The 127,630-nt window shown below is 42.6% G+C and overlaps 2 protein-coding genes across 5 annotated transcripts; both read left to right on the top strand.

Annotated features, from left to right (window-relative positions):
* Window positions 1-51,510: 51,510 nt before the first annotated feature.
* LOC118769986 (sodium/potassium/calcium exchanger 2-like) lies at window positions 51,511-108,685 on the top strand. Of its 4 annotated transcripts, XM_036517423.1 has the most exons (12): window positions 51,511-51,696; window positions 54,178-55,257; window positions 79,323-79,361; window positions 80,437-80,545; window positions 87,262-87,276; window positions 92,171-92,221; window positions 96,025-96,120; window positions 98,550-98,632; window positions 104,901-105,035; window positions 106,493-106,582; window positions 107,879-108,045; window positions 108,391-108,685. In XM_036517423.1, the coding sequence occupies exons 2-12, from the start codon at window positions 54,358-54,360 to the stop codon at window positions 108,638-108,640; spliced, it is 1,935 nt and encodes a 644-aa protein (XP_036373316.1). In that variant the 5' UTR covers window positions 51,511-51,696; window positions 54,178-54,357; the 3' UTR covers window positions 108,641-108,685. The 4 variants fall into 4 exon arrangements, with proteins under 4 accessions (XP_036373316.1, XP_036373318.1, XP_036373317.1 ...); XM_036517425.1 differs by lacking the exon at window positions 79,323-79,361; XM_036517424.1 differs by lacking the exon at window positions 87,262-87,276.
* A 12,284-nt stretch (window positions 108,686-120,969) lies between these two features.
* Window positions 120,970-124,249, top strand: LOC118769754 (60S ribosomal protein L34-like). The gene is made up of 4 exons (XM_036517053.1): window positions 120,970-121,064; window positions 121,602-121,701; window positions 123,197-123,300; window positions 124,124-124,249. The coding sequence occupies exons 1-4, from the start codon at window positions 121,000-121,002 to the stop codon at window positions 124,203-124,205; spliced, it is 351 nt and encodes a 116-aa protein (XP_036372946.1). The 5' UTR covers window positions 120,970-120,999; the 3' UTR covers window positions 124,206-124,249.
* The last annotated feature ends 3,381 nt before the right edge of the window (window positions 124,250-127,630 follow it).

Raw genomic sequence — 127,630 nt, 5'->3', positions numbered from 1 at the left:
AAAAGAATTGCACTTTTCCGTATGGCTGATTTTGGCAGCTTTGATTGAATCCTGACATAATGCTTTGCTTTTCTTGCGATATGACAGGGGAGGCTGGGTCCCTGCAGGACTTTTTACACTGGCTGATTGCGTCACCGACGGTCATACCCCTAAGGACTGTCGATAAATGCGTTACCCTTCCCAAAGTGACTGCTCCCAGTGCTCACCCTGTAGTGGCGCAGAAAGGGGGTCACCTTATTAGAGGTAATAAATGGCTTATCTGGCAAACTGCTGATACCAATTGTGACTAGCGGGTGATAATGGCCCAAACATGATTTAATTTCACAGCAGGAAATGACAGGAGCATGAGTAAGGAATTGGAGGCAGGATTCATTATGAGGGAGGGAATGTTTACGGGGGGGGGGGGGGGTGTGCATCATAGCTGTTTCGTACTGGGGAAGAGGGAACTTCCATTAGCCTCTAAACAAGTCCCCAATGGCCTTTACTCAGACTCTGGCTTCTGTTGCTAGATCAAATCAATGACATTTTGAAGAGGTTGCAGGTTTTCCCACAAGGTAAGCTGCACCACATCCCCCAGCCCGAGGCGGCAAGCAGGGCAAGGCCCACTGCAGCAAAGGTACTATGTGCAGCATAGCTCCGCCCACTCTCCCCATCAAGACACGCCCCTTTGACCTCCAGCTCTCATGCTCTGACACCTGCACATAAATCCCCCTGGGAGCTGTTTAGATGCTCAAACCACATTTAAAATGACCAAAAAAGGAAAAACACAGGTTGTGTGAGTCACTGGTACTATCTGACTATGGCTAACAAGCTGGCTGTATGGCACATTAATCTCTGAGGTACTTGCTGGCCATAATTATAACATCTCTTCCTCCAAGGTACACCTACAGTTTATCTATATGCCACAACAAAAGGCTTAAAATGGACAAAAAGCTCATGTTAAACAAGTTGTATTAGATTCTTATGCTATTCTAACTGTTTTCTGGCAATAGTTAACTAAGCAGTGTCAGGCTAAATTTATATAGCTACTGCATTCACAAGTACATTAAATAAAAATAAAAGAAAAGAAGATTTGCCCGCCTGCCTTCTGACAAATGTCCCATTAAAGCATAATAGCAGACACAGGGGACTGGTCTGTTGAGAAACTATGCTGTTGAAATGGGGGTCAGAGTTCCGGGACGACAAACAGGACGGTAGCAACAGAGGCCCCGGCAGATGTGATTGGCTCTCGGGTGAGCCGTCCCCAAAGAGACACCAACTCGCTTACCTGCCAAATGTACTCGTTTTGTGCCAAGGAGTTGCAAGCGGGGGAAGGGAACGATGGAGACACCAGGACGGTCGTCGCCCAAATCCCCTCCACAATCTAGCAGCCGCGATGTAGTTATTTGTCAATGTCATGCAACATGAGCGTGTGACTATCTCAAATTTAGACCCAGAAATGAGGCGGGGGGGGGGTTTCTCCAACGAGATCAGCGGCGTGTCAGAATGATGAAGTGCGAAGGTGCATTTTTGTTTCTCTCAGTGGCAGCGGAGCAGACTGGTTTAATTTGCCAGATAATGTCAGTGTGAAGCAGGCAGTTAACAGCATAATTGACACGAGCACTGTTTCCATGGCATCTACTGCAAAAATTGTGCCAAGTCTCATGGGGGAAAATATTTAGCTATCGATCAACTTAGATGATGGTTTCCCAAAATTCCCAAAATTCATTTTGTGTGTGTGTGTCTTTATGTGTGTGTTATGAATTGTTTTGTGTAACTGGATAATAGAGTGAAGCTTTAGCATGTTCCTTGAGGGTAAGAGTAATTTTAGTGGATATGTTATCCCCTTGAATACTGTCGCTTATGGAATTTGCCTGCTTGAGGCTAAACCACCAACCAATCTGCTACTGCCTTCATACCAAGAACCGGCTGTGTGAAAAAACTGCTTGTCCCTCTCTGCAACCAGATTCAGTCACGATATGGGCATGCCAGATGCACCATGGAATATCCTATACTGACAAGCTCTCAACCATATACAGGCAGGGAACAAAATAATTTTTTTGTGTTTATATGAAACATGTCAATTAAGCCTCTGGGCTGAAATGTTTTCCAGAAATGATGCTTTCATGTTTCCCAATGTCCCAAAGTACACTTATTGATGTTAGGATTGCCTCAAGATACTTCACTGTTGTATCTTTCTGTACATCATGCAACTGTATCTGTGTTGATCCTGTATCTGTAAAGTGCTCTGTAACAAATGTATTTGTGAAGTGCGCCATATCAAATCATCAAATCAGACAGATTGATTGCCCAAGACACACGGACAGCCACACAGTTAGATAGATCAGTATGACCAGGTCTAGGCAAAATTTCTCCATTTTCAGTTCCAGAGGCAGAGATGATGCCCCCAGAATCTCCTGGAATTTCTTGGATTATCTTTCATTTTGCATCAGTCTCCCTCTTCTTTTTTTCAGATGGGTGGATCTATAAAGAAGTCAAACCAAATCTTTGGCTGGATGCACCTAATGCATTTATAATTTGCGCTTTCAAGAACCTTGTGTGCATGCTTGGTTAAGTCTGAATAAATACCTACTCTTGACTTTTTTTCCAGAAAGCTTATAATGTTTAAAATTTCAGACTAAACTGACTAATTCAGATTCAATACACATACTACTTTATTAGTATAACAAAGAGTACTGATAATTTTGGTTGCACTGACTAGCAACATGCCGTCATTGCTTCCAAATGGAAGTGTTCAAGTCATTACCATCATGGGGTCATTTTCTGCTACTCACCATTAAATACTACAAGACAAACTGCATGTGCTCATACATAGCAGCGCTCACTCGTACCTCATACTTATTGAATCTGTTGACATTTTGATGCAACATTACTTAATTAGGTTGCATGAATATTACATTAGGCTGCATTAAGTAGTGTTATATTGCCACAGTAATAAAATTTGATATGGCAGTAAAAAAGGATGCTTCACCATCACTGCCACACAACCGAAAAGGTGCATTGGCATTCCTGTTAGAGGACATGGAGAAGGAGGTCAGAACTGTGCCAGAGGACGAGAAGGACTTGCCACTGTTTTTGCTCTTGGTTTACAAGATTGAGTAATTGTAGGTGACATTAAAAATCACTTCTAGCAGTGGAATCCGTGTGATCCTTGTCCAAGTCTAGGTGATTCACAGGGCCTGAGTTTGTCCTGACGTCTGTTTTGTTTCAAGTCTCTCCTTTGAATCAGAAAGCAGTCTGCCATCCGGTCATTATTCACAATCCATCTCCTTTAATGACTGTTAAGCTCAAAGGCAGTGGGTACCGTTTCTAAATTCTATGGTACTCTGCCACTGTTTCAGCTATAAATTCTATGGTACTGTACACCTGTATCAGCTGTCCATTTTACGATAGTCTTCACCTGTATAGTAAATTCTATGGTATTGTGTGACTATATCAGGTATAAATTATATGTTACTGTCTGGCTATATAAAGTGTAAATTCTGTGGTGTGGTGTGACTATCAACTGTAAATTCCAGGGACTGTGTTGCTTTGACTTGAACTCATCACCTTTCTTGGTAAGGACAGACATTCTAAGCATAAGGCCACTGAACCAGTCCTGACAATCAACCTGGAAAGTCTTGGCAAATAATCCTGATGTCTCTTTCAATATGTCAATCATTTAACTTTTGACGGAAATTTCTCACATGCTGAAATGTTACACAGGAAAGGCTTTATATTCCTTATGCATACGTTTTTCTTCCTTACGTCACAGACCAAAGGTTTTCTCTGGTTTTTCTTCCTTCATTTTTAATCATCTTTACTGGACGAATCCTCACCACACTGACAGCCAAAATGCGCTAGGGTAGCATTTCTTGGAAACTGTATTTTTTGCATGCTGATAATCTTCTCTGACACCCCTGCCACACAGTGGCTGTCAGGCTGAATTCACACACTCTTGAACGGTTCATACGGTCTCTGTCATATCAAATATTACTGTTTTCCCCTCAGGGCCGAGAGATCATATTCACCAGGCCTGTGTTTACCGAAGACCCAAGCAATGCAGCAGATAGGTACTCTGATGGGCAGAATGTCACCTACTGCAAACAATTTCAGCCTTGTTACCTACAATGGGGAGAATTTTAGATTTGCTGTCCAATCTGTGGTTACAACTGTCATATAGATCCCCCCCCACGGTTGTTAACTCTAGCAAGCGTACCTGAGACATCAGAGCGGAGGCTGCTCTTATGGAAGGTTGTGTCTTTTACAGAAACTTGAAGCGCTGTACACTATGCCTGCACATTATAGCTTTGTTTTTCTGCTTCTACACTAACACTGTTTTCCAGCTTGGTTCTTTACCAGCTATCTGTGACATTACTTTCTGTTCTGCACCCATGTCCTTGATATTACTGCTGTTATGACTTGCACCAGACTGTATGGACCTTGCCACGGTGGCCTTGTAATGCTCTCTCGTTAAGACCGTCTGCCACATAAATAATAATCATAATCATAACCATAATGTGGGAATGCCAGACATTAGCGGAGAATGAATGTTTGAAGCAGAGCACACAGCAGGGCCCACATCATACTGGCAGCTGCTTGCATATTACAGCGCCCTGCTGTTGTGGTTCCTCCTCGCTGGGTCATCATCATGAGCTTCATTATGGCTGCATGCACATTCTGTATGTTACTGATCTGGGATAGGCCAACCTGGTGCTGGATTGTATATGGCTTGTGAAGCATCATGAGTATGATACTGATCTGGGGTAGAACAAGCCGATGCTGGGTTGTGTACGGCTCTTTCCTGATCCAAACTCCCTCCCATCAATGAGTTAAATGGATTCTTTATTAAGTTAAAGCTGAGCAGGTGCCCATGTAGTGACTGTAACCTGGAAAATCTACAGAATTGCAGTGATCTGGAAGTAAGCTTGCTCACCCCTGCTATAGATGGCCTCTGAACAAGCGCAAAAACGCTGTGGAGAGACGCATTTCAGATTGCTTGGGAAGATGATGTAGAGCAAGTAGCCAAAAAATGGATCCATGATTCACCAGCAGCAAGGCAATGTTCTTTGCTGCCAATTCTGTTTGGTGACCTAACTACAGGCATTACATCATCACTATAGGTACTGAAACATTCCCTCAAAGACAGCATACACAAGCCAAGGTCAGGATCAAGGTTTCTTCATTTATCCAAGTGTGAAAATCAATAATTAAACAGACCGAATTTCCTGCAGCACCTGCTTAACCTTCAGACTGCTTAGCATGCATCTGGCTGCTGGCTGTTTTATGTGCCCATTAATTTATTTTTACAAGTACAGTTTTGAATCGGTCTCCAGTGACCTCTATCTCTCTTAATGTGGAAAAGGCAAAAGGCTGCGCACTCACAGCACGCATTGCTTGCATACATTACTAACAGCATGCATTATTGAATGTAATAAAGCATCATAATGACATGTACGATGGGGCCGTTAGCAACACACTCGCGCCGAGCGCCGATTCCTCCTGCACCTGTGTTGTGAAATTGCATTAAACTACCAATCAAATTACATTACACCGCATAGCATTCAGCATTTGCACAAGCTGCACGGCGTACAGACAAAAGTTCCTTTGACACTTTGACCTTTCAGTTACAACACACATGATTTATGCACTGCACCATCAGTCCAAAATCGCGCCGCATGAATGATTCTGGCCACAGGTGCACAGGTTGGTCTATGTGCGCTGATCAATTTTGACCCTAGAGCAAAAGAAAATGCCAAACAATGTGACTGATTACTGCTCTGAATACCATACATACATGAATATTAGTGGCAGTTGTATTTCATGGTGCCTGTAAACAGCTTGTTTGGAACATGACCATAACCAGGGCAAGAACCATTATTCAGAATACTACATGCATGTGAACATGATCATTGTTATAGCAAACATAATTACTTGAGTTGTTAGCTGCTTGGTTGTGAGGAGGAGTTCAGTTTATTTATATCATAAGAATCTGGGCTAGGCTTATGGATTAGGACCATGGCAAAAGTTTCAGATAATCTGCATAATCACAATCATGTGGTTCATATGAACAACTTAGTAATGCAATTTGGACACACAACAGTACTATGTTATTAACAAAGTAGTAACATAATAATTATGTAAGCAAATTGCATTCATATAGTATTACCTTGAATTGTATATACTGTAACTGTTGTCAGTATGTCATCCTTGTTACTCAAAGGTCCACAAAAGTTGACTTCGGAGCCTCTGAGTTCCCTGTTGTATTCCCATATAAAACAGTTGCAGGACTGAGATGTACCTGGTATCAGTACAGATTAGTGTTTGTTAGGCCTGATCGTTCAGACACAATGAGTCTGCTTTTGTTTGCAATAGTTTTGCAAATATTTACATTTGGATGAGCTATGAGTTCAGTTTTGAGCTTTAATTTACATTTAATCTGCTATGAACTACTTTGGAAAAGACTGTGCTGTCAGAGGTGGGTTTATGTAGAAAAAATATTTGCATAAATCTGCTTATTTAACATTTTTTTATGCTAATATCGACAAACTTAGTGCAGCTGAATTCATTGAGAAAATGTAGGGCAGCTGAATTCATTGAGAAAATGTAGGGCAGTGGAATTCATTGCGCAAGACTCCGTCTTACCACTAATTACTTAATCACCAGTAGTACCTGTCTGTGTTAGTAGTTAACTCAAGTAAATAGAACTATTCTCACATCTTAACACATCACATCTGTAACAAAGAACCAACAGCTGATAATTTATGTGAATTCAAATCAAGATGTATATTCATTCAACAACATTATCAATTCCAATTGGCTTGAGCAAGAAATAGCATGTGTATTGGATGACCAGGACCAGTGTGGGGGAACACTTGCGTAGGTTATAAGGCATTGTGGGATATGTTTTAATCTACGTATCCTTGTGTATGTGTAGTAGGTGTTTTAAGAGAGGAGTAGGGCTGGGTGAGGGTTTGCCAGTGAGGACACACACTCAGATTCCCTCTCTGCCCCCGGGCCACGTGGACCAATCGCCATGCAGAAGCTGCTGTTGCCCAGCGACCTGGCGTGATGCATGAAACAGGGGGCGATGCCAATTATGTATTAAAGGAGCTTATGTTGGCCATGCTGCCCTTACCCTCCTTGGTGAACAATCAGACTTGTCATTTATTGTCCCTGGTGGTTCATTTCCCAATCTCGCAATGCCACGCCAGTGTTGAGTAATGCCCACAGTGCCCTCTAGTGGGCAGAACAGACAAAATTGGAGTGATCTCAACATCTTACTATCTGGTGAGCCAACCAACGTTTAGGAAATCACGTAAAAAGGACTGACCAATCACAAGCATATCTTTTGTTAGCTTGAAAATAAGTGCACCAATCAAAGTGATTTAAATGATCTAGAGCTGGGCTGCTTAGACATGTTCAGTGCATGTTTTATGTTCATCCCACATACAAGCTATTAAATCGTCCATTTCTTTTGATGTAGACAAAGAGTTAACTCTTAGTCAGTTGCTTCTGCATAACTTACATTGTTACACATTGTTAGTTCTCTGGCTTGTTCAGCATTACCACTGCTCTGATCTGATCTGCTCCCAGTAAGACTCTGCTCCACAGCTGAAATGCTGCTGCCAGATCACATCTCCAGAGGCTAATCTGCCAGCAAGCGTGACCAATCTTATGTTGAGATATAAGCTGAAGCTGGACTTTTATCAGTGCTTCTGATTACTGATCTTGGAACAAGCTGGATAAGTGAGCCGACAATGATAACATGAAAACAGAAAATGCTTATTTCAAAGAGCAGGGGGGATCAGGGCACTGACTGAATCAAGTGCAGAAGTTTTATTACATTCATACCACTCACTTCTTCCTCCCTGTCCACCGCCTGATTTCCCGAGAGCAAATTAAGATTTTGGGAGCACCTTCTCCCCTCCCTGCCCTCCGCCCTCACTGACAATAGCTCACGGAGTGGTTCTCGCTGCTCATCTCAGAGCAACGCGTGCTTTTGCACACATCCCGGCTTGGCTGACCAGCGGCCTGCGATCCACCCACACAAAGACATGCCTGTCTCCCAGCTACCGCTGCTGTGTTGTGTTGTACTGGCCCATGCAGTTTAACCTGTACCGGAGCTGAGAGCAGCTGAGAGCAAATATACTTGATGGATCTATCAAGTTACGGCCTGACAGCGACTGCTCCATTTTTTTCCTCTCCTCTTACAATTAAGCCTTTATATTCATTCAGTGGGGCCGTTGGCATTCTACCTCCCACATTAAATTACATTATTTATTTGCTTAGTCGACGCCCTTAACCAGGGCAACGCACACAGCTTCAGTCCATTCCTACAGCTGGATGATCAGTCAAGGGATGTGGGTTAAGAACCTCCCTCAGAGACTGTAATTCACACAGGAGTCAGACTTGCAACCCTCTGGTTACACTCTTGGGTCCACTTGATGGTGATGCCAACAAGAATGGCAGAACATTGCAGACAACCTGTGAAGGGGGTCTGACTTCTAAAGTTAAGAGATGGGAATGTTAAGAAGTTTCTGCACATACAATGAAGAAAGTTAGTTGCAAGGGTTACAGCAGCTTCACAGTTGTGGTAATTATGCACACAGTCTCTACTGCCCCCCCCCCCCCGCAACCTCCCAATCTCTCTACCCAGGACATGTGGTTAAGGAGGTTGTGCTAGGGGGGATACCTGAAGCAGCCATGCTCCAAAGTGCTGCTGCCAAGTTTTGGGATTCGCAAGGTCTGTCCTGCTTAGGAATCCCACCATGCATCTCTTTCCATCCCTCCTCTGAACTTGGGGGCTATTCGGCATCCGTTCCAAATAAGTGGGCCTCAGCTATGCTCCCCCATTGGCCGCTTAGTGGAAACTGTTTGCTGGTGGAAGCTCCATTGTTTATAGCTGTTAGCAAGGAGACCGAACAAACTGTACATGCATCAGAAGCGTGTGAGCGTGGCTGCCAGCACCGTATTTACTGTAGTCTTTACCTTTTTCAAAGTTCCCACTCCCCACCTTCCAGTCGCACCTGTTGTGATCTGAGCAGGGTCGGCTGCATGTTGACATTCGTAGGCGTTTGCGGTGTAAATCAAAATGCCACTCAACCTTGCTCCCGCGGGCAGGCCATGTTTATGCTTCCTTTTGTTCAAGGCTGTTTTTAATTAATTTTGATTGAGCCGTTAAATTAAAACTGATCCGCAGTTTGGCTCCCCATCAACAGCTCGCCCCGCTACACGTCCCGTGTAAAATAAAAGAATTAAAATGTGTCGGAGGAGCGTTTGTGCCATGAAAAACATACAGCAGCTGTAATTAGAGCCATCATTCCACCGCTGAGAAACGCTGGCACAAATAATGTTCCTTCTACAGGAACTCAGAGTCACATATGCAGCAAGACCTGGCCTGCTGTTCCTGATGTACGGAAGAATCCCCTTTCACACAGAGATCATGTTTCCTCTCATATTATCTGTGACATCTTTGGTCAGGGAGGGATGCACTCATCTCTTTCATTTCCATGGTTCCGCTGGCTATCAGCTGGACACGCGGCACGCCGTTCTCCCAAACCGATGCAACATGTAATGTTCAGCCGACGTTTCTGCAATTCTGGCGTCATGGTCAAGCTGAAATTGGCCTCCACGGCCACTTGTCTTCTTTCTGTCTCAGCCTGTGTGGTCTCCCAACTGGAGCTTTCAAAGAAAGTGTGATCATTTAGATAGCGTCTGAAAGTGCGACTGAATAACTAACGTGCTTTATGCACTCTTTCAGCAAGCCTGCATGGAAGGCACACCACAAAACCGAGAGCTCAGATAGAACGGCAGCTAGCACACAAGGTGGTACCCTCTGACCGCGTCAAGAGACATCGGATCGAAGGCCAAGCGGGGGGACAGATCTTGGCCGGGGGGGGGGAGCGGGGAGACGTTTGCCGCCCCGGTCACCAACAGCAATAAACATTCCCAGAGGAGGCGTTCCTCTCAGCTTTCATTTCAGAAGTATGTCTGCCTGACTGCTATGTTTGCCTAACATCTGTTTTCTTTGCAAATTGGAAAAGCCTTTTCTGAACTTTTGACTTCATGAGGAACTTGATGATTAGCAATGGTTTTAGGACAGGAGGACTCGGCAGAATTTAAAGTCTGGTCAGCCGCTAGTTTAACCATTTGTCATTCTGACATACGCCTTGCACTTTAGTAATGGTGTGTGAGGACTGTATTCAGAATGGAGCAGCATTTCTATAAATATGTTAATGGACAATAGTTATTTTTAAAACATGTCTGGCAGTGTGATTATTGGACAATTATATTTCTTGAATTAAATTGTCCGGGAAGCGTGCCAGGCTTGGAAAAGTGGTCCAGCGAGTTTCCTGGACTGTGTATGAGGAAAGTGAAGGCTTTCCTGAGGATTTACCGGTCCCACCACTGGCTGTTTGCCTCAGCGGGACTAAACCGGGGGCAAAATATTGGCAGCCGTTTCAGGCCCTCCAAGAGTCAATGCTCTCACACTGACCGAGCCACACCCTCCACCCTGGCTACAATCCTGGTTCAAGAATAAGCTCCACAAGTATGGTCTGGTAGTCTGGGGCTACGGCTAAAGACAACAAGTATCGTTAATAAATACAGTCTATAGATACTGTTCTGACTACCTGTGTGATTTAAGAGTAGATCTACAGTTGTGATTTTTTAATATGCTTTCTGTGCATGATTCAAAACTACTTGAGTATGATTCACAACCATGGTTTGTGAATAAGACCTGACATATGTGGTCCCAGGATGGTTGTCCACTTACAGACACTGGAAGATGTTTGAGACATAATTCTGTGAACCTCCCCACCTCCACCATTCTCTTATTGGCACAGTAATTACATCCACACGTGACCATAATGGCTGTTACCATGTCTGCAGCTGTAGTTCGCGAAACAGAGAAAAGTAACCCATGGTCCCTAGGTGAGTAGACTGGTTAGGTCATGATCCTAGTGTGGCACTCTTTGTGCAGGCATTAACCAAGAAACCCGTCTCTGTTGCTATAGTTACCACACACGTCAAAACAAAGACATTCACCGGGCTGGCAGGGGGGTTCCAAGGCTTCTCAAATTCAGGGTGGTAAACCATTTCCTTAAAAAACAGAGAGAGAGAGAGAGAGAGAGAGGGAGTGGTGGCTTTGCTTCAGGTGCTGGGGTGCTCCACGGTGAGGTGAGCTCTGGAGCTGTACCCCTCTTTTGTGCTGACATGGCAGGTCCTGTGCGGGGCCCAGAATGAGAGCCGCACACTAACCTCTGAAAGAGCCTCCCTCAGTTCAAGCAGTGATGGTGTGGTGGTTATGCTAGTCGAAATGCAGCTGGGCTCGAGCAAGCAGATTTAAGACTGATTCATGATCATGTTTCTTGTCTGTTTTTACTTTGCACAACTTCCCAGTGTCTCCCTACCTATGACAGGTCGATGATGTGCCAGAAATAAGAACCGCCTGTGCACTTGTGAGCTTCTAGACAGCGTTGAAGTTTGATGCTGTACAGAGATAGAGGCAGCTTTAGTGTTGAGATAGAAGTGTTTGGGACAGAACATGGCACTGCTATCGCTGGAACGCAGACCGGATAGTAGAGAAAGCCAATCCTGGCAATGCAGCTAAACTTTGTAATAGCTGACTGATTTTAGCGCATCATTACATTACATGGCTTTGCCGACATCCGCACCAAGGGTAACATGTGGTGTCTTGCAATTTTATAACTTGATCATTTTGCAACTCATTCATACAACTGGGTGTTCGTGGGAGCGATTACAGCACTCAGTGGTACAAAGGCAAGATGTGCACCTGGGGCTTGAACCTACAACCTCCTGGTTCATTGTCCAGTGCTCTGACCAGTGCACTGCATATTCATGAGCTGACCCACAACCGAGTCTCCCTCTCTGAAGAGGTAAATGAGGAAGAGCTGTCTATGAGCACTCAGCAAGGAAGGAGCTAGTTGCGGATTAACATCCTTTAGCAAACTGTTGGCCCATTTAAAATGGCAGCGTTAGTTGTATGTAGCAGTTCTTAAATGTTCCAGGAGTGCTGAGAGCTGAATGCACTTCTTGTTGTGGAGTGTCATTGGTGAGATTGGAGGTTCAACATCGTAACAAAACCCCTGTACTTGTACTTGCACCAGTATAATAGTGCTCTGGCTGGAATACAGCAAACTGCTGCCTACAGCATTAGAAGGCAAAGGCTGCTGTGGCAGTTTATTGGGGAATAGTACTTAGCAGGTTAGTTTGTGCAGAGGTTGATATCATCCCTAGAAGATGAGATCGTCCCCGGAGGTTGATATCAAGTCAAGACAAACATGTGATTGGCTTCCTTAGCCCGGCACCTCGTCTGGTCTTCAGCTCTGCCAACGTCATGGTGTGCCAGAGGACCGCAGACTATTCTGCACCATGAAATAATGTTATGCACAGTCCCACATGGAAGACTTTGCAGGTTTAGGTTCTATAAGCGCTGTGATCATTCCAACATTGTCAGTCAGTCTAGACCCCACCCCTCCCCTCCCCGCACCCACTTTCTACACGTTGACAGTTTGGAGAATATCGTCTGGTTCAGCATCCTCCACAGGTAATTCAGTAGCCTTAGGTAATCCCGTGCGGCAGTTTAATGGTTAATGCTGCACAGGGACGAGCAGTGAGCGGTGTGATGAAATTAGAATACGATTGCACCGCTCAATTTCAGGGGACCGAAAGGAAAAAGGAATGACAATATCCCTCCCGGGATTTGCGGCTCCGAGCACTTCAGAAAGGCACCTGCTACTTGACTCTCTTTATGCCGTGAACGAACACTGAAACGCAGCTGACACGAATACGGCAGAAATGATCTCCGGCACCTAGAAACTGCTCTCGGGTTTTCTCTTTGGTCTGTTGATCTAGCCATTCTGGAGTCTGGAAAAAAAAAATGAAGTATTGGGTAATTTAATCTGGCGTATAATTTTACTGAATAGTGAACGTTTTTAACGGTAAACTGAGACCCATTGTACTTTTTGTTGCAGTACTTTGTCTCTTTTGGCCTTGAGCCCTCCTTCTCCTCTCTGGAATAATAAGGCGCTGTGTGCGTTGTAATCCTCCGGCTGGGCTTTTGATACTTTTGATCTATTAGATCTACTTTTTTGGCTTTCTTCATGCAGGAGCATGTCCAGCCTCTGTTATTTCTGATAGTGCTGCTAAGGGGGCTCTCGTTTGCGCCTGTAAACTCCCTCCTTCCATCTGTCTGCATAGGAGTTGGCAACCTGCGCCTGGTAGACTTACAGGATGGGGAGGGGCTTGGTGCATGTCAGTGACTGTGATTGGATGTGTGAATGCAGGTAGCGTGGCCAGCTGAGGTCGTCTCATTGCCCAGACCACTCCATTGAATCAGTGCAATGATTCAATGATTCCCACACAAAGGACTTCTTGCACTTACAGGTTACAGGCACCCCAAACTTTTTCCCTACCCACCCTGTGCCCCTGATGACCCCCAAAATTGTACTCCCTTGTGTCCATGTCCAGCCCAACCCCTTGTGCTGATTGGTACTGCTGAGAGACCAGGGACAGTCAAGCAGGAGTCCTACTATGCATACTAACAGTCCTACTGCAGTACAATGATTCTCCTGCTTCCAGCCAATTCCATGGGACAGACCTACTCACATGCTATATATTTTCATACACATTCATGTAGTTACACATACCTGCATTTGTACATAAAATTCTTCATAACAGTATTCAGGATGCTAGTTTTTATTCATAAAAAGGTTTCTATATTGTAAAATGTGTTACTGAATCACTATGATTACCATGCCATTAGTATCACACACATCAGAACAGACTGAGTATTGCTGTGGCACAAATAGCATGGTTTTTCTCTGGGAAACGTGAGTCTCCTCACAGACTGGGGCTTTGGCAGGTACTTGCGTTAATGGGACCGTACCAGGGGTTGTGTTATGTGCTGGTACCAGTGGTTGTGTTATAAAGCGATGGCAGTGATTGCATTGCAGGGCAGTGGCAGGGATTAAGGACTTTTCATCTACCTAGGAGGTTGCAGGTTCCATTCCTTGAGTGATCACCCAGCTGTGCAAATGGATACAGTGAGCTATGCTTGACTTCTGTGGACTGTTAACCTCTGACAAGCAAACGAGCTGGGGTGGGTTCCCGCCAACTGCGTGCTCCGTCAGACAAGTTTGGGATCCCCCGCTGTCCTTTGGCTGTCCTCAAAAGCTGAGTGTCATCACCACGGTGACAAGGGGGATGATTACAATAACACTAGCCGTTGCAAACAAGCCAGCTCTTTCTCCGTTTCAGTCCTCAGGGAGTACCGTTTCAAGCCTTTTCAAACTTAATATGCAAGACTGTGGTGCTTGGAGCCATCCTGATTGTTAATGGGTACTGTCACTCTGAAGCAGTATCCATTAACAATCTGAAGCAGGGATGGGTAGTTCTGCTGTTGGAGGACCGCAGCCCTGATGGTTTCAGAGTTACCTATTAATTAGCTACTGATTCACTACTGGGACTGCAGCTGATGTGAATTTCTCCATTAAATAATGACAGTTAAACCAGGGGTGGTTTAACCACTGAACTGCACAGTTCAGTCCCTGGTGCATATTCCTCTGTAAATTCCAATCAATCACACTTTAATTAATGAGATTACAAATGCAGTGTGACGTAATTTGATTACATCACACTGCATTTCCTTAGCAGACACTCTTATTTGCAGCAGCCTTTGGGCTATGAGCCCTGCTCTTCACCACTATGTTCCCATTAGTTGTATAAACCAGCACCATTCAATTCAAATACTGGACCAAAGTAAAACATTTTGTATAACCACACACAAAGCCTTGTACTGTCACATATATTTTGTAAGTGATGTCAAACCAAGCAAATGCATCAGAAAGATAAATCAACAAGAGCAGAAGTTGGCACACAATCCAAAATCACCCTTCATGCACTGCCATTTATGCACTGCCAAATTCAACAATAAAGAGTCTGAGGAAAGTGAAAGTGTGTCTCTCTAGGAAAGGAACTCCAAATCTCTACTCTAAAAGGTTGAATAATCCAGCCTCCTGCATCACTGCTGTCAAGACTAGACTAACTACCATCTGCATATCCGAATTGTTTTGAATGCGTACATTTAATTTAGGCAAAATGTAACTCAGTGTCAAACTGATTTAAAGACGCCTCCATCCGATTCGTTGACGTTTTGAATTAATTTTCATACATGGCCCAGTGAGATTGGTCTACTCCTGCCACCTAGTGGATAACAGCCGCACACAGCAGAGGGATCCATTATCGGAGAGAAACAAACGGCTCAAACAGGTTTCTCACTAGAACGGACGTGCAACGACGTTCCAAAAGACCGGGAGAAAGCTTGTGAGATGTCCCTTCCATATTATTATAAAACTGAATAAAGAACATGTAAAAATAGGGAAAAAGGTTTAAAAAATGATTGCTGCTAATTTGAGTTTCTCAAATCAGGTATGTGTAAAATGGGAAACATGCATTCAGACATCTTGCTTTAAAGACTTGTGATTAAATGCTTGAAATGTGTTTCTTCGACAAATATAAATAGTGCCTCTGTATAGCATATGCATGAATTTCTTTCAAAAAAAAATTCTGCTAAAAAAAATTAAATTCAAATTTACTTTTGGTGACTTTGAAGCATCTGAAATATAAAATGGTTTTGATCTGTTTAACATTTTTTTTGGTCACTACAGAATTCCATTTGTGTTGCTTCATAGTTTTCTATGCCCTTACTATTATGCTAAAATGTGCAAAATAATAAAAAATATGTTGAATCCAAACTTTTGACTGGTACTGTATGTATATACTGTATCTGTTTATATATATACAATCATGTACACCTTGTGCACCTGTAAAATGCTGAAAAAGTAATTCATGTCCTCATCATCATGTCCTCACAGGGTGGCACTGTAGCATAGTGGTTAAGGAGCAGGACTCGTAACCAAAAGGCTGCTGGTTTGACTCCCCACTGGGGCAATGCTGCTGTACTCTTGGGCAAGGTTCTTAACCCACAATTGTTCATAGCCAGCTGTATAAATGGATATCATTGTAAAAAAAGAGAATCAGTTAAATGACAAAAATGTAATGCAATAATATCATCTCTTCAAGGCTATAAGGCTTTAAAGTCTGGCAACCCAAAGTTAGTCTACAGTATGGTCACTTCACATTGCATGGATATCTGCTGCAAAAGCTCTGACTAGAAAATGGAAATCTGATACTTCCTTTCCTTTCTTTGTCTTCACCTCATTGGCTGTCTCCTAGATTTAATGCCAACTTCAAAATTGTCATGTGTGGTATGGGCTTGCACCAGTTTACCTGTGTGAGATTATTATTCCCAATTGTCATAGCCTGCCAAACTGCTAGACTTCTGGCTAGCCAGCTACATAAACACCTCCAAAAACAAAACAAAACCCTGCCCCTTCCTGGAATAGCACACTGCAGCATGTCTGGGATTAGGAGACATTCTCTGTATATATAAAAAAAAACATATTTTCAGCTCTGTTTACAGTTAAGTCTTTCATAAATGCAAGGAATGATTTATACAAAACAAAGTGACATGGAGCTGGTGTGTTTAAATAGATCTTCTGTAGAGATGTAGCATTGTTGAGAGCCCAAGGGGGTGGGGATTAGGGAAGTGCAGGACAACAAAAACCAAAATCCAGAGCAAAAAGGTCCAGGTATATTTACCTCTAATGATACTAATATTACATCCATGCAACCTTAAATGCCTCAGGATTGTATTCTGATTTACAACACATTTACAGCTGAGCAAATGACACTGCAAAAGCCTGAGGGGCCACCAGGCTTTTATCTTTTAGGTAAAAGTCATAATTAATTTTACAGTTACGGCATTATATTAATGTTAGGAGGGGGGATATCAGAGAAAGCAGTATATGAGTGTGTTCTGAATGGGTTTTTATTCTGTGATGTAAAATGGACAGCAATCCTGCAGTTCTGACTGTAGTGGGGATCTCATTCCACCACTGGGGCGCAACAGGAGAAACGAGATGTGAACATGAAGAGCGGCCCTTCCAGTATAGGTACCCAGCTAGGTACCCAGAGGTGGCAGAGTGAAGCGGTTTGGCAGGATAGTGGGGTGTGATGACAGAATAAGGGTGCAGTTTTGGTCACAGCTTGGTAGGCTAATTTTATGCAAGCCATAACAGGTATCCAGGGTAAAGAGATGAGGGCAGGTGTGGCAGAGTATTTTGGTAAATTGTTGGTGAGACAAGCTGCATTCTGGATCAGCTGGTGGGGTCTGATGGCATTTGCAGGGAGGCTAGCCAAAAGAAAATTACAGTAGTCCAGCCTGCAAAGTGCCAAAGTTTAATATAAGAATAGTGCTGAGTTAGGTGTAAAATTTAATTGTTTTTTTTTTTTAGATTTTGGTTGGATGTTGTAGAGCATGAACCAGTTGCTCTGTGTCAATGCTGCCATCTTGTTGGAGAAGGAAAGTATCCAGTATCACCCCCAGGTTCCCGGCACTTTGGGATGATGACACATCCCCCATCGCATGTTGGTGAGGGAGAGAAAGAGGTCACAAAGTGATGATAAGCTTGCTGGGGTGGATAGAAGTTCACTTTTGGAAAGACTGAGTTTGAGATGTTTGCTGATCATCCAGTTAGATACACATTTGAGGCAAGCCTTGCATGCATGAGGCGATATTCTTGTCAGTGGTGGAAATGACAGAAAGACTCAAACATATTCCACATAGAAATAGAAGGAGAATCTGTGGGAGGAGATGGAGGAGAGGAGAGGACCAGGAACACGTCCCTGAGGGACTCCACTGGTGTCTTATCTTGTGGGAACAGTCAGAAAGATATGGCGAGAACCACTTGTGGGCTATGCCCTCAATGCCTCATTCAGCCACGGTTGCCAGGTTGGTCTGATGGTCAACTTTACCGAAAGCAGCAGAAGGATTAAGGAGGATTACAAGAGGGGATGAGGCGGTAGCTGTGGCAAGGCCAAGATCCTCAGTCACAGATACAACCTGCCAGAATTTTTAAGAGAAATGGGAGAAGAGAAACAAACCCCTCCTTAGCAGGGGTTCTAAGGAGGGTTTCTTGATCAGCAGTTTGAATAGTGCCGGTTTGAGGGCTGTGGGAATACAGACAGAAGTCAGGGAGAAACTAACCACAGAGGAGAAATGGGAGTAGAGATGGAGGTCCATATTAGAGGACAGGGGGTGAAAAACATACCAGGAATGTAAAGCAATTTACATTTTTATTATTTCAAGGGATGGTTTATTATGCATGTTAGGTGAAACATAGAAAAAAACCCCACAAATCTCTCTCATTAAATGTCATATTTTTTTCAACGGTCTGCTATAACAAGCCTAAATGTAGATACCCATGGCATAGAGGACTGCTTCATCACCACTATCTTCTCTGTTGTTCTCTTGTTTTGTCTAGTGTCATTAGAATATTTTATTTATATATAACATTATTAGAAATGGTATTGTCCATTTATGGGGAAAAAAAGTAAGTCAACTGTATTATGATGACTGACACTCAAGGAGATTAAAAGATGCCTGCTGTGTCAGGGTGCAAGCGCGGACTCAGACGCGGACCAGGAGAGTGCGGGTTTCACAGACTTTAACAGGAATCACTGGGCAGACTCGAGGTAGCAGTACATGCAGGGTCAAAACCGGGAAGACAGTCCAGAGCAGAGCACAAACCGGGAGCGGGGATCAGGGACGGGAACAGGCCGGGTCCGAACCGGGTGGGCAATCAGAACAGGCGGCCAAGACAGGAGCGGCAGGCAGAGATGAGGTCCAAAGTTGGGCAGGAGCAAAATATCAATACAGCGACACAAAAAATAAAGTGGGTACGTAACAGGAAAAACACTGGAAGGAACTAGCACCAAGACAGAGACAAGCAGGGTATAAATAGGGCTGAGCTGAGGAGGCGATGGGATGCAGGTCAGCAGGCAGGCAGATGGAGGCGATATGGAAATCAGGTGGGCGGGGCCAGGGCGGAGAGCGGGGCAGGGCTGGAACACAAGGGAAAACAAAAGCATATGGACCACACTGACAGACGGGGGGAACACAACAACAGCTAGGGAGCTGGAGTACTGACATGCTGTGATTGCTGTCTGATAAGGAGCGCTTGTTGTTGTAACACGAATCGGAGTTCTGATGTAATTCCACATAATAGTACCGTCCACATACCGTTCAATAATGTTTTTGTGACAGCAACTGTCTTCGCTCCAAGAAGCCATCCTTCAACTGCCAATTTATGGAAACATACATCCCTGGTGATGCGTGTGGAAGGTCAAAGCTGAGGCAAATTCTTTTCATCTGCATGCACTTTAGGTTTGGCCTGAATCCAGTTCAAATTGATTTATTTGATTGACTTATCTTTTTAAAGGTCTGTTCTGCTTTGATCCAGGGTACAGCATTTTGTGATGGACATTCACCTGCGCATTGGAGCTAACTCCGTCAAGGGCTCGCCAATAGTATCTTGGCTAAAACAATAAACGCAGGCACCTCTAGTGTCTGATGTGTGCGGTCTCCAATTCCTTCTTTTCTCTTCTATTCTCTTTTCTTTCACACAAGGATGTCTCGGTTGTATCCGAAGGTCTTGTCTGTGAGATAAACTTCACCATAACACGGGTCCTTTAACTTTATTTCTTTGATCCAGTCATGAGGATTTAACCTTTTGAATCAAGAAGGTTTTGGTGAACTCCTAGATACAATAATAATAATATTGGTGAATCCAGGGGATAGGGTTCAGCTATTGAGTGTGCAATGTGTATCTGCTCTGTGTGGGTATATTTTGTATGTGTGCATGCACTCTGTGTGTGTGTGTGTGTGTGTGTGTGTGTGTGTGTGTGTGTGTGTGTGTGTGTGTGTGTGTGTGTGTGTGTGTGTGTGTGTGTGTGTGTGTGTGTCACTGATACAGGCCTGATACAGGGTTTTTGACTTTCACAAATCAAAAGAAGAATCTGATTCAAACATACTTTGACATACTGAGATGTTCCTTAAGGAGTAGTAAATGGATTTGTTATTTCCTATTCTTATTGAATGTTTAGATCAGACTATTTCTTATAGTCAAAACATTTAATGCAATGCAGTGTAACCCAATCTTTCTGCTACAATTAAGAGTGTTCATTTATGAAATACACCAAGGTAATGGTATAACAACCAATTATTTGTGTTATCAATGGAGAGAAATACTTTACGTTCATGGCTATTTGATAATAATTCTGTACGTTAGATATTGTCAGATTTTTGGATACAAAATATGTTTGATGGCGATGCTTAGTTATTTAGGTCATATTTCCTGCAAAAAATATTGGGACATGCCGATACTTCCACTTTATTTTAATTTATTTTGTCCAAGCAGGCAAAACAATGAGTGTCAGAAATGCATTTATCTATGTTTTGCTTTCTCAGTTGTGTAGGTGAAGATTATACCGGATTGCAGGCACGTTGATATTTATGTATTTAAAAAAACAAAAGAAACCCTGACGTGTACCTGACGAATGTGCCCTGACACGTTTCAGCTTGCTTTGCTCTTTTTTTGTTCCAGAAAATGTACGCATTAAGGGGAAGCTTTTTCCGAGAGAAACGCATGTTAAAACAAGGAGATTCTCGACGAATGTGGAGGACCACTTCGCATGCCTGAAAACTCCCTACATGTGTAACAAACACACCCAGTACAATTCGGTGTAAAACTAAATCATGTTTTAAAACCACAACACAGGAAACACTTATCCTATTTAACCATGTACTTACCATTTCATTCTAAAACGTAACGTACCCAAACAATAAAAATACAAAAGTTGCACTACGCTTTCCGCTCATGTAATCAGATTAGCTATGATTGATAGCAGCTTCGCTCTTGATGTACTGGCTGCAGCTGCACAGCGAGGGAAGTTGATGGAGGAAGTGAGACAGACGCAGAATCCATATGACTTGCGTGGAACAAGAGGGGAAAAGACTCGCAAAACACTTGAATCAGTGGATTTTTGAGATTTATGATTAAGATTTCGGCAGAACGACCGTACGTACAGTCTATACAAAACACAAGATCCAGCCAAGCAGATGTCAATACGGGTAAAGATGCAATCAGTGCAAAACATAACACCCGCGGATATCGGTAGTAACCGTGGTGACGCCATCTCCTATTGTAGCCTATTGGAACTTGTTTAACCTCATTGTAAAATTAATTTTAATTAAATTTAAATAAATTATAGGCCTAAATTAAATTATTTATTGATTTTAAATTAAATTTCATTTTCTTCTTTTGTAATATAGACACGATTTGCATTGTTATTTATAACAACAGATAACAGAAATTTCATTTAAAAAGTGTTATGAAGAGAAATTCAATATACAAATTCAATATACAAAACATACAACAAACGGCATAAATGACATTACAAGTCACAGAACACACACACTCAATAAATGACCTTTATGTTTTAACATGACCTGCATATTAAACTCATCACTAAGTCCTATAGGTCTTAGGGAACATAATATAAAAAGATAATCAAAAAATCAATAATCAAAAAAAAAAGATTCCTCAAGCACAGATTTTTTTTTAAATTGCTGTCACCTCCACTTGAACACACAGAAGAGACATCTTGGGAACATTGGAGAGTGACAAGCATCAGGATAGTCTGCGTCATTATATCTTTTACACTGACTGATGCTTTGTTTCAGGATTCTTGTAGTTTTACCAACATAAATCTTGCCAAATGGACTTTGAAACATGTAGACAACATTCTAAGCATTGCATCTGATGAAACCTTTTTAACAAAGAATCTCTTGCCTGACCTCAGATGTCTGTAATCAAAAGTTTTACATATATTAGTGCACTGGACCCAGCTGCCACATGGATAGTTACCATCTCTAAGGGAGAAGGAGGGTCTGTTTAGGATCCAGTTTAATGCTTGCTCACACCACACGAACTACAGTTTATAGTTCATGTGATTTTCCAGGTTTACGGTATGTGATGGCCATACATTAAAATCCATCACTTTAAAGTCTGTTTGTTTGGGATGTTAGAGCATTTCTTATATTATTTTGTTCTCAATGTTTATCAATGGGTATCGTTCTCCTCTCTTGAATTGCCCCATTGGCACTGCCAGTACTCCTCTTCTCTTTTATACATAAAGTCATAATGTTGGATACCTGCCATGTCAATAAGGGCAACTGGCAGACATTTGAATCCAATACTGGACTGGGTGGTTAAGGAGCAGGGCTTGCAACTGAAAGTTTTCCGGGTTGATTCCCCGCTGGGGCACTGCTGTTGTACCCTTGGGCAAGGTACTGAACTCATAACTGCCTCAGTAAATAGAGTTCTGTAAATGGATATCACTGTAACCTATGTAAGTCACTCTGGATAAGTTTGCCTGCTAAATGCCAGTAATGTAATAATGTAATGACTCCTCACTTCTTGTGCAAGCGTCTTCACTTCATGCTGCAAGCATTGTTTTCTGATCTGCTCCTCTGAACCACCTGATCTGTGGGACCGCAATAACAAATCAGGACCTAAGGAGGTGAGACTGTTCAAAGCAGTCTGCTGCTAGGCAGACTGTTTACCAATGCATGTTGGATCATGCAGTCCATTCACCTATTTCTTGCTAGCCAGAGAGTCCTGGGAAGGGCATATCTAGAAGAGTGGCGGCAGTGTAGTATAGTGGTTAAGGGGCAGGACTTGTAACCGAAAGGTTGCCGGTTCGATCCCAGCTGGGACACTGCTGTACCCTTGGGCAAGGTACTTAACCCACAATCGCCTCAGTAAATATCCAGCTATATGAATGGATAACATGTAAGTTGCTTTGGATACAAGCGTCTGCTAAATGAATAAATGTAAGAGAGGTGTTTTAAGACATCATATTCATTGCAGTGGTCTGAAGTAATCTTGCATGTGCATTATTTGATTCTCAAGTAAAAAAAATGAACTCATTCATAAACTTTATCTGGTGAGTGAAATGATTTTGTTTTTAACCACTGCAATGGCAAGGATTCCTGGAATGTGGAACAAACTGAGCCACCTGACACTGAACACCTGTAAAAATAATAAATAGCATTCCTTAAATATATTGATATTGCTAAATAGAGAGGTCTGTCAAATAAAGATTAATGGCTATGTTAGGGCTGAGTCCCGTTGACACATTCCGAGCCAAAAAAATTAGTATTTACTACTGGAAGACTTCACAATAGGTTACTATAGCCTGGGTGTTGGCATTGGCATCACTGCACAGCAACATACAGTATGTGCTTGGCAGACAGCTTTAAAAAGAACACAAAACAAAGCCTACCCTGTCATCTCAATGTGCAGCTGGCTATTTCTTGATGCAAATCAGTTTCAGTACTTTGCTAAAAGGAACTGTGTTGTTTAAACAGTTAAGTGTAGGCTAAGTGAGATAAAAGTGTTTTATCCTCAAATTGCGTGTGATCAGTATTGCAGCATGTTTTTAAAATAATACATGTTATAATTCATAATAATGATCATTTTTAATAATGCTTATTATAATTAGTAAACAAAAATATGGGTCCGCTGCTAAGCATGTGGTCGAAAATGGCGTTAAAGGTTTTTGTGAAGTTGTGAAGTTTCACTCATGCGCATACATCCATAATACGCTGCCAAGTTCCGCAACATGTGAATGACCTACACTTGCCCGCTCCCATTTAGACTCCCAGTCCATACTGGACATATTAAGAGCTTGCTTATGTTGTAAAGCTGTGGAAACATTGTGTTTTATCCAGTCTGAATTTGTGACATCGTGGGTGTCTTTGCACATTTTAATGGTAAAATGAGAAGAATCTACGTGCAACATTGCCTCTGTTCCGTGTAAATGAGTCAGTTCTGACTCGCATGTAAAATGGAAATTTTACCGGGAATGTAGTTGCAATATTGGAAAGTTAACACAAAAATGACTTCATGGGCACATAAAGAAGTGGTGCCAAATCTAATCCGGCAACAAAAGTAGGTGAGCCAACTGACTCTACATAACATATCAAAGGCTTATCCCCCTGGGCAAGCAATACACAAATTCCAGCCTTTTCTCCATATTCATACCAAGATCCAACCAAATCACTGATGGCTGTGATACATAATTTTTACTTACAGAAAAGGAAGAAAAAGAGACCAGCAGAAGATCCACAGGGTTTCTTTCATTTCATACCATGCATTTAATTGTACTACAATGACAGGGTGTACAATATTTAATTCCTTGGATTTTACATGTATTTTTATTCTAATGTGTAATATGTTCCTAATGTACTTAAATACACTCAATATTCTAATTATGAGTGGTATATTCATATTCTCTCATGGATTACAAATCTCAACAACAATAAAATATTAAGGCAGGTTCTCTTTCTGTATGTAATCAGTCAGCTCAGTGCTGCTCTTAAAGGAGCCTCACATACACAGACCTCTCATAACCTCAGCAGTATTCAGATAAACTATTTAACTACACTGGAGTCTGGTGTGTCAAGAAGCTTCAGTCAGGTTACAGATAACCATGCAGTCTACGCGTGGGCAAAACAGTGACCTCTGTTTTGCTTTGTTTTTTTTTTTTTAAATAAGAGAAAGATTAAGTAAATCAGCCTATTTGACCATGACATATGGTTGGATTATCACAGTTTTCTGGTCATGGGAAACATAAAGACAAACACATCTTGCAACATTTCTTTGGACTGCCATGCTGTACCTTGGAGTGCTTATCCTGAACACTGTGATCGTTATTTACTCTCTTCTGTAAAGCCTTGGTTTGAACTCGGAACCCTGGGATTTTTAAGAAGTAGGAATTCTTACGATAACCATTTAAGAATCACTCTTCACCAATTGTCATGAAACAATGATGCAAACACATCCCTCGTCTCTCTCATTTCCGGGTTCTAATGTTCCTTCCATTCCAGCAGTGCCGTCTTCACTCACCACCACGGCCTTTGAGCTGCCCTTCCTCCCCCCTTCCTGTTTCAGCCGTATTGTCAGCGGCGTCCTTTCCTCTTCCGCAGAGGCCTGACTTACTGGAGCAGCAAATGGAAGCAAAAGCTGGCAACATGGAGGCATAACAGGGCACCAAATGCGACAGCTATGCCACTATCTTGCCTTCTCTTATCTTCCTACAGACAAAAATGGCGGCGGATAGTCTTCTCTGTTGTGATCCCGTTCTGTTTCACTTTGCATTACATTAACATCAGTTAGCAGACACCCTCCAGAGCAACTTACAAATACACCTTGTAAAGTGGCGTGAAAGTCTGTACAGACAGGACATAAGAACATAAGAACATATTATGACGAGAACAGGCCATTTGGCCCAACTAAGCTCACCATTTCAAGAGAATCCAAAACTGCATCAAGTCTGGAGTTGAACACAGCAATGGTCTCAGTGTCAACTACATGCCCTGGCAATCTATTCCATGTATTGATAACTCTTTGTGTAAAATAATACTTCCTTATGTCAGTGCAGAACTTACTCTTCACTAGTTTCCATTTATGTCCCCTTGTTCTACAGACTGAACGTACCCTAAAAAATCTATTATAACTAGCCTTATTGAGTCCTTTTATAAATTTAAAAACCTCTATTAGATCACCGCTAAGTCTCCTCTTGCTAAGTCTAAATAGGTTAAGTAACTCGAGTCTTTCCTCATAGCTTTTATATTTCATGCCAGGATTTAATTTAGTTGCCCTTCTTTGAACTTTTTCAAGAGCCTCAATATCTTTTTTATAGTGCAGTGCCCAGAACTGCACACAATATTCCAAGTGGGGTCTGACTAAAACATTGTATAATTTCAATATAGCCTCTATAGATTTATAATCAATACTTTTGGCTATGTATCCCAACATCCTGTTGGCCTTTTTTACTGCTACAACACACTACCTAGATCCTGTTAAGCTTGGGTCAACTATTACTTCCAAGTCTTTTTCAAATTGAGCACATTCTAGTTTTTTCCCCCCCATGAAGTAGTCTTGTCTAAGGTTCTTATTTCCCACATGCAAGACTTTACATTTAGTTAAGAAGTGTCAGTGCCAAACCTAGTGCTGAAGTCACATGTGGGTACCTGCTTCAGCAGGTAAATGCAACACAATACACATGGCGGACTGTACCATTCATACTACATCTGCAGTACTTGCGTTGGGGAGCACAGCTGAGAGCAGACATGTGGTGTGGATGGGGCAGCATGGTGCCTCTATTCATTGAGTCTTAAGAGAATGAAAAAACACAGAACCCCCCCCCCCCCTCCCCACACACACACACACACAAACACACACACACACAAACACACACACATATATATGCACACAAACGCACACACAGCCCACACACCCCCAACACACATACACTCACTCACAAACACTGATGAGCCTATAAGTAGCACATTGCCCCTGGGTCTCCTTGAGGCACCCAAAGATCTGAGAGCAACAGAACTAAGAACTAATCAAAGACCTATGAGCAACAGTACATCATCAATTTTGGTAGGTAGTGTATGAAAGCCAGCAAGAAACTTAGCTACAACAGAAACACACTAATTGCAGTATCCTCATGTATTAACAGCAGAGGCAGAGGGAAGCAGACACAGGGTCCAGTGTAGAATGGAGCTTGTGCTCTGATTGGCTTTTGACTTTCTAACACGTGTGTACAAAGATGTTTGATCTTCACAGTTTCTGCGGTTACTTTATCTGTGTGAAAAGAGAAGCAGCTCACCTTAATATACGCCAGAAAAAAGCCATACCTTGTTTCAGAGGTGCATATGGTATCAACAGTTTCGTTCCATGTGAATCTGAAAAATATATACTGTATCGCAAAAATGCTGGCAAATCTTTGAGCAAATAAAATAATGAAAATGACTTTTTAAACAGAACACCTACAAACCTCTAAATCCCATCGGCATTGCCTTTGAAGGATTGTTTTAGTGCCAAGAACGCTGCTTGAGATTTAGACAAAGAAAGCCCTATATTACCGAAAGGCATGTGCCTGGTCTTTACAATGCCAGTACTTTTCCTCTGAATTAAAGTATTTGCATCACATCAAAGAAATGACAACGGATCCGATGGTTTTAATTTGCGGGGGGTGGGGGGCTATTGCCTGGTGGCTTTGGGTGTGCTGCCTTTTCGGCAGTATCAAACCCTTAACACAATCCAAAGTTTTAAAGGCCTTACTTTAAAAAGAAATACAACTATATAGATAAATTACAGAAATGTATTGCGTCGGAACACAATCGAATACAATCGTTAAAATACGAGTCTGAAAAAAATACTTGTGGTTGTAGGCCACGCCCACGTGGTTACTTCTTATTGCAGCAAGGTTACTTGGATTTAAATCAATTTGGCGACAGTTCATTCTGAGCAAATATGAACCGCGCTGGATTCCCATCCAACATGTGACGCCTTTACTGTAAAATAGAAATCAGTGGGCACGTCAAAAGCATCATGGCAGGGAAATAACATTGCTCTATGATGGAAACGATTCAAGACCAGCTGAAAAAAAAGAAATAAAAAATCGATATATACATTACAACTATCATAAAATGCAAAGAGAATGAAATTACTCCCAAATTATACCTGTTCAAATACACTGACATGCGCCTCAAAAACAGTAGTTTAGTCATTTTATAGTTTCACAAATCGTTTTAAATCAAGTGAACGTTGTGGCTTATATAGATGAAGAACATCTGCTATATTTATGCAATCAATGTCACCACTCCATTTGAACGTTCATCACCGAGAAACTGGGATTTGATAAATTACACTGATCAAATCGCTTTTAATTTGACAGCCTTGCCACCACTAGTTATTACGATACCAACAACAAATAATAGATCATTACTTAAGGACAGCAGGGTAGTAAATTCATTACAGAAGGACAAATAAAGTCATAATCGATGGCATTTGTAAAAACGCGCAAATTCAAAAGCATAAAATTCAACAGGTTTATTTAAATTGAATCCTTGTTTACAGCGGTAAGGATTTTACAGTCCGAGGGCAAGTAAGCCCGAAACCAGGTGGGCATCGAGCCAAAGGAGACATTTTCACCAAATCATGATTAGCCTAATTCAAACTATGTTTTTCGAGAAGTTAGTACATGCCATGATGTACAGGGTTCGGTAATTTTGTGCCGATTGTTTGATGCATTGCATTTAGGAAGACTTACAGTTTGTGCAAAATGATTGTGAAAAGACCGAAATGCTGATTGTTGTGTTAGTTGTAACTGGAAATTCTATTACAGTATTCCAGTCAGAGCGGTGCGATCGTGCTCTCCATGGACCACCTTGGAATGGTCACGCAGGTGTGATCGTACTCCTCAAAGGGTTAAACGTTTCGGTACGAACAAGGCAACTTACCTTATCTTACCTTCTGTGACAGAATCACACACATACAAACAACACAATAAGAATTTAGTGTATCCAAGTAATCCAACCTGTTCATTTCCGCATGGGACAGATGAAATGTTCCTTTTCAGGCTGACTGTGCTCGTGAAAAAGGATTACCATCCATTTTTATTTCCTTCATACACTTTTGGCAAGTTAAGCGCTCAGAATTTAACGTGGGGGCAATTTGCTTGTGAAGTTCCGAGGAATCACACAAGTGAAAAGCGGACGGAAAAAACCCCTTTGACTCAGCCAAGTTCATAGAAATTCACACAGAAGGTGTGGGTGCAAAAGGCGTGGTTCGACGTCGCTGATAAGTGACTCGTACTGTACCGTGGCAAAATTAACGCCGGTAATGACTGCGCTTATCAGTTTGATACCTGGAGTTGTGGGTAGAAAGGGTTAACGGCTACTACCACATTCCTGGTGTGATCTTATTACTCTGATGATGAAAAACTTGAATTCTCTGGAAAATTCAAGTCTAACATGCTCTCCGCTACACCACAGAGATGCCATAATGATGAGTGTATGTTGTGTCTGTGCTGTGCAGTCACTGCGATTGTCACATTACGGGTATAAGCACGTTGTCTATTTAAATCGTGCTAAAGACTAACAGTGCAGGAGTTCTATGTCATAGATATAACAGAATGATATATACATCATACATATTGTATAGGGAGATGCCCCATATCACTTTGATACCATGATTCACTTTCCATGCGAGGTCAGACACCCTGTACATATGCCAGGTGTCACAGCACTTTGACTGTGTCAAAAGCAGTCTAGATAATTTCCTTTCCACTATGAAGGAAGTGGGGATGACTAGGAATTTATTGCAATCCCCTCTCTTTTTTTGAGGGGTTTATCATGCTCTAGGCAAACCATGACTGCTAGTCGAGTCATTAGACCAGCACACAGTGATCTCAGGGCACACTTTAGAACAACTTAACATGGTCATAAGGCTTGTCATACTGGACTTTGCTCTACTAGGAACAGGTAATGCAAGAATAGCTATTGGGCTTCATTATTACAGATGGTAGCAAACTGCAGTCAGAAAAAATTCTGAAAGCATCAATAAGTCCTCATTGTACATACAGCACTACCCAAAAAACGAATGAAGAGAATGCATTTAAGACAATTTAAAAACCATGCGTTAACCCATTTTCTAAGATTGAGCACTCTTCAGTGTAAAATCATTATTATTTAATGATAATGATGATAATTATTAATATTAGAATAATATATAATTATAATATTATTGTTCAGTTGCTACAGTACCAGTCAAAAGTTTGGACACACCTGACACACCTTAAGATAATGGGAAACATTCAAAGACATTTTGAATCTAAAGACTTATGCTTAAAAGCTTGAAATTTGTTTCTTTGACAAATGTAAATAGTGAAATTGATGCCTATGTATGAATTTCTTTAAAAATAATTAATTTCAAAAAATATTTTAGGCTACTTTGAAGAATCTAAAGTATAAGACTAAAATATAAGTTTTTTAATGTTCTAAAATGTGGAAAATAGTAAAAATAAAGAAAAACCCTTCCATGAGTAGGTGTGTCCAAACTTGACCATATTTGTAGTAGTAGTACTGCTACTATTGTTAGTGGTATTATTGAACTGGTACTGGAAAACGAGACATTTAATTACTATTAATTATAATTAAAAATAATAATTTTAATACTAACCCGGAGAGAATGTAAGCATACAATATGCTACAGTACATTCCTCTTGCACCTACAGCGGCATTTACGGTATAATGACCCCCACTATCGTATTGTGTCGCTTATGTTTTAGTATTGTCTCGGCTCTTTGCATAACTGTCTTGCATATGCATTTTAAAGTTGTAATGTAAATGTAATATAATGCATAAAATATGAATTGTGAACAGGGTCGATTTTAACAGACACGATCCCTGTCTGCACTGGTCCCTCAGTGGTGGAATGAACTCCCCACAGGGGTTAGGACAGTGGATTCACTGGCCATCTTCCGACGCAGACTGAAGATCCACCCCCTCAGACTGCATTTCAGCTCCACTTCTATCCGGACCCCCTAACACCTGCTACTTCTTATATTTGATGTTAATTTTATGTGTAGTATTATGACGTAAGAGCGTCTGCTAAATGATGTAATGTAATGTAATATGAATTTGTGTTCTAAGGACTGTTGTATCGTAGTATACTTTTGTCAGAGTGCACAAGTTAACTTGTGATAGGGCTTGAATAGTGTTATGCTCACACTCACTGGTCTGGGAGTGTTGTGAGCCTGGTTTGACACTGTTGCTCGTCTAAAATGAACGGATACACTTATGTTCTATTGTGCTGGAAGTTGCTCTGGAAAAGAACATCTGCTAAATGCATGTAATGTAATGAGACGCAATTACAAAAATATCACATATTCTGTTGATGGGCCCGACTCCATTACACTAAAGGCAACCCGTTTTGAAAGGAAGAATGATAATGACCTTCCTGGTTTGAAAGTGCAGTCTGCTGCATGATTCCTTTAACCACAGGCAACATGCACCGCTTACCTGAGCAGCCATGAAATGGGTGAACCACCATCAAAACTAATTCTACATGAAAATTATGCTGAGATGTGATGGATGAATGGCTCTGTAGCCTGTACCAGTGGTAAAAATGTGCACAGTTAGCTACACCTCAAAGCCAATGTTACAGAGCAAATGTTACAAGGCCCAACAAGCATTGTCAGACAAGGCACACCTATTCTGTCAGTGTGGGGCTACACTTTGTTTTTAATCCAATTATTTGGGGATGCATAGAACTCTGTTTCTGGAAATTACTACACTGTAGGCATGACTAATTGGTGAAATCATTGCCTGGGTGGAGAGCCTGTTTCGGTAAAGGCTGACTGTTCTATTTCGCCTGGTCATCGCTGTATTCTGTGTGCATAGTTATACCGTCCTTATATGGACATCTGTGGGTAACAAAAATGTTGCATGCCGTACGTGCAGTATCATTCAAAAGAGATCAGACGAGGGGTCAGCATTTAATATTTTCCAGTCTGCAGACTAGTATTTATTGAATGGAAGGCTAGAAACAAAGAGAAACAGAACAAAAAAACTGGGTCCCTCTCATGGGTCCGGCAACTGAAAAATAATAAACTAAAATAATGCAGGCAAAATAAACCACAGCGTGAGTATGGTCGCTTTTCGGGGTGTTGTTCACAGCTGGGTTTGGGGTTTTGCTTGCTTGCCTGTTTGTTTACTCTCTCACTATCTCTGTATTATTATTATTATTATTATACCATACCATTGAATAATGTCTGTTAGTATTTTATATGCTCCATATGCGACTGTATTTTCGACTTATATGTAGATTTCACGTTTTAATTTTTATTGTCACATTTTACTGTAAACTAAAACTATGCACACTGTTTTCATGCACCTGTTCCATATGTGCCTGTGTCAAAAAGCAAAGCGCCTTCCTGGTGATGTGTCCCTGCTATTTTTTACATTATTTTTCTGCTCGATAGAGGCACCTAATCAAAGACGGCTGATATAAGTTAGGTTCTACACATTTACTGTATGCAGCTGGAAATTTAACTGAGGCATCTGTAACTGAATTAAAAAAAAAAAAAACATGTCACGCAAGTGTACTACCACTGCACCCGCTTGGGAATTCAACCTGCAACCTTTCAGAAAAAAAGGCCAGTTTCTTAACCACTACAGAAAACTGGTATTACATGCAAATATAGACCTGTCTCTTATGGGACTGGGAAACAATGGTGCTCTGTCCTTAATTTTTTTGTGAGTAATTTATTCAAGGAATAAATATGAATATGTTGTCCTTTGCATATTCACACTCAACTTTTCTATTTAAGTCATTGCTGAACTTGTAGTCACCTGTAAAAAAAATTACTTGACTACTTTAATCACTTCAAGTTAAGATAAATGCTTTATAGTGGTCAGGCTGAACGCACACTTCGTGTCACATATATGTGACACTACAAGTCTTGAAAAAGATGCATGTGTTTCATGGTAAAGCTAGTGTTGTTAGCAATGCATGTTTGTGTAAACAGAGCAGCTGCCGCACATATATAAAAATAGAAAAGCTAGGTAAATTTGATGATTAGCTCAGTGGCTCTTTCATCAGAACTGTCACACTGAAGCGTTTGCTTCACCACAACCAGCACCAGCATGAAGTACTGGCATTGGTACTTGGCATTGAACTGGTGTTTATAGTTCCCATGAGGAAGATGTGCAGACAGATGCAGCATAATGGAATGAATGATATCATAGTGCCATAACACCACACCATGGCAACCATCCCGTGACAAACCTTGCTGTTGGATTCGCAAATTTTGGCAGTTGTTCAGGTGTTTAACATTGTAACATTTAATGAACACATTGCTAACACACACTCATAAAATATGTAGCTGTCTTTGGGACCAGTGAAGGTTCTCCTTATGACCATGGTCAGTGTAACTGAAGCCACAGCTCCAAGCTAATGGCTACTGGGCTTTAATAAGTCAGCCCAGGCCCTCTAGCTAGTTTCTAGCTAGCTGCCATCTAGTTGTAAGGACACCCATTTAATGTGAAATAAACTAAACAAAATCCTGTCTCTATGCATCATTTCAGATGCTCTGTTACTTGCTAGCCATTTTTCGATCACTGCGCTGGAGGAACATTCTTGATGTTTTTCACTTCACTGTCAGTGTTACATAGCATGTCAGCATTTTAAACAGTGGACAAATCTAAATCAAAATCCTTTCTCTTTAAGAAAAAAATCGAAAGCATACCAATAAACTGTGCTGGATCACTATTTGCATGACAGGTGACTTTGTAATACTGTGAAAACATTAACATGCTGTGCTGCACATTAAAAATGACAGCAGAACTGCCTTCCTGGGTATAGTGAAAGACCAAATTAGATTTGATGGGTATCAGATCAGATGTGCTCAAAATTCAGTGTAAATCCACCAGGACAATTGTGTGCAAAATAGGATCCATATGAAATATTGATTTATTTAACTTGTTAACATAAAGATATTGCCAAATAAAAAATATCAAAAAGAATGTAAGTAATCAATTAACAAATAAATAAATAACAGTAAGACAACAATGTCCATGTTTTTAATTTGTTACAAATTTAAGTATTTTTTGTTTGTATTTTGTAATGAGTACATTGGCCTTATTATTAATTATTTTACTGTCCTGGTTTTGTGGTACATTCTCATTTATGTTGCTACTTCAAATTAACCTAAAATGTAAAATGTCACGCACATTAATGTAAATGGTTGTGCTAATATGTTTTGTTGAAACAGATACGACTTCAGTTTTACTGTGTCATCAGCTTTTTCATTTGGAATTCAATTATTTCTGAACATTTTTACTGGATGAATAAAAGTTTTTACGTAAATGTTTTATCTGTATTTTACCTTTGTGAAATAAAATTTCATAAAATCAAATCATAGTTTTGAGTAAAATGAACTTGTCAAAAATTGTTTTGTATTGTAAATGATTGCATTTTTGTACTATACGAGCACCTAACAAGTAAAAACATTTTCCTGTTTCTGAGGAATGAATCTCAAATACTTTATGTATAAACAATTTTTCATAGGGGTTACAGGGTCTGCCTTATCTGTATTTGCCTTGGAAATATATTAGCACATCACTTATCACCCCAGACATGGTAATGGAATTATTAGTTGGATAAGAATAATCACACTACTAAAAACAATGAAAACACAACAATAATAAATGTAATAATAATCACAGCAATATTCATAGCAATTTGTTAAAACTGTCTGATATTTAAAAGTTGAATCCACAGCAGTGAATAAGTCTAATCCTCTCCTACCTTGAACACAAAGTACTTCATGCTTCTTACTGTGATCATTAAAATTTTTGATTATATTCCGTATGTATCCAGGACCTCAGCTTCTCCAACAGAATATCAGATATGAATTAAGGTGTAAGGTCACCTTTTTAAAGGCTGTTTGTTTTGCAGTAAATGGTATTTGAATATTTGGTCTTTGGAGTTTGGGCTGATTCATACCTGAGGAGAACTTACAGGGAATTCTCACGTCACACTGCAAAAATTCAGATGAATCACAAAAGTGCCTTCAGGGACAAAGAAAAACGTCGCAGACAGAAAATCCTATTTCACTGGAATATCTTTCAATGGAAGCCCATATTTTTGTTAATAAATAAAGTGAGGGGAATACCACAGAGGAAAAGAACAGATTTCTATGGAATCTGTGGGAGTCTGTTTCACTTCGGATTAAAGGGAGGGAATGGATGTAAATCTTTTTAAATTCTTTAAACTGAAGTTGCATTTATAAAACAAAATCCCAGCTACTCATGGAATAATAGATACACATTGAAATGAATGTGTTCCAAGACAAAAAAAGGTGTGGTGGGCAGTTATGCAAAGACATAACTATCAGGAATAATGCTGGGTAACCTCCAAACAGATATGCATATAGCAGATCAGATAAGTGAAATCATAGAATGCAAGGGACCAACAGACTCATATTTACTTGGTGTCAGACGTAATAAAATCACACAATGGCTCAACTGCACCTTCAGCAGAACACTGATTTTCAAAAAGACCTCATGTTTTGAAGGATTTTTTAACCTTTCATTTGAGAGAAGCTGATTTGAGTCTGATCCTGTGCAGTTCCCACATCCCATATGATATCAACATGCTTACTAGGGGTGGCTCTGTTTTCCACCAGAATTAAATCTTGATTACTTTGCAGCCAGGCAGGTGAATTTAAGGAGGTGTTTCTGGCTAAACCTTAGTTTTAAATTGTAGTTTAAACCCAGTTTAAAAATCTTTGGATGACTCAATATATCCCAAGAAATCTGAACTTCTGGTATTTTCTTCCAACAGTTTTACTCCAGTACTCCAGGGCATTCCTACAACTGATGATAATACGAGTCTGTAGAACTACAACCCCTCCAAAGGTGTGTGGGACATTATTGTGTTTATACTGTCGGGGGTGTAAAGTAATCACCCTAACACGCTCTCTCTAGTTATTACAGATTGTATCAGCATGACCAGATCCCCACATCTCTCCACATACAATTGGATCTGGTTCTTCAGTAAAGACCTATGACCAGTTCTGTATCCGCTGGTCAAAGCCCATATTTTTAAGCAGAAAAGAACAGATTTGTAAAATTATTTAATCTCCAAGGAGGTAGCTGATAGTAGAGGTTAATTGTCTTCAGCTATGCAGTCCATATGTAAAGTTTGATGGCAGACAAAACCCACCTTTTAAAACTGATGACACTCATGGAGTGTTATGTTCTATGTTCTTTGCCACCCCATTCCCAAAAAAAAAAAAGCTTTGTTTTTTGTAATAAATTAATACTCTGTGTTGAGATGTACACCGGAAAGGCTTGAAACAAGAACAGCAGCCTTGGAACCACACTCATTTTAAGAGTCTTGATCCAATCTGGCAGCGTAATGGTAAATTTCTCTTAACTAGATTTAGGAAGATTATATCATTTAGTGTTCAGGTACATTTATTCCAATAAACCCCCTGCAGCCCATCTTACTGATGTTATATTTAAAGACACACGGCACCATATATTTTAAAGGTTTCCATCAAACCCAGAATAGAAACCACAGAGTTTGTAACATATAATAGCAGCTCTTCAGCATAAAGTAATATTTCATTGACTTGTCTGGCTGAAACACCCGCACCTTCACACTGATATAGTCAACCACCCCACTGAAAAGACTAAAAGTAGGAGGCGAGGGAGCACTCCTGCCTGGTGCCTCTCTGTAGTTGAAAAATGTGTAGCTGTGACCCCATTTGTGCTAACCAGTGCCATACGGCAAGAGTACAATGCTGTAATACCGTCTATGAAGTAATCACCAGAACAAAAGCTTTAAGTGTAGAAAAGAAGAGCCCCTTCCCCACTAGGCCAGAAGTGCTTAGCATCAACAGCAATGACTGCTTTCATTCTCTCTGCCATCATACATAACATTTAATAGGCACCACATGGTTCGTTATATTAATATTGTCATATTCTTTTATTTATTGTTATATTTAAAGAAAATAGTGAATTCAATGAACTCTTTTTTGTATTTTCAATCAACACATTTCTCATGATTTTTACATCGTACCTAAATCGTCCCGTGTCAATGCCTTGCTAACCAGACCAGCTGACATGTTAAGTATTAATAGTTCAGTGCAGCTAACTCAATACAACTGCTAGTGCATTGAATGAGCAAATTATCTGGTTGTTAATTTTGGAGTCATACTTTATTAGCAGTGAAACGCTTAAATGTGTGTTTGTGTTTGTATGTAAATTTTTCCATGAAGTGGGCTTTAAAATGAAGTATGACCTAAACGTTGAACAGCACAGAGACACTTCTTATCCGGGAAAACACATCAAATGACAAGGTGCCATGACAGTCAAACATACAGTATACTGGAGTGTGCTGATTGGCCAACATTTTTCAATGGTGACTACATAGTTACACAGGCTGTTACTAACTAATGCTAGTGAACTATGCAGATCGAAGTCAGAGAAATTTCTTTCACATGTTGATTACCCCAAACCTCTCTTTGAACAGACAATTTCCTTTTCAGTTGGTTGTACCCAGTATGGTAGTGCTACCTCTTCAAGTGAAATTTTAGTCATAAAGAAAACAAAGATAAAAACAGCAAAGGAAAAAAGATTTGGTTTTCAGTTTGAATGCGAACTACAACTTCCTTCTCATAACTGAAAGATATCCTGTCACCGGATTTCCTTATTATCATAATATGACTAAAAGGAAATGTTACATTTTGTACCTTTGTTGTAAAACGAAATCAGTTTCTGATGAGTGATCTTTACTAAAACTGAAAAGCCTGCTGATCCCAAAAACGAAAAATATCAGATGAGATATTTATAGGTTAGCTCTCCTTATCTACAGCTTTCCATCTGCTCCTGATCATTTCATACTCGTTGATGATCAATAGGTTTCAAACACTGCATGTGTGCTAGCATATGGCCACACACAAGTCTGACATGAAGATCAAGGGTAATCAGTCCCATTTTTTCCCATGACTGTTTTACAAACAAAATCACACATTGTGCAATCAAACCATATTGTACAGCAGTGGTTCCCGGTCCTGGTAGTGGGAATCCATGGTGTATGCTGGTTTTCATTCCAGCTGAGCTCTTAGTTTATTTCATTGAGCTGTTAAATGAGTGCTGATCTCTTATTACCTTAATTTAAATATCTGCTGTCAGTTCTCTATTACAGATCTCAGAGTAGAGTTGGGAGATATTTCTGTAAGTTATTTCTATCTTTTGAGCCCCTGAAACAAATCGGTAACAAGTGTTCACCTTGAGTGATTAAGAGTAATTAGCTGTTTAATTAGTCCTAGAACAAGAAATTGTGCAATTAATAATACTTAATTGGGACAGCTGTGTCAGATTTGGGGCAGATATTTTTGTATAAGTACAAAACACTTTTATTTGTATTAGTACAAACACACCTGTAACAGCACATTTCTTCATAAAGAATTTATATAAGAAAACCTCAACTATGGGTTATTGTGTTAGATCATGGTTTTGGAGACTGACTTATTAGATTACTTGTATCTTGGATGGGAAAGGATGATAGTCTGGCAACTCCAGCCAATCAGATAACCCTCGGAAATGTTTTGGCTTGTTGAATGTGCTGAGTGGGGGGAAAAAAAATCAGCACTATGGCATTAAAACAGCCAGGAGGCAACTTGTCATCGTGTGAGGTCTTTCCTCCGATTGAATCAAGGATTGTTTTTTTTATTTATTTGTCCTGATTTGTCTTCTGTGTTTTCAAATGATTCAAAACCTATCTGTGCACATTCTAGAGTGCACGGGCCCTGTTTCAGTAGAGTTCATTGGAGAGCCTATGATGCTATGAGTGGCACTGAATACAATATCAGACTGCATACAGTATCTCTGACTGTGCGTAATGTCCTTTCCATCTGCCCTGCCTTGTTTCGTGGACATTATGAACCATAAGAAGAAATCCCAAAGGTCTTAGTGTGAAGGGGGTAGGACCGCTGCATGTTTTGGATTGCATAACAAAAGGTCTCAAGATCCCCGGCGTGCCAAATGCACTCTTAGTGCCGTTCTAAAGGGGGGACGCTGTCTTCCACAGTGAGTGCTCACATGTTCATTCGTACCACTGAACTCTGCCGCGTTAGCCAGGGAGCTAACTTAAACGTACGAGCTGGGACCAGCTGAACTCTGAAATCAATTTGAATTTGGCGGTCTGTTTTTACAGATGTTCCAGACCAAAAGAGTTTGTTGACTGCTGAAGTCTTGCGAGTATCAGATTTGGTATGTACAGCGGCTTAGCACGTGCAAAACATTTGGCAGACAGTTAGGGGAACAACATTTAAGCATGTTTGGCACCAATACTTGAAAGAGTGCTTGGAGCATGATGGGATATCCAACAAACAAAGCTGACCAATGGAGGCTGTCTTTGGACTGGACTTTTTATCTTACTGTCTGTTGCCAGATACAGTTTTGTATTCATTTGCCCTGCCATGTGACTTCTCCTAACAGCTATAAGTAAAGTGATGAGGAAATGATTGCCACAACTGAAAGAACACCATGGTGAGGAGCATATAAAGAACCAGAAGCTTACACCTTCAAACTATAAAACACCAGCAAGGATGCTCACAGTGAGCTGAATCACCCATGTAATATCAAATTCATAAAAGGAGCTTTAACAATGATGGAGCAGTTTATGGAGATACTGCCAATTTCTGCCAACACAGACATTTTTACACTATTATTTATAGCTTTGCTCTGTAGAACCATGGATATCACAGGTGATACCTGAGTAGTCACTTTCATAATTTCATAACATAATTATTGAGTATCGTATTTGAACATGCCACACTGTGTTCAACAGATTAGCCTCTTCAGTTTGCCCCTTTGCAATTTGCGCCCTTGCCAAAAATGCCCAAAAGCCATTAATCATGTTCACTTTTATTCTTCTGAATTTCTTCCTGGTTTCATTTCACCCCCAACATGCCGTTTGAACAAGCCTTGTGAATGTGGATCGAAATCACTTCCTCATCTGTGGAAAAAACCTGTTGTATAATTGCAGAGGAGGCACTCTTGAGTCTGGCAGTATCTGCTCTCTCGCGTGCATAGATGTCTTCAACCTCCTCATTCAGTTTCAGAGAACAGGAGTGAGATGCATAGCATTTCCCGCTACCTATTGCGAAACTAAATGTGCAACTTGCAGTGATTTAGTGGTTATTGCATCTTTGTGTGTAGTTTTTCACAGCTGTAGTAGATTCACATTTACTTCCACTCCCACCCGTTTGGTTGAGCAATGTGCAGACCATAATATTCTATCTGGGTGACCTCCAACATTGAGCAATTCTATCATAGATCAGTGGCTTGAAGGCTGACCACTGCTATCCAAATATGGTATAGGTTTTTACTGAGGAATTCAGGCAATGTGATCATTTAACATTAGGAGGATAACAAATGGCTCTAAGGTCCTCATCAATATATCACAGGAGGCGTTATACAACTTTGAGTTCTGTATCCTTGAGGAAAGGAGTGGATGGTTTCCAAGTAACTGCAAAATGAAACCGCAACTGATACATTCAGACGCCAGTTGTGACACTTCTGTAATCAGCATTCCAGGTGATGACATCTTTATGCAATCCAGCACAACGGTCTCTTCAGAGGTCAAAGCAGTTTCATTACAAAAAAAAAAAAACCTGTGGCAATTTACAGCATCAGTATATTATTAATGGCGTGCCAACAAAACCTGTCTGGAAAGCAAAATATCCTGTAAAATCACTTCTCTCAGTTTCACCATGTCAGCAGCTACTGCACTTTTCAAGGGCAGTGTAATTGTGTCACTTCACCAATAGATGGCGCCCTTTCCTAAAACTGGCACTTTTGAGTCTGGAGAATACTAAGCAGATTCTCTCCCCTCGTCAACACTTTTATATTAAATTACAACGTAAGGAATATTGTTTTGTGTTTCCAGCATTTAAACAACATCTACAATTTTTCAAACTGGGCTCTTCTAAAGTTTGTGCGTGCATTTTAATATCAAGAAAAAAACCAAACATTTCACACAGAGGTCATATAGAGGTGACATTTTTTTACACAGATTCCTGCAGGCTCAAAAGCATCACATATCAGTGCTGCGTAGTTACAGCAGACCTTTCAAGCTGGAGGTGGATGCCAGTGCCACCGGCGCTGGAGCAGTGTTGTTACAGGAGGATGATGATGGCATTGATCGCCCCATTAGCTATTTCTCCAGGAAATTCGACAAATGTCAGTGTACCTACACCACCATTGAGAAGGAATGTCTGGCCCTTGTTAGCTTTGCAGCATTTTGAGCATTTTTATGTAGGCTCTAGTTCCCTCCCGGTTGTGGTGTACACCAACCACAGCCCGATTGTGTTCCTAGTTCGCATACAGAACCAAAACCAACGCTTTATGCGCTGGTCGCTGATCCTGACTTTGCATCATTTACTGACCTCGATTCTGAATTGTGTTTCGGTTTGGTTTGCATTCGGTTGCAGGTAAGACGGGGGGTCCCCGTGTTAGTTCTTCCTTTTGTATAGGGTTAGGTTAGAGGCGGGTGCCACCTTTGATTATTTTCTTTTCAGGTAGTTAGTGTAGTTAGGTTTTTGCTTGGTTTTGCCACCCTTTTGTTTTGTAGTCAGTTGTATGTTTCGGGTGAAGGTGTTTAGGGTTGCTTCTGTTTTGTGAAGTTCTTTTCGTTGGCACCGTCTGTTGTCCTCTCCCCTTTCCCTGTGTATTGTTTGTCATTGTAAATAGCTTTGTAAATATTGTAAATATAACAAACACCCTTATACATTACTCCTGTGTCAGTGTTTTTTCGTCCTTGCGCCGTCCAAACCAGCAGTGGTTGTTTTCTCTTGTGTTGCGTCCCTCACCCATACCCCTGGACGCCATTACACATCTGGGATGTAACAGCAACATAGAACAAATAAGCAAGCCAAGCATATGATGTTGTTGTGTATTGATAGACATTGCTGATAATTACAGATAATTATATATTTGGTGATGGTAGGGACTGAATAATAGCATTTTGAATGGATTCGACTTTTGTAAGACATCAGCAGATTCTCCATGCGAGCAAATCTAGGGAATCCCAGCCCTTGTACAGTGTGTGCCCGATGCCGCTGTCCTTTTGTCCCCATGGTGACGTTCTGTTCTTCTCCCTCTGCTTCTGTGGCGCGTCCTTCTAAGCGGCCAATGACCCGGCGTTTCTCGCCGATGCCCGGCCTCGCCCCGGGCTGCGGGAGCGGGCGGCCGCCTCACCCTGCGTGCACCTGATTACAGAAGCGGCCTCTCCTTGGGTCCGCTGGTAATCTGCTGAGATTTAGACCTGCTGCTTCTGTTTAATAATCCCACTGCGATTAAAATGGGATTAGGGCTCATCTTCTTGCCGTAATATTGTGAGCACACAAAACCAGTAAAACTAAACCACCCCATGTCCAAATGCTGCCCCCCCCCATCTCTGTGCTAGTATCCTATTCTCAAATTTCTCCTTATTTCGATCCTTTTTTTTCCTAGTCCATCTGTCCTCTCACCTGATTCGTGGGTGCCACCTGAGTCTCCGCCCTTGTGGATGTTAACCAATCAGAAAGTGGAGAGCACAGGAGCAGCTCAGCATCAGTGCTAGCCCTGTACAAATTGGATTTAGCAACGAGAAATAAAAGCCTGCCAAAACGGGAGGGGACAGACTGTTCTTTTGCCGTCCTACTGCCATAAATGAGACTTATAACAGAAAAAGTGCAACCCACCAATTTGTGCCTTTTTATTTGAATACAAATTTTAAAAATTGACCAGATGATCCATTTCCCCACATGAAGCCCTGTACTAAGCAGCTGCAGTGCCAATTTGACATTTCTTTCAAATGTTTATACTATCATAAAAGGCCACCTGGAATGATTTAGACGCTGGGAAATTTAGCTGTGGTACATGGGGATTAACACAGTGCACACCCACCTACAACAGCCAAAATTTTAGTGAAAGCTGAGATATAAAGATGAATAGAATCCGGTATGAGAATGGCTTGCTTTTGTGACCCTCAGCTAAAGCTGCTCCAGTTGCTCAGATTATAACAGGTGTACCCAAACTGGCAGCGCACCGCAGCAGCCCAGATTCACATGAGATCAGGTGGAGCCATCGAGACAAGCGGCGAGGAGGATTAAGGTGATCCCCCCCCCCCCCCCCCCCCCCCGCATCACTGACTCGTCCCGCGGAAAGCACACAGCGACCGACGCATGTAACGACCCGCTCCCCGCTGCCGTGGATGGAGCCAAAGCCCCGACGGCATCGCCTGCTGATGCGTCACCCGTTAAACGGGTTTATTTATTTCATAAGGATTACAGAAGAGGAGTCAATCACAGGTCAGATATAAATGAAGCAGAAAATAAATAACTAAATAAATAAATAACTAACTCGCTAAATAAATTAATTAATAAAGACAATAGGCAAACCACAGAACGGTGCCTCGAGTCCTCATGCCAGGCCTTCAAAATGAACATGCCTTAACCTGAACTTAAACTGCTTTTATGCAATCGTTGATTTCATGGAATTCAGGTTTGGGCGATGGCCAGATTACGCTCGCTTGTCCCTCAAACCAGATACCAACGACTATTGAATTGAATTGAATACTCATTTGAGTTTTCAGTTATGAGTGTCTTTTCTACCAATGGACCCTTTGTGCTCTTAGACCTGTTCTTGTTTATCCTGGCCTGTTCTTTTTAAAAATAAAAACAGATTAAGTGTGTTTTGATGAAGATGAGATCTATATCTTCCAGGGACCTTTTGTTGGGTGGGTCAGCGCAATGTCCCACTCCTATACGCTAGGGAGGGAAGAGGTCTGACACATGTAGGACACCCTCAGAACTTGGGGTCAATGTTGGTCACTGACGCACCCTGGATATAATCAATGCCCTCAGCTGGGCAGTTAAACCCCCTGCTTCCCCTCAGACAGGCAAGGGGACAAACCTGTTTGCTGACGGATTAAACTTCCAAATGACTTTTCATCTCACTGTCAGACATAAGCATAAAATGTTGTGAATAAGCTATCAGAGGCATGTTACTTTCCATATTTATAAAAAAAAGATCATTGATTCACATCAATATGGTTTGTTCGTGGTTTTATTTCGCTCTTAGTTTCAGTCTATGAAATGAGAAAAATCGGTGCGGTACACAGTTGATTTAAGATGCCTGTTTATTTGATGTTGTAATAAAACACAGACTTTAAGTAAATTATGACAAAACAAATGAACACTTACTTAAATCTGCGAATCGTTTTGTGTTTTCACAGCATCATGACGATCTATGTGTACCACTGCATCTCCAACATATATCATGTCTCGCTTGCATTACATAACAAGCATTTACCTAACATTACATGGACACAGATGCTTGTAATGTAATGTAATGTAGATGCATGCAATGCCTGCAGCCAGTTCCCTGCTCTAATGAGCCTCTGTATTTAACAGCAGAGGACCAGCTGCAGATTAATGTGCTGAAATCCTGTTTGAAGGTCAGTGGCTCTGAACCTTCACGTGCCACCTGATTGCTTTATCGACATGTGCCACCTCTGTGGGCTCCCCCCCCCACCCCACCCCCCGTTTGTCCCCAGGCCTTCTGAAACTTTGGCACCCACCTGCCAAAGTCACGCCACAGGCACGCCTCTGAGGGCGTTGCTGGGCGTGCTGTTACCGGCGCTCCTTGGGTCGCAACGGATGATTAGAAAGAAGGCCAGAAATCTGGGTTAAGCATTAAGCTTTTTCTGACCGAATCCCAATTTGGAGGCTCACCAGTACCCAGACATGGAGTCGCCAAAGACCGAGTGGCCTAAGACCTTGACCTGTATTGAAATCTAGATATCATGTCTGATGAATATGCACACTATGGAACATGGAAATGGTCATATTTTCTGAGATCCAATCTTTGACCAAGAATAAATATGAATCAGAAATAGTAAGATGTTGTCTTATGATTATATTGGGCAACAGCTGACATTGTCGTTACAAATATCATTATGTATAAATTGTATTATTATCTTATTGTTATTCTATCATGTAGGTACTCTACTGATTCCCCAGACTGGTTTTGGTGGGCTTGTCTGAGCCCCCTCCCCACCCCCACACCCCTCTGTCTCCCTGCCAAATTCTCACAACAATGCAGTGCTCAAAGCTGGGGGATTTACGCCTGCTTGCCCGAGCCGGGCGCTGGGCCCCGGCCGCTTAACCGCAGCCGGATATTTGGACGCGTTCGGGCAGATCCGGTGGCCTGCCAGGGGATGTGGCCCAGTTCCGGTGGCTGAGAGAGAGAGAGAGGCCCGCTGGGGGAAAGGGCTGACTTGGCAGCCCCCCAGTTTAACACCTGGATTCTCACTCTGCACCCTTGCTTGGTTCTATTAAAGGAACGGTGTCCGTCTCAAACCTCAAACTGTCTCTTGACCTCCTGTATGCCTGCAAGGTTGCTGAAGTGTATTCCCCATGTCATTGCTTGGATTGCTTTCCCAGTCCGCATGCTAAAAGCTCATGATAAATATTTACTCTTGAGACTCTTGAGGAAAAATAAATTTTTTAGATATAGGCCCCAGTGTTTGTGTATCTCTGTTAATTTACCCATGGTTTACATCCAAAAATGTATGAATGAATGAAGTGAATGTTCTCGAAGTCTTTGACCCTGATTGCATAATTGTCCTGAATGAAATCACATTTACCTTCACCTTAGGATGACAAATACATGAGCCAGATTACTCCAGTAGATTAGTGATATCCAACCACATTGTGTAATGTGGGGTGGTTTTTCAGCCATCTACACGTGTCTGCTGTTATGTTCTGATGAAGATCGAATTGTTACAAATAGATTACTTGAACTGTAGTCACTGAACGCAATAAAATATACCTGGTACAATGAGCATGTCCTTATGAGTCTATATTTGCAATTTGAGTGCCTCTACTGTCTTCCTCAGATGCCTGTTTCAGAAAAGTTACTAAACAAGGTAATATCATTGATTAAATACTGGAAAGGCTCCCAAAGGGCACCTAAGACTTTGAACGATCAGTGAATTACTTTTCAAATATCACTGGAGCTTTAAGAGCATTTTACAATTCCAAGAAAAAAGTCAGTATTTTTTGAAAATTAAACTCTGAGAAATAGTTTGATGAACTGAAAGGAACCCAGGCAACTGGCAGGTTAATGAAAGCATGGGAAGTCCATCCATTGTGAGTGCATCTAAACACAATGGCAGCTGACAGGACTGTCAAAAAGAGCAGCTGATTTGAGCATTAAAAAGAACAGCTTTTAAAAAGAATGCAACTCAAAGAAAAAGGTTAAAAAACACCTTCAGTCGAGTTATGTTCTCATAGATTAGAATCCTCATGATGCATGCTAATTTTACATTACATTACATTCATTTAGCAGACACTCTTATCCAGAGCGACTTCCAGCACGAAAGAACAAAAGTGTATCCATTCAAGCTGAATGAGCAACCGTGTCAGATCAGGCTCATAAGACTCCCAGACCAGTGAGTGCGAGTATAACACTATTCAAGCGCTGCCACTTGTTAATTTGTGCTAACCTGAAACCAGACAGCCTAGAAGCTAAGGAAAGCCAAGTACATACACAAACATACATCACGCAGTCACTAGATCACAGTATCCATAACACATCATGATACTATATGTAAAATAAGCAGCAAGTAATACTTGTAGCAGATGTTAGGGGTGGAGACTGAGGTGGAACAGAGATGCAGCCGGTGCTGCTGGGTCTTCAGTATGCATTGGAAGATGGCCAATGATTTTGCTGTCCTGACCTCTGAGGGAAGTCCATTCCACCCCTGAGGAACCAGTACAGACAGGCATCGTGGCTAAGTGACCCTGTCAGGAAGGGACAGTCAGTTGGCCCACGGTTGCAGGGCTTAGTGATCTGGCCAGTACTTATGGTTTGAAAATTAATTTCATACTTACTTACATTTTCCTATGTGCCTATGATGACAAAAAAATGATCTATTAAAGATCAAATACAATCCCGTGACTGCCATCAGAAATGGTAACACTGACTAAGCTCCCCAGGATTTCATGTAGTCAGAGCAATGCACAGACAGACATTGATGTGACATTACCTTTAAAGGTGATTGGTCATTTGAAATACCATCTGAAAATGAGCGTGAATGAACATGGATCCTGTTGCTATGCAATCTCAGAATAATGGATGGCACTGGCACCACAGTGGAGCAGCCATGACTCCTCCTGCAGGAATCTCTTTCTTTTGGCTTCCCTTCACTCTGAGGAGAAAACGCCCCAGGATTTTGATTTACCACATCAGTTGTATCATTTACAGTCGACCAACTCATTTGCATACGCAGTTTAGCTGAATAAATTATTGCGTTGTTCCCACCCTCTCTGTCTCCTTGTCATACGTGACTCTGTAGTAGGAAATACCAATACGTAAACCTTAACAAGACTTATATATTAATAGATACCAGGCATTTTTTATGCAATGTCCCACAGTGTCAGTACATGTACTGGCGGTGAAGGCAGTCTGGCTCAGTGCATTCTGGGTCATGAGTCCAATTAGGGGCCGAGCAACCTTAATTAGGCTTCTGCCTTGCTTCCTAGTCTATATCTTCATATGTGTTCTCAGCTGTCACGGAAATAGATAATCTGCAATGTTCCCGTTCGCTATAAGGGTCATTTTCACAGAAATCCCCCACCACTGTACACAGGCTGCTTAGTGGCTATTTAAAGTAGAGCAGGAGCTTTAGCAATTAGAGGCCTAATCTTGTCTTTGACAAAGTTGCATTAATCTAACGTTCTACACCAGGGACCTTAGCTGACTCTTTGCTGTGCACTATGGCTTGTGATTTTTCTATTTCTTTTTTTTTCCCAAAGCTTTCTCTTGGCATTGGTAAAATATGTAACGCCAAGATACTTTGAATGCTCATTTACGATAAGCCACCTTAACTCAACAACAGGTCTGGCAAAGAAGAAGTGGTGCTCAATTAAGCATTTGAGTTGTTAAGCCACCACAGTCTGTTCAACTGAAGGCCATCAAATTATAACATGTCCCTGATTTTGTCATTTTACATCAATATGGCAAATTTTTCAGCAGTATAAGGTTTTTGCAACAAAGACCCATGCTAAGTAGCTTCATATAATGCCTGCTTCTTTTTCAGTGATGCTTATACCCTCACACTAAGTTTCTCGACATTCACATCCCGCTAACCTGTGGCCACAAATAGAGCTGACTGGCTCTTGACCGGCTTTTGATTGGCTGGTGGCGGAGACTTCCAGTTCATTGTGGGGGTGGGGGGGGCACAAGCATGTCCAACAAGCCCCCAGACACACTTATGGCACCTAATGCAATCTCCTTTCCCCCTCCTTTCTTAGACGTGACCTTGTTTGAGAGCTGTCACCTGGGTCAAACATCAGCCGCCCAATCCTGAGCCTGCCATGGACTTGAATTCTACAAATATATCTCAAGAAACTGGAGGATTTCCTCCTTGAAAAAGAGGTCCAACATCTCACTAGAAACAGTTAAAAACTATCCAGCTGGTGCAACAGCCCAAAACCCACTCGAAACAACCCAAAACTAGCCACCTGGTCCAATGTCTACCTGATATAAGGGTCAGACAATCCCACTAGAAACAGTTTCAAACTAGCCAGCTAGTGCAACAGTCCAAAATCCCATGAGAAACAGTTCAAAACTAGCCACCTACTCTTGCACCTGTTATGAATTTGAATTTTACATCATTCCAGACAGGAGTAAATTGGAGCAAGGCTGGCATGTTGCTCATACAGTGGTCCTGTCCTGAGGTCGGAGGAAAAAAGAGTAAACTGTGACCACACTAGTTCCATTAAATCATGGGTCAGAAGGTGTGGTTGACAGAGGGTTTTGTGTGGATGGGGAATTGTGGCATGGAATCTAAAAAACAAACATTTGTGCCAATACAACTTTGAATATATATTTCCAAATACTGTATATTTCAGACAGACAGAGAGAGCTTACTTTGTGGACTTTTAAAAGGAGTTTTATTCTATTATGCATATTCCTTAAACTTCTTCAAAGTGGTGTAGGTAGGGTAGGGGGTAAGGTGTATGACATCATAAAATCAACATACTGCAGTATAAAAATTGGTGTAAAAACACTATTCAGAATCTAAATCAACTGATGTTCTGTAATGCTAGAGCAACAAATAAATATGATTTTAATCTGGGCAACATGACCCTAAGGCATATTGCACCTACTTGTATGTATGCCCAACTTCCAACGTATCAGGGAAGTTGGCAGTGAATGCATGCACTTTTTAAAAGTGTAATTAAGCTATTTGCCCTTTATGGCAGTGAGGTACCATCAAAAACCAAGATCAGACAAAATGGGATAAATGCCTCACACATACCCTGCATGCAGAAATCTGCAAAATCATGTGAAAATTACCCAACAGTGCACACAGAGCCAAACCAGGCATTTATCTGTTGGCTATTAACACAGTAAAGATCAAAGTCAAAGTCAAAGTCAATTCTTCAATATGCACAGGACATACGGGGGATTGAAATTGGGTTTCTCTCAGGCCCACGGTGACAATACAAAAGTTCGACATAACACAGTGACACTGAGAGACAAGAACAAGAATTTTCACAGAAACAAGCTACAAATATTTACAGCAAGGGCATCAAGGCACATGGTAGGTTTAGAAATATAAAAATATAAATATAAATACAGATTCCACAGGAATATGATGTAGACTGTTATATAAGTAAATTGACTGTGCAGATCTGTGTGAATTTGTGTGTGATTAATGTTGGGAGTAGGAATGGGTGGAGAATAGTCCAGGCTTCAGTATGGGGGGGGTTCAAAGTTCAGTTCAGTCAAAGGTCTGCACTCATTTGAAACACAGTGGTCCCAACTCACTCCATTATAAAGCCCTGCATTACAATTGAACCTGGAGAAGTCCCCTCAGCCAGCTGGTCCTAAAGGTCACTGATAAAGGCAACACCATCATCAGTCAGCTTCAGCACAGTACTGTGCCAACAATCCAATTAGTGTAAACCAAGTTATAAAACAACTCAGACACTCTTATATGAAACATTACGGCACATGCGCATTAAAACACAACACTAAATGCAGTGCTGCTGGACCCTGAAAAGTGACTACACCCTGGCAGAAACACAGGCAAAAACACAAAGCAGAAACGGATCCTGAAAAAGTATTGCCTAGGTGATCACAGCCTGGCCACTGAAAAGGGCTGACACAGGAAAACCTGGCAAGCTATAGGATACTGCGTGATCACTGCAAAAAAAAAAAAATTAGAGGTCAAGACAGAGATCCACTTTCTTTTACAATGTAATAAATACTCCTGAGCAAGGGAAATATTTATTTTAAAAAAATCACAACTGCATGCACTCGTTTTCACTTTTTGTGCTGAAAAAATATATTTTACAGTCTGTGCCACTGCCACTGTGTGTTGACTGTGGCTGTACTCACCTATGATTCAGCATTGTCAATCTTTCGGTACAATCTAACTCATTACATTCTTATCAATCTATCACTCAAAATCTGATTTAACCATGCTGCCGATGTAGGTTCTGTGCAGAGCAAGTCGGAGAGGTTGCATCCATCAGAGAGACCGCCCTCCACCGCATAATGCAGCAAGCAAAGCGATTAAACTCAGAATTGCTTTTAACAGTAAATTAACAGTCTGTGCTATCACATCCAACAGTGCTCAATTAGCAGCTGAATATTAGTCCTGTCCTCGGTCTCTAGCATTTTTCCTGCCCCTAATGCAACAAAGCAAGAGTAATTGATATACCTGTTGTTGTACCTGTGCTATGAAATTCACTTGAAATAATTGTCAAACTCAAACTCTGGGTTTCTTTTTTTTAATGCTCATGTCCAGTGGACTTACAAGTGGTGAAAAAAAGCTTGTTATTCAAAGTTAAGTACAACCCACCATTGGTTTAGATCAAATTAGGCATTATGTCAAGAGAAAAGGTCTCTTCCTGTTTCCTCATTACGGACAGCTCAAGGGAGACTTTGGGGCGGACGGGGAATTGATAACAGCATTGACGAGCCACGGCCTGTCCCCGTGCTACGCTCTGTTCACCACCAGGACAAAAAGAAGAGAGGGAAAAAAAATCAATAGGTTCATTGAGGCATTATATATTGCTCACTTTGGGGGCATTACTGACAAAGTCACTCTGTCATGCCTTGTGAATGCTTCTCCCGTGCCGATTGTTTGCCGGGGTCATGTTGCGCTACTGTGATGTCAGCGAATACGGTACCCCGCGGACGTTTTGAGGAAGGCTCCGCCCTTTATGATGCTCCTGGCCACTCTGTGCACTGCGAAAGTTCTGCCAGCAGCACGTTAAAAGCAAGACCATTAATACACTTCTGCGAAGTGGCATGAGATCCTTGAAACTGATTAAAGATGGTGCATTAAAGCAATGAATAACAATGACAATTTACATTATCAATATCAACATCAACAACGTGTATGATAAATCACATCTGGTCACGGTGCTGTTGCACCCTTGCGCAAGCCACCATCCAAGCCTCAGTAAATAAGTCGGTATATCAGTGTGAATTCAAAATGTATGAAATGTAAACATTGGGTCACCTTTAATCACCTAATATTTGAAACACTTTCTCTCTCTTTCTCTCTCTCATACACACACGCACACACACACTGTTTTCTTCAAAAATTGCTGATAAAAATTAGAAGTATCATGGCTGAAATCGCTGTAAAATTATTTCACGTTACGGTGTCATGATCTCACTCCATAAAATTGTAATAAACAAAACGTATAGGTAAATCTAATTTACGTCCGTTGTCTTGCTCGCTGGTGTACTGTAGATATTCTGAGGAGCAATCTCCAAGATTACTTGGATTACTTGCAAATGTCCATCTCCGACCTGTGCCTGAACAAGGATTAGCCAGAGCCACAACACATGTCGATCACCCATAACGCTCCCTTTGTAACCACGGCAACTCTACTCTAAGTCCACGGTTCATCCAGAAATTCAATTGATATTTCGGGCTTGAACGAACCACAGTGAAATGGTTGGTTGTGTCTGGTGCTTACCTGTATAAATAAACTACACGCATCATGTGCAAGACCCACCCCAACCTTTGATTCGGATATTGATGCTGGCTTAGTTTGGTTTATGACTGGTTGGATTCTGCGCTGAGCGAAGGGAGGGATGGGGCGGATTGGAAGTCGTTCGTTCGCAGCCAGTCACTTTGAGCTCCTCCCATGTGGCTAGAGCGCATTGTACAGCACCATAACATTTGTTCAATGAAACCAAGAGGGCACGGGAGAAAACAGCCTTTCCTATTTCAACATACTGCCATACCATCGCCGCATCTTGCCTTCTCCAAGGTACGCAAGTGTGACTAACCTTTTCTGCAAACACTATGAGTGTCTGTCAACAGTTTTTTTTTCCCACACGTTTCGCTATCAACAGTTGCTGTAAGACGTGACTCTGTGCTTAATTTTTATTTATTTTTTTAAAACAGTTGGGAACACACCCTCGTAGCGCAAGTCATAATGTCATTTCTGTGTATGTTGTGAGTGGTTAATTGGCTAAGTAAAACGCGGTGATTAACGGTGTTCAGAGTGCGTGTAGATGTTCTCACATGTAAATCAAGTTCACGCGTTCTTGATGCTTTCAGTGTTCTTGATTTGAACTGATGGTGTTTCGCGAGGTATGTATTTCAGATGATTTAATTTTGTAACCGGTTTTAGAAAATGACAACAGTCGAACGCGTTATTATAGATGGTGTATCTTTGTTATCATTAAATAAATATGTTCGAAAGGAAAGCATTTAGCAAAGATCTGAGCAAAATAATAGAAATGGTCATAATGTAGATATACATAAACATATATTAAAACAAGGTGTTGTGATAGATCTGAGTGCTGCTGAAATGAATAATTCTGAGACAGTGTTTCGATAAGCAACACTATTTAAAGCGAGAGTACATGCGATCGTCTTGCAATTCATTAATCTCATTAAGTACAGTAATGCGGCTTGGGTTACTTAATGCTATCATCTAAGCTCTATATTTCTAACACCATAATGTGAAATATAACAACATAACAGCTTTCAGTGATGAACTCGTATGCGTTTCGTGGTTGGAAAATAAAATGCACCTGCGTTTTCTTTGAGCCCAGAGATTTTTGGAGTTTCTCAGTCGTCGGCATGTCATCTTTAGTGTGCGCATTTGTTGCATGTCTGAAATAGTGCTGTGGGAGTTGTGATTATATGCATGTATTAAGTGGATGCCTTACTTTCTGTGTTTTAGACGTACAAATACCTCAGTGTCCATTCCAGGCGCGCGAAGGGTGCGCGCGCGCACACATACATACACACCACATTAATAACCGAATGATAAGTAATCGATTTGTAATCGAGTGCCCTTTGTATTTACACAACGTTGCAGTACAGACATTTCTCTGGAACAATTTGTGATAGCGCTGTCTCTGAAGTCTAGACTTCTGATACACGGCTGGTGCACCGTAACGATACACTGTACATAGTTCACTGTATGACCGTCTCTTTTGATCCGTCCTTATCCATCGGCGTTGATTAAGAAATAGGCCTGTTTTGTAGTGCATCAGAAAAAAAGGACTGGAACGAAATCTTAAAAGGTATTCTGGCACAGACATGACGCTGAAGTCTAAATAATCACGCCAAACAATCCGATTTTTCTGCTTCAGTTTCTTTAATTTTTGACATTGCGAACAATTTCAAACATTTATATAATATTTTAAATGCGTGTCACATTTTGGATTATGGGTTCTCCACTTGCGTCGTAAGGCATCACCTTTATTCCTCATGTTTTCAAGAAATATATAGCAAGTAATATGTAAGCTTAGTTATTTAGACACCTTTTGATCCCTATATATTATATCATACAGGTAATGGCAATGATGGCCCTCTTTTCAAGAAAACACTATTAACTATTTTTGATTACTTAGATCCATGAGAGTTTATTGGCTGTAAACGTATAGTCTCGCGGACGTGTTTTGGGCAGCAGAAAAGGTTACTGTTCTATCCTGTTGCCGTCATGGTAACAATGGAACCGCTTGAATAAGAATCAGGCCTGTTAAAGCAAAATGTGAATAACCCATTGAGTGACTGACAACGGATCGTTTATTAAATTTCTATACTTTTGCATGTCATGTAGGTATGAGGTAAGCTCTTAACAGTCTGAACACCTCAAACGCCTTTACAGTCTTTGAAAAAGAGAATGTAAGGTAATTCAGTTTTCCGATTGTGACGGAATAATATTTTCCCACGCTCGTCTCTATTGTTAACAGTGAGCGTGTCTGAAATGAATTTGCCATTAGCTATCCTACGGTAGAATGTCACAAATTCACGTCAGGTTTCTCACAGTCTGTATGTCACTAGTGCAGTTTCCATAAAATAACGCATGAATATTTGCTGACTTACATTGCATTGTTGCTGGTCAGATGACGTAGTGTGTTTTGACACGTATACAGGCTCCAGTTTGTTTCACGGGAATGTATAACATCAGAATCATATTTTTGTCATTTTTTGTGTATTTGGTATAAATGGATTCAGATGGATGGTATGGTTGGACTGCACTTACGGAGATGTTATGAAAGCTGCATAAGGCCTACTTGAGTATGTCTGATCTGAATATGATCAGGTTTGCCCATAAGACATGTTTCCACTAGTACCTAGAACCTCCAACTTGAAATTTGTCATAAAGAATATGGAAAGTACTTGATTTTGGGGGTGTATGGCTTTTGATACCTCCATGTGATATACTGTAAGAGGAGCATACTCTTGCATTTGCATCACCTGCTTTCTTCCTTCTCGGTTGCTTTTTCAGAGACTAGTATGAGGAAACCTTTTTGTGTACCAGACCCCGGAAGAAATTCAGAATCCTCCAATATTCTCTAAAGCGGGAAGCAGCATCATGCGCTGCATTCGGTAAACCGAGTGCCTGCCCCCCCACCTCCTCTTTTTCTCACTTCATCCGACCATTGACAAGGACAGCAAGAAGACAGCGATGGGTTTGAAGCTCCCCACCGCCGACCCGGGGGCGAAGGACTCCATGCTGGACCTAGAGTGCGAGAGGCACCAACGCCAGCGTGTCCGCAGGAAAATGAGGCCGCTGAGGGTGCTGGGCTTCGTTGTGAGCCTGCTGGGCGTCTTGTCTCTCAGTGCCTTGACATGGAGTGTGGGGTGGGCCGCCGAGCCCTCCGGGGAGAGCCTGCTGTCAGGCCCAGCGCCGCACCGGACTCTGCTGTCCACCAAGCACCACAACGACCTGAACGTCTCCGTCGACGCCCCGGTGGCCATGAAGTCATCTTACAACGGTAACAGCAGCATCGGCCAGGGCGACTACCCCACAGACCTGTTCAGCCTGGAGGAGAGGAGGCAGGGCGCCGTGGTCCTGCACATGTTCGGAATGATCTACATGTTCATCGCCTTAGCCATCGTGTGCGACGAGTTCTTCGTCCCGGCCCTGACGGTCATCACGGAGAAGCTGGAGATCTCTGACGACGTGGCCGGGGCCACCTTCATGGCTGCGGGGGGCTCGGCGCCTGAGCTCTTCACCTCCGTCATCGGGGTGTTCATCTCCCACAGCAACGTCGGCATCGGGACCATCGTGGGCTCGGCCGTCTTCAACATCCTGTTCGTCATCGGGATGTGCGCGCTCTTCTCCAGGGAGGTCCTCAATCTCACCTGGTGGCCCCTCTTCCGCGACGTGTCCTTCTACATCATCGGCCTCATCATGCTCATCATCTTCTTCCTGGATAACCTCATCATGTACTGGGAAAGTATCATGCTGCTGCTCTGCTACGCCAGCTACGTGACGTTCATGAAGTTCAACGCCAGGGTAGAGGGTGTTATTAAGAACTTGTTAAACAGGAACCAGGTGGACGAGCTGGAGGCCGCACCGAAGGTGAGTCATCCTTTCCCTTTCGCCCCCCCCACATTGGTTCGCGTGTCACATTTAAGTCCCCCCCCCCGGGCAGGGAGGCGTCGTTTGGGAAGGACACCTCAAAAAGCCAACCAAAGGGTGCGGTGTGGCAGACAGATGGCCCAAAGGCTGTTTTTGGATTACCTTGCCTTCATTGATTTTCATTGGCCTAAGGTGTTCCAGAACCCTTGCGTGGCAGTGCAGAACTGTCCTCCTTAATGCTGACTAAGGCACACCACAGCCTGGCTGTGGAGGGATCCTTAGGCATCAGAGTTAGCGCAGGATGAAGATCTCTGCCAAGGGCAATCCTTATGGCTGCTCATATGAAGGAACAGCCAGTACGTCATGGTAAAAAAAAAAAAAAAACTACCAGACAGAACCTTTTAGCAGCATAAACATGCTCTGAGATCAAAAGAAAACTTTGCAGTACATGATGTATTTTTTTTAATTCTCCACACTATTGCATCTTCATTTTTTACTAACTAAATATATTGACTAAATCACATACTAAATCTAAAGCATATCTAAGTATATTAACTGTCATTAATCAATCAGTTTGACTAGTGAGCTCTGAGACGACATGAGAAGACCCCCCCCCCCCCCATTGCAAACAGCAGTGGGATCGCTATAGATTTAAATCCACTCCTTTCAGCTGATTCACTTTTATGAATAATGTTCCTTAGTAAAAAAAACATATATTTCCGATCGACCTCCACTGCTACACTGGCATATTTTAGTGCCTGTTTCCTTTTAGCATGGTGGAATGAGCAGATTGTCGGATTTTGTAGGCAGCTTGGTGTTTTGTACCTCCCTCCCTGGTGTCTGGCTCTTGGGAGGTGGCGCAATCTCACTGTACTCCTTGTCTTGTTTTTCTGAATGCCATGATAGTTGGTTTGATTGCGTAGTCTGAAGCACAGACTGGCCACACATGCATGTTCAAGTCAGTGACAGTTTTACATCAACCCCTCTGTTACCAAAGACACACCAGTGCACATCAAGTCCCAAGTGCGATTTAAAGGCATTCTCAAAACTTGTTCTGTTAAACTGAACTCTTTACGGTATTAATAACCTATTTTAGCAGACTTGGGCCTGGATCCAATTTTGCCGCATTGCAGGTTGTTCCTAACTTAAAAATACAGGTTTTAAGCAAAAGGTTTTTTTGTAATGCAACTTTGCCCTCAGCAGAAGCTGGAATTAATGGAAGAGGTAGCACCTAGGAAAATTACAGTTCAAATTTAGGGACAAACTGCAACACAGCACGGTTGAATTCAAGCCATAAGAGAGCAGGTTTGAACCTGAAGTTTGTTTGATTTGAGTGTGCTCTTGCCTCAGCAGCTTATACACTGTAAACAGAGGCTACTTCGGTTGATTGGCTGTTTTTTCTACGATTATCTCACCGTCCATAAATGAAGCCACACAGGTGTGCAAGGAAATCAAAAGCTGATGTGTGTTGTCTGTTGCACCTGTTTGTGCTGAGTCTTGGGTAATGTTGTTCAGCATCCAGATATCCAGAGTTTCCATATTCGCTTGTCATTTCTGTGAATTACTGCCACTGTTTATGGAGAGTGTATGCAACATAGTTAATCTGTACATTCCTTTGTTTTATTTTAATTCATGGAAATTCCAGCATGTATTATTATTCATGTTCCAATTCAGAATATTTGGAACTAACTGCACCTTCATCCACCAAAACTGTATTAATTTATCACTAAATTGGTGATTAATTGGTTTTGCTCTATTCGTTTTTCCTGCCATGATTAAAATAAAAGTGGATGAGGGAGCATAAACATAAACCTATTATTAATAACCAATATGAAAGACTAATCCTGTCTAACCTTGTGGGTATCCACTAATGTGTTAATGCCACTAAATGCCTGGGATCAAAAATAATATGCAAATTTTCATGATGACAGTCATAATGCAATATTAAATGCCCCAAAAGGTATAAGCCAACTACTGTTAATAGTTGAAAGGTTAAAAGAAAATGTTTTAAACTATGGCTAAATTGGAAAACGTTGCCTTCTCTTGATGGCCCTCACCTTTCACAAGCATAGTTTTAGCCTACATATGCTTAAAAAACTTTAAGATCTTATGAACAAAGAAACATTGGCAAAGCAAATAATGTTGCTTAAAGTACAGTATTATCACTTGTATGCCAAACACAGAGTTCTCTAAACCAGTACTAAACCATTGATAAATCAGTAAAAATAGATGACCACAGATTAATCCTCAAATTAATCCAAAAAATCCATAACAGCCTTAATCTATAAATTTTACTCAAATAAAACATACAATAGTATATATACAACAGCATGTAGTATACAAATAGTACATAAAAGGCAAATCCAAAATACAAGTGCTTTTATTGTTGTTGTTAGCATGTTTTGTGTTCCATGCTCAAGGGCCTTCTGGGATATCGTGATGGAATTAGCCAGTCATTCCGTTGCTTAGGCCTGGAGCCTCCTGTGCTTGTAAATGGGATTAATAAAAAAGTCAAATTCCACTGTCAATCTAGATTAAGATGGACAAGCTGAGCTCTAGTATGAGAAATGAGACCCCAGGATAACAGGAATGTGGAATGTTTCCGAAACATCTCATATTCAGTGAAAAACAAAAATAAAATCAATAAATTACTAATTCGTTTTTTTCTGCACAAAATCCTTCAACTGAGAAGAAAAAAATAGTTGGGCGCATTTTACATTCAGTTCATGTTATATCACATACCATCTGTATGCCTATACCTATGTAATAACATTCATTTAAATAAGTACATAATGTATAACTGCGTTTGATTACTGTGTGTCATCAGCTATGGAACTACAAATTGTGACTACAAATACTGTGGTCAATACTAGGTTTGGTTTTTGCGGTTGAGGAAGTTTTGGTGCTAACGTTACATTGAGGGTTAGGGTTAAGGCCAGTGATAACAGACATATATGATAATGCCTATTAGGTTGCATAGGTGATTACCTATTTAACACAATCTTATCATCTAACATAAAACAAATGATTTTAATGCAGAAACCACACGTTAGTGTTTCCCTGATGAAATGACTGAAACCTTAAAATGCAACGTGCAGTACACAGGGATACAAAACTATCAGAACCGAGGCATCATCTGAGAGGAGCTTCAATAGAGAGGTTGCATTTTCAAAAAAAGCCACAGAGTGAAAATGCAGCAAAATTGATATATTTTTCGTAAAACAATGACAGTAATAATAAGGTCCGTTCCATGTTATCAATTTGTGAACAGAACTGGTGTCTTCCTTCTTTTAAAATTTTGTCCAACCCTCTGTGTTCTTTTTTTATACAGTTGGAGTCTTCTGCATTGCTATCTAATGCAATATACACACCATATGGAGCACAGGTGAACTAGCTTGGTGTTTAATGTGTTCATCGGAGAATAGCTTTGTGTCGAGTCTGTTTTGTAGCAGAACTTCGGGGGCATATACTTTACTTTAAACTATAGTCAACGACCTTTTAATACGGCCATAGGAACAGGAGGATATCCCACTTGGTCTGATCAGTCTCACGGGGTCAGTCCAGTCATCCGAGTGGATTTAGCTTTCTCTGAAGCTCGAGATGAAAATGAGTTTGGAAACATGATCCCAGCAAGCAGTACTGTAAAGATTGAGCTACATCAGGATTCCAGCATACAGGTCAAAAAAAGGAAAAAAAAAAAAAAAAAACTAAGCAGCAGTATTGAAACAAGCGAATATTGAAATCCAATAGCTCTGCAAAGGGATTTTAGGGGTCAATTGAAGCACAGACACTAAAGGGATGAGGTGAAATATATAGCAGATTTAAGGTATTGATTTCTCTTATGGCTTGCATAACCTAAAAAAATGGTAGGATATGTGAAATAGTACCTTAAACCTGTCATCACCTTATCATTTGTGCTTCAGTTTGAACCTCTAAAATTATGTTGAGGGCCTGGTGACTAATTAATAGGGTTTTGTGAATTTATTCAGTGTTCTCCAGCCTACAGATGTGTTACAGCAGCTGTAACTATAATGGAAGGGATGTTAATAACCAAAAGCAGGGCTCAGATCATGATCAATGTGTGCTATTCTGAAGCATCATAAGATTGAAGACTTTGCAGATATCCTCTAGCCTCTCATTCAACTAGACACAAAAATGACCAAATAATGACAAACTCTTATCTTCTAATCGGCAGTTTGTGGAGTCAGTACAGATTGTCGAAATGCATAGTGTGAGTGTGCAAACAATTTGTGCAAACGATCAGGGCATGCAGCAGTATTCACAGGTTGGTAAATGTTGCAAGTTTTCCTGGGCTTTGTGGTTCTTTGGTCGATTTACATCACCAGGCTAAAACTGGTGCTGTGCTGCTGAGAGACCTGCAGTTGAGAACAGTGCATCCATGAGAAAATACAGAGGGATGCAATTACAGTACAAAAAGTCTTAAATCTTAAAAGAAAAAAAAAAGTAATAAATACTATATAGACATCGGGATATAAGGAGACAACTGGGGGTACGCTGCCCGAAACACCCCCACAGCGCCGGGCCTGGTCTCATTCACCTCTTGCCTGTGCAGCTTTCCGCCTGGTGTCAGGCGTCACCCCTGTTCTTTTTGTCACCACAGCATCTTCTGCTGAGCTTACGAAAAGAGGCACGAAAGCTGATGAGGAAAAGCTCAGAACTGCAACAGCGTTACCAGTTCGGGCGGTTTAGAAAGCGTTTCTGGTGCAGGTCACAAAATATCGAAGTTTTTGTAGAGCTGTTTTTGTAGAGACTGTTGTCAAGGTAAAGGGTCCAATACATTGAAGTGTTCCAAATCCTATATGAAAGGAGAAAGGCCTCTGTTCAGTCTCATCACAAAGTATTTTGTGTAACCAGTTCAAGAAAGCATCCCTGTATTTGTCTCATTATACTCTGCATTTGTCTGTCACTGAAATAAACATAAAATACCACATAAGGGGTGAAAAAGGGTGTGTTTGCTTAAATTCAATACACCATATTAACGATATGACTGATTGCAGTTAGACTGAATTGGGACCAAAGTGGTTGAAAGGCAGAAATAGTTCAGGGCAGATCATTTTTGGTTGTTTTTTTTTTCCAGATCGCTTAAATTCGTGACTTACCTGCACAGCAGTTTGTACTAGGTTTACATTTTTGCTTGCAGATTGAATGTAAAGTTTGATACTATCCATCACTCAGACATGGAATCAGATGTAACTTTGACCTAACTGCCAATACCTGTTGGCAATGTTACAAAATTCCCAAGGTCCTTGAAAGGTGATGGGAAATTATTAAAACTGAAAATAAGACATTTTTATTATTTTACATTGAAGAAAATACATCTGTCTTTCTGATTGGCTTGATGGCAGTCACCATTAAGTCTAGCAATGTTTGTGCTAAGAAATTGGTCATCTTGCTGGAAGCACACTATGGCTACTACCAAAGGTAAATCATGACTGGTGTTGACTGCCAACAGCAAGTGAGTGTAGAGGCAACATAATTTTAAAAGTAAAGTGTCTCAAAAACACTCCAGTTCCCCTACAATTCCAATCTAAAATTTAAATTTCACAGAGATTTAACGACTGCAGCAGTTACAGTAATCCTTTAAAGTCATGGATTCGGCTTTGAAATATTGTTTGAAAAGTAATGGGAAATATAAGTCATGTTTGAGTAGCATTAGATCAGTATTTGCAGGGCAGAAAGTATTGGGAAATATAAGTCATGTTTGAGTAGCATTAGATTAGTATTTGCAGGGCAGAAAGTAATCTGTCATTAAACATGTTATATTTTAGGATTATTGAGTGTCAAAGATTTGTTTTAATCCAGCCAATGTAAAATGATTCACGCTGAAAGTTGAACCTTCTCAGTTGGTTCTTATATGTGTTATCTAAGAGTTGGTAACACCTGTGGACGCCTCTTTGTGCAGTTCCACTAAACAGGCGTAGACAGAGCAATACTGCATGGTTTGAAGCTAGCTGGCTGGAAATACATCTAACAGTCCCCTGCACCATACAGTGCTTAAGTAATTCCCGAAAAGCCTTAAATCCAATTAGCAGAACCATAGCGGAACACGTGTCTCTGGTGTTGTTTTAAATCAAAAACGCTATAGTTCAACCTTCAAAGACTGCATATACCTTGGAGCTGGTGTGGTTCAGTTTGCTGTATGTTTAATGTGGTACGTATAGAACAGAAAAATGCAGCTTCCAGAATTTAAAATCAGCGGAATTCTCAGTCGACCCAAGGCAGAGTAAGAACACTTAATTATTCTAAGGCCCTAATCCTGTTTAATCCCCTATTAACCACTCATAAGCGCTGGTGACGAGGATATAATATAAAGACTCTTAGCCCCAACGTTCCTTTCACATAGACTTGCTAAGAAGAGAGGCAAACATGCCACTCACCGTATACCAAAGTACAAAGTGTATCCTTCCAGATATGTATGCAAAATACAGCTCCTTTTCTGGTCATCATTCCAACCAAGGCACTTGTGAACCTAACCATCTCTGTGTTTGCAACATGGATGTGCACTCAGTCATTGGGATCATCCTATTTGACCATACAGATTTCACGGACGGAGCAAGGGGGGGGGGGGGGGGGGGGGGGCTTGGTCCAAGGTGACATGGGGATGAATGCTTAGATATGTGACATCACAGAACGGATGGGGTCCCGCTCAGAAATGGAATGCGCATTAGAAAATAACAAAATATCAGATGTTTTCAATTACGCAGCTCCACTTGACTGGGCAGCTTCGCATCAAGACTTAAGTGGATTAATGTGCTTTCTCCAGACCCACAGCTGTCTTTCAGTTAATGATATGGAGCGATGCCCCCCCCCCTTTTCATTTTCTTAAACTTGAAATGTCATTTGATCTAATTTGCCTTTATCTTGTGTTTTAAATCCACGCATCTGCTTGTTGCATTGTGCACGGTATATTTTAACAGATTACCAGGTAAAGGATTACTTACAGTAACATATGACTTGGATTCCTGTTTTTCATCCATCAGTGTATCAGTGTTATAGATCCTTGTTACTGCCCATCTGTCCCAACATCAAAGGAATATGTCAGTCAATTGAAAATATTCTGAAGAAAGTCTATAGTGATTAGCCTTTAATCACAAGAAACCAACAAACTTCAAAAGAGGAGACTGCCTTCCTGTATCTGAGTGTATCAGCTGCCATTTTGACATTTTCCCTCTATGTGACCAATTATTAGTTTTAGTTGTTTCAGGACAACCAATTTATTTAAAAAAAATCAAATTATGGGAATTTTAGCTATTGGTTGGCCAATTGTGAGTCTCTAAATTAATTGCCCTACATACTTTTTTAGGTATCTTGAAAATAGTAAAGTGATTGTGATGTGGGGAAATTGTTGGCTGGACTGGTGAAATCCATAAGACAAACCAGTGCAAGTGCAACATGAACATATATGGTTGTGTGGTGTAATCAGTGGCAGCAATACTGTGAAAACCCAAACAAATACTTTGTTCCTCCCGCTGGGTGCCTCGTTACTTCCCAGTCCTGTGCAGTTTCACTGCCCCCAATCAATATCAAATAAAAGTAAGCAATTAGTTAGCAGTGAATCAAATGTCACATGGTGACCAGAGGAGAAGGGGGTCATCAGAATTCGCTCTCAGGGTTGGAAATCGCAGTTCTAAATGCGATTATCTCTCTCCATTAATCTTCTTAGAGAGTGGTGGCTTGGAAGATTATGGGAGCAGTGTCGACTCTTGCCCTTGTGAGTGGCATCTTGCTACCCGGCTAAACGTCATGCAGAGCTTTCCTCTTCATACATATAAAAAACAACACACCAGCTGAATTATGGGTAACCCCCTTCAAATGGCAGCTGCCCATGCTTCAAAATGCAGAGCATATGTGTTTCTCTCCTCATATTGTGGTGTTACTTTTTTAAGGTACTTTTAAAAGTACTGTCTTGTTGATTGAGCTTTTCTTCATGCTGTACTTTGGTTTCCCCAGAAAGCTTAATTTGGTCTTTATTTGAAAGCATTCATTTAAAAGCATGTGCATGCCAAATTGCATTGGTTTAATAAGACTATCTGTAAACCAACAAAAAAAACTGTGTAAGCATTGTCAAGGTTTAATTAGCTATTAGCTTTTACTTGATTTTTGCCAATCTCATCCCAAACAAATCGACAGACTGTCCTGTCAGTCCTCAGTAATCGCAGCTGGCAGATGCTCTGACACAGCTTATAATGGCTGTCCATGGTAACAAAGAGGCAGCATTGGAGATCTATAGTAATTTTGTATGCAGGATTCCACCACTGGTCCAGCCAGCAGGTTGCTCATTGCCCACACCAAAAACTGACAGATATTTGGGAAATTAATGCTAGCAAATGAGCTGCAGGATAAAAGGTTCCTGCTGTGGTAGGTGTCTGCGGTAGGTGACCCTGCTATCCCTGATAAGTCCCTGTCTAAACCATTTCCAATGACAGCTCGGAGCAAAGATTGCAATATGGCAGCAGCAGCTGTCTATGCCCACCAACAGACTGACGGTCACATGCACACTTAAATGATTCAATGTAGAATATGCGAAAGGAAAAAGAGCTACAGCTGGTCATCTTGGGCATTTGCTCTCTCTCTCTCTCTCTCACACACACACACACACACTCTCTCTCTCTCTCCCTCTCTCCCTCTGAAATTCAATTAGACTTTACTTCCATGACAGCTTGCATTGCTAGGAAGAAGACTAAATGCATTGCTAAAACACTTGAATGCACTACATTTAGATGCATATATTCTTCATACTATGAGCATGTGACTGAACAACTCTTAAAAATGCAGTGTACATTGTTTGTGAAGACACAAAAACACATATGTTTCTCTCTCTTCCTCTCATATTCCACATGCACGTTTTTTCTGTCTTTCTCTCCATCTTCCACAGGTGCATTTCTCTTTCTCTATGTATTCCATGTATATGTCTCTCTCTCTTTCTCTCTGTCTTCTACATGTACATTTCTCTCTTCCTCTACATCTTCCTCTCTGGGAAGTTAAATAATCTTCATGACTGTGTAAAGAAGAGGTGTAAATCAGTTTCTGGAGTGGAAGGTGTGTGTGTGTATATGTGTGTGTGCGTGTGTTTGGGGGGGGGGGGGGGATACTGAAAGACGTGAGGTGCTGATTCCTTTAAAGCTGCAGGGAGGGGCAGTCCCCACAGCTGCTTCCTCTGATGTAAGTGCTGCTTCTCTCCTCTTGTTAGCCTTATGAGTAATTAACACCACAGAAAAAACAATCACCTGAGCTGGGACAATTAAGTCCACAGCCAGAGTCTAGAGTTGGCCTGTGGTCTTTTTTTTTTCATTCAAACAATATGTTAGTTACACCAATAATACAGACATCCTCTTGACCTTCAGATAATGTTCCTGAAAATTAATGCTTTGTTTTTAGGACACAGAGTTTAAATTTCATGCTTTTGGTGCTAATTGGAGCATATATGTAGTATACGGATGAATGTGGAAATGACATTCGATCTGGAATCTTGAGGATCACAAAGCATAGAATTATGTGCATGTTATTTGTTTGAATGGTATTACGATGGCCTGACCTTCATGGGTACGGACAAACAGACTATAATGATAAACATTATGCGAGCACATTATTTCCACAATGCTGTCTTTCGTAGCTGTCACATAATCATAGGATTCATACTGATATCATGCAGTCAGTGTGTATCGCTGGAGGCTGAATGCATGACAGCGAAACTGAAAAGCGGCCATAAATCATATAAGAAGAGGTTGTTTCCTTTGGAGTCCTGCATCCTTGGTTGATTTCTCAAAAGACTGAAAATGTATTTGTTCCAAAATGTGAATTTAGACCCAGGTGCAATACAAAGCCAAAAACATGGGCGCAGGGGCATTATTTCCGGCCACTCTTCCTTGCACAAGAGGAGATGCACTTGAAAATATCAGTTTCAAAGATCATCCCTTCCAAAGCAGCCTGTTTGCATGTATAGGTAATGTACGCACATAGGTAATGTGAGCTGCTAATTAACCCTTTCGCACGTAACTTATTTTATGCTATGTAGTGTGTGTGTTATGTTACATGGTTTGTTATGTTTTCATTAGCGTTATTAAGCTTCTCATAGTTTTCTCAGACACATTTGCTATACATTTTAATGTTAAATCGCTGTTTTCTCAAAGCTAAAATTAGCTCAGATTTTTCAAATCTAGTGTTCTAATCGCACCGGTTTTACCATACGGGCTAAATGGCTAATCACACCGGTGTGACCGTATGTGAGAAAGGGTTAAATTAACTGCAAACATAGGTCAGAAAAAAGATCCACAAATTAGCAACACATACTAAAAGCATAGGTAACCCTGATGCTTCATTAGCATGTCACAAGGTTGCGTACATATGGGCACTGGGTTATCGTGTATTGTCCACAGAAATGGGTGACAGGCTTTTTCCATAAACTGTTCAGCTGTGCTTCTGAGGAGTGTTTGCTCTTTCCCTGTGGCCGTGGCTCAGGCTTCAGTGTGTGTGCTGTCTGTCCTCAGATTGGTTGTGTGACTCACTCACCGGCTGCAGCTCTCCTCTGCTGCTGTGGGATCTCGGTAAACCTTCTCGGGCTTTTTCAAGCGGCTTAGGTTGCCATTCGGCTGGCTGCATCTCTGTCACGGTCACATTGCCTGTCTGGATCGCGTGTGACAAAGCTGTAGCCTGTGTCAGCACTGGTGGATTTTGCCATGTTATATACAAAAAGGTAATGAGTACATGACTCTTGCATATATTTGTGATGGTGTTGCTCCTAGTTTGTGCTCTTGCTTTGGACAAGCATGAGCCCAGCGTGTTGATGTCACTATTTTGTTGTAGGGTTGTAGGCCTTCATCAGAGCACAGTTGCATGTTTCTTTCACATTATTTGAGAGGTTTTTACTTGTGTTTGTTCTGTACGTGTTCACTATCTCCTTTTTCTTCCAATTTCCCCCCAGTGTAAGCATGATACTACTCTGTGTGTGGTCGAATGTACACATAGGTCCTTGTCAATTGAGATTATATTGTATTACAAGTGGATCTATAGGAAGTCAATGATGAATCTATTAGAAATTGAGCAAAAGGCAAGCCTTGCTCTTTCCGTAAGCTGCCCTCTGTTTAAAGAGTTTGCAAGTGTCGGATCCAGTTTCATTTTGGTTTCATTTCAATCCTAAGCAATGAAATCCTCACCAGGCGCAAACCACACAATCCTCATCCACCACCAGTGCGTAGTCTCCACCTAGGTGATGCATGTTTTGAAATGCATAGCTTGTAATGGATAAGCAGGTACAGTTAGTTTCAAAGCATTCTATATTAAGGGTTATTTGGCCAGACGGACGGATCAAGAACTTGGCCTGTATACCTGGGTGAACACCTGTCATTGCCTCAGTAATAACTAGAATTAGTCAGAACCATCTCATTTTTGGTACCTTTGTACGTTATCATACCATTTCATTTCAGCATATGTTTTACTTGGAATTAAACACTGAAGAGGCTTTTTTGAAACTGGTTACACATGCACTGCTTAGATTAGAAGTCATTTAATACGTGAATATATCATTTATATCTTTCTTAGGAACTGGGACTCTTTCAATGTATGCTTCATTATCAAGAAATTCAATTACAATAAAATTATTTTAAAAATACTTGAGCATGGTATTACCCAAATGAGGTCTCCCATCAAAATGGCAGCTACATCCATTCACAATCATTTCTTTCCATTCAAACACCTTAGGCAGTAACTTCCTGTTTGGCAATGTGTGTGAGTTTCTATTGGACACTTGACTGGAGCACGCTCAGATACAGGGTCATACATGCATGTTGACTGTTCTGAAATTACATTCATCTCTTGTATTTCGTTCAGTGACTCATCGTGCCTGTCAACAACACTTCTACCACATAATTTTGGGTTTTTACCTGTGCTGTGCTTTTGATGAGGATGAACCACAGCAATTTAGCTCGTATTAAATAACCAAGGTGCTGGCATACGGGCGAATCAGCAAGACGTGTTGAGTCATCCTTTTCCATAAGGGCAGAACATTGAACCATTGGGATATCGGGATGTATGAGAAAGTCAAATACTACTTCTTCACGTGTGAGGGGTGAGGTGACCACTTCTAATCTTGTAAGAGAGGTGTGTAAGAGAGGTGGAATCACAGTGAAGGTAGGATCAGTATTCACAGAGGAAGGCTGGTACCATAATACACCTGAATACACCTGAAACTCACCTGAATGGGCTTTAAAATAGATGCTGAAGGACCCCTTTATCATGCATTTCCCTCCTCACCTTTCATGACCTGATATCCAGTTATTTTATTAGCAAATGTTTTGGTTGTTTGTACTTCTGACCTTCCAATTAGTCCCGCTGGTCTTAAGTCATAGGCAAATTAGCATTGCTCGTCCGAGGTAACAGCTGTTACTGTAGAGGTCTTTGCATCTAGTTTCATGGTGCCCTGCTCTGTTTGCAACTAATTTGAATTGCCGATATGTGTGTGATCGTGAAGATACTATAAAAGTGTGATCATAGAATAGTCATTATAAGTTTAACAAGTGCTCCTGTGCATAACCATGGGTAATAGGGTAAAAGTGTTGTAATGACCTCATAAGACCATAAGACATTAAATAGCAACAGAGCACCCGAGACATGACAAGCCTGCATCGTCATTGGTCCTAACAAGTCACAAAGGAATTCTTGATTACCAAGAGTGATCATGGATCATGGAACATAGATCACTGTTACTGGTTTATTGGACTGGATGTTGCCTTAACCCTGGTAGCTTACAGGACTCTGTCAGCGCCATAGATATTTTCACGTTATATCTTATATATATCTTATATATATAAAATACATACATGAAAAATAATGAGTACTAGAAAAGCTTCAGTTGTGGAAGCCTATGGTATGTAAACTGCATTATTACGTAGAACTGCAAAGACCCCACCACAATAGCATAAGTGTAAATTGAATGCCATTTCAGCACCATGGACAGCAACTGCCAGGCTTATTGAAATTTTCTTGTTTGAATTCATGCTGATGCATGTATCTAATAGGATATGAACATTATATGTTAATATATAGTTTTTCTTTTAGTTTTTTTTAATAGTTTTTCATATTTTCAGGATCTTTCACATTTCAATAGTTGCGTTCTTGTGGCAATGTAGGCTAGCAGAGTATGTGACATGGCACTGAGCTGCTGCATTTATAGTTAAGCCATAGAGTGTGTGCGTGTGTGTGTGTGTGTGTGTGTGTGTGTGTGTGTGTGTGTGTGTATATGTGTGTGAGTGTTTGTTCCGAAGAGGCCTGGGATTAAATGCCCTTCATGAATTTCACGAACTGCATCCTAAGCGGCTGTGCTGAGTGGAGGCGATTTCCATATTTCCCCATTGTTGGCCCTTTATTGTGCTGCCAGCATTGTTTCGGGGGGAGGGTAAGGTGGGGGGGGGGGGGGGGGGCAGGCCCTGGCACTCAACAACTGCAGCTTACCCGGGTCCGCGGATCTCTGAAGGCCTTTCGGCTCACGTGGAGAGAGTCAGGTGTGAATCCCAAACCTTCGGCTCTCGTGGGCATTCATAATTCTGTTAGTGCTGTGAAATAGGCGGCTGGTTAATGCACCCTATCTGGTGCCTGCAGATTTCATCTGGCTTTGCTCGCCTCGGCCCACCGCGGTACTGCGGCTCTGTCACGCCTTCTCCACATTACTGCCACACTGCACGGCCACGTCCTTAGAGACCACAGTACTGATTTATGCGCTGTGAGCATGCATCCCGCTACCTTTTTTGCGTCTCTGCTTTGGTTAGGGGCTTAGACACAAAGACAGAATCAGTGTTACAGAAAGCCTAGGGGTCCGCTGTGGTCAGGCAGACTCTACCAGTCCGCCTTCTTCAGGTATGTCAGGTATGTCAATGAAGGGGTGGAGTCTGGAACTCTTTTCACTGGGGTCACTCTCCAAGGTCAACAGACCTCATAGAGGTACAGTAAGCCTGTCTCCATGCATGAAAAATGATCCCATTCCCCTGGGTTTTATTTCATTTTTAAAGCAGTGAGGTCTCCCACTGTAAACAGAGCCTGAAGGTGAACGGGTGGAAGGAAGGGGAAATATGAAACATAATCGATGAGGGCTATTTTAAAGGACGCATCCGCCTCTGTGGGAAAAGACGAAAGAAAAACCCTCAAGGACGCTCCGACCTTCTCGCAGCGAGATGGTGCGTTGGCGAGCCGCTCCTTCCTCTTTCTTGTGGGCGCGCCCACACGGCAGAGGCCCACAGCACCACACCTCGCAAAATTTTCAGTAAGGTTCCAGACGTTTTAATTCATGATATGAGGAACCTCACACAAGGTGGAACTGTCAACGGGGACTGAAAATAAGGGGGCACAGTGCGACGCCGAGTGCCGTCTCCTCTCGTACACCCCTGCGCGCGTTTGACAGGCCGGGCTCTGTCCTGACCCGCTCCCATGGCTCAAGAGGCAGCCAATGAGTTATTTATGTCGCCTCCGGGTCAAAAAATGCATGCGGCGGCCCCGTCGCTTTGAATTGCGGTGATGGCAATCAAGCGAGGTCTGGAAATGCTAATTAGGAAAATTTGCATGATGCAGCCAGTGGAGGAGCTTAAAACCGCAGCCAGACGGCTCGTAGTCTCAGCAAACGAGGAGCCATCTGGCTTGGCGTGACATTGCTTTCAAGGTGATTGCAAGATTCTCTTAAGGGGCGTAAGTGGGTTTTTTTTTTTTGGTGTTCTTTTATTTTTTTTAAAGTTGTCCATTACCCTTGTCAGGAGAGGGGGGGGGGGGGGGGGGGAGTCATTTTCAGGTGCAGACAGGTGCCTCAGATTACCTTTCGGAGGGATAAGGTTTGGTATCTGCGGCCACTTCTGGAGTGCGTTATAAGTGACGCGCTGACAAAGCGTGAGGGGAGGTGCCGCCGGGAGAGTGTGATATAGATGCGCCGACAAGGCGCTGTCAGAGCCGCGTGGCGCAAAGTGAGAGCAGGAGAGGCAACTGAAAGCTGTCCCGAACCTCCTCATCTTTCGGTTTTATGCTGAGCCTCGTGACGCGTGGAAAACGATGACACCCCCCCCCCCCAACACACACATTAACACACACACACACACACACACAACATAAAGCAATACTTTCTCCAAAATTAGAAGCGGAGTGCTACGTTTGGAAGATGATACGGCTTTATCAAAATTAATTTTGTTCTTCTCCAAGAATTAGGGGTTTTTTGTTGCTAATGTGTTGGAATTGTGTATTTTGTAAGCCTTTTCTGTACAGTGGCCATCATGCGTGTGTTTACCTTTCATTAATATGCACAGAGCTTCATTCCTCTCCGGCCACTGGTTTGCGCTCCTGGCTCTTGTGTTTTCGATTTTAGTTAGATTGTCTAGATATACTCACATCTATGTTATACTGTGGTCAGTTTTGGTTAAACCTTTTAATAATTAATATGAAAGCACATTCTTACCAAATGGGTGTACACAGACTTTACATTGTTTGGCTTTTTCAGTTTTAAGGAAGAATTGTTTAACAAGTCTGAGCCTGTACAGTTCTTTTTTTTAATTCCCTGTGAATGCAGCCACTGGCCCTTCCAGTCCACAAAAATCCCATTATGTTCTAGATTACAGTCAGATAATAGAAGAGGGAAAGACAGTCTGCTTTGTCTGAAAGAGGCAATAGAAATCGAATTCAATCCAGCTGAAAAAGGCCTACCTTAAAGGAAGGGAAAAAAAACAATTACGTGGATTCAATTAAAACCTGATTAATATTATGAATCAAGCTAGTTTTTAATCCACGGCTTCGTGCTTTTACACGGTAATTGTCATTTTAATTGTGGTGGCCGGAGGTGACTTTGCAATCTCAGAACGTTTCAACCTCAGGATCCCGTTCTTTCCCAGGCCGTTTAATCTAAATGTCATGTCAAGCTGCACGCTGAAATCTTGCATTTTCTAAAGCAAATTCCCGGAGGCTTCGAACCGCACAGTGGCTGCATTTTATTTCGGGGAATTCGCAAAAAGCGCAAAGAAATCTTACATTTTGAGTCACCAGCCGTGCCTAGCTTGTTTGCATTTATTCAATGTGCACATATTAGGGACAACCCAGATTCCTGCCGTCCATGTGTCTCTCTGCCTCATGGTGAGAGCTACCTTAGAACATCCTTGAAGAGGTGAGAGTCTGAGAACTGCTTAGAGGTGTGGGCTTAAGGATAAAGGGATTGACCTGACTTGATGTGCAGAAATTCTAAAGTCTAAGTAAAAAAAAAAACCCTAAAAAATGGACAGTTAACTGCAGAACTGCCTCCTGCAAGGCGATTGTTTGTTTTTCAAGCATGGGAGCAAGAGGAACACAGACAGGAGTGAACTGCAGATCAAATGTATTTAGGAGTGTAGAAAAAGCGGCTAGTGGCTTCCAGTAGAGAATCTGGTGACTGTAAGTAGAAAAGGAGCTGGAGTTTGACTTCAGAATATCAAGAGGGCCAGAATACAAAGATCCGGATGGCATTGAGGACATGTCAGGACATAAGTGCTGTCTTTGCTGCGAGTCTGGGAGATTAGGCTGTAAGTTGTGAATCTGGCACATTTGGCTTGTACTTGTTCTCCTCTGATGGCATGCACTCTGTGCACTGGTTCATAACTGAGCCCAAAATGAATTTCAGGCTGTGTACTGTGAAGGATTTCTTGTTTTATTTATTACCTCTCATACGGTTTGAAACGTTCTGTAGAGTCAGCTTGAGCCTCAATCTAGGTCATTTTTATGCATGTATTGGTGTCTCAGGTAATAAGTCATCAAACCCAATCAAAATGATGCACATTGGCCCTTTCCTCTCCAAACTATATATGGGAAAACAATGCATTACAACCAGCCAAAAGAAAAAAAAAATTTCACTGAGCATTATCTGTCGTTGCTTATGGGAAAGGTGAACCTGTCGGAACAGAGTGCTTGTGAAGATTGCTCCTTCTTCTGTATGCAAAGCTTGCTCTCCCCAGTTAAGAGGCATGGTAGCACTAGGAAGAGATTCAGACGAGGAGACTGGTGTTTGTCCCCCCTGGTCGGGCCCTCCCAGGGGTGGAGTGGAAAATAAGCGTCCCAGCAGCTCTTGTAATTAGATTTGCTCGCTGTTAAATGAAGGAGGTGCTAATTAGCAAGTGGCTGACTTGAGGTGTGTGTACGTTTTAATTTCTAATTATTTCTGCAGGCAGGCCCAAGGAGCAGGTGGGGGGATGAGGGCGATGAGTCAGAGGAGTCAGTGGCGGACCGAAGGGCTCCGTGGCCTCTGTCTCCGGCCGAGCCGCATCACATATTAAGCGGCAAGCTGACAGCCAATGAACTGTAGGTTACGGCCGGTGTAGAGAAGGGGATAAGAGGCTTATAGGGAAATAGCATATTCTTCTCATGCAAGCAGCATCTATTTTGTCTGTTTACAGCTGTCATTTTTTCAGCAACAAAAGGGAATTGCTCACTTTCTGTCACTGTTAGCACTGAAAAATGAGATGAGTCATGTCCAGAAGGGTTGTATTTGTGCTCTGTAAGAAAGGAGCTTGATAGTGCATTGAAAAACATTGTGATTTTTTGTCGTTTTAATACGTGACCGAATGGTGTTGAAAAGACTGTCAAGTGAATTTTCCCAGGGTAACACTTAAGAGCTCAAACAAATTCATAGTGAAGCTTCAATACTTTGCTAAAAGACATCGGCCCACAGGAATACAGAAACATGTCACTGAGTCAGTACTGGAAAACCAAAGAAATACAGCTGAAACTCTAGTTTTTCTTAGAAATTGCATGTTCAATTTAGAGATGATACTTGGTCCTACCAAACTGGTGGCAGCAATAATTTGTTATGGGTAGCCATTATTTTTCCATTGTGTGTCCATACCCAAATCAAATGCCTTGGAGGAGGGGTGTGGGGGGGGTGGTGGGCAATATGAAAGACACTGTGGGTTGAGAGAGAGGAGGGAGAACTGGAGGAGGTAGGGAGAGGGGGAGGCTCACCAGGGTGCATTTTTTTTGTGCATTTTTGTTTTTGAAAAAAGGTTTGTATAATTAAATAGTTTCTTTCAATATGACAATAAAAATGTCTTCTGAAGAGGGGAGGATTGAATGTCAGAAGGCAATTTGGTGGGTATTTTGGTAGGTCCTTGACTATTGGTTTCTGTCTTCTGACATGACTTGAGAAACTAGTGGAAATAGCCCAATGCTGTTACGGCCCTGCCAGTCCCCCTGCCCCCTTTGGGTTCAGCTTGTCACTGCTGTGGTAATTATAATGTCGAATTCTCATCAATGGAACGTGTGGCGGAGCGGGGATTCTTGGCTCAGTATTTCAGGAACGCAGGCAGTCGGCTCCACTGAGGCCCGCCGCGCTGCGTGACGTCAGAACCCGAAAACTGATGCGCAGGTGCGATTTTCACGAGCCGCCGATAGCCCGGCAAAATCCAATTAGCTGCGTCCGGGGGTCACGTGACGCTCTGGTGAGACAGACGGGAGGGCGACGGCAGAAACCAGGGCAGTGACGTTGTCCATCTGCGGACAGTGACGATGTGCAGCGGGTGGGAATGTGCACTGTTGGCTGCGTCTTGAGGTCAGGGGTAGATTAAAACCGACCGTGAGTTCCCAAGTTGCTATGACAAGTCGCAAACTGCCATACGTATGCGCTTCCCTGTAAAATGACCATAAATGCAGGATTAGCTTGGGGTAATATAGGAAATAGGGTAACGCGGGCCATAACCTGTTTTAATGACACGCTTTTCACACAGCCAGCTCCATGTAATGACCTGCCTAAGAGTGTTGACAGAAGTCCAACACTACAATGTGCAATTGTTTAGAATGACACCGATTGTAGCTGGCTTTCATTCATTTGCTGTTTGTTCATCCACTTTCTTTATCTTTGTCTCTCTTTGGTGATGACACACAGTTTCACAGTGTATAGGCCTGTGTGTGTGTGTGTGTGTGTGTGTGTGTGTGTGTGTGTGTGTGTGTGTGTGTATGTGCATGCATTTTGTCACGGTCTTTCTTCAGGATTGCTCACGCATTAATTATCATGATAGCTTACAAAAACAGATGTTCCTCTCCACGAGCATGCCGAATTCCCCTTATTAATTAAGAATCTGATTCGGTTATCTCTTCGTGATAGTTTTTCACCCCGTCACCAAAAGTAGCCCAGATCATGTTGATTGCAAAATAACCCCCTTTCCCGAATGTGTACCAAAGATCCTAATGAGAGAAGAGTGTGTAATTAACTGTGCCGCCACAAATAATGCTAAGATCTCCGCAGTGGCTGCAATCAAAAACTGCTGGACTGCTCTGTTGTTAAAGGACATGGCCCGAGATGAAAAGATTGTCAGCGGTGTGGATTAGTGCTGCCCGGACCAAGAAAAGTATAGCGTTAATGACCGTTTGAAAACGAAGCCAAGGCGATCACCAGAGTGAAGTCGACTCTTCTGTCCTTTGTATTACTTCTGCACATTTGAAGGTGTTTGTTTAGGTCGGAAATCCTGGGTCGCGGATAAAGATTTTGCATTTAGCACTTTTCTGAAAATTTCTGACCAATTTGTTTCTACTGTCTAGTTTTTTACTTTTGTGTAAGGTGTTCTTTCCAGTCTGCAGTTCCATTTTATCACAGCTGAGGGTGGTGACCTTTTTAGCGTAGCGTGTTCATCGAATTGAAATGTACACGTTATCATTTATGGATATGGATTTTAAACCATTTAGTTGTTTAAGCGTGGTTGGAATTAAGCTCTTTGTATTGTTTTGTGGATGAATTCTCTTTGGCAGTTCTAGACACATATGTCAGGATTGGACTGTCTAATTCAGAGAGTACTGGATGTTGCCACAGAATCTCTTGGTGTAACAGAAAGTAAGGTTCACAAACTATTATTCAGGAGTGATACCGAAAATTTGATTATTCAGATATTCAGCTGTGCAACCATTAATTGATTACTTGGATCTGTAGTTGAATGCTCGTTAATTAATGAATTATTTAAAAATGTCCAAAGTTGTCTTCCTCATCAGTATTCATAAAGGAGATCTTAAGAGCCCTGCATAAAATAACAGATAATTAATTACCATTTTGCACTCTGCCTGAAAGTGTGAGTGAACGCAGATCTCTTTGCTGTGAGTCATGAGTCATGATCACACACTGAAAGGAGTGGTGTTTCATACTGTTCCTAGGGCAAAGAAGCAGGGTTTTATAATCCAAAGGTTCAGTCTTTGGAATCATAGCATATTCTATTATCAATGTATGATCGTAGAATTGAAAGTCCGTATCCGTGCTACTTCTCCTGAGAGTCTGTCATTTCATTTCAGCTCTGTGATGTTCTGGCCTGCTGGGCTCACATTCAGTGCACATCACCGCCTTTCACACTCGTGTAATGTTCCCTTTGTTCTAAAAACAATACGAATGTTGTATTATTTATGGGAATACGACCAGGGCACTGGGGTTAACACTCCTACTTTCTCAACATGGCTTGTGATATCTTCAATGACTGCAGTCAGACAGAGCCTCAGCTGAATGTCTCATGCGAGATGGTGTTACCTGCAGCCAGTGTGTCCCCATCGTTACTCTGGGGCATTGGATTTACTTTAAGAGGCAATAGTTGTTTTTGGGCACACAGGTTTTCCCAGGAAGTCTCCCATCCTGACACCAGCCACACCCAGGCTTGCTGAACTTCAGCTGATCCACAAGAGACTACAGGGTGGTGTGGCTGCTGGTACATAAAGCAGTGTAAATATAATATATCCCTGTGCCTTGCTGTTTCCACTACTGTTGTGCATGGTATACAAAACTCAGACCTATTTTTGTTCCCTTACATAGCCTATCCTCAACATTTCAAAGAAAGATACAGAAACACGCAAGGCTGAGACTCATCACTTCATGGTCATTGGAGATTGCTGTATTACTATTAGGAAGTTATGTGTCATCTTATCCAGGAACTGGTATGCCACTATCTTGAGAATGACTAAGAGTACAATAAAGAGTAGTAAAGTCAATGTTTTAGCATCAAGCTGATATACATTGCTAAGATAAAGGCAAGTGTCACAATTTTCCTGAAAGCAACATTAGCTTATATCATTGCAAATGCGCAGTGCCCAACAACTATCCAAACGAGTAACATTTCACTGCATCAAACTTTGCTGAGGCATTGAGGATCAGATACCAGGAGCTATGCGCTCCTGTATTTCACTGCATAACTTTAATTCAGCAATAATCGAGAGTAAGCAGAATGTGCCCTGCACCTTACGGTAACTGGAAATATTGGAACTGCTGTTTTAATATCAGAATTTTGATAGCAGCATTCGATCTGTGGCCTTTGTGGTGGATTGAGGCGGGCTCAGTTTACCAAGGGGAATGCTATGAATTTCTGGTTTATAAAGGAATCGCGTCCACAGTCCTGTGTCTGGTGCTGTCACGTTTCTGTGTCAGCAATGCCTTGTTGCTGTCCTCCAGCCTGTGGATTGGAGCAAATCCCCTGAGAATCCAAGCACGCTCTGTCGACAAGCGGAAGTGTTGGGCTTCAGTAAGATTCCGGCCCTGCCGGGATGGCGACGGAAATGCAAAGTTCATCAAGGTCACGCTGCATTTTGTAGCATCCTCCTTGTGAAGGTGGCCACTTCTGTTTGAAGTGGTTACCGCAGGCAGCACGGGGAGAATGCCTCGTGTTGCAATCAATTAATGCATCAATCAATTCAGGGAGATCTGAAACATGATTATTTCTTACAAGGGATTGCAGCGCCAATTCGCTCCCTGGAATAATTGTATAATTATGCAAAGGAGGAGATGGGCATGCATAAAATTTCTGTGCAATTATCTCGGCTGTTTCACATTGAAATGAAGTCTTATTAGAAGAGCATATTTTGGATCGGGGAGTGGGAGAGAATGGAATGCTCACCTCATACAGGTGAACCAGGTCTGATGGTCTAAATATCTGCAATTCAATTCAATTCAATTCATTTTTATTTGTACAGCGCTTTTTACAACACAAGTTGTCACAAAGCAGCTTTACATTGTTCCCAGGCCTGAGACCCCCTGGGAGCAAGCGTAAGGCAACAGTGGCAAGGAAAAACTCCCTATCAGGAAGAAACCTTGAGCAGAACCGGGCTCAGAGGGGGGGCCCATCTGCTTCTGGCCGGCACTGGGCAGATAGAGTTAAAGACAAGTTATGCAATATACTTTAAGACATTTACGATTGATAGACAATAGTAGTTAACAGCAGAGTGATTATAAGAATGTCTCCTAGGATGTCCGGGTCTTGGAACGCAGTTGGCTTTGATGGGCAGGGCAGCGAGGTAGCAGCACTGGAAAACGGGATGAGACGCTTGGGCTACAGCTCCGGACAGGAGCCCGGAGCAGGGATAGGAAGCAAACAGAAAACAGAGAACAGAGAGGCAGGAGAGGAAGGGCAGAGAAAAAGGTGTGCAACAAGGAAAAACCCCGGCAGGCTAACATTATGGCAGCATACCTAGGGGACGGGAGGCAAGGGACTGGCATAGTCATGAGGGCGACCCTAAGACAGTCAACACCAGATCACGGCACAGGGTCCATGAAAGCAATGACCACTTAGTCCACCAGAGACTCTATGATCCACGCCAGCACCGGGCCATGTCCCTCATGTCCCTCATGTCCCAATTAGACTGTGCTTTATTGGTGTCTGACCGTGTTCAGTCATGGTGGCACGTTTGTGGAAATACGGGATCTGCTAGGTTTGAGAACATGCATTTTGACCTTCAGAAATATCCCTGGAGTGGCACAGTGTGAAACTTGTATTCTGCCTGCTCTCGGTCCCACCCATTGGGACCTGACCATTCAGACTGTGTGACTGGTGGTATTTGGGACCACCCATCCCTTTCAAGTCACCCGCAGCAAGGAGGTCAGGTTAAGGGAAAGGTCCTGTGTATTTCTGACCAGAGCCCCAGGCCCAGGGTTAATCGGGGGGAGAGAGAGGAACATGAGAGGGTCTGGGCGGGGGCGCGGCGGCTTCGGGAGCTCTAAGCTTCAGCAGAACCCAGCCGGCCCCTGCTAAGCCAATCCATATATAGTGTTCTGCCGGCCTGCTAAGCTCCTCCAGATATAGCGCTAATAAGGCTCAGTTTCCCCTCACACGCTGGCTGTGTGGCCTCACGAAGGAGTCCAGCAAGGAGTCAAAAGTCACCCCATCCCACCCTGCCAAGCCCCGCCCCAAGCCTGCCCCAAGAAAAGCCTTCTCTACCCACCCCTCAAACCCCCCCCCCCCTCTGCTTCCGGACTGTGGACTCTCCCAGTGGGTGGGTTCCAGTGCTAGCCTGAACACCAGAGAACTGACTCACCACACACAGCAGACAGAAATAAATACAGACAGACAGATCCCGTACATCCAGTTACCCATTCTGTCCCATTCGTGGAATCTATGTATCATAGTCTAATTTTAGGACTTACTGATTAATTTTAGAATTTAATTTTAGAACTTTAATCTCATTCTTTTCTATACCCATTGATACTAGGTTTGAATTAAATTAACACATCACTTAATTTTTTTTCTTTTTAGCAGGTGTCTATCAATATAAGGAGAATGCAGACTATATCTGTGCTTCTAATACAGGATTTATATAAAGGACAATACTGCTTGCTAAGGTATCATAGTGCTATATTATGAGGGTAATATAGCATATGGGTTGAAGCATCAATTACCTGGAACCATCTCGCACAGCTGTGCACCAGCATATTTGTGGGCCGTGGTTATTGCCTTTTACATGAAGTGTACTGTATATGTCCTCTGAAGAACTGTTGGACTTAATGGGAGTCTTATGGTCAACGTCAAGCTACACGTAGCCACGAAACCTGAGAGATGTGCCCTCCTGTCGACCGTAATCACTAACCCGGCTGTGAAGCTTTTAGACGCAACGCTGAAACTGTTTCCCCCTCCCCCCGATTAATAGCCACGCCTTCTCTTATTCACATTTGACTGGCCTTTGATGTGTTGTCTCTTGTTGGATGGCGTCGCGTCGCAACAGCGTGAGGTCTCTTCTGTGGTGTCGTCTGTTTGTCCTCTGGTTGTGCGGCATGCTTCACACATCCGTGTCCTTTTTTGTCTTTTTTCTTTTCTTTCTCCCCCGTGAAGCCGAGTCCCGGGCCGGTGGACGATGAGAACAAGCTGTCGGTAGGTCCCGCTGCATCCGTTTCTTTCCGTAGATCTCCCTGTAGATCTCCTTGACGATCTCTCTCAGTAGATGTCCCCGTAGAACTGAGCTGTGAGTGTCCAGTCACGAGCCACAACCAACTCCCACCCCCATCCCGGCCAGCACACACACACCAGCAAAACTCTGCTCCCCACATCCCCCGATGAACACTGAAAGCCCCTTATCCCTTATGTGTCCTTTGGGAGCTGTGTCACTTCCTCTGTCAGCTCTGTACTGAGCACGGCCAGGGAAGGAGTGACTTTGTTATGAGGCACCTGAAAAAGGGTCTGGGAAATCTGGGAAAAAGGAATGGAAAGAGCTCCTTCCTGAAAGACATTTTAATCCCATCTAAAATCAAAAGCTAAATTAGCCAAAGGTGAGGTTAACCTATATGGGAAGGAAGAGAGGGAAGGGGACATTTTTTCATGAATTATGAAAATGCCAAGGCGGCTGACTCTCTAGCTGAGGGGGGGCTGATGAAGCCGCCTTGTTGAAGACTGCCATAAAAACGGCAGTGGAAAACAGCTGATAGGTTCATATTGCGGTCATCTCCATTAGCTGCTGTAGGTCAGCCTGTTAGGAACCTGTTCAGAGAAATGGTGACCTTGAAGAAGGAGGTTAGGATGTGTCTGTTGGATGGGCGTACAGAAATAATACATGCTCCACAGGGAGGTCTTCATATGCTACCGGGGTCACTTCTCACACAGATACTGCACGCTGTTTAAATGTCATGTACAATTACTGTCAAATATTAAAAGCTGTCAGTTTCTGGATATTCATAATTTTTGTTCCGTTTTGTATATGTTAAAACCCTTTTTGTTATACAAATGCAAATATATGAGGGAAGGCGGTCTGTGACCAAATCTAAATCGTAACCATAACTATACCTTTTAATCAGATTTGACAGTTAAAGTGCCAGAGATCTGATGAGAGGGTTAAAGAGGTGGATTTAAGAAACTAGGACACAAAAAACTTGAACATTATGTCCTACAGTGAGTTCGCTGTGAGCTGGTGTCCTGTTAGGGGGTTAATTCTGTGCTCCTCCTCTTTTTGCAGGCCAAACCCCGCCTCCAGAGAGGGGGCAGCTCTGCCTCCCTGCACAACACGCTAATGAGGAACAGCATCTTCCAGCTGATGATCCACACACTGGACCCCCTAAGTGAAGGTAAGGATACCACCCCACCTCTCAAAATGTCCGCTGGGCTCAGTTTGCATAGACCCTGTGAAAACCATATAAACCTGTGTAAAAGTGCCTACCACAAGCCCGATACAGGCAAATAAGATCACTGCCAAAGAAATGCTTTGTCTGCACTTGCTGTTGATACACATAAGATGACATTGTGCTTTTATAGTGGGTTTAAATACAATTCCCAGTCCTCTGAAGGAACCCCAGTGTGATTAGACATGCTACACGCACTCGGTGCATGTAATTTCTTTATTGAAAAGCACTTTGAGCTGCATTTCTTGTATGAACGGTGCTATACAAATAAAGTATATTATTATTATTATTATTATTATTATTATTATTATTATTACTGTTATTATTAAATAAAACACCCACCTCTATAAATGCATGCTTTCCTTTTACCTTGAATGTCAGATTAGTTGGTCCGTTAAGAGTGCTGTATGCTTTCTGAAAGGGCTTTTGAATACCAATGATTTTTACTTTCCAGCTGTGTTTCAGCGTTCTCGCAGTGTTCCTGTAATGGGTAAATATGTTGCTCTCAGTTGTTGTTGCAAGAATGCTTTGTGTTAACTTGGATGTCTGGCTCGACATGGATTTATAGAAATGTTGCACCCCGTCACACTGCTGTTCAGTCATGTTTACACAAATCCACAGGACTGAAATAAAATGAGAGCCGAGGCATCACCACACGATCACAGATACTGGCACCATCACAGCTGGCTTGACTTGGCCATAATGAGGTGACTTCAGAGGCCTGACGGATGTATTAGAAGTGATTAGGTCCCCCTGTGTCGAGGAGCCTGGTGCTTGAAGCTAAAGGTCTTTGACCATATGTGGCTTGGAGTCTAAGGCCTGGGTCGAACCCAAGGTCATTGCCCCATGTCTTAGGTAATCACACTGGCCTTGCCCCACTGGCCATGTTAAACTTCTCTGACTGTTCCCTCAAAAATATGAGAACAAAGACAGTAAGCCTGGAGACATACATCACCTCAGCACTCTGAAAGGCTTCTGAACAATGACTCTGATGTATTGTGCATTATCTGTGCTGTAAAACATTCTGGGATGAATAATTATTTAAGAGTGAATAAGTACAACAAATTAAGATTTTTTTAAGTGGGTGTTTGTCTTTGTTGTTTTTGAGACCGTTTTTACATAAAAACATGGAAAAACAAATGAACAATGATGCCTGATGGATAACAGAAATGTTGCTGACATATACTGTAAAAGACATATATATATATAATTTAAACAGACTGTAGTACATGGGCACTGTCATTGGGGACTTTTATATGTACATTGTTTGCCCTTCATAATAATTGTATAAAAGCCTGGACTACATGATGTAGTTTGGATATTGATTTTAGCCAGGCGCAGAGGCAGAGGCCATGGCATATAGCTCAAATGAGTCATACACTCAGTCTGCCTTAATAAGATGGGCTTTTATTGTATCATGGAGCACAAAGGAAAAAAGCAATTGAACTGGGGTCACTTAAATTTCCCTTTCGCAATGCAATCGGAATTTGAGCAGTAGGTTCCCTTCTTTACCTTTCTGTTGGAACTTTCCAGCAAATTGCAGTCTTCGAATGGACAATCTTAACATGATATTAGCATTCACATTTATCTGTGCAGCAAAGGGAACAGATACAGATGACAGACAATCTTGTATGGAGACTGTGGAGCAACTTTTAAGAGTGATGGAGGAATCTTTAAGCAGAGTAATGAGCCTGTTCAGTGCTGAGTCTGTTCCGATAAATTTTCTGGGCATGGTGCACCTATTCCTACCTCAGTGCCACCCCAACGGATACAGAGTACCACTGCCTTTCACCAAGGACTGATGACACCTGCAACTCACACACAGGACAGGTGCTGCACCTTTTTGGCCCGCTTGTCCTTGGCTCTTAATTGTTAGATTAAGAGATGGCTGAATCATTGCTGTTCCTAGCTGATACCCAGCTCCCAAAGCCAAATTGTTGAAGACAGGCAGCTAGATCACAGTGGAGAATAAGCCAGTTGATTGGTTAGTTGGTCACACTGTTCTGACATCTCCCACAGACACAAACTAATGAAATTGTATGAGATGGTATGTGACCCTGTTTCAGTTTGTGGGGAGGTCAGAGTTTTTAATTCTTGGTCCACTTTGCCAGAGGTCATATTTATGCCCAAACCATAGTGTATAAGTGATGCATTTATAAGTATTCAATCTAGTAGAACTAAGGCACAGTAAACAGACATAATGGGAAGTTTCCATCCATACCAGCTTAACTGCATCTTCTAAAAAACCAGTGAGTCAGGGATAAAGCTCCACAATGAGTCATTTCAGGATCAGGGACACCTTCTCTTGGCATGACATCAAAATGACATTTATAGACCGTTCGCATAGGGTTTATCATTCCTAAAAGTCCAATGCTGACAAGCTACCAGCCAGTGACTCTTGGCAGTTCTTAATGCCGCGGTAGTGTTATTAATCTGGCTGTCGTGTGTGCTGGGAGCACGTGCCATAGCCAGAATGAGAAATGGTTAGAAGAGACTTTGTGGCTGAGCACGTGGTCTCATTTAAGCCCCCTGCAAAGTTCCCAAAAAGTTTTCCTCCATCGGGCGCTTCTCAGTTAAGCAGCTCTGCTCGGCGGAGCTTTGTACGTCAGGATGAATTTGCGTTATGCCGTCCTTGAATGGGAAGTGGCCTGTGCCGTCAATGACATCGCCTGTCCACAGTGCGCAATTAAGCTTAATGGGGAAAAAAAGACATCAAAGCAAATTAAATCAAAACTGTGACCTGCCCGTTATGCATCACATCATGAGAGATGTTTTATGGGCTCGAGTCACGCTTCTTCAACAAACTCGCGTGCTATCCTTGCTTGTTTTGTGATGACTCTTGGGTTGGGCCAGATCTTTAATATGATGATGCATCCAGAAGGGCTTAAGGTCATATTCTTAGCCCTTGCTATCAAACCCTATGGCTTGCAAAGACGATTGCAAGCAATCAGAGCCAGTTTGGCAAAAACTCCATGAATAAAGCTTTCATTCTAGGATCAGGTTGTGAAATAAATGTAATGTATTGCATATCTTGAGGTAATTTTTGTCAGAATCACTTATGCAGGAGCTCTTTTAGGTCTTTAGCCCTGTTCATCCAAGAACTAAGCAACAAAGCCACCATCACATTTAGGAGTGATACCACATCAAATTGTGTGCATGAGGTTTGGGGGTTGGGATGTTGTGGAGGGAAGCAGTACAAGAGAGTGTGGTTTAAAGAGAGCTTTAAATAAATTTAATAACCCTCCCAACAAAGCATTTACATAAATCTAAATCTCATAAACCTCATGAGATGAGAACTTTGAGATTAAGGACGGTCATTAAGATTTGCTGTCTGAAGTCCTAAGATTTTTTTTGATGGTGCCATTTAAATCATGATATGGGGCTATTCAGAGATGAAAAAGGGAGGTAAGACAGGTTTTTAAATGGAAAAGAGGGATTTAAGAGAGATAAATAACAGACACATGAGAGATTTTTGTCATGTCATTCTCCCATTCAGCGTGATTACCATAGCCTGACGGGGGTGCCAAGATAATTTGACTTAGTTAAAATGTCACATTTTATCATAGATATTGGGTTAATAATTAGAGGAAAATCAAACAGGGACATCAGTGAGGCTCATATCAAAAAGTCAACACATGATGTACCAAGCATTTAAAACTATGTTGTAAGGGTCAATCACTCAATGTTTGTTTGGCATGTTAGCTGTAATGTTTTGGCTCTGTCTTTGACACCCCCTCCCCCAAACCTTCCCTTCCATTCAATATGCATGTCTTTCAGTGCGAGGCGCGGTAGACTGCTTGTAACATTTTGGAGAACGATCCTGAGTACCTTTTAAGTGTGGGTAATCATCAGTTTCCACCCCGAAGAGGTGTCCCTCGGGTTCAGACGTCCCCCCCACCGAGCGGGCCAACCCAGGCGAGTTCTCTGGCTCACGATTTGGAGGCGGACGGGTGGGGGTTTGGGTGGGTGCAGGGGGGTGTGCAAACAGCTGCCAGGGCCGCGAGCGAGTCCGCAAACAGCAGCCGGGCACCTCCAGGGACCCCGTGCCTCTCCGCCTGCCAGCGGGCTCCCGGCACAGGCAGCGGCTCTGCAAACAAGCCTCATCTGCCATGCCGCGTGCGTCCGCCGACTAGCTCCAGAGATAGAGCGAGGGAGAGAGCCAGAGTGCAAAGAGAGAGAGACGGGGAGAGCAAGACAGAGAACGCTCTCGGAATATAAATCAAACCGAAGTAAGCTGTCTCCCGAGCTAGGTGACAGAAAGCGTGCGTGCTGAAATCGAGGTTAAGTCAAAGTAAATTCGGGCGCGATGGGCAAGAATAGATGGACTCAGATCGAGATGCGCAGAGCTAGATACCTGCACTACCTCAGACGTCTCCCTCTCTGTCTCTCTGGTGTGAGGTCAATCTCCAATTAGCAAAATCAAAGCACTTCATTTACAAGATGGAGAGACAAGTAGACTGGCAGATGATGTAAGAAAAACACTGTATTAAAGTAATGATTTTATACAAGAATAAAAATTTAAAAAGCATTACTATTTATCCCTAATGCCCAGAGCAGCAGAAGGATCTTTTTTAATTCAGTTCAGTTCAATAGAATAAGCGTTATTGCCATGACAAATACACATCTGTGTTGCCAAAGCAAGTCAAGAATTCCTACAGAGAATACTTAAACAGAAATGATCCTCGTTCTTTCACACTTTCCTTTTCTTTAGCTGACTGGCATTCATTATCACTGAAATGTCTTGCTAGTACTGAAATTCCCACAGGTCTTTCAGCTTTGCATGATGGGAAGACTCTGGAATTTGTTGATGAATAGAACCAGGGATCCAACTGGATTGAGTCTGATAAGTGTTGACTCATAGGTTGTTTATAATTGCATTTTTTAACAAAAGCTGAAGATGAGTAACCTGAATTCAAAATGGCAGTGCCAAAGTTTATTCAACCAAGTGTCCCAAAATATCTATTTTGTGGCTTGTTAAGTGTGAAATGTTTGCCTTTTCACATTGAAAACGGAGCCGCACTTGTCATAAATTAATATCACGGTTATGATATGTTTTCCTGTAAGTATGATTCATTTTGAGATCAAAGCCGTGTGTATTTAGATTGAGCAAAGATGGAGTGATTCAGAGAGGACTAAGAGGGGCAGTAAATTGGATGATTCAGAAGATTATAGCCTGCACGAAGCCCCCCACTGTTTCAAACAAAAGCAGGCAAATATATGTGAAACACGTCTACAATAGAAAGACATGGGGTGCAAATTCAGCCACCCATGACTGCGATTCCACAGACTTTTTTTTTTTGGGTTTGTCGGCGGCCCTCTTCCTCTTTGTTGAGTGGGCGGGCGTGCTCAAATTTTACCCAAATTACATCTGGCGCAATTGACACGGGGAATGTGGGACACCTGCAAGAGATGGATCAGGCAGGATCTGCTTTGAGCAGGGGAGGGCGGTTTGTTCTCACCCCGCCATGAATCCTGCCACTGAGCACAAAAGACAGGAGCGAGTTCATTGTTTATTGTCTCCAAATGTATTTTTAATAGAGGCCAGATATCAAAGAGGACGGGACGGTAGGAGCTAAGCGAATGTCAGCGCCTAATCCAGGCGTTAAAGTGATTCATCCTCTCTGAGGCGCTCGGGGCCTGGGTAATAAAACCACCCTCCTGGCAGATGAGGCTCCCATTTGAACGCGAGGCTTGGGGGTCTGAGAGGCCGTCCGCGCCTCCGTAATAAGGTTCCACTTCCCAATTTGCTGTTTCTTTATGTCACAAAGTGCATCTGACTCAATGGAGCAAGAACAAACAGACAAACCCGGTGTTAGATTTTGATTCAGTGTTGATGCCAAGGTACCAGGATTTCAGTAACCTCTTTTATTTTCCAGTCTTGCTCTGTTCTTATACAGGGTGCACCTTTTGTCATTGGAAACTGTGAATGGGGGGATAGAGTGTGAGTGTCACATGGCCTGTCTTAGTAAAGATTTTGAGGTCTACCAGCTCTGTTGTATAGCTGGCAAGGGATTTGGAAAGGAATTTGTTTTCTGGAGAGGTGTATGAGGGAGGGTTATAATTGATCGATGAGTCTGAGCGATTTAAAATCGTGCTTTGAGTTCTCTCTCAAGAGAGGAGTTTGAAGCAGCTTGTGGAAGCCTGTAGAAGCCTGTGTCATCCCACTCATTTTTTTTTTGCAAATAAAGGTTGTATTTTGCCTCGCAGTACGCACAATAAAGTGCAGTTCACGTGTAGGTGTTGACACACCAGAATGGAGTTCTAATTCAATTTTAGACTTCACAATGAGATTTCATAAATTTGATGTTTGCTGTGCTCCTCTCCAAAAACCAGCTATGATACAGAGCTGAGCCTTTTCACGCTACAAACAATTGACATGACAAGCTCCATTTGCAAATCATAGCTGGCTGATTCTAACCCATACAGGCTGGTCATGGCTATTTGTCTGACAGACCAAAGCCAACAGTTTGCTGTCTTGTCTGGTGTGTTTGCAGTTTTCTCATTATATGGGCCCACACAGAAAATGCCTCCTGTGGTTTTTTTAAGGTATAATTAATGATGCTTACTTACCGTACCTCTGTTTTACCTACCTTCTGCTCTCTCTCTCTCTTTCTTTCTTTCTTTCTTTCTCTCCTTTATTTCTTCTATTTCTTTTTCCTCAGAATTTGCCGATTCTGGTGAGTTAAAAGCTGCGTGTGTGTACTTATCTTCGATTTCACACCTGCCATTTATCATCATGGCTTGAAAGTGGCTTTTTGTTCCAAGCTCCGCCCCCCCTCCCGCGACCGTGCCTCAGTCTCATCGCACATGCCGCCCGGGAACTGCTCTGGGGTCAGCTCGAGAAGCGTTCCCCCTCTCATGCCGTTTCTCTCTCATGCACCCTCATCGCGTCATTACATCGCCTCCTCTCTGGGGCGACTGCACCGTCATCTTCCACCATTTTAAAACTGACCGTCAGCACGGGGACAGGGAAGCCTGGCTGTGTGGGACCTGTTTCTGAGAGACCTCCTCCTTGACCTTCACGCTTTCTGGCCCTCTGCCTGTCACGGCCCCAGCGAGCCCCTGATGTTCGCCTCTAGACTGCTTCTGAACCCCTGTGTGGATCACTGTGATTGTTACTTGCCATGGTGTTCTTCCACCTGCTAACGCCTATGTGGTAGAATAGAAATTCTACCATTTTCTCCAATTCCAAGAGGTTCAGAGTGTGTTGGAAATGTGAGTATTTTAGCAGGGAGGAAAAAACTTGATAAAATCCATGTCTCCATACTGATACCCTCAAGCCCAACAGGCCAGGGATGGGGTAGGGTTATCATCTTCCGGAAATGCCACATTTGGGTCAAAGGATCAATGAGATGAGGAGAGGTGGTGGGACTGGACTTGCAATCTGTGCCCTGAAACTGAGAGTGATGTCAGATGTGTCAGGTTGCTGGAACGGGGTTTGTTGGGTGCGGTTTAAGCACACGCTTGCCTCGAAATCACTCATACAGGTCAGCTTAAGATGATTCTCGGCAGAGCAGTCACAGCCTCGAAACAGAGAGGAGGCAGCGGCACTTTCCCAATGGAAACCGCAACACCGAAGTGCAGGGCAGTAACATCGATCCACCTGCCCCGCGGCACAGCCGTTCCGCGGCTCGTGTTCTTTCGCAGCTGGCCAAGTTGGGTTTGAATTCTCAGCAGAGACCCGAAGACATCTTGTATTAGCGGTTTTTCTTGTGAAAGAATGAGTCATCTAGCCGGTCCTTGTATGACCCCGCAAGTCTCCGGCAGACACAAGCCTCAATCCCAGCAGCAGCCCGCAGTGGTCCTGGAGTGCCAGAGATGCTTCTGGGCGGCTTCTCGCAGCCTGTCAGAGCTTTGTGCACGACTCCTGCAGCGAGCGCGATGGTGGGAAACACAAAAACATCCTTCAAAAAACAGGTTTATGCTGTGATTAAAAATGCTGTTTGGTCCTGTTAAACGCCCAAAATGGTATTGTGGTGTAGACAAAAATGGGGGGTGTCCTTGAGAAATGAGCATCAAGGTCCTCCTGACATCAGTGTGGCTGTAATTTATGTTTAGCAGAACAGCCATTCCATAACCCCACCATCATGTCAAGTATGAATGATATGCATTTCATGTACACATGATGACTTTGATGGATGATATCAATATTTGAATGCTGAATCGCATAACACTTTTTTCAAGTACATGTTTAATGTGATTCTTTGACTATGACACTGGCTAATTCTTTTTCCTGCCTTGTGTCAGGTCAGCTACCCTTGGTGTAAACCCTTAATTACATAATTGGATCAAATTAGACTAAGTCAGTCCCAGTGACCTTAACCTTAAGGAATGCAGTATTCCTCTATTTTGAGAGACTTAGGAAATCTGCAGGCTTCTCAGAACCATGGAGCTTGTTCACTGGCACATACTGCGATCATGGCCAAGAGGTGTGGGGTGCAAAGGGGTTAGTGTGTTTGAAAAGCAAAGTGCTGGATGTTTTTCTGAAGATTTAACTGCACTGTAAACTCCCTTTGCTCATAGAACTATTTGGAAGGAATCCTTATTTTAAAACTAACATCAAAACCCACAGGCACTTTGAATGGCACATCCCATTACATGATGCCTTGACTTACTTGATGAAGCAAATAGAAGGCGAGAATTTTGATTTGTCATGGTAGCTTTTTAAAGTGGTTTTTAATCAATTTATTAATGGGGGAAGAATTTGCCACTTATAATCCAACACAAGTTCAAATAATAATCAAAATATGACCCCAACCAAAGCTATCTTTGTGTGCTGTGAATGTTATGTTGTATTGTCCTGTGTAACAACCTTCATCATTTCACGCCTGGCGCAATTAAGATTGATGGTTTTCTCATCTGGGTGTCAAAGTCTCAAAATGGTTCTCACCAGATCTCCTTCATTGGTGGGGATTAGTTCAGTGCTGGCAACCCTGTGAGCAAATTGAGAGAACTGGATAGCTCAGCATGGGCAGTGACAGGCTGTCCTGTCGGTGAGTAATTGGAAACGGCGTGATTATTGCCCCGGTGCTGAGTGTGATTAGAGGAGGGACGGTGAAATGCACGTGATGGTTGGGGCGTGAGGCGACGGCTCGCGACAGCAGGGAGAGGAGGGTGAAACAACCTTGTCACGGACGGCTGCGGCTGACGGATGAAGACGAGAAACGCGACCTGTCTCACAACCAGGTTTCCGCCTTGGCGTCTAGACACGGATGTCACTTTACGCTGGCACAGACGATGGGGTCAGGCTACGCTGGTGTCGCCCCTCCATCGCTCGATGGACAACTGCACAATTAACCTTTCGCTCCACTCACTCTGGTCTTTGAACTCTGACCATTTCCTATGCGCCAGCGTCAACTAGAACCACTTACAGGCTGTCAGTCTTCATGTGTGAGACAGTCCACCAGGCCTTCAGCAAAAGGAGAGATGGAATGAGTCTTGCATGAGAACCACGAATGAGGTTAGAATTTTGATGTAGCGATTTCAAGGGGTTCAGTGTCGTTTTGGTGCATTTTTAGCATCGGTCCCCTCAAACATTTTCACAGTGTACGCTTCCACCAAGCCACAGAAAGTCATAACGTCCAGGATTTGCACTCTGCTTTTGAGAAACGCCCAGTAAAACTGTGCTCAGTGGAATTAGATGTATGATCAAAGCTCAGCAGCTGTAACACAGATCAAGAGCCAGTAGTTAAAAAGTTATAAAGTCTTCCTCTGTGACATCGAGGGCAATTTGCTAATACCGTGCCGATGCGTGCATGTGTTCGCTGTCCAGCACCAGGGTCCGTGTATTTAGAAGGTCTGAGCCCTCTACCCTTCAATTTGCCAGCTGCGGTTGTGTTTGTGGGGCGGCCGAGGTCCATCCTCTGGGCCACAGTGGGAGCAGGCAGCCCACAGCACAGTTTGATAAAGGAGTCTGTTTGGGCTTTTTTTTCCCCTCCTCTCCTCCGATGCATGTAAGCCGTCCTTGTGATTTTCTGAGAAATCGATGTTAAAAGCACTCCGCTCCCGTTTAGACGACGCAGGGATTTCTGCAAAACTCGCAACCTGACGTCCCACAGTGTGAGACAACATGTTACACCGATAAACAAATGAGATGAACTGATAAACAATAAAAAATGGCAAGCACACACGCAAGTTCATACTTGATATTTATTTACAAAATAAACACAAGCAGTACAAGTTAATGGTGTGACATGGACACTGGAATTTGCCTGCTGGTTTTTGTCAAACTTTGTCAAACATCATGGAGCTTATAAGAAAAGTTCTTATAGCATAGAAATAGTTCTTCAGCAAAATGGAAGAGGTCATCAAATCCAAACAAGGATTCTGACGGTCTCAGGTCCCCCTGATCCCTACATTTTATTGGTCCTTCCAAAGTTCTTTTCGTGTTCAAGAGAGGTGGAAAACTTTGTTTCGTGTTTGTCTTTTTGGCACTCGATACGGATGCAGGGATACTGCAATGATCATCATCGCTCTGCACATTTCTAAATCAAAAGAGTGAAGGCTGCACTTGTTAGCTGGCTTGTTGCATTGACGTGCCATTGGTCCCGCCGGAGCTGACGTGCAGAAAAATTGAGCTTCACTCACGATTTTGCCCTGCTTTTTTTCTCTCTCCCCCCCCCCCCCCCCCCCCCCCCGCCTGTTGGGGTGGTGCTTGTGTTTGCATTTCAGTCACGTCTGTCTGCCTGGCTTGTTCATTGTGACATCAGACCTGACTCACAAGACAGACGGCTGAGACTTGGGGGGGGCGTGGGGGAGAGGGGGGAGGGGGGGGGGTGCTAAGAAAAGTCTTTCCAGATGAAACATCTTGCTGCTAAAAATACCCATGTGCGACAACGCATGCTGCCTCCCAGATTTAATTGCTCAATAATGGTCCTCTCCGGTTTTATTCGGAAAGAAATTTATCTTAATGTTGCGCCGAGAGCCTCCAACAGCATCCAGAGCCTGTCAGACTGACAGCTCTGCATCATGTCCCCAGTGTCACACTAATGCCTGCTAATGATGCCAATATCACACATACACTCCAGTTTATCCTTGGTGACCTGTAGGGGGTTCAAGCAATGTACAGCACGACAGGTGTCATCGCCACAGTCATGATCCACTCATTCAACCATTTTTTTCTCAACATTAACATGGAGGTATGTGACAATTAAACCCGCTGGCTGCATTTCACAGCAGTGAAAATGTGGAAAGAAAGTGCTTTGTCTGTTAATCAAAAAGCATTGGCAAGCTATAATGCCTCATTTTCTGTTGTGTACTTTGTGATTATTGTGACCAGTTTTCTTATCAAAAGACAATGGGCTGATCTGTGTTCATTAAACCATGTTAAGAACAAGGGATGTGGGAGTACTTAGGTTGTTTTCCTTGATGCATTCATATATGTTCTTCAGTTTGTTTGTTTTTGCACTGGCACGACAGGGGAGAGTGAGACAGAGGGAAAGAGAGAAAGAGAGAGAAATGTTTTTGCTTTTGAGACCTCTCTGATGTGTTGCTCTTTCACGCTTTCCCTTCTTTATCCCCTCTTCGTGACCTCTGGTGACCTCCCACTTTTCTGCCGCTGTGATGTTGTAGAGCTCGGGACTTATGGAAAGCTAAAATATTATCAGACAATGACTGAGGAAGGTAAGACCCCCCCCCCCCCCCCCGGCTCCCCAAACCTCCTGTTCTCTTCCCATCATCCCCCTTCCATGCCTTCCGTTTCCTCGTTCCATCTGCACTGCTCCCGTTCCCGATGCGTTCCATTGCCTCTTTTTTTGCTGGCGTTGGTTCAGGCTGTGCGTCTCACTTTGCAAGGTTTCGCTAGCGCGAGCGCTAACTGAGGGCTGCCAGCCTCATTCGGTTACGTAATTTCAATGTGTTCTGAATGTCATTTTTAATTTTCAATTTATGTTTTATCATATGTTATCTATAAATCTGTAACCTGTCTTGGTTTTGTGGTTTTAAGTATGTGGCTGAGCTGCTTAGAAGCACACATTCATTGTATTATGGGTAAATTGGCATTCGGTAATAATGTTAAGAGAAGAGATAGAGATATCTCAAATCCAGTTGTTCTGTTATCAAACTCTGTTATCAGAAACTCGTAACAGTATATTAAAATATGATTTTAACAATTCAACACAGGATTTCAGTAGGCCCATAGGATATGTTAGACCTTTTCAGATGAGTCCAACTGCAGCTTTACAGTTACTACAGACAACAAACAGGTCATTCCTTCTGCCCACGTCCATACAGTTCTTGACAGGTCCACACTGTAGAAATGATGAACATTCATGGTCACATTTATGCTAGGAAAGTCAATAGAGATTCACCTCTTTCACACCGCTTGGTGAAAACATGCTCTCTTGTTCACATCAAAGGAAGCTTCAGTGGGGTTGGAAACTGCTTTTCAAGCTCTGGGCAAAACCTGCTGCGGGCCTGGCGACAGAAAATCCAATAATCCCAGCATGCACCTGCAGAGACAGACAGAATTTTCCGGGCCCCCTTGTTCTAGGGAGACGCGGAACGTCGATGCGCCACACGGCGTTTCAACTCTCCGCCGCCCCTCTCCTGTCAGACTCTCAGACCGCGCGCAAGATTTGCGTCAGGAGTTTGGCTGAATCCAGTGACTCACTCCCACTGACCTTATGCAACACTCTGCATAGTCCAGAATAGCAAAGGAGCCAGAATAGAGATCTAACACAGTAAAGACACAAGGAGTATAATAGCAGGATAGTGTTCTGGGACAGAAAGACTGGCTTAACTCATTCACTTTCCATGTGCAGTTTTCATGTGGCACTACAAAATTTTAAAAAGGTAAAAAGATGAAGACATTCAGGTTTTACAGATTGTACTGCTCTGCAGGTAACAGGTCCAATCATTGGCAAATAGTATGAATTGCAATGGCTTCACTGATAGTCTTATAAACAGGTGAACTTCAATTACAAACCTTCACATTCAATATTACAACTACAAAGATTCAATTACAAATCATCAAAATCAATATTTGATTATATTAATCAAGTAATTAAGTACTTACATGCAATATGCATATAAGTACTCAATGCAATATGCAACACATTATTTCTGTTTGTTGCTGTGTACATAAACATTTATTTCCTTATACCTAGAGAGGCTGTAATAAATCATCTTTAAAAATACAAATCTACAGCACAGTAAGATCTCTCAAGAGTTTCAGCTGAATGTGTAAGGTCACAGGATCCGACATATTGCCTCGGTCCTGTCTAAAACTAAATTGTGTTCTTAACTTTTAACAAGTTTGACTATTTTTCAATTTTTTAACGGGATATGTTCACAATTTAAAAATTGAAGAAAAAGATACCATTGCTCATGTTACTGAATGTTAGCAACAGAGTTCATTTACGGAAGAGATCTCTGGAGTGACAGTGGGCCAAAATGGGAAACTGATAGAAGCAGCTCTCCAGCCCATTGCTATGGGTACTTATAATGTCAGTAAGAAACTAGCACTTTTGAAGATTTCCTCATATCAAAGACTGAGCGTCAGCTTAGTCTCATCGTGCATAGGTCAGTGGTGTATCTGGCAGAAACAGAAATGGATCATTATCCTGTCCAGTTGGACGATTCCAAAATAAGCCCGCGGTCATCTGTGCATGCACCGTGCCCAAACTGCCAAACTAGCACAGCGGCAGAAATGTAGCACCAGCTACTCTGCCACTCTGTTACTTAATACGCTTCGATTTGTTTGTCATTTTTTTGTAACTCTAGAAAGAGCTTGCAGATAGTGAGGCCCAATGTAAGGTCACAGGGCGGTCATTAGCGTTTCGGATGGTCGATACCCCCCGGTCACACCTCCTCTTCAATAACAGTCTGGATCGCTTGATGCACCGTTTGACACAGTGATTATGGATCCCAGTGCCAATGCAGCAGGACATGGGTGGGGTGGGGGGGTCCAATCCATATCTGCGTGTTTGTATATGTACCACAGGTCAAGTTTAGTGCGTCACACAAACACATTAAAATAGCCTTACAGTATTTCTTACAGTACCAGTGAAAGTACATCAGAGATAAAAGGGCTTATCCAGTGGTAAATTAAACTGTCAAGTATGATGTTATTGATAGGGAGGTTTATAATGGGACAGTTTTATTGTGCATGGTTGGTGATTTTCCTGAAGGCTGAAGGTCATTGACAGTACATTCCTGTATCCTAAAATATCAGTCTATTATACATTCAGCTACCAGTCTGTGAAATATGACTCGCAATTCAGGCAGAACGGATAGGATTATCACAAGGTATTTTCATTTATATTGATACTAGTGTATCTAGGAGGTTGGTTTGAGGATTAGCTAAGCAAAAGGTACATACACACACTGAAGGTAATCATACATTCAAAGACATGCATGTGGACCTACACAGTGTCTCATACACACAGAACAGACACACACCACTGTTAATGGAGTTTGTTCAGAACTTAAGTACGCCAAGTTCATGTCCTCAGATTGCGGGGGGAGGGAGCTGAACATGCTGGATAGGGGGACTTAAAAGCTCGTCGGGATCTAACAGCACCTGCCTTATTAGCCAACCTACCACAGGACACGTTTTAGCCTCCATTATCCCCTTCCACAAACAGAGAAGCAGGGCTTATTTACACCAACCAGCTGCAGCTAACGGCCTAATGGGCCTTTGAAGGCCATTCAATCCTGCCACGTCGCAGGTCATCTCTGTTGTATTCCTTTGTGAATCATCCCTTTTTTTCCATTTCTTTCATTTCAATGGCTGCTAAATTCATAATTTTCTGCAAAATTATGAAGGAACTGTATCACTCCTGCTGTAGCCTGGTGCTACTCTGTATGCTGGAAACCCAATCGACTCTGTCAACAGCTCAAGGGCTTACAGTCCATATCACATGGACACTGCCTGTCCGTCATATTTATGGGATATCATAATGAGAAAGGGTGATAAATCCTTCTCAGCTGCTCTCTCCTTGAGCTGAAAAGAAACTGCTCCAGCATACGGAGTTAGCAGCTTTATTGATGTATTTCTTATACATGCATACAGTACTTTGTGGTGATGATGCAGCCCTCTATGAACATTTTGTAAATTTTATTAAATAGCATGGATTTGCTCCTCTCATTTTTGGTGTGCCATTTTCATGTCTTTTTCATTTTAAGCTGCCACGTTATTCCCTGTACAATGTGACCCCTGTCATGTGATCTGTGATTATGGATCTCAGCTTCAGCTCTGTAAAGAAAATGATGCCATTTGTTTTTTGCTGATGAAGCTTCGTGTGTGCAAACAGTTCAGATTGTTGCTCTAATTTCACTTGCTTATAAAATGAAGCCGTCTCTGTCCACAGGACCTGGGGTCCCTGGAAAAATGGGGTTTCGGGAGATGAGGTCATTGCTCCTCTTCCACGGAGGACGGGGCAAGGCACAGGCCGTGGTGCTGACTCTGTCACGTTGCGTTTCAGGGAAATTCCGGGAGAAGGCGTCCATGCTTCACAAGATGGCCAAAAAGAGATGCCAGGATGAGGCTGATAAGCCCAATGGGGTCGCGGGCCATGGAGGTGAGAGACCCCTGCTGTTTATCAGTTCTAATCGTGTGTTCATTTAGACAGTCTCAGCTAGGATGCAGCATAGCGTTAGCATGTATGCACACAGGCACATTCGCACGGACACATGCGCATGCTGAAAGCACAAGTGCTGGAGTAGAAGCTTGTTCTACTAAGTTAAAACCAGTAACAATAACAGAGATATCATGCCTTATGATCATACATGGCATTTTGTGGCTGTGGTAACACTAAAGTAGAATAAAATCGAATAAAAATCCAGGGCAGGAGGACCAAGGCTCTCTCTCTTCCCCCTCACTGTCTTGCTATCTGTTCAGTTTCTTCTCTCACTCTTTCTTTCAATCTTATTTTCTTTCTTGCTCTATCAACCTTACTGTATTGCTCCCACTCTCTGTCGTGCACCGGAGGTCATTAGTGGGATCAGAGGCCGACCTTCCCTCTGATCTCAAACACCTCCTACTCCTCATCCTCCTCCTCCTCTCACCTCCTCCTGTAGTCACGGCTCTAATGAGCTCGGAGGTGAGGACAGACTGTGGGAACATCTTCATACCTTTGCCGCAGGGCCCGTGCCTCCCTCCCCACTCTCCCAGGACGCCCCCGCCACGCACATCGGCCCTTCATCCACTGAGGCAGCGACTCCAACATCGTTTTCTCATTATCTTACATTATGAGCCTGGCCACGCCCACAACACAGCCAACCCAACCCGAGCGCTTGGATCAAAACGTACCCATCGCACTTGTGTGTGTTTTGCAGTTGCCCTCGTTCTTCCGTTGGCAGTTCACGAAACATTACCGCGCGCTATTAGCCTCATGCTCCAGCCCTTGATTTTCGAGTGGACCAGATGACTGTGTTGTTCTCATTTCAAAGAGGCTTTTCATGTAGGTAAAGAAGGTGAAGTGCTTTCGTGAACAGAGTTCCAAGTTCTTTGTAATCAAGGAAGGACACAGCCATTGATTTCAGGGCCCCAATTATGCTCACAGCCAAGCTTTGCCATGTTACAATCTCAAAAGAAGGCACACTTTTAAACCATGTTTCATAGCCTGTTGTATTTGTGCAGTTATGAGAATAAAGTTACCAGTCTAGGCTGCCACTGTTGAACCTTTTAATTGGTTCATATAGATATATGCACGTTTTAATTCAAGTGCAGGTCGCGGTGCAGTGCGATGCTGTTTTTCTGTTTGCACGGTCCTGTCTCAGCAATTCGTTGTGGAATAGACATGCAACAAATAGGGGCATGCCGTTTATCTCATCGTTTTATTCCCTGGACAATTTCCTGCCGTGTCACAATAGGCTCCTTGTAATGCTCTGATTTCCGTGGCAATAATCTTTTAATCATCTGATTACATGATTGTTCATGCCTTTGAAAGAGAAAAAAAAAAAACCTTCAAACCTCAGCCATCCCATCTAAATTAATTGGAAGCATATCAGCATTCAGATAAACCACAATGCCTAGGAGTGGTACTCCATCAAATCACTCCAACGCTGTAATTTTCCATTCACTTTAATTGGCGCAGTGCTCGGTACCATTGGGGGCTGCTGGGAGCCCGTTGGAGACTGCCCTTTCAATGAGAGGTAGCCATTCAAAGGAGAAGAGAGAACGCTGGGCCTTTGAAACTTGCGTCAAACCTGCAACCTGGGGTGTGAGTGACGCGAGGGTGTGCCGTGCCTTTAAGAGAGGTTGGCTGTGAGGAATGGCAACGCAGAGCTTGTCCCGTCCGCGGTCTTGTTTCGCGACGTGCGGTCGGGGGTTTGCTGCTGCGCCATCTGTCTCCTCCGTCGCTCTCTCATTCGCACCTGCGGCCGCCCGTCGAGGTGGCCCCGCCCCACCCGCAGTGGCAGAGGTCATTGGGCACTCCTCTACCCTCCGCACACAGGCCCAGGTCCCTGTTTCACGCTGTTTCAAAGCAAACAGGGCTCGCAATGTGTCAGGTCAGATTAACACCATCCACACTAATAAACAATGAAGTTTAATGACTGTGATAGAGGAAAAACAGAAGATTTCAGAAGATTTCAGTGATGATTCAGATGATAACCCATGTCTGATAATGAACCATACTGTGTCCGCCAACGAACAGTTTAGATAAGTGCTTCCAGCCAGTAACACCAGCCAATCACAATAAAATGAGCATAGATTGCATGATCAAGCACCTCTGTGATTTGCCAAAATGTAACAATGGAAGTCCCCATGAGATGAGACAATCGTCTCAAAAGTGGGTATGTTTTATGAAAGGGATGTCAATCAAAAGTGGTTTTGTCTACATTACAGTCTATCGTTTCATTCTATGTGCATTGTAAATGGTCTGATTTCCATGACTGATCAGGATCTTGATGTCAACGCTTGTTAAGGTGTGGTCCTACAATGTTGCTAATACACTGTGTGCACTGATCTGAGAACGGTCTGTTTCCCTCCATTTCCCTTTCACAGAAAAGAACATGCCCAACAGCTCCAATGTTGAGGTGGAGGTCACTCCCCCCATGAACGGCACGGTGGCACAAGAGAGGGATGCGGTAAGTGTTTACACCTCCTTTCTTTGTGGTCAGGCACACTCGGTAGAGCAGAAGGAAGGGCAGCTTGCAAAGCAGAGGATTTGTTGGTCTTTTTGTTGGTCTTTTTTTGGACACACAGAGGAACGCAGGTTCAATACAAAGCAACATCACACCAAAGAAATGGTAGCCACTGTCTCCCTGCTTATTTGGAGAGATGGATAACGGATGAGGAACCTACAGCAGGCCAGTGTCCTGTTCAGGGGGTGTAGTGGTATATAACACTGCCACATGCCACAGATATTATTGTAGGATCCAACCCCACCAGCCACTGAGACAGTTACGAGGCTTTTCGGCGTCCAAATGCTAAAACACAGCAAACGAGATTAAATGTGGAAAATCAATGTAATGTCAAATGACTTCTCTTTCAATTTAAACAAATTCCTGTGGGCTTGACCACTCCTGCAGCCCTTTAGAACTGCAAGGATATTTTGTGAGTGGACCCATGTCTTTCATGTGCCTTTTGCACCAGCAGGCAATTTTCACAAATTTGTTTTCTTAAAGTGTTTTCCACAACTCCTCAGTGTCGCCAACTTTCTTTCCCACCACTCTATCACCCAGCTTGATTTCATTTGGGTGGCTTGCTGGTGTCTGCCCCGCTAGGACAGCAAGACGTTCAGCACTCATGTGATTCTGGCTTGGATCAACATTACAACAGCTGTGGCTATGATAAACGCAAACAAGCTGCGTCACACCCTCTGGAGTCGAACAGAAGCTCAATCGACTTACAAACGTGACGCGGGCCCCACCTGAGTGAGCTCCCGCTCTGAATCACTTGTGCCTCAGCGTGAGGCTTTTATCATAAACTCTGGGATGAGGGCCCCCCTGGTCCACTGCCAGCAGCCTGCAGAACTGTGGAAGGCCCCCTAGTAGCTCGCCCTATAAGGACAGCAATGAGCGATGCACCCAGGCCCCTCGCTACCCAACATGAATGGGTGCCTGCCAAAGGGAGCCGCGGTGGTGACAGATGGTCCGTCCCTGCTCGGTGCCCTCTCAAAGTCGCACAGCTGGGGCAGGTGGGGTGGGGAGGGGCACAGAGACGGCTGGAACATCTGGGGTGATGGCCGCGTGCCGGGTAGCAGAGGGGTCGTGCCAGGCACCAACGGAGAGACAGAAGCTTGTTGGCCGAGGCCATGTTGCACCGGGCCAGGTGTCTGCGTGGTTCAGGTGAGAGCGGACGGCAGTGGTGGATACCAGACTCCCACCACCACAGAGACATAACCTCAACCAGGGCCAACACCCACAGAAAAGAGGAGCCAGGAGTGTCTTCGTTGATAGACAAGTGTTGGCAGAAAACACAATCTGAAAAGAGGTAGATAATATAATCAATATCAGGATACTTTTTGGGGGGTTATATGACCATGCTCACTGCAATGGAGGGGGGAGAGAGACAGAGGGTGAAAAAAATTATTTCTGCTTTTGTAATGACTTTTAAAACAAGCTGGTATCCCTTTGTCCCCTGACTATGTAGTTTTTTCCAAGCTTACAAAGTAACTTTCCCTGTTCTGGTGGTATATTCACACCCCTTGCATTGTATGCCATCATATTATTGCTTTGCAAACATCCTTATTCAGGGAAACCTTCACAACTAACATGATAATTTGCAGAGTTGGATTCATCTTTCTGAAGGGTACAATGGCATTGCCCCTCCTTAAGATGTGAAAAAGCAACCATCTGGTTACAAGACAAACACTGCCGCCCAAAGATCTTTAAATGTCGTGTGACTTAATGTTTATCAAGCCTGGCAACAGACTGTCTTTGGGGAATGGCAGAGATACTCTGCGTGGGAGATGTTTCTTTACTTTAGAGCCCGTTCTCCTCCTACGCTCGTATCAAGCTTGAAGATCAGTCACATGTGTCCTTTTCACCACTTTGTTTCAAATTAAAAATGGATCTGTTGTTCTTGTCCTTAGAATGTCCAATTGCAAAACCTTTGTCATATTGAAAAGAATTTCCATCAGGGAAAAGGTGGACTGCTATTGAGGATGTGGTGATGGGCTTTCTGTGGTTTTCAAAGGATGATTAATCTCTCTCCACAGCCAGTCACATGATCCCCGAGCCCGAGACACATCTCCTCAATGCGATCCTCAATTTTTCATCTAAAATTAGCGCTCCAGATAGATCATTTAGAGAGGGTGAAGAGCTTAGACCATGGAAGGAATTTCAGTTATTGAGCTCCACTTGTAACTGAACTGCACTGGTGGATACAGCCACATGTGCTTCACCTTCATTCTCTTTATTACTTACTCCTCCTCAGTCTCTGTGGAGCGTAAGGCCGTTATGCCAGACGGTCCTTGGCAACTTTTTCAGCAACAAGCTGACAGACAAGCCTGCGCTCTTCAGCTGTTCCTCGCTTCTCTGTCGCCAGGTAGTTTTCAGCCTTCCCATGGTCTTTCACCTTGGGGTATCCACCACCATTATCCTCTTGGCTGTGTATATTTCCTTCTTTGCAGCTAATCGGAAACTTTACCCTGTGCCAGTTCCTGTCAAACAAGTCTTCCTAGAGAGAACTTCCTTCTACACAGAGAGAACAAGGGAGCAATGTATAAGTGTGTGCTCTTTCTAAATCAATTTCCCAGATATCCTTAGGTTATACCCTTAGATTGCCCTGAAGTTGTGTGTTTACCAGATCAAATTGGAACTGAATAATGAACGAGGCTAAATCCGGCGCTGTCTTGGTCGCTGCTCTTTTCGAAGGCGCTGCACCCGCTGATGCGTCCCAAAGTGCACCAAACCCTTTCAATCAAAGAGCATTCATCTAGCAGCGGGGGGTGCTGACTCCCGCTTTAGCGTTCGCCAGAAGCACTGTCACGTTAATTGTTAAAGTCTCAAAGGAATCTGCCACACAGGCAGTCTCTATTGGGAAAGTGGCTTTTATTTCTGCAGGAGCTCAAATTCATGCAAGAACAACACAGGCTTCCAGGGGGGGTGATGTGTCATAATCCGGCTCTTTGACAGACTGAACACCCTCTTTCAACAAAAAAAAACCCCCACAAACTGCACAACTTAAGCACTCGAACAGTTCACTCAGGTTTACAATTTTAGGAGGGAATTCAGGAGCAGGGGGGTGTTGCATCCACAGAATTTGAGGATAGCAAATATATCGATATAAAATGGGGCATTCCTCACAGAAGGTGTCATCGCTGAACGTGCTTGTTTGTGTTTTTTCCTTTCAAGCATTTTAGCCCTGTTCACTGCAGTCATTGACTCAGTGATTCATACCCCTTAGCGTTAAACAGAATGACACTGACCCTCATCCACTCTGATTAAACACTCTCTGTGCGCAAGAGAGGAGTTCTGTGCGTCTTTGTGTCTTCAACGACCAAGTTAAAAAGAGAAAGGATGGAAGTTAAAGCTGCGAATGAGTCATATGCCACAACGGAGAAGTATCTCTGAAGCAGAGTGATGTCGTCCTCAGGGCCTTGGCTGCCGTGGGTAACGACGGAATGTCAGTGTCAGTCCCGTAGAAAGGCGACTGGCGGTGGAATCCTGGGGCGACCGGAGCCGACACCACGTGAGGGACGGAAAGTGAGCCGAAGGGTGACTCACTTCATCCAGCGCCAGTGTGTATCCCGCACCTGGGTGACGCCTGGCAGCCATACGGAAGGTCACCTTACTAAAGCTGAAGTGAAGAGAGGCATCTGTCAGAGAGCGGGGCAGCCGACACCGGCAGGAGCAGTTGCCTTGCAGCCCAAGTCCTGAGATTACAGATGGCAGCATATATACACTAAGATGCCACAGCGAAGAGGCATTTTGAATGAGAAGACACCCCGCTACCCACACTATTGGACCATGTAACACGTTTACTGCTTGGCGGACAGCTCATGCGCTGCTCTTGCGCATTGTGCAAAACACGGTCGCTTGACCGTTGATTCGACACCTCGAGGTGAATGTGACACAAAGCCCCCAGGGCACATACACGTGGTCCTAAGAAACACGCAGCGGATTGTAAAAACAATATTGGTTCGCATGCTCCGCGGCCCCTCGTACGCGGCGCAAAAATGAGCGAAAGTGACCTTCATCATCAGTACGAGGCAATTAGTTCCGCAGCACTCGGCATGTGAAGACAGGCCTTGGCTCTCCCCCAGGTCGAAGACGTACACATTCCTCCTAATTAGAGGCCTTAGGAGGTGAGACAGTTTCTTCCCTAATAACCCAAATACCACAGATTTTTCTCATGTGGATTGTTTACATGTACTGGACATGATTGTATGTCCATCTATGTAATCCTGTATGTGTTTTTCTGAGATAGACAACAGATTTAATGAAAGCTGAATTTGGATTCATTTTGAATTTCATTATTCTATTGACTTGAGACACAAACCACATAATCAGTGGTGACTATACAAGAATATCCTGGGACATGCAATTACAGTAACATGTTACTGTCATTGTCCTTGGTGAAATGAGCAAAAATGTAAAAATGTATTTTTTTTACTATTATTATTAATAGAAATCTATTTTAATGATGATATACTTGATCTCATAGAAACTTTATTCCTGTAGAAAGGGAGGCCGCTGTCTCTGCTGATCTCCCTCTCTAAACGGAGCGCAGCTGTCCGTTAAGTTTCGGGTTATGACTTCATAAAAAGGTTAAGAGCGAGGGGAGGGACGCGCCACTCATCTGAACGATTGTCAGGATCTCGGCCTTTTTTGCATGAACATCTCTCCTCGGTTCCCTATACCCAAAGGCCACGTCAGTTTTAGACGTGGATCTGCCCCCAGCAGCCTGTCCTTTAGGAGTTAACCTTTCCCCCACCCGTGCGGGATGAGGCGGACTGGCATTTCGCGGGAGGCGGAATGACCTTTGCGGGCTCAGGCTGTTGCCCACCCACCCCCGCCCCTCCAAGCCCGTGCGCCTCTCTAGGATCTACTGGCCAGCTCAGCACTGTGACTGCGCCGGCGGTCCAAGATGCAGCAGTGTGAACTGCGTCATTGGACCACCAAGGCAAAGGTGCAAGCTGCCTGTAGGTCTGTTTTACCTGGCAGCACCGGTGAGTCTTCCTCTCATTACGATCCACAGTGTTAACAAGCACTAATCTCCGGTGTTGCTCAATATGGGCTCAGGAGAGGTTAGAGGACCGAGATCTTTGGCAGGAGAAGATGGATCAATCTGAAGAGGAGGGTAAAAGGAATTTTGCTCAACACGGGAAAATAAAGGGGTGCTCTTGGCTAATGTGTCCCCATCACAAGTGACCACAGGTGTCCAGTGGCTTACTTGTTTCTCTCTTTCTGCGGATCAGGGCCTTTGAACAGCTCCTTTAATCATACACTTCAAGAACACTCAAAGAACAGTCCCAACTAATTCTCTAGCACAATGAGGGACTGAGACTATTTATGGACCGTCAGGTGTTCTTTTTCTTGGAATTACCATGGCAACTAATGCTAGCTAATTTGAGGGTGGAGGCATCCTAGGCAGAGCTGGAAAAATGCTCTTAATTGTGTTTCTTATTAGTTATGTAAGACTTAGTCATATGTTTGTTTGTTTTCCATATTTTTGTCTTTTTGAACTGCACTCTGATACTGCAGAGGCTGATATCAGAGACTTATAGATATTGTATCTACTTAGCAGATATTCAGCTCAGTTCAACACTGATTCTACCATTAATGAAGCTATTTTTTTCTGATTTGTGGTGTCATTATGACTTTGCATGAGGCTTGACTAAAGCAAGAAACAATAGCCTGCACAACAGCACAGTCAGCACCGGAGCTTAATATTACCAACTGGAACTGGATCCCAGACATGGAGATACTGAGGACTGAATGCAGAGCTGACTGTCTCCTATTTAAGGATCCATGCTGATACCAATAGCTGCCCCTTCCTTCAGAGCTGAGATGACAGACTACATATACAGCTGTAGTCTTATGTTTGTGTCCTTGCTCTGTTTTCCTGATTTCATCCAGTTCCTCCTAGGTTTCCAACTGGTTCACATCTGTTTCGCTGCGGTGTTTTCACAGGATATATGCCACCTGATAGTCCCTCAAAAAGAAACTACCACAGTAACACAATTTCTCTGCATTCACTCAAATATATCGTTATGCACATAGCTTGGTTTTTCCAAATCTTGTGTACATTCTACAGTATGGAAATAAACATTGTACACTCTTAAAAGAAGGTGATTTTAAATCATTGGTCTTAGGAATGGGCGGACAGATGCTAGATCAGTTGTCAGAGAATGAATATACCAGAAGCTGGAAAAGCAGGACTGAGTTTGTACTCCTGTGTTTGTAGGCTGAGGAGGAGGAGGACGAAGACCAGCCCCTCAGCCTGGCATGGCCGGATACTCCCCGGAAGCGCCTCACCTACCTCGTCATTTTCCCCATCGTCTTCCCGCTCTGGCTAACGCTCCCAGATGTCAGGAAGGATGTGAGTAGCCTCGTAGCCATGGCGACTGACACCGCTTACATTTTTGCATGTAGTCCATTCAATCAGCTGCGTATTCACTAATGCAGTTTCACGCTAAGTCTTTTACTCAATGGTACAACAGCAGCACCCCACACAGATTCAAACCCGCAACTCCACAAGCCACGGGTCCAATTTCCTCGTTACAACACCCTCAATGTCAGTCTGATTTTATAATTATACTACATTATACTATGTCAGCCTTCTTCACCACTAACAATCCGAAAAACATTTACATTATACATTGCTGTTTAAAATGATGACACATTGTTGATGATGCTTAAAAAATAAGGTTAATTCCATTCTTTGTGGTTTAGACTGAAATTCTTAATACTCTGGGCCTTATTCTAAGTGCTGTTCAGATTCCCTCTGCCTCTGGTTAGTATTGACCGCCACAGTCCCATTGATTGATTTGGCTTCAGTATGAAAAATAGATAGAGCATCAATATGCAGGCAGTGCGTCTCAGACACACCATTAACATTTATCATCTGTGCCATTTCCTTCCCGTGGAAGCACTGGTGCTGCGTAATATTTAATTGGCAGGATGTCAAAAACAGGTCCCCTTGCATAAACGGACACTTAATTGATGATACATCAATTTTTAATACGTCAACAAGTGCACATAAGTGTGTATTCAATGAGCATGAGAATTTTCCCACACGTTACAATATGGGTCCACCCATGTGCTTATATGCACCAATTATGTATGCCATAAACCAAAGAAAGAATTTTCTGATCAATAGGTAGCCAAAAGACAGGTCTGTGGCTCACAAACAAAGCACATATCTGGAATACATAATGGTCTTGTGTAGAATTATCTGTAGATTGATCTCGGAGGACGCAAGGACAGTTAAAGCTAAATTGACGCGATCAATCACCACTGCCTATCAGACAGACTGTGCCCCAGAGGGGTAGACGAATATCCGTATTGGATAAATACGATGTAGGGCATTCTGATTCACACCACAGCTGAGGATCGTGGCTCTGTAGCTGTGAGAGGGGTGTGTGAAAGCCGGCCTCATCGTCAGGCAGTGCGAGTGTGGTGTGAGTTATCACGCTGTCACATAGTCCACAGATCGAGAGGGCAATCCACAGGTTTTTATATAAGTGGACCAGATCGGTCGCGTTCATGTTGAGAATTCTCTCACTTCCATTGCTGACGCCAGAAGTGTTCTGATTTGCTGGCTTGTTGCAAACATTCTTGAAGGGGCGTGGTCTGAAACCAGAACATCCATAGGGCATAGGAACGACAGAATTGGTACAGGAATGCAAGATAGTACTGTAATCTGGTCACAATAGAATGTCAGTGGGTTACTCAAGTAAATCCGGACTCACTGTAGGGGAGGGAGGGAGGGGGCAGCTGTGCAGGCCTTTGCTATGTCAACTCAAGACGCCACTCGATCTCTGCTCGGCTTTCCAGACCTCTCGGAGGTTCTTCCCCATCACGTTCCTCGGCGCCATCAGCTGGATCGCCTGTTTCTCCTACCTCATGGTGTGGTGGGCACATCAGGTAACTGTTCTGCAAACCCAATGTATCTCTCACACTTAATTCACCCCAAGACGAGTCTTTTCACCTAAGAGGGAATTCTTACATGCATGCATGCTTTTAAGTCCATTGGTGTTGTTCATGGCAAAAGCGCTTTAGACAGACATCAGCTTTAAACGTTTGGGTTTGGTTTCCCAAAGACCATTTGGCTGTGGTGGCAGTTATGCAGCATTTATGCTGTTATGCTGTGAGGGCCTTAGTTTGCTGTGAAGGCCTTACTTTATTGTGGCAATGTAAGGGTCTTTTGTAGAGGCACTAGCTAGGGCTTTATATTTATATATGTGCCAAGTATCAAGATTCAAGACCCTTTATTGATGTCCAAGACAAAAATCTTGCCCTCAAAGATCAGGGAGCAATTGTAAGATTAATTGTCAACATCAGCCTTGAAAAAGGCAAATGTACAAATAGAATGTCAGATTTTTTGATTTTGTGTCATCGGGAAGGTCACTGAGATTCTGTAGCTGAAATATGATAATGGTTCACGGGCTATGAATGTTTATCAAAGCTGGAGGCGTAAGTATGCACTGTACGGGGTGTTTTTTCTTCCCAAAGTAGGCATTTCAGTTGAAATTACCATTGTCTCATGCACAGGCAACCTTTCACCCGTTCTTATCACCTCTTCAGAGATTTTTCACATTGCTGTAGTTTGTGTGAGATGTTTATTTTTAGCTTACTGTGTCTGGCTGGTATCACATACTTCCTGCACTTATTTCACTAATTTGATCACATGGTCCCTTCTTTTAGAAATGCAAAATTTGCATAGACATGACATAAATTAGAAAGGTCATGTGAGAATATCACACCAGAGGTAGGATGTGAAATTGGAAGGGTTTCTGTTCTGTTCTAGTAGTGCTATGTTACAGTGGAACATTGTGCAGTACAGCTGCACTGGGTGAGCTGCACAATGGCATTGTCTCCAGCGACGTCAGCGCTCTTTTATACACCGGCTGTTTCTGGAATCCGGATCATTTCATGCAGAAGTCTTTGGGAATTCTTGCAGTTTAAGATCTGCTCTTTGTCTTTTTCATTATAACTGCTTGCCATTTAACGCCGGGCCATACTATACAGTTCCAGGCCTAAGTGGCTGCTCCCTGCAAACTAGATGCAAACCCTCAACATGAAGTCAGGCTAGACAAAACAGAGGAACAAACCAGTCAAAACAGCAAAAAATGAGATGATTGACAAAAAAATGTATTTTTTATGTGTTTTACCTCTCTTCTGTGTGGAAAAAACAGTTTTAACTAAAGTCTTCTCTGATAGGTCGGAGAAACCATTGGGATTACGGAGGAGATAATGGGACTGACCATTTTAGCAGCGGGCACCTCCATCCCGGACCTAATCACCAGTGTGATTGTGGCGCGGAAGGGACTCGGGGACATGGCTGTGTCCAGCTCGGTGGGCTCCAACATCTTTGACATCACTGTTGGGTAAGTCTGCAATCCATGGGCACTGTGAAGCACACTGTGACAATCCAACAAGGCTATATTGGGTAAAATGTGATGATTATGATGCTTATTATGAGGATGCTACAATTGTCCTGCATGCCCAGATAAAATGTTTCAATGTTAATCCTGGAAAAAAGAGGAGTCTCAGAAACAGGCATTTCCATGCGTAGTCTCAAGAAGATGCACTGCATTTATTTTCAGAAAATATGTATGGAATTATTAATTAATTTATTGCAACTTATTAATTTATTATGTGTGTTTAAAAAATCAGTCACTGAACAGTAAAATTATTTGTAATCTCCCCATTGCCTATGCTTCCCCCTCTAGCCTGCCATTTCCATGGCTACTCTACTCAATTATCCACGCCATGGGGCCCGTAACGGTCAGCAGCAACGGCCTCTTCTGCGCCATCGTGCTGCTCTTCCTCATGCTCCTCTTCGTCATCATCTCCATCGCCGCCTGCAAGTGGCGCATGAGCAAGGTGTTGGGCTTCACCATGTTCCTGCTGTACTTCGTGTTCCTGGTGGTCAGCGTCTTGCTGGAGGACAAGATCCTCGTGTGTCCCGTCTCCATCTGAGGGACCCCCCCTCCTCTCTGTGGCCTGCTCTGAAGCCACCTCCCACCTCTGCTCTCTGAGACGGGACGGGGGAAGGGGTGGGTGGGGTGAGCGGGAGGGGGGGGAAGACTAACCTAATTTGGACCTGAAAGCCCCAAGAGGCATGCCTCAACCTTTGAACCTGGCCGACTTTTATGAGAGGGGGCCGCATCAGTGAGCTGGGCCAGTAGTTGTACCCAATCAATGGATTTGCCGCAAGAAGAAGGGATTACGGCACAGTGTTATTGCTTGTGTAGACTGAGGTGGACAACTCTCTGTGGCTTCAAAGGCCAGGATGCGAGGAGAGGCAAGTGAATTCTGCACTATGGCCTAACGCATGTGGTTCAGTTGTAAATTGCTGTCGCAGGGGTCAGAGGATAGCACTTCAACTGACTGATAACTTGGGAAAGGCTTTCAACGACAATGGCAGATGTCATTTTTTTTGCACCACATTGTTGGATTGACCTATCACCAGGCCTATACCAATTGAAAAATGGGACTGCCTGAAAAAGATAGTAATACAGAGGTGGATTCTGGGTATTCCTGATGCTATTCAGTATGATTCAATAACGCTGAAGGCAGAGACTTGAATTTCTTACAGAACACCTTGGGTCACGCATGGACATGTTTTTTTTTTCATAATGCTTTGCAGGTAGAGAGTAGCCCATTTGCACCTGCTAGCATGGACTCTTGTCACAGGGAACCTGGAAACCATGCAGCTGTCTCCTGACTTACTGACTTTTGGTAGCAAAATCAAGATTGTCAAAGCTGCTGTGGGCATCGCAGGGAATTAGGGGGTGCCAGGGCAACAGTAATTGATGAATTTTTGTCACTGAGAATGCCCATTTTTCATTGCTGCAATTATTTTGATGCCTAATAATTGATCTCATCTTTCCTGATAGACCAGTGACAGTCACCAGTCATAACATATAGAGCTTTCAGTGTTCCTCCATATTGATCTGGGGAAGTAAACTTCAACTGAAATAATATAATTAAATGTTAACCTAGGATTATAACCACAGAAAACATCTCTATACTTCTGTCTATATTATTCCCTATTGAAAAGAATAAGCATCTATAGACTCATAATATATTCATAATGTCAGGGTCAATACAGTAGGTAGAAGAACTGGCACCTGTCATTTGGAAAAAAAGTTATTTATCAATTCAATTATTTTAATGCACATTACATTAACGTATGTTTATTTGAGTGGTTAACACATTTAATGTTCATTCATGTGAAACAAAGAGGAGTGCATGTACTTTTGTTTGGTAGGGCAAATAACACCCCTTGTCCTAACTCAGTTGAGTATCTCTTACTGCAGAGCAGATGTTATTTAAATTCCTGCAATATTTTAATCAGCACATCTCATGAACAATATTAATCAAGTTCATTAACTGGCGTGCAAAGCTATTTCCAAATGAAAGCTGCTTTTGTGTCCCTGTAAGCATATATGAATTCTTGCACATTTTGATGTCAGCTAAATAAAGATATACATAATACAATAAGCCTACATATAATTGTATAATTGAGGTAGTATTTTCATGGCTGTAAGGTATTACTAGTTTTGCAATATAATGTCTTCAATATATTTCTTATTAGAGTACGATTAGGTCTCTTCCCATTGGATGCAACTATCTCTCCTGTAGTTCTACATGCCTGTCTCCCCTAAGCCACTAAGAATGTAGATGCCAGAGTGACATTAGCAACAGTAGCATCTGTATTGTCATTGGATAGTAGTCCACCAATCGTTGCTGTTGTTTGTGCATTCCTATTTGTCCTCTCCTCTCATTCTACATATGTGCACATTTAGCCACTGTGGCGTGTTGTGGCATGGTAAAGCAACTTCAACTAATTCTTCTTGGGGGAAGAAGAAGAAAAAAAAAAAACAGAAAAAGCATTTTGTGTGTGTTTTGCACATCATGCAATAGCTGTATCCCAAATGGTTGTGAAAATACCTTTATGTGTATATATGTCCCAGTAGCTTTGTGCAAAGAAACTGTAAATTATTCCTCAGTATAGAACTTGTTTGAAAGTATCATGTTTGAAAAAAAATGGATGTAATGAGCTTGAATACTCAGAAGGCAGGGTATGTACACCATGCTTATTTTCATTTATTTAAATGATTCATTTCGATTTTGTAAATAGAGGTATATAAATATAAGATATTAAACACTGAAAATATAATTATATATATAAAATGTGAATGTACCAAACCAATATCCCCTTTGTCTATGTTTGAGTTTTTCTTTGATTATTTTTTATGTCTATTTTTTACAGAAAGGAAAAGGATGCTTGCAAGCTGTATTATAAACGCAGAATAATCCCACATTCCCTCGTGCTACTACTTGATTTGAATAGAAATCAGGCAGAGCTTTAATAATCTGTGTACGTACGCACTTTAATGCTGAATGCCTGAATTTATTTCAGTAGAAATTACCTCATAATCGTTCCAGCACCAGAAGCGCATCTTTTAATCTTATTATTATTATTATTATTATTATTATTATTATTTTCTTGGTTCCCCTGTAGACAGACGTCAGCATAACCCCCCAAAACGTTCAATAAGAGGTAAACTAGTAGTCGATATCCACATTGGCGCTGTATGTCATTACATTGATATTAAGGCTTGTCACAGTTCTTTCTTTATTTAAAGACTGACATCTTGCAGTCTTGTCGGCGTTGTGCGATGGGACGATTTTTTTTGTCATGAAGTAGTCACGACATTGCCGGTGTCCAGGACGTGAGAGTCAGACAGGACTTGTGACCGCTCGTGGATACCCGCTCCTCGTTTTGTGGTACCTTGCCAACTGGAGACATCTGTGTAGGCGCGCTCGCTGGCTCCGCGGAAGCGCGCGCGCGCGTGCACATAATTTCACAATTCAATTTTCACGGAGCCGTCGTGGCTCCTGAATTCAAATGTGCAATTACGAAGCATTGGCTTTCACACTAGAGGCGAGAGAATAACACTGAGTAAATGTTAACGAAAGCCTTTACATTTATGATACACAACGATGGGATGGTGTGGTAAACTACATTGCAACTGTTTAGTATAAGTTTTGTTGTGTAAACCATTAAGTAAAAATTGTTGTAAGAAGGCAAAGAGAATTATTTGGGTGGACTCTTGTCTCATTTTTCTTGCACTGTTTCAGTTTTTCTCTTTTTTGGTATCATACAAATATACAAACACAAATGAATAATATAATCTATTGTATACTTGAATCTAATTAAATGGTATTTTATGTAAGAACACATGAAGTATGTAATACAATATAAAATAAAGGTAATTCAGAAGTTATTTTGACTCACTGATTTGTGTTTGTGTGGGGGGGGGGGGGGGGGGGGGGGAGTCACACAAGAAATCCAAGACAAGGTAACATCTTTTTTGCCAGTATCAGAACTTCAGGAATATGTTCATCATTTTTTGCTCTGTCCGTCACTCTCCTGTAGACACAGTAAGAGCTATGAGGCCATGCCTCCTGTCATATTTGCACCAGACTCTACCTGTATTGCTTCCCTTCACAACAAATCTAAATTCAGATTCACCCTCAATTCTGACTCCCAACAACTTGGTATAAGGGCAGAGCATGCCTACTCTGCTTTGGCTGCAGATGCAATTTTCCCCTCAACAAAAGCACTGTAAAATTAGCATTTGGAGAGACCCTAAACCTAATGCAACATGAGTGTTGATCTCTTTGGAGTGTAATGACCATACTAGATACAGTTTCACTTACCTAATTAACAGAAAATTACTGGAAAACATCCATCTTGATTTTGTAATTCAGATGCGTTACTGCTACTTGTCTGTGTGTGCGTGAGTGTTTCTATAAGTTCATTTCCCCTCACCTGGTTTGTGAGGAGTACAGGTGAAAGCTGCAGCCTTAAATGTAATTTCTTGCATCATAACATTTTGTGAGTACTTACTTGTTTGTTACCTAAATCTGGCTAGCACGGATGTGCAATAGAGCTAAACCAGACATTTTTTCCTGGCAAAATAAAACATTATCCCCAACTTGACAACTTTTCTACTTGGTTCTGGTTTGGATACTGTGTGTTACCTCATTCTGGAGTTCATTGAACTATTTGTATATCATGTACAGTACATTTCCTTTCTATGAACCCAAAATGGACACAATAGATCACTGTGTAGGTCTTCAAATTATTAGCCAAATTTAGGAATCAAAAAGAAAAAAATTGACGAGTGCAAGATCCAATTATAAACACCACAACTGCCCTTTCTTCAGTTGTGTCAGTTATATTTTGTATGTCATCAATGAAAAAGGCTCTTTTAAAACTTACATGGACTCACAAGTTAACTGCTCAATCAGTACTCTGTACAGAGAGACAGATGTAAAGACAATGACAGGATGAATAAGTCACATGATCAATGACCCCTCTTTCTTATTAAGGTGCCAAACAGAGACCTTGCTGGAATACACAACCTGCCCTCTGTGGTGAGACACCCAGGTGCCGAATATAGCAGCACTGTTCTATGTTACCAGCATGTGCTTGAGCTGGAGGTGTGATGTGTGTCACCGCCAGAGAATTGTGGGTAAAAATAAAACTGGCTGGGCGTGTGATTAAGGCCCTTCTGGAGGTGACTCACAGCCTAACGCATGCAAAGATTACCTGCTTCCAACAACCCTCCACAGCACATTCAGAGGCACGTGCTCCTTACGCATTCATGAATGAGGGAACTTACCCCCTTAGTAATGCATGCAACAGGACTACATTCTACTGCATGGAATCTCAGACATGTATTTCCTCACAATATGTGACAATGCAATTGGGCGAAGACTGCTTGCAGTGTTTCAAGGTCAAACCAAAGACAAACCAAATGCTCCCCCAAATACCTCACCTTTCAATTCTTTTATTCAATTTAAACAAGTAAACTAATTACTAAGCATGTTTAGATTGAGATGCTGAGTCTAAGACAGCTCTGGAAGCTGGCAGGAGACTAAAGAGTAAGGTGCAGAGAACGTGTCTACACATGTCCTTTCAGTCTGTGAAGTCCTGGGGCCATTGAAATGAACTCTCTCGTATTGCTATGCATCATGTGACCAGGAAACATTATTATTGACGCTGCCGGTCGATAGCAAGGACACACGCTAACCATTAGGGTGGAGGGGCTGGAGGTCAGACTTATTTAGTGGTGATGGAAGAGTGAGGAAGGTCCCATGATCGTCAGAATGGATGGAGCTATCATGCAATATTAAGGACTCACAGAAGTGAGCCAATCCTGTATTTGCTATAGGCAGCAAAGTGTGTCGTTTGGTTTACTAGTCAGTGACTGACGGGCCTCATTGCTAGTTATCAGACGATGGGTGAAGGAGAGATGAGGATGCTGGGAAGACTTTTACAGCTCAATAACTGCTGACAAGGCTATTTTTCCACTTGGTGTCACCTTGTGTTACTGTACTCCCCCTGAAAGAGAGGAGGTACTATTCTAATAGCCTAGTTTATCAGCCATGTGTCAGGGCTGGTTTGTGTGGCCACAGCTAATTGCATTTCCATCGGTGCTCCACCATGTGCGGTACAGGACCAAACAAGTTAGGCGATGTTGCTGATTGGTGCAAGGTTCCGTCTGCACGGAACCTTGTATTGCGCAGATGTTCCAATTTCTGCAAGCTTGACATCAGTGCTTACAACCAATCAGATGCATGGGGGGGTGGGGGTGGGGGGGGTGGAGTTCACCTCAACACCCATGAACCTGCTCAGTGTAATGTAAATGAAAGAGCACCTGCTTTGCGCTTGTCCTAGTGTGCAGCAGAAATGTAGGGTGAATGCGCTGGTGATGCCCGCATGCCGAAGTGAGATAAGCTTTTAGAGACTACCCCTTTTTTTGAGGAACATTGCTTGTGACCCTCTCATTCCTTTGTGATGAGATACACCCATTGCGTACTGATCTGGCAGGTGGATCAAACCCCCCCCCCCCGCTGTTGTTCGCCCTGCTCACACATGCGTTATCTCACTTTGGAGCGCTGTTGCCGCCAGATGTGCTGTCAGGCCGACCGCTATTCTGGAGCCGGCGAGGGAGTGGCAGCAAGACGGGACGCGAAGACGAGGATCTGTCATTTCACACGGTGGAGCTGTTATTCTGACTGCGTGTCGCACCGCCAATGTGACGCAGAGCAGGGGGGCTGGGGGGGGGGGGATCTTCTATTTTAAGCTTTCCATTCTCTAGCAGAATTTGCCGAACGAGTCTATGATGATATGCCAGCATGCAGGGGTGGCATCTGCGCATGAACTGCGATCACGATGCCTTTTGCAGCAACTCATTTGGACATCTGCCGCATCAAAAGAAATTAGTTTCATTGACTGTGAGTTTATTTAAAAGGAAAGAGAGACTGTGCTCATCAACATATACCTGTGGCGCTGCCTGCTCAAGCCAACTGTTGTTGCCATCAGTCAAAGGCACCCCAGCGTTAGTCATCTTCAGATATAGATCTTCCTTAAAGAACTTCAATGAAAACTCAGTAAGAAAACCCCCTCTGAGCTCGAGTGCGGACTGTGGTGAACAGCAGGTCTGCTATGCTCTAATTGCTTGGTAGCTCTAGTCACAAACTCCAGCCCGCCAAGTTATGCCCCTTCAAGCAAATGACAGAGGGCAAGCTGAATGCAAACATGCAGTGTCCATTATCCGTGCAGCATCACTGACTCTCAGGAGAGTCTGCGCTTTCAGCTCGATGCGTGACCTTAGTATTGACCTATGCCAGAAATTCTGGAAGGCAACCGTAATTGTGCTTGAGTGCCCTTTGGCTTTTCGGCCTCACTATAACAGGATAAATAACGAGCAGACACATATAGAGTATACATGCCAGCGTATGGATCTGATTTTTATTGTGCTTTGCTTAGCTGTGGATTTGCCAGTGTGGATAAACAGACAACGTGTAAAATGTAAACAGTTTTATTTGCCCAGTATAGGGGCGTGTGAATAGCTAATATTACATTATTTACTTAGCAGACAGCCTAATACAGGGTGACTAACACATGGTGTGTTTGTACATATTGCCCACCTATTCATCTGTATGCAAGTCCCTTAGTCAAGGGTATAAGTGGTGCCCCACCTGGGGATCGTATCAACCTATCAACCCTCCAGCTAAAAATGGACAGTGGTGTGGCATAGTGGGGACAGCAGTGTCACATAATGGTAAAGAGCAGGGCTCCTAACCAGAAGGTTGCTGGTTCGATACCCTGCTATGGCACAGCTGTTGTATCCCTGTGCAAGGTACTTAACCTACAATTACTTTGGTAAATATCTAGCTGTATAAATGGATAAAACTGTAACCTACTGTATGAAAGTCTCTCTTGATAGGAGCATCTGCTAAATGACAACAGTGTAATGTAATGTAATGAAAATACTGCACCCCTAACACTAGGTCCCCTGAAGACCCCATCATAAATGATGCAAATGAGAGAGAGAGTGTTCATCTGCTTGTTTTGGCCAGACCAGACATGCTTCCCTCAGTGGAGACAAAATATATGATTGAAAACTCCCACGTGCCAACAGCAGCTCCGCCTGTGTTTTGTCAGAGCTGAAAAAGCGGTGCCGTTGTCCTCAAGTTCCTTCGAGAAGTTCTGCGTCGTCTCCCGTCGAGTGACTCAGAATCACAAGCCCACACGCGACGCCACTGCGGGTCCCTTGGATGTAACGATCGGCCTACTGCTTCGCACCTAGCGGAAGGCTTGGCAGATACGGCGGTGCTTGTGGAGAGCGAATGCATGTGAGGGAGAGTCTGAATAAAGCTCTCTTGGGCTCTCGGTCGTGCATCAGCCTATTCGCCTTCCAGTGGACCAAAGGCGGTGTAGGAATGCTCCCGCTGCAAGCAAGACGAGTCCTTCCCACAGACCACTGGGACACGGGAGGTAAGCCTGGTCTTGAAGTGCAAGGGATGTGTCTTCTTTTTTAATTAACACAAACTAATAATTACAAGTTAAAGATATAATATTATGCAATGACAACGGATGCTTGTATTCGCTTCAGAAAACAGTCAGGTGGAAATGAATCAAATAAGCATACGCTTGGAGCCAAGCAACTCGATAAACAACAAGAAGAACCTTAAAAAAACAGCATCACAACAAATGAGAGCTCTAAACGTCTATGGCCATGAGCAAAATCCCAAAGTATGCACATTGAAAAGGGTAATCCCAAAAGCAAGCAGGGTAATCCGCATGGCAAATCCGACAAGCAATGAAAAGAGAAAGAGGATGGCTCTTACTAAACCCCAAAACAGTTCAACAAAGGGTCACACAGTCCATCAAATGTAATACAATATATACAAAAAGACAGAGATGTAAAACAAACAAACAAAAAAGAATCATGACTGACGTGTCCTCAGATCTGGGTAAGCAGTCAGGGGCAGTCCAAAAGCAAGCAGTAAATAACAAGCTATTAGCAGGAAACTGAATGTCAGTACAAGATTATAAGGAAACTCTTGCTTGACTAACAACATAAAATCTGTTGGTGTTCAAAGGCCATTTTTCTAGTTTCCAGCTTTTCAGCTCAGAGCTGCACCAAGCAGTTTCACATTTTGCTCTTCCTCTAACTCTGACGTGGGTGTGTCTTAGGGTGCGGTCGAGATTACAACCTGGGTGGCTCCGTAAGGACTCGGTCTGGGAGGATGGATCCCTGCACACACCGGGTACATGCTGTTCAGAGACACAGAATCTCAGTAGGACTGTGGCCCTTCAGAAGGAGTGTTACATACAGTATCTCTGCTAGCAGAAGTGGACCAATAGAAGTCAATAAACATCCGCCTGTCCTGAGATGATTGACTGTGTCAAACCTAAAGGGCACCAACCATTGTAATCTGAAAAAGGTCAGCACTTACACTCACTTTCACTTTTATCTCTCATCTATCTTTTCCCGTGTATATCCAATTGTTAAAGCACAGATTTAAGCTTTTGGGGGCGGGGGAGATGAACAATCATTTTAAAATGAACCCCAGCAAGCATCAGTATGCACACACCAGTCACACACCCACAAATCAAGTCAGTGGCCCCACACAACTTATAAACGCTGTGTGCCCAACCAAGCATTTTCCCTGGGTATGACCTTTTCTAGGAAACGAGCCCATATCGCTTGTTTGCATGTGTCTATATACCATAGAAAACTACACTGTGAAACATGGGGACGTACTCATTAAATCCAACAGGGGTTTTGTACTGACTGTTGTTGTAAGTGTCTGAGGTATTGGGTAGCACAGAATTAATCCAGCAAAAAGCAAGAGCAGGAGATGGGTGTCTCGCAAGGAGAGTGTACTGAGAGAGGGATCCCTGGAGAGGGAGCAGTGGAGGATGCAGGAGCCCAGCTCCCACAGCTCCCCCTTCGCTCCCCTGACAGTGCTCCACAGCTAATTGCGCCCATTAGGAGTCAGCTCGCTCCTCTTAATTGAAGCCTCACTGTGTCAATATTGTGATCCGGGGGTGTCTCGCTGCCGGATCAGTGGCGCTGGCTGCCAGACTCCAGGCTTTAAGGAGCTACAGCGCGCCATCTGCGGTACCAGCTTGGGAGGGACGAGAGTGTGACCTTCGGCGCGAGCGGGGACAGACCGGAGGGGGACCTTGCTGAAGCGGGGCCAAAATCGAGGCGCGCCTCCACGGCCTGTTCGTTTCCGTCAGAGCAGAACTGCAGAGGGGGTAGAGCAGAGTTCATTGTGTGACTGACTCCAGTACATGCAGTAATACCACCCTGTTCCTAGAGTCAAGAGTGTGGTTTGACTGGATTGGATTAAAAAGGACCTGAGCAAATTGTGTCCGTTTACCAAAAGTAGGATCCTCATGGTTGTAATGCTTGTGATTGTCCTCCACTTGGAGCAACAGCTCATGAAGATGCTGATCCTCCGACCTGAGATTCAATACACTTTCAGATCGACGGCTGCAGGACAGTGCCTGCTGCTGAGCTGGTGACCGGACACAAGCTTGCATGTTTCCTCAGTGTTACTTTTGTAATATTTACAGAGCCAAATTCCTAAAATGTGCTGGGGCAGAGAGCTCCCTGAGTCACCACCTTGGTGTATAGAAAGGGCATAAGGATTGAAGGAAACACATAATCAATCTAACATAAAAGAACTCAATAGACATTGACTTATCTGGAAATCACAGTGCTACACAAGATACTTAACCCACAATTGCCTCAGTAAATATCCAGCTGTATAAATGGATAAAACTGTAACCTACTGTATGTAAGTCACTCTGGATATGAACATCTGCTTGACAATGCTTGACAATAATGTAATGCAATGTAAAACGCCCTCTGCTGTATCACAGACTTATGCTGCCTTCAGAAGCCAGGACCTTCAGCAGTCCTTGAGGGCAGGGAGCGGTGACATAACCGCGTAGAGGTACCCAGCAGCGTCCATCCGGCGCTCCTGAACGAGCGTGCGCTGTCACGGCGACTTGAAGGTGCCACACGACCAGATGGCCAGGGGCTCTGTGACAGCGGGCACTCGGCTGTGTTCTCGGCAGCACAAGATCAGAACTCTCACACGGCACAGTTCCAATGTCACAAAGTGTCCCTATTATTATCAGCAGTACTATCACTATTGTTGCTGTTGTTTTTATGATTTTGCTGTTTAAAAAGCAGCATCACAGGGCCAGTTTGCTGCTCCATTAAATGAATTTAATGAATTCATTGATTATCTAACTAATTAAATGTATTTATTCTTTGTAGTGCACAGAAAGTGCAACACAAATAGGGCTGGTCCAGCTCTTTGTATGAAAAGAACATAACTCATAAGTAACATAAGTATGGGCTGTATTAACAGGGGGATATTTCATCTGGTTGAACTGTATTTTGCATCAGATTTTATCAGATATATTTGATCTTTTTCTCCTTTATCAGTCACTTGTTTAATTGACCCCTTCCAACTTGGAAAGCAATCTTGCATATTGGTTTTTTCATCAGGTGTGTTTGCCTTACAAGAATGATAATGGAAAGTAATTGAAATAAAGACTGATGAAAAAGTCTCGGTCTATGGAAAACAACCACTGGTTTCGTTGTGTCAAGCAACACCTCACCGGGAGCCAGTTCAAACCAAATGCCAATTCGTCCGGCATAACTTAACCTATTTTCCCCGCTAGAGGGCAGACAATTAAAAACAATATTTTGGGTCCCTCACAGTTCCATATTAAAATAAAATAGGTCAAAAATATTTTAAGAAATGGTAGCACTTCTCCTAATATGCAGATTATTCCTCTGTGTACATTGATTCATGGATGTTAGGATCAACCGCAGTCATTAATATTATATGTACGTGCAGTGGAATATTAAAATGACCAGTTTTAGAACTCAAAATCTGTTTAATGTGCAGTCTTACTTGAAACAAATATTCCGCCATATGTAAAATATAGGCACAAATGGAGGGAAATTTGTTCTGAGGTATCGCTGGGCATCTTAACATAGTCATCATACTACCGGTATTCACTGCTCAGACACCAATGCATAGACAAAACAGTTACACAAACTGTTACAAAATATTGTATATTAATTAATTTATAATTATATAATTCATATTCGAATTATTATCATAGCCTACTATTAATTATTGTGGTTATGATTATGACTTTGATCATTATTGTAACTTGCAAACATTTTTAAAGAAAAACAATGTCTAGTAGGAATTTAGTAGAAAGTAATACTCAAATATTCGAAGAAGTCGTGGCGACGATACATGAAAGTGTGTACTTTGAAATGACAAAATAATTGCATCAATAGCCGCTTGATTGTTCCGTACAACAATATGTCCGCCCACTTACGCGAGGGGCCATGTCTCTTCCGGTGAAAAGGGACCAGGAGCTTCCGCCTGGGCTTGCGTTCTTCCTTTTCCGTTTACAGTATCATCAGGTATGGCGGCCTCTGTTTCCACTCATGAGTGCAATGATCAAGTAATCGGGTGTAATCTGCCGTATAAAGCGGTACAAATATCGTCGATTTTAATTGAGCGCGCACAATAAAAGTGTATGAAAAACGTCTGTGTTTGTATTTGTCATATTTACTGTGTTTGTTAAGAATGTCTTGTTTCATATTGGGAGACGCCAGTAGCGTAGCCTGGGTTGTTGTAGGTAGCTATCTAGCTTCATTGCTTTGTCTGTTATAAATGTGTCAGCGATATTGCTGCTTACCGTCCTTTAGATAGATAGAATAGGTTAACGACAAATCGGACTTGTTTTCGAATGTGTTACTAGCCGGCTACACTGAGGAGGGAAGCAGCAAACTGCTAACTTCCCAGCCAGCAAACTCCCGGTTTGGAAATGTCATCTGCTATGCATTTGCTATTGTGAAAACACGGTATTTGCTTTATACCTCAAATATGCACATGCTGTCCCCATAGGTGTAAACATGGTGCAACGCCTGACCTACCGTCGTAGGTTGTCCTACAACACAGCCTCCAACAAAACTAGGCTGTAAGTAACCGTTTCAGGTTTCTTAACATCAGTTTCGAATGTGCGTTTCCTCTGCATTTTAACGTAGTACAACACCTGCTTTTAAGTCGAAACTGGTCTTTGCAATATGCTCAGCTGACTGGGGCAGAATTAAAATTAATAGTTGATTTGCTTATACAGAGCAGCTTCGATGTGTGTTGACATAATACCCACACAAACAGCATGGCGACCAGTAAATGTTCAGCTATATGACTGCATAACATCTCATACAGTTGCTTAGTATGAGTATTTTCTGAGCAAAGGTAACATAAACTATGCAACACTTGTAGTGGGATAAGACCGGACAGCTGGTTTGCCTGAGTGTCAGTGCATTGCAAGCAATGCTAGCATCCCTTGTGGGTAACACTAAACAAACTGCACATACTGGTGGACATCTGCACTGGCCTAAGAGGGATTTTCTTTGCTGTTTTTAATGTGAAACATCACCCGAAGGGCCAGCTGGTTTATGTATTCATTGTGAATTCATGAACCCTAAATGTTGTTATCGATACCCTCCAGGTCACGCACCCCCGGCAACCGCATCGTCTACCTGTACACCAAGAAGGTGGGCAAGGCGCCAAAGTCAGCCTGCGGCATCTGTCCTGGGAGACTTCGTGGTGTGAGTATACCTGCATCAAGAGTATTTGACCTGTAGCTTTTCTTGCCTTCTCTGGAGCCACACTCTGTAATGGAAAGTGGGAATACATAAGGAAAGGCCTTTTCTTCCCTTTCCTCTGACATGGTCGTGTTCAGAGTCTTGGTCTGTCTTGCAGAAAACCAGTGATTCTCGTTATTGTGTCATTTTTGCGCTGGATCTTTTGAGCTTTGGACAAACTACTACCTGAAACATCACCTTGTCACAGAGATGGACTGGGTCAGAGCTGAACTTGCATTGTTATAGCATTTTTATAGCATGTGAACTGTTGTAACGATTTGCAAAAAAAAGTTTTTTACTGCTTTCTTTCTGCCAAAAGCAAAAGATGGCTTTGTTAGTGTTCTTCCATTACCTTTTTTTTCCTTTTTCTTCAAAAGAACCTTGTGTCTGAACATTAAAAATTGACTTCTTTTGAGCCCCTGCTTTTTCAGCAAAGTTTGTTTGGCTTTCTACTGCAGCAAAAGTTAGGTGCACAGTTGCGATTGCAAAGTCTTGTTGAAGGGTGGAATTTCTTTTTTGATAGTATTTACAAGTAGTTAAAATAAAAGCCAAGAAAACATAATTTTGTAGCATACTGTGTTATTTTCCTTATGGCTTTCTTCACCTGGGTGACAGGTGACTGAAAATTTACAATGAGCAAAAAGGAGAATGGCCTTGATATTCAGAGCTGATTGTTTTATTGGGGTATGGCAAGTATTTCTGTTTGCAGGCAAAGACATGGATGAAGTCCTGTACTCATGTGTTCTGGTGTGTTTGACCCTGAGTGTGATCACAGCAACAAGCTCCACGCTCAGTTGATGCCAATGAATCTTAATTGTGTCCCTTATGTGGTGCGATTGACACCACTGTGCTTTGGCAGCAATTTTTTAGCGGATACTGGTGTAAGTGCGTTTGTCATTCACATGGCGAGAAATCACTCTGCATCTTGTACAGCAGGTGTTTACCGGCAACAGTATTGCATCTGATAATATGGCCCCGATCGGAATGTGCTTTCATGATGTGTGATCAGAGTGTAACTGCAACTGACCATTTCCTGTGATTCCATCCTCACTGCTCCACTCAAATCCAGTATGCTACACTGAAAGAAAACATTCTTGGGTGAATGCTGATTAACATCACCAACAGCACTATGCCTGCTGAGTATTTAGGGCAGGGGTGGCCCTCGTTATGAACTCCTGAAGCTGCTGAATAACAAACGGATCATTTGATTCATCTGTGTTGGAGCAGGGAGAGATCTAAAACATGCAGGACAAGTGGCTCTCCAGGAGAGGGTTGGCCACCCCTGATTTAGGAGATGGTAACTTCATAATCATTAACAATGATTATGAAGTATGTAACTCCTTACTATGTATCACCAAAAATGGAAGCCGAACCGTTGACCTACTTGATGTAGCATTTGACTCCTCCCCCCGTGCCGTTCTGATTGGCTGAACTGACTTTGCTCTCCTCCATTGCCCAGATTCGTGCAGTGAGACCTCAGGTCCTAATGAGGCTGTCCAAGACCAAGAAGCATGTCAGCAGAGCCTACGGTGGCTCCATGTGCGCCAAGTGTGTGCGTGACAGGTAAGGGGACCAATCTCTGTGCCTGTCTATCTCTGTCTTAACCAATGAACACTCATTCGGGGAGCAACAGTCACTGCCCCAACTGCCAACACAGGGCAGAACAGGCAGCTCACACGGCATTAATTGATCAGCTGAGACTTGAGATCAAGGCTGGACAACGGCGACTGAGTCATCAGTTGCTCTGCTTTGTGAGATGTGATGGTTTGAGTATGAGTGTTTTGAAGGTTAGGTACAGTGAAGCTCCTTGGGTCTGAGGACTGCAATGGCTCAGGGTTCATGAAAACCAAAATAGCACTCCTGTTGGATTTAGTGGTTCTGATGTCCTTTCAACTCTTAAGACTCTCCAGCATGATGTCATCACCTATGCTGATACTGGTAGCATATTGGCTAGGGCTCGAGTGTGTCCATTAAGGCTGCTGGCAAAAGTCATTGGTGACTGGTACTTATTGCTAAGTGCATCTAAGAATATGTGACCAGTAAAGCATAAAGTATTGAAAGTAATGCACCTCAGCTCTAGCCAAATGACTGGCCCAGTTACACAAGATGCGACACATCCAATCTGTTAGAGGCTTGCATTTACTCTCAAAACATTTATTCTTATATTAAAAATGTAGATTCAATTTGAGTGAGAACTCTCTAGACTCGCTCATTATGAGTAAATCAGCCTTAATTTGTTGAATGTAGCTCATTGTGGAATGTGGGGATATATGGTTGTTACTGATAGATTGATACTATTTTTTATCAGTTTTTATGAGCAACATCTGTTGGGCATCACTGTCTGTACAGATTGTAATGTTTGTTGATCATTGATCTTTCTGTGCAGGATCAAGCGTGCTTTCCTCATCGAAGAACAGAAGATCGTCGTCAAAGTGCTGAAAGCTCAAGCCCAGAGCCAGAAATCTTAAGCAAATGCATTTGTATAAATAAAGAATCATGGGAAAAAAAATGACGCCCGTGTTCTCGTCGTGATCATATTTTATTTGCGTACACCTACATCAGTGTAAAAATTATATTGAACGTAGTTCATGCTGTGACATCATTTGGTTTTAAATGGACTCGATATTGAATGAAGGGGTTGGAGACATCGGGTTGAACGCAAGTGAGCTTATCCACCACAACAGCAGTGCATGCTTGCAGTACCGTCAGTTATATGTGTTTACAAATGTATCAGGGGTAGTACCGCAAGATACTGATGTCAGAAACTGTCCTATTTGAAAAACAAGGGGAGATTACAATATTGTCCCAATCGGTGATAAGGGTCTTGTAGATAATCTTTGATGTAGTTCTTTGTTGCAGAATGTGTGATGGCAGACACCAACGCCTGCCTGACTGAACCATACAGTGATACACAGAAAATTAATCGACAGGTTCTAAGGTACAGTTTTGAAAATTCAGTGTGTGAATTCAAGATGGAGCCTGTGGATGCAGTGGATCCTCTAATCAGTCAATATACAGTAGATCAGTCATTTTGAAATTATGTATATATTGCCACAATATTTTGCAGAGCAGATTTTCCACTTACTCTTTGCATTACATTGGAGTAAGTGGAAGTCCGGGGAGGCGGCAGGCAGAAAAGCCAGACAGGCGGTTATTAGGACACCTGTTGGTCGTTGTGGGAAACAGCCACTGAAACCCTGACAGCATCACGCTTCCCGTGCCCTCGATGCTAAGGTCCTGTGCATCTACTTTTGGTTAGTGAGCTACGAGTGGAAATATTTCATAATATGTTATCCTTTGTTTTTATTTTATTTATTTTTGCCATGGTGACTCATTTTTATACGGTAGAACGTAGCAAATAACTGGTTGCTGTGCTGAACTAAAGAAACAACAAAGCTGCTGTTAGCAAAATAGTAGTCGCAGAGATCTCGCCGATGTGAAATCAGGAACTTGAATTGACAATTTGTCAAAGGTGGTAGTTGTTACTTATTCATGTAAAATTTTGTAGAACAGGAAGACTAGAAAAGCTGGCTATAGCCAAATGAGTTGATAACTTAAATGTGTTACAGTGAGACGCATTTTAACTAAGTTATAACTTCGAATCCGATCAATGTTAGCAATGTTCTTACAGGAACCGGGGTGACTTTAGCTACTTTTGTTAAATTAGTAATTACATTTTTGCTGTATTTTTGAACAAACTGCAAAAATATTCTACACTAATTTTGAAAAAAGGTCATTTCCTGTTATTAACCGGAAAACCAGCAAGTTTAATTTGAATAGAAATCAAATTCCTTGGTCATCTTAAGCCATCTGTGCTGATCTCGAGAAGGTCCCTGCAGTGCAGTTATGTTGGATTGGCTTTGAAAGGTTTACGTTTCCTGTTTTTTTGATCGTATTAAAATTGTCAAACCTCAGTTGTTATTTATTTATTTTATTTTATATATATTTACAAAACAAAACATACATTTTAAGGACAAAGAAATGAAAAAAGGAAAGAAATACATTAATCATTACTTTTTTGATTTCCTTCTTTCATTATGCTCTTGTCCCCTCCCCTTCACTTCACAGACCATCATTATCCAACCCCCCCTTACAGGGACAACTCAACCATATTTCCTGTAGCTGTTCACTTCTTTGCTACTTGACATATTTGGTTATCCATGCGATCCACTCATGACGCCTTTTCCATTTTGTGCTAATAATTTACACATTTCTTTCTATTATATATATATATTTTTTTTACATTTATCCAAATCACATATCAATATTTACACATATCTACATATGTCTATGTTATTCTTTATAACAGCCTACTGCCACTCTCAGTGCCTTCCATCTGTCCTTACATACAATTAGCCTACTACTCTCAGCTGTTATTTCATTATATTCCATTTGGGGCCAGATATATGGTTGCTTTTACAGGCTATTAAGATCATATTTTGTTCAATTGATTTTGTATCCTAAGATTTCACCAAATTCTTTTAAAATTCTAATAATATTCTATTTATGACTTCTGGAACTGAATATAGATTTACAGTGCCCTCAGAAATTCCCAGTAATTATTTTTCCTTTTTCTGTGTTGCAACATCAAATTTATATTATAATATTAGAATGGGATTTTTTTCTGCTCCCTTTTAAGTGACTCTCTACAGAAATAAAATGAAATAAAGTATTTAGATATCTTCAGAATTATTTAAAAAATAAAATCTGAAAACTGCTTAATTGATCAGTATCCACCCCCCTTTCTTTAAACTAAATTAGGAGAAGTATTTCATTTTCTGAAGAGCTCACACGGAATATGGTAAACAAGGTACACCTGTGTCCCAAGTGTATGCTTGCACAATGAATATCGCTGATTTGGGAGGTCTCACAGCTGAAATGGCAGATCAGATTAGTCCTGCTGTCATGAAGACAAAGGTACTGCCCTTAAAACTTTGCGATGAAGTTGTTAGGAGGAAAAAATCTGGAGAAGGTTCTAAAAAGATCAGCAATGCTTTGAACCTTCCTAGGAGCACTGTGAAATCCATTATAACAAAGTGGAAAAATATGGCACAACCCAGACATTCCCAAGATCAGGCCATCCTACCAAATTGAGTGCCCTGGCAAGAAGGGCAATTGTCAGAGAGGTGTCCAAGAGACCAGCTACAACACTGAATGATTTACAGAGTTCACTGGCTGAAATGGGAGAATTGAGTACAGACCACAACAATATCATCAGCTCTTCACAGATCCGGCCTTTATGGGAGAATGGCCAGAAGAAAGCCATTTCTGAGAAAGGCCAACATAAAGGCACACCTGGAGTTTGCCAGAAGCCATGTGACAAAACCTGAGAGCTTTTGGAAGATGTTGTGGTCTGATGAGACTAAAGTTATGCCCTCTTAGTGCCCAGGTAACACTACCATCAAGTATGGTGGTGGTAGCATCATGCTCTGGGGCTGCTTTCCAGCAGGAGGAACTGGAAAGCTTGCTGGCATCAAGGGGAACATGGATAGAGACAAACACAAGCAAATTCTAGAGAAGAACCTATTCCAGTCAGCCAGAGATCTGAGTTTAGGGTGAAGATTTATGTTCCAACAGGACAATGACCCTAAGCACAGGACAAAAGGAACGACTTGGAAAAAAAGGTCTGTGTTCTGAAATGGCCAAGTCAAAGCCCAGACTGAAATCCAATTGAAAATCTTAGCATGACCTTAAAATGGCAATCCACGAACATTCCCCATCTAATTTGGCAGAGTTGGAGGAATGAAAGAAAATTCCAAAATCAAAATGTGCAAAGCGCATGGAGAAATCTCCAAGACAACTCAAAGCTGTAATTGCTGTTAAAGGACAGTACTGACTCTTGGGTGTGAATACTCCTGAATTAAGCAGTTTTCAGATTTTTATTTTCTTAAAC

This window comes from Megalops cyprinoides, chromosome 22 (genome assembly GCF_013368585.1).
Source record: "Megalops cyprinoides isolate fMegCyp1 chromosome 22, fMegCyp1.pri, whole genome shotgun sequence".
Taxonomy (NCBI): Eukaryota; Metazoa; Chordata; class Actinopteri; order Elopiformes; family Megalopidae; genus Megalops; species Megalops cyprinoides.
The sequence above is the reverse complement of the archived record's forward strand: the minus strand, read 5'-3'. Positions and strand labels throughout refer to the sequence as shown.

Excerpts from the sequence above, each read along its gene's own strand:
- LOC118769986 (XM_036517423.1), top strand. The coding sequence starts at position 54,358 with ATGGGTTTGAAGCTCCCCACCGCCGACCCGGGGGCGAAGGACTCCATG. Across the intron at positions 92,222-96,024 it reads TCAGACAATGACTGAGGAAG|GGAAATTCCGGGAGAAGGCG; the intron begins GTAAGACCCCCC and ends GTTGCGTTTCAG. Across the intron at positions 105,036-106,492 it reads TCCCAGATGTCAGGAAGGAT|ACCTCTCGGAGGTTCTTCCC; the intron begins GTGAGTAGCCTC and ends TCGGCTTTCCAG.
- LOC118769754 (XM_036517053.1), top strand. The coding sequence starts at position 121,000 with ATGGTGCAACGCCTGACCTACCGTCGTAGGTTGTCCTACAACACAGCC. Across the intron at positions 121,702-123,196 it reads GTCCTGGGAGACTTCGTGGT|ATTCGTGCAGTGAGACCTCA; the intron begins GTGAGTATACCT and ends TCCATTGCCCAG. Across the intron at positions 123,301-124,123 it reads GCCAAGTGTGTGCGTGACAG|GATCAAGCGTGCTTTCCTCA; the intron begins GTAAGGGGACCA and ends CTTTCTGTGCAG.